This window comes from Tubulanus polymorphus, chromosome 5 (assembly GCF_964204645.1).
Source record: "Tubulanus polymorphus chromosome 5, tnTubPoly1.2, whole genome shotgun sequence".
Lineage (NCBI taxonomy): Eukaryota > Metazoa > Nemertea > Palaeonemertea > Tubulaniformes > Tubulanidae > Tubulanus > Tubulanus polymorphus.
Window position 1 is genome coordinate 22,248,949 of NC_134029.1, and position 117,852 is coordinate 22,366,800.

A 117,852-nucleotide genomic window follows, 5' to 3' on the forward strand; every position below is an offset into this window, starting at 1 on the left:
TTATAGGTGGAAAGCTGAAACTAACTGTCGATCCTACTGGTACCTATCGTGTTAGCGTTTTACTCAATCCTCTCTATATCTCTCTCGAGGCTCGGTTTAGACCGCTATATTCGAACCGTCTGCGTCGATTATAATTACGTTTCAATGAATTATCGTCTATAAAAGAGAAACAACCCCCCAGTGTAGTCGATCTCAATTTAAAATCTAACAGCCTCCCGCTGTCAGCTGGTAAGTGATGCAACGGATGCGTATACCGCTGCTGCAGCTGAGTCTCGCATTCTCCATCATTGAGACCTTTCCGGCGGTCCTTAATGTCGGCAATTCATTTGAAAACAGTGTGGCAGGGATACAAATCATCTTCGTCAGCATTTTTCTGGCTTAAAGGTGGCGTCCAATGCAAATGTGTCATTTGTCTGACAGTCGTGTTCAGGCAGGCTGCCAAGGCGGAACAGGTTACATGCCGAGTGGTAAACTAATCGAATCTCCATCAGGAATAATCTATCTGATAGTTGCTTCTTTTTAGTTTTAACAAAACCCCACCAGGTGAGTTGCATGTTATTAATTAGATGGCGAACAAATCGAATCATCCTCTGAATTGTCTTTTTAGAATGATTTGATCCCGATAGATGGCGAGGATGCGGCAATATTTTGAGAGCCGATCATCAAGATGTAAACTTGAGCGTATTTAACTTACCATAATCTTTTAAAATCTTTCATTTCAAAAAATCGGTTTATAAAATGTATTCTCAGTGGTTTGGGCCTCGGCATTTGAGGCGATATGAGGTTAGTTTGTGCTGCACAGTAATATATCTGACAGTCGTTATTTCTTAGTTCGATCATGATTCCGATATGTGGCGAAGATAATGTCGGACATCTGCCTCCTGGTAATCAGTTAACCCGTCTGTGCTTAAGTTTCGCGATCGGATATTTATCACTCTGGTAATCAGTCCATCCGATAATTAAACGAACAATTAGGGAACTAACTAGAGGCAGTGCGGCAATGAGTTTATATCATAACTAGACATAATTTCAGAATGATTGAAAATATGAAATATATCTAAACTGCAGATGAGAGCCTTCCACTCAGGTTTCAGGTTAAACGAGATTATAATTCAATCTCGCCGACATTTCAAATGCTGACAACGACCCGATGTAAAACGTCGAGACGAAACGAAATACAAAGTAAAACCGAAAAGTCTAATTAAGATAAAAACGACGCGTTCGACGCCGCTTCGAAGCCTCCGGGGAATTGTTGAAACTTCGAGGGAATCATTTGAAATTCAAGCCAGATTAGATTTGTCAAATTCTCGTTCGAATCGTTGTTCTCCGTTCAGAACAAGCGCCGTATTAATGGTTTAGAGAGACTGGCTATTGCTGAAGGTGAAAGATAGTAATTGGATTTATGGTCACATTTTCTTTGCCTCGCACTTGTGTCAACTCATCGATCAACGACGCAAATCCTTTGTCGGTGGGTACAATTCGCCACCGGCTCCACCCGATCATAATTCATCTTTTTTCGCGCAAAATGGATTTTTTAATTTCCGAAACGTGTTTTACCGTTCCGTCGTCGACTGTCAAAATGTCGTTAGCGTTTTGTTGAAACCGTCTACAACATGTGACAAAACAAAACACAGTCTGTGACAAAACGCTGAGTCGATTGCCAGCGGTTTTCAAATGACAGCAGCTTGCTTACACACAATTCTTGATTAAAATCGATGTCAATCAAGCGACTGAATGAACGCGGTCAATATGATTTTTTTGGGGATTTCTAAGATCGAAAATGTTGCACATACATGTGCGCATGTATTCCCCGCACGCATTGGGCTTTTTATTGATGGATTATGAAATAAAGTTTTCATTAGAACGCGCGCTGTATGCAAACCCCCGCCGGGACAATTTATAACACGATCTGCCACGGAAAATCGCAACATATTACTCAACCCCAGCGGCTCTGAGACGTTAATTCTATTAGAAAGCCAAGATATTGTTTGTGTTAAGAGAAGATATTGAATCCGCAGACGATAAGCAACAAGTCGAACAACTTAAACGATCGTTAACGATTTTGAATTGATACGAAATGTTCGTGGCTATGATAAACCGTACATTTTACTATCGCTCTTATCTAAATTCGGAAAGACCTTTCTATGAACTGAGATCGAAGTTTTGTGATAAAGCTTAACTTAAACACGATTCGACTGCAACATTACGGGCCGATATAGCTTAGTGTAATATCAGTTTTGTTTCATTTTTATTAAGCTAAATTATCACGAAGGATTTTGTCGTATTAGATTTTCCATTTTCAGCTTATAATGGAAACTGTGAAGGGATCAGATTGCTGAAGCCCTGATATATTTTCACGGCCTGGTAAACTCCAGCCATCTGTAACAACACGACAGTCTGCATATCAGTAACATCGCTTCGCTTGAGGGTATTTTTCCACTACGGAGAAAAAAATGATCATGGTCGCTACAGTCCAACTGGCGACTACGGGCAGATTGGAGATTTTTACTCTGAAGGTGAAAAACGACTTAAAAGTGGTCTTCGAATGAGGATTCGGTCTAGTATCTGGTCTGAAGATCAAACATTATTTGTCTATACGGCGTGAAGTATGTTCAATTCCTTCCAAGGTCTGTGCGACGAAATAGTTTTTCCCCACATAAACATCATGAATTTCTATCCGCCTCAATGTCAACATCGTAGGACTTATTCTAACCAACTAAATAACATGTCCTTATGACATTTCTGAGCACGGTTATGTTTACGTGATGATAAATCTAACAATTTCTCGCGACGGTCTCAAATAATTCGAATGATAAATTGTAGATGTCGTAGCGATATCGGGGCGTCTCGAGTATACGTACGTTTGACTATTTCCGATCGCTGCTGCTGTGGTAAGTCTCAAATCGTAGCTATCAACACCTTCAACACGTTCATTACGGCCTAGCAAGCCGGCTGTGAAATCGTTAATTGGTAATAGATCTTTCCTTCTGTATGTGACCTTTCCCAGTCGAACAGCGATCTCGCTTGCCAAAGAATGACGGATGGATATGTCGCAGTGTCAATAGCTTGTATGCCCAGAAAAGCCTTCAATTGACGGCTAATGTCTTATGATGGAAGGCCGGCTGACCACGTTTCGAATAGAAACGAACCGCTGTGATATATGACAACGGCACGTCTGGCCGAAAATCGAAATCTGCTCAATTCCAACACGCAATATGTATATGTATATACGCATATACAGAAAACCGGTCCGGAAATTCACCAGTAATTCTAGATCCGACAGACGATTTAGATCCGGAATCAACGCTAAATGACGAATGGGCCGACGCGCAAATCGAGCAGCAATTACGGGATAATATTGAACCAAACAACATGACAAATTATCTAATGATACGAAAGTGAGATCATTTACACGAAATAACGTAATAGATATCATACTGCAGTGCTGGTCGTTTTAAACAAAAACACTTACTATTCATCATAATTTAAAAGCTACATTAATTTAGTTTTTTTTTTCTCTCGTTTGTTTCGCTCTTGGGACACAATGTCGGCATCACGAATTTAATATCATTTCTGATTTCCGTAAATTATTAATTCGCGATAGTTTTGGCTGTGTTTGATTACTGGTACAATCAAGATTGATGAGAAACTGAGATTTGTTAATTAAGCGCGAATCCAGTTAGTAGTTACCGACAAACCGCTCCCCTTTTCCATTACGACCAAACCAGCGATAACTGTTGTACTATTTTTTTGCGCAAAAAACTGACGCCTTAAGCAGTATATATTCCCGGTTCCAGAATTCTGGCACGAATCAGATATTGACAATTTTATTGAAATAAAGAACATGAAGAAGTGCTTAAGCAAAAGCATTTAAAACATGATCTATAATATTAAATGTAGTATAGTTATTTCCAGAATTTCGATGTACTGAATTACACATCTACAAATTTAACCCCAACCAGTCACTTGTCGATTCAGGCTGGTTGGAAGCTAGTCTGAATGGACCGGCCCGGAATATCCAATTATATACTTCGATTTATACAAAATATATATCTACCTCGATTTCAAAATCAAACCCCCTGTTTCGCTACCGGTATGTGTGGAAGGTTTGTAAAGGAAACTTTATCAAAACAAATCAAACGAAATCTACCAATCAAATAAATAACAGGGTCAATCCCTATTTCAAGATTTAAAAATACAACAATGTAAAAAAATTTTTTTCAAAAGGCAATTCTTGAAAAATTGGATTTTAAATGTGAAGATATTTTGCAATATTTTGAAGAAAAACCTTAATATCAGCGGTTTATTTCATTCATACAGGGCGAAACCTGAAAAGTAGTTCTCTTTCGAAGTGTATTCTGATTTCTACGGTTGTTTCGGATATTTTCGTGTCGTATTTCCCTGTCGACCCAGCGGCGATTGCCATATATTTAGTGGCGAGCGCGACTGGAATTGTGAGTCATGGCGTGCTATCTGTGAATTGGCTTCATCAGCTAAAACCAGATACGCGGTCATATTTTCTAAGAATTGTATTACCGGCAGGTGTTTTTCAGATCATCCCTATACACGACAGTTCGGACAGTTGAGACGAGCAGCTCCGGGCGAAAACGTTAAAAATCCGTACAACAAACAACAAATATCTTTAAAATCGCTTTGAACGCACACAGCCCAGCCATCAGTTGAGTGGCTTTGCGCTATTACATACGAAATTTCTGAGTGCTTTTCTGATATATTTCTGCATTTGATAACTGATATTTTGAGAGCCTTTTATCGAAACTTCGTTACGTATGTTACCTATACGCAATGCGGAAACACCGCCCTGTAAATCCCGTCGATATTTCTCGGACCTCGCAAAAAAACCGCCTGATTGAAGATACAATAAAAATGTATCTGGAGTAATTTGCAGTTTACGGTCTAGTGAATCGGCAGCGATCAAATTGGTTTACTGTAAAAGTGCTTTCCGTTACATTACATCCATGCGTCGGGAACCGCATATACAAATTTAATTTCATACGTATCGATATGCGGTGTAAATGGTACATGAAAGTGGATTTTCGGCAAATCAAGCGTCGTTATTTGCGAGTCGATGATACACAGCGCTAATTTCCGTACCCATCGGCAAAAAATCCATGTAACATAACGTGTCCCGTTTTTATTAAATTTACGTAGAATCTACTTAGCGTAAAATCACCATGTTGCATATATATACAGCACATTCTAGTTATTATATATATTGGGGTTTTTTTCATCTGTAAATTACTTTTCTGATTTTTTTGTCATTAATGTTTTATTCAGAATATCACAGATCAACGTTCGTTGAAGGCAATATCGGTGACATAATTTTGTTACCCGATATGTTTTTCATATCGGTGTCTCTCAGCAGTAGAAATAGTTGGACGATATAGAAAACTAAATTGTGCAACGAGAAAAAAACCAAAAAGTTCAATGTGCTGACCAGACCGCGGCTAGGAAAATATATAACCCAAGTTGACTCAAGTCTAGACAAGTATTGCGTGCTCAGAGGTCGAAAGATTGCTTGGATCCATTTAGAGCAATACTTCACTCGAAGATTCTGGCAACAAATCATGTAATACCAACACGATAACCATATACGTAATTCTGTTAGCCGGAACACTGTTGTAGCTGATCGTGCTGGCAACTTATTTGTCTAAAAGCAAAGTATTTTCGGCTTTCGCTTCGAGTATGGATACAGAGTCCTTTTGAAGTTAAGGCGTATCGTCAGGAGTTTGTATATCGTTAACAGGGATTAATATTGCAATCAGTACTGACAGCCTTTAGGTATTGTTCTAATGGCTTTTGACAGGTGTTCCTGACTTGTATCTTCTTGGTGTCATCTACCTATTATCCTAATACGTCTTCCTGTGGCCCAACCCTACAGCTTTGTAAACAAGCTTGTTGTTTTTCTAGTTAAGTCGTGACACCCGACGCCCTGATGCGGCGTGAAATAGAATAAATTATATTCTCAGATTCCAGCGTACATTAGATTAGAATAGTCCCGAATCACAGAGGCGCGTCTGCGGCATAATTGTGCGATGTATATGTTCATACCTACTTTCATTTCCTTCAACACGCCACCGATATCATCATCGCCACGAACCAGATGAGAACTGCTCCACGAACGATTCTTGCTTCAGGCGACGGTTCTGCGATCTTATGATATTTTTCGTTACATTTGCTTCGCTTCCGATGATCAATTGATAATGGGAATAGCCGGCAATTTCATCGTTTCGAAATGACATATTACACGATATCAAAAACCACATCAAACCTCGAATTACAAATAAATCACGCTTGAGATATTGGATCATTTCTGACGTCACGTCATCTGATTGGGTACCGTTCGTTAATACTTTTTCCAGACAACCCAATACATCGAAGCTGTCAACGATTCCTGCGCCAGAATTACTCGTCGCAGATTGTGCCGACTCCCATAAACTAACACAAACGTCGTCGTACGACTGACGTTCTCAATTTTTCCGAATTGACACTTGTAGGTTTTGAGGTAGGAAGTTGGCCAATAACGCCGTCTGATGGAATTCCCTCACGAGCCTAATTTGGAGTTGCAGGAACACGGTTCCTTCCAAAATAAATCGGATGTTGGTACTTATTGATAGACACATTAACACGCATCCGCGCTGAATGCGGTGACATACAGTAAGCAGGTGTGACGTCATATCCTTCCGATTCGTTACTTCCGCTTTGCCCGACTGGGAATTGGGATTAAGGGTGTCTGCACTCCCCTTCACTATAACCTCATATTGTCAGACGGCTGTTGAAGAATCATTGCTTATCTTTATTTGCTTATGATACCTGTTTTGGTTCCTACTGAATGGTTTCGCACTGTCATGCCATATGTCACTCGATATATCATCGATTACGAAAAACAACTTACATTGTTCAGAAATAATGGTGAGTACGAATATGTGAAGCTTAAGCGTCGTAGTTCTGCAGATGGTATATGCAGAGATCCTTTTTAAAAAGTGCGAATGAATGAAAACTACTGACGTCATGCATTTCCTGTCGCCGTGATGTGTTTGCTTTTCTGGCAGGTTGTCACTCGGCCAGATCAAACATTGGACGGCAAAAATTGCGACGCAGAACGACTAAATCACGCTTTTATAGCGAATATAAACTTATAAGAAACAGTCGTACACGATGGTGCTCCAGCGCTGGAATTGTTTATGAACAGCCGTAAATATACAGTAATACACCCGTGGGTGCACTTTTACATTACTATGAGGTGCGACTAGCTACCATTTTGACGGTTGAGTTTGAATCGTTTAGTATTGGGCTGCTGTGACGTTTATTTAATGTAAATCGGATCTGCGACGTAGATTTAAAAGGAAATCTCCAAAAGCGAATGGGTAAAGCGATTCAATTCCCTCGTTGAATGCTAGTGCAGCTCTTTGAAGTTTTTATGTGTTGCGAAACAACGTTCTAAGAATTGCTTTTATTTATCGTAATGCAGCTGTTCTCTGCGATTCGAAAATAAACCATAAATAACCTAAACGTATATTGTTATCCGAGATTTCCAATGGAAGGAAGTGAAATAATTTTCCAAAAACGCTATTTGAGAACAACATCGGGTCTCCGATGAAGTGTTGGGGAATATTCCCTTCACCACTACTGAGATCATAGAGAAAGTGCACGATATTCCCGGGTAATGTCACGGATTCTGATCAATTAGGAATCACAAGCAAGTTAGACTCGGATTCTGATTTACGTCATTGTCTGTTAATCGTGAGTGCCTCGGACATATTCAATTACTTACGACAATACAAGGCCAATACTGGAATTCAATTTTACAGTACTGGCCATAATTGACGCGTATAATGTCAAATTGTCAAACTATTCAATGATCTTACTCCCATAAGCCATAGTATATTGTCAAAGCGATATTCAGCATACTTTAGAAATTTTGAGGACCATATTTCTGACGGCACTTTTCACCACCTGTTAGTCTTAAAAAGCCTCTAAATGCCATGAAATAATCCTAGAATTTCAAGATTTTCCTAACCACCCCGCATTGCGCATTGGCACCAGATCTTGGCATTCCATATATGAGAAGCACTTATTTCACTTATTGCCCAAAATTTTCGTCCGATACTGTGTAGCTTAAACCTTGGATCCGTGTCTGAACACTGCCTTCGTTTATGTGGGGTGTATATTTAAACTAAACACAAGAATTCGTAAACTGGTGCCAAAACTCAACAACGGAATAATTATTCTTGCCGATTTTAATCACACCGGAAAGAGAAACGCGAAGGAACGTAATCCGTTTATTTTACATTCATAGAAACAGCATCTCGGCGATTAGATGACGGAGCAGTTCGGATGAATCTCGTATTTCATCGATCTGTCGCAAAAGGTGCATTAAAACGCAGTATATGTATTGACGGTGCACTCGTGTAAATAAACACAGGTAAATTGGATAACTGAACATGTACGAACAGCTTTATCGATCCGCTGTTCACTGAATCGAAAATAAAAAAGATAAGCGAAAGCAAGGTTCGAGTATTTATTTGATATGTAACTAATGGTCGGTGAATGGAAGCGACTACTGAGCACAGCTTTGCTTTATGTGTATCGAGAAATGTTTGCCCGCCAGTTCAGACAAATGCCTGTAATTTGTTAATGATGGACAAATCAAATTTTCGAGCCAGTCAAAGCACGTAATCGGTAGAACAGACGCGAACCCCGCGGGCGTGCTCCGGCTCTTTACCACTTGTCAAACGATTCGATACAAAGCATTCGAGGAGGAATGACGGTGAAATTTCATTTTGAATATCTCACAGCTATAAAACAGTTAGCTCTTTTCACGCGCGTTTGGTTTCGTGAGAAAATTAGGTTTCGTCGAATGGCGTTGTGGTTAGTTGAGACGAGGCAGCCAGAGAGTGAGGGTTTTAGATGCGCACCCTGTTTAATACTTCGATGTCGTTAGTTCATTGTCTTATCTTTAGACATCGATATGATTTTCAGCTCGTTAAGCATAAGACATATCAATAGAAACCGCATGTTTCAATTATATTGGAACTGACGTCCACCGGAGCGAATCATCGATACATTTTCCAACGTACGTCGACAGAAATATGAACCTATCCGTACAACCTCATGAGATCTCAGAAATTTCGTTTGCTCAAAATCAAATCTCGTGAAGCGCAATTCCCCGAAGAACGACGCATCCCGAACGAAGTGAGTGGAGGTTATTTTTGTCAGTTCTACACACGAAACGAACGAACGAGCCTAAACGTTAGAAAAAAATCGTTGAAAAATATCTCCCAAAGCTCATTAAGCAAAAGACGAAAATGCATTCGAGTTTTACCGCGTGGGAAATCTGCTCGACTCGACAAGACAATGATTGAACCATGTCGATCATTATAGATCACAGAAACAACGAACATCTATTTCGTTCGAAGGCAAATTCGTGACTTTCATTCGATGTAAAAATTCCAATAGAAGTTTATAGCCATTAGCGAATTAAAGTGCACGACCTGCACTGACTATTCAATTTTCAATTCAATTCAATTTATTTCAATTTCTTCATCGTGCCGTCTTATGCAATATGATATGGACAGCAATAACGAGAACAAAATAAAATGCGACCAGTAAAATAAAAATAGTCAGTACATACAGATACAAATACACACAAAATAAACATCACCAACACAGAGAAAAAACAAAAGATTTTTATTTTTTTCATCTTAAAATATGGAATTTCCCTGTTATTTATTTGGCTGGTAAATTTCGTTTGATTTTTCGATTGAGTGTCCCATACAGACCCACGACACCTGCCGGGAGCGAAACAGGGGGTTTGATTTTGAAATCGGAAATCGAAGTACAAATATAGTTGGGTGATCGGCGGTCGAGTTAACAGAATTTTTTTTTTTTTTTTTTTAAATCGAAGTACAAGATTTTAACAGAGAAGAATTATGAAAAACATGAACGACAGAAATCGAACGTTTGTACGTTGAAAATAGATACCCCCTGAAGTGAAACTTTGCTCTATCGATTCGTCTCGAATCGTCGGGATTTTGATAATCAGGGTAACAGTGATTATAAATCCCTTAGCGTTTGATCGACTAGTACATATTGCATCACCCGGGGGTTTATGGAGGTATAAATTGCGCTGATGATTGTAACAGTAATGGAAATCTATGAAATATTTATGTTAAATATCCGGAGCCTTGATCTACCAAGACGCTACACAACAATATCGATGGTTTACTCTATATCCGTAGTCGTATAAGCAATTTCTTTGTGTTAATTATCCGAAGACCACTGTATACGCGACATCTGGATTTCTCAATGATTATCTCATGATATAATCACAATATCGGTCGAAGAATATGATATCTATGTGAGAAAGAAAAAACAGTCGCAGTGCGCGCGCTACAGCGCCGTCAGTTACGCGGCAAATAGAATAAAATCACAGATGCGTGTTTGAATTCGTGCTAATTATGTGTTACTTTCACAGGTTCTTTACCAATCAATCGATCGAGCTTCGTTGAAATCGAACGCTAATATAATTTAATCCTCTTTGCTTTAATCAGCCGCGAAAGTAGTCGTTAAGGCAAACATTTGTATAAGGTACCACTTGTAAAGCGTCGAGGATATTAATGCTTTTGATATTGATAAATGTACCAGAGTAAATATTTCAATGGAGAATGACGATGTCTATCGGCTTCCTGTGTCAACAAACACCTTTTTCAACTAAATTATTAATCGGTTGATTCAGTATCGGATGGTTTTAAAACAGACTAGAAATACGAGCGGCTCTCCGCAAACTGCGAAGCGCTGAAAATGCATCCGCCCTTGCTAGCCGTTGAATACTCTTTCGACGTCGACGAATGAATTATATTTGCAAGCTTTGAAATACGGTCGGGTATTCTGCGCGGGATTTTGACAATTCGTCCGGAAAAAAATTAGCAACATAACCGATTACAGCGATGAATAGACGTATGAAATGGCCTTGATCGGTGATGGTTCAATTTATCCTGAAACATTTACTACAAACTATACATCGCTCCGAACGCAAATATATTCAGTCGATATGTACTCATTAGACGAAGCAATGCGTTCAGTAGTTTTTTGCCTACGCCGTACGCAATCTCATCAATCAACTATTGTGTCAATGTTAGCTAGATCGCGTGTCCACCCGCCTATACGGCTGGTGTCTGGTCGTTTTAGCTAAATTACCACTAGCTCAGTCTTATCACTGTCTTATCATCGCACACGTGAAAAGAACCGCCGTCCTTTGTGAACAGGTCTTCGACCGCGTCGGAGGGAGAGACGACGAAATATCGACTTTCGGCCGATTTTAAAAATTAATGGGAGAAGCTGGTTTTGCGTCGCATCACGGGTTTCGAGTGGTCATCGTTGCTTTGTGCAAATTACTCTTACACGAGCATATTCGTGGCTCCTCTTATTGGCTTCCGATACGGGTAACTCTCACGGCAAATAGTGTTTGTTGTCTATTATCGAAAAAAGATATTGGCAAATTGACTAACAATGCCAATTCCGTTCCGGAGCGCATTGAAAAGAAGTGAAACAAACGCAGCGACCCCAAAGGATTCTCACCGATGACGATGTTAGACATGCGAAACTTGTTCTTTTAATCTAAAAGCTGAAAATGCTATTCCATAGATTTTTGTTCTCTTTTTTAACACATCTCTCCAATGTGGTATGACAAAATAAGCGTCGAAATAATCCCATCGAGAAATGATCTGATTATCAGACATAACTAAACAGACAGCGATAGAGAGGGAGGGATGGCCTATTTCATAATTCCCGTCAGAGAAATGTTATTTATCAAATCATCAACTCCAGGTAGAATAAGAGCTCAATCTATATGTCTGTATACGATGAATTTAACGATGTCAAGTATATTACATTATACAAGTCAGCGAAGAACGTCTATAATGTCGATGGACAATGGTTGCATGTCAGTTTAACTAGAAGCGATGTCGGCCTGAGTAACGTCGGTCAATAACTACGCCTTCATCAATATACGAACGTTATTAATATGCGGGATACAAGTTTAACAGAATTTGATTTCTGAACGACGAACTGGCAATTCCGGCCGCTTGTTTAGAAATGTAACGATTATCATTTTGGATTCTTGGCCTGAGTTCAGATGTGTGGTTTCCCCGTTGAGTATGCAGATATGTAATAAGATATGTAACTAATTCGTTGCAGTACCGAAACACGAGCACAATAGAACTTTTAGAACTTCTAGAAGAACTTTATGTACTGCACCGTTAGTGGTCAGATTGACACTCGAGTCATTACTGATGGCTACCGCACTCACCACCAAATCTCTTAAACTCACATTCATCGAATTCCTCTCGGCCTTTCTCGATAAAACTCACTAGACAGCGATCGCAGCGGAAACGAGTGCTCGGACGGGTATGACATGGTCCATTAGTCCGACCGATTTATTTTCCTCGATATAACGCTAACCACGTGAGTGATGATAATGGCGCAGGAAGCTTTGTCACTTAACGCTTGTTCAGGAGCATTCGACGACCGCGTCAGAATCTTAAGATCTTCGTATGGCGTCTGCAAACAAACTCTTAACGAACACGATATTGCGAATAACTTCCTTGTTTTTAACGAGACAAAAAAACTTATAACCGCACTTTTTTATACACTGTCTGATATATCATTTCCCGATGAACTTAATTAATTTATCAGTAATCGCACCTCGATATTTTGAACTAGTGATTTAGTCGGAGAGATTTGGCGGTATCAATTTGAAGGATCATCTTCGGCAATTAATATAACCGTGGCTTGGATAGACATTTCTAGAATATGCAACCTGACCCGACAGACGTTCATTCATTGCGATCGCGTATCATTTTCTCATTAAAACCTGGCTTATTTTCGAAGGTACGTCTATTTCATTAGATACAATTTAGCTACTATGAACTATCAAGCCGCAATATTGAATTCATTGAATACATGTAATGTACAAATATATATAAACGTATGTGTAAAATTGATTCAGCGTCTAAACCTGGACATGTTTGATCTTTGATCTTACTGATTACAACATCATAGAAATTACAAACACATACACACACACACACACACATATATATATATATATATATATATATATATATATATATATATATATATATATATATATATATGTGTGTATATATATATATATATATATATATATATATATATATATATATATATATATATATATATATATATATATATATATATATATATATATATATATGTGTGTATATATATATATATATATATATATATATATATATATATATATATATATATATATATATATATATATATATATATATATATATATATATATATATATATATATATATATATATATATATATATATATATATATATATATATATATATATATATATATATATATATATATATATATATATATCACTTCACATAATGTTATCATTTGCAGCGATCTACTAAATTCGTAACAGCTTTTCCGCGAGATATATTCTCAATCTGGAAAACTTCTATTGCGTTGACTTCACGAACAGATTTTTTGAATGATTAAAATAAATGATAGAAATATATCCCCCATCATATAGAGTAGTATTGTTAAGCTGGTTGAGTCGTGTATAGTGCATCGATTTCTATCATAGGATTTTACAGTGTACATAAAAATAAATTAGAAATTGACGACAGAAATATTGTTTATCGATGTGTATGTCGTTTCTGATCGACTTTAAAGCTTCGTTTTTCAAACGTCGATGGTTATGTGGGTGTAATACAGAAAACACTGTTTGAAATGCGCCCAATTGCCATTGGGAATTTACCAATTACGTGTTGTTTTTTAACCACGTACCTGGTACGCTCGGATTTCTGTCCATTTTCGTCGCCGTTATGATTAATCAGGGCGATGGCATCTAGGGTTCCGGAAAATAAATTCCCGCTATTTTTATATCAACTTGCATAACCATATCTCCATGGTTCCCGTGGCCTTCACCTCGGTAATAAAACAACAAAAACCGCGCTTTACCTTTGATAGCAAAATACATTATTGTGGTTTTCAATAAAGATGTTGAAGTAATGTAAAAATGTCGTGGAAACATTGATTTTTTCGTTAGGCTCAAATTAGCCTTTCAGGCAAAAACATTTATGGTGCTGTAAGATACATCGTCTTCGATTTCGATTATAGATGTAAAATGTGTACAAGCAGCGACGTAGATACGGTTTCGGATATCATCACGAATAACGAGCATAAAATGTTGTTCTATCATTATCGTTTTTAAATCATCTGCGAAACCAATTTGGAATTTTCTTGATTAAATCTTATCTATATAAACGAACGACATAGAGATGTCTGGCGCTCGCTGGTATGTGTGTTCGTTAGGCCGTAAACAAAGTGATTTCATTTTGACAGCTTCGTGACAGAACCTAGGCCATAAATCAAAAATACACCCATTTGACAAGTTCGTATGTCTGTACATTAATTATATCTATGCAGATCATTTTGATAACAGGATAATAATGAGAATCCTTTTTGCATTCAATATGATTTAGAAAGAATTATCAAATAACGGCCACGATTGTATTTAGTCGTTCGTATATCGTATTGAAAATAGAAATAGGCATATCTGATTCATGTTCGCGATTTGCTCGTAGCGGCGCCTTTTCTCGACATTTTTTTCTTCCTATAAAGACATTCATTTAGGCGCAACTTTCAACTGGTGAGCATCGTTTGAAATGCTGATCGAACGAGTGCTTATATGAAACATTATATCCAGCACGGCTCGAGGCAGTACTAATTCATTTCAAAGTAAACTCACGCACTTACCGTTGTGTACAAATATAGACTCATATGATAGAGACATAGGCTGTTTATTAAAAATTTATTGATAAATCGATGCTTTAATGTTATATGTAATAATAACAGTTGTTTTATGTGTTTTCCCCCTATATTTCTATAATACGTATCTATCATTGTCTGAATGGTTATTGCACAGTAGGGCGTGCATTAATATTAGCTTTTCGAGCAAGCTTTAGAACGGTGATTATTATCCGAAGTCGATAATTCATAGAAGACATTTTTACATTGTGTGGACGCAAAGGGCTGGTGGCTTATTCGAAGGGCCATAACATAAAGTTCATGATATGCAAAGAAGGCGTTACAATGCCAAAGCGCCAAAACAAGGAGTCTTTTCTAAAAAAATCTGCTATGGCGTGATGAAACAAAGAATTTCTTGTTTTGGTGTCCACGCCGTACAAAATTTCTTTTGGATATTAGGACTTTTATGTTTATGGTCCGAATGAGCCACAATACAAAGTGAAAATACATTAAATTATAGACATTAATAACATCTGGCGAAAGCTTTCCCGTTTACCAGGATAGTCGATATATGTTTAGTATATATTTCTGATCAGCAAATCGTTGCCGCTGAATGGTTGCGTAATAACGAAGATGGAGAATATTCGGAAAAGGAATGGGAAAACCTGTCCATAGTTGCGCCATTTTCAGCAGGTAGCCGCGAAAATGTCGCCCTCACGTCGAAGATCGATCGCTCCGCGAGACGGTACGCGGCGGCGGCGGCGGCCAAACGATTCCTCTCCGCAGACGTCAATATCGCCGGCGCTAGCGCGAGCTGTTTTAGTCGATCGCCGTTCGCGATGGCGACGTTGTTGCTATTGCTTGATACTGTTACTGAAAGTTTTTGCTCGTTCATCACCAACCGCTGAAGCAAATTACATGGGATATTTACGTTGCACAAAGGCCGGATGGAGTGAAGTATGGGGACCTGTACTTCTAATTTACTAATGGTGTGGACGAGTTTCATACTTATCGTGTCCGATAAAGTTTGCGTTTCGTTTATTGCATCTAATTCATCATCGTTTCGACGGCTACGCCTAACAGCGGCCGAAAGTGCTAGGAATGAAAGTGCTAGGAATTTAAACGAAACTAATTTCAACGGATCTTGGTTCGGCGGCCAATTCAAAGAGTTTCCCGATAACGAAAGAACTTCGTCGAATATTACCGATTCAAACGGGGATAGTTCAGGTAGAATTTCGAATAACGGTAGTTTCATCAGGGGCGCCGATCAAAAATTGGAAAAGTCATCCATTTATAGGAATAGCGGTACGGAAATTCGCGGTAAGAAAACAGTTGATATGGAAAACCAATCGCGTGTGGATACGCCTCTAAATAATATGGATTTAACTCGTAGCATAGAAAATCGAAATGTTCCAAACACAACAAATCATCGTGAAATCGTTCGTCTTGGTAACGCAAGTGAGTTTTTCAATAGTGAATTTCCCGATCAAACTATGAATTATTCAAATTTATCTACGCCAAATTTTAAGGCGAACGACGAAAAACTAGAAAATCGAACTTTACCGAATGAAAAATATAGGACGTTAAATATTACCACAGAAAGTATTAGTTCAGTGGATCAAATGAATCGATCTAGACGAAAAGATTTGGGTAAAAGTGAATTTATAGAACATCTTAGTTATGATAGTGGTAATAATGTATCAGATTATAAACCGATGGTAGATTCGGAGACGAACAATTCTGAATCGACAAACAGCGTAAGAACTTCGAAAGAGAGCGATGAATTACCGTCGATCGATTCGACGACAGAAAATTCCACGTTTTTCGGCGCGAAAGACATCGAGCACGATGGAAATGGACGCCGGAGCGAACAACAATCTTTAATGAGTGATACAAACAAAACGGAAAGAACGAAGGAGAATTATGATATATTCAATGTAACATCAAATATGCACGTAATGCCTATAGAAAAGCCGCCACGTGAGGAGGAGCTTTTAGACAAAAAACGTCATTTATCGTCATTTTTACGCTTCGGATTGTTCGGGAAAAACGATACCCGGAAACAAATGAAACATCGGATCAGTTATAATATAACGAATAACATTCCGTCATACCACACTCACGATAAAGAAATCTCGTCGTTAGCAGAAGGAAAGACCATTATTTATATCGGGGGATTGTTTGAATTATCAGAAACATCATTTGCCGCAAATGGCCACTCGGAATTAGCCGCAGCGCAGATGGCCATTGATCACGTCAACTTAGCTGACTTCCTGCCTGGATATTATCTAAAAATGCTTTTTAATGACACTCAGGTAAGATTTGTTCGTGGTCTATCAACGTATAAGTCAAATCGAAGCAAACAACAGGGTGTTAACAGGGGCGACCTCTAGTTAGACCATTTTGAGGTAAGGTCATCGGATCAAGATAGGGCCCAAGGTGTTGGATAGTATATACAGTATGCCTAAATTTGTTAGACCAATCTCTGACTAATATTACCGAGCTTACATCCCAACTTGTGGTATAATCGTGTTATGATGTTGATATAACGGAGGACACCAAGGGTAATACATGTGTTGACGGTTGAATGACGGAAAATGAAAGATGAGCATTTAGCTGTTTATAGCTTTTATAGTTTTTGAGACAACGTAACGGCACTGTAGCATTAAGATGGGTAAAACTTGGGCAACACTGCCACTTGGTGGGTTGACTGACTGTGAAAAAGATCAATTGCTGAATCGACATCTAGAGTTCTTGAATAATCATTGCCATTCTAACGACTTATATAGAAATAGAATGACATGAATCTTGTATTTGAAGCAAATCGACTTGTCGGAAGACATGTCTTTTAGAAGACACGCTTGTTTCATAATAGTCTAGTGGAATATGTTTCCCTTTGCATGACAATTTTCACTGAATCGATTACATCTGTGACTGTGTATAAAAAATGCGATTCAAAGTTTCTGAATGAACACGGTTTCGAGTTACAAATTATGTTTTAACTAATTATCCAAATCTAAATATCGTTCAAAATATAGAATTGTTACACGTGGCGCATAGTCGAATTTCCAATACACCAATATCTTTATCGGTTCACAATTTCATCGTTAATTTACCAGAATTCAGTGAGTTATGCATTGTTTGGTCAACTACAATGGGAACCATACCGGTTGCATGCTTGTTTATCGAAACTTTCAGTTCAAAATCGAATATTTCATTGAATAAATCAGCAACACGACAACAGGCCGTTTATTAATTACTAAAGAATTTGCGTCGCGTTAACGGCTCGTGAAAAGAATTCGCCGTTAGCCGGGGAAACAATTAATAACCGTCGTATTAATTGAATATGAAGCCAGGTTTACTGATTATTAAGTTAATCATTATTGACTGCGGCAGCGTGGGTGAAATGATTGCGAATGTCTCACGTACATAAGGCACAGGACCAAACGCAATCAAATATACATTAGATTATGTACAAAGCTCGGCGTGATTGGTTCTGCAAGACGCTTATTGTTCTATGATATAAAGCATCGATAGTGGTCGCATATATACTATCCCGACTAGACACTATCACGGCAAAGCGATACGAAATGAGCTGGATAGGTTGATTCCTGTCAACATCAAACGCCGCGTTCGCTTCATCCGCAAATCTCGCCGTAAACATCAGGGAATATTATCGAAGGTCATCGCTTATATTTCAAGTCACGTGATAACAGAGATGCGTCTGATTGGCTAGAAGTTGACGGCGACAACGCTGACAGAAGAAAGGACACAATTTTCTCTGGAGAGATGTTCACCTGCAAAAATGTTTGGTAGACCATGTTTGATGAGCTATCATTCGCAGTGCAATAGTTTTAGCAGCATGTCATTCGAATCCCTGCCTGTACTTTTACCGACATATCCTTGCACTTTATGAATCACCTATGTTCGCACAGTAATACCTACAAGAATATTGCAGTGATGGAATTAGTGAATGGTAACTTCTTAGTTCAACACGAATGATGTATTATCGGAAGACCCATCTTGGATGGGTTTGAAAGGGAGTCTTTGATCTTGGAGCCAAGCTGACCTCAATGCAGGAAAATCTCAATGCAAGTGCAGGTTAAAGGGAAAAGCAGGTCCAAGGTACCCCTAAACTTTGACCGGTTCAGCCAGGAAAAAAATCCTGATTGGCTTAATCCGATGAAAATACATACTCCTCCTATTAAAACTCATACTTCTGAGTATACCCAGAAGCCCGGAAAATCCAATCTTTGATCATTGCTATTAATTGAAGATCTATAGCGCGAAACAACATTGTTGCAATAAAAAGTTGTTTAGAAAACTGTTGCTAGGCCTGGTACGATAACCACACTCAAACGTGGTGAACAGATGATAAGATAAAAACCCACTATTTACAAATTAAAAGAAATCTAAAATCGAGAATTCATTTACTGAAACAATCTAAAATATGAGAACACGACGTTTCGATCTCACACTAGAGATCTGACGATGACGATGATCTCTAGTGTGAGATCGAAACGTCGTGTTCTTATATTTTAGATTGTTTCAATTGATAAATTCTCGATTTTAGATTTCTTTTAATTTGTAAATAGTGGATTTTTATCTTATCTGCTGCTAGGCCTATTTGATACTCAAACGTGTGTGTGCGTAGGCTTCTGATGATCTTCAGCTTTGACACGGTAACCATCAGTGGTTGGATCCATCGTTTAAATAGCACCTACCGTCTTCACGAAAAATACCCCCATCCTTAATCTGATGGTAATTTGATAAGACGTCGATCGGCAATTAGTGTTATGATGGATTGATGAAGACTCGTAATGAGCAGTTTACCGCGTTAGTGTGTATAAATACAGATTAATAGAGAAGCTAACATAGTACCTCGATATTGTATACAAAACTCTCAAACATGCCGACCAATTACCCTCTTTCATTCATTCGCCGTAGATTTCTTGGGTTTCTATCGCGAATGTCCTAGAGATGTATGCTGAAGTTCATATCGAACACGTATTTTATTACAAATACAGCTCACGTTAAAGACAACATTAGTTTTAGCGTCTCTTAATCTTAATTCATAATCTCCTGACTTATTGGTAAAGGGAGGTTATTTCCGATGGTATATCGAGAATTTGATTTTGATCACAATAATCACAATATTACCTTATACAAACAGGTGCGCCGTACACGTACACGTATCTGAAATTCTAAATATTCTTTTAATATTCCTATTGATTCTACATTCATATCATATTTTATGTTCAAAGTCATTTTTACGATGGAATATTTTGTTACAACGAACAGGGAATGTAATAATAATCATAATAATTGTAATGATGAAAATTCTAAATTTTGCAGCAAACGTCGGCTACAATCACCTGCAGCAAACTGGTGGCAGAACCATCACTCATATTTAGAGAAACAAATCAATTATCCTAGGTACATTTAGGGTAAAACGCTTTTAGGTCCCCCGATCTGAACTTGAAGTGAACTTATTGAGATTTTGAAGAGGTTCCAGTTACATGACGGCTCTTCTTCTTCTAACTTTCCACCAAAAGAACCAACAATAAAACTTTCGCTGATTTCTGTTGTGTGTGCAAGCTGATGATTGTCGCGTACCGAGAATTTCTGTAACGAAATTGAACTGCGTCATAATTCCAACAACAGGATAGCTGTCAAATTACATTTGGCGAACATCATTAGTTGCATTCGGTATTGATGAAATAACTTAATTTGTTTTCATGTGATTTGATTTCGGTGTACGCGCATCGAATTGTGTTGTATCCCGATTATTGAAGTATTTCAACTGGAAAATGTTATTTCGTTCCTAGCACAGTATTAAACTATATACCTGTATTTGCTCAGTGATGTAAACGGCTGTATCATAGAACGTGTTATATTTCGAGTTTTGCAGTTAGATATAGTCAGCGACAAAGCTCTTGTCCATGTGCACCTTGTTATATGATTGATTATGTTAGGCAAAGATGATTTTTTTTCGAAATTGAAAAATGTCTAAAGGGAGATTCCCATCCTTAGATTCCACTGATGCTTATCATTTAAGCGGAAGCTAGAAACGGAAATTGCAAAATGATCCGTGTGTTGCTGGACCCAGAGGCAGAATAATTCGAGTTACTCAGTGCAACATAACCGCAATAATGATCCGTTACTAGTGTGCCTCGGCTAGCATTCAGTCGGTCGTTAACCTTATCGAGCTGAGTTGCAAATGCACGCGCGTATCGTACTTGAGTTTCGTCAGATAAGAAGAAAAAACATTCAACCAAACGTATTATCGATTAACGTTATTCGTGAAATACCTTGGGCTGATAACGGAGCTTCTCAAAATAATTTAATATTTCCAACAAAAAAACATGAACAGCGACTTGTATTATTATTCTATCGGAACAGATAAAAACAACATTATTCAAAAAGAAATCCACGATTGTTCATCTATTAATGAATATAGAAATAGGGTTCTATCTCATTCCGTAACTATCGCTGTCAGCGTAAAATTAATGCTCTGATTTATCTCATTTGAAAGTTATTGTTTCGGTAAAAGTTTTTCGCCGCCGTCTCTGGAGAGATTTTGCCGTCAGATACACGAGAAACTCCTCACACTATGACGTTAAGCTGTTTATCCCGCGGCAGATTACATGACTTCACGTAAAGTGCTGTTAAGATCAACTAACGTGAATCTTTTGTTAAATCCACAGCTTAGTTGCCGATGTTTGTTTAGAAATTCGAAATAACTAAAATGCCTGCGTGACTCGTTCGTTTATTGATAAACATCTCTTGGCGATAAAGTTCTCGTCAGCGATATCTTTTTTTAAAATCCAATTCAATTCGAATTATCTACTTCGCAGGAAAAATGTACACGAAATGAATACGGATATCATTTGCAACTGGTGGAGGGGGAGTTAAGACTCATAAAACCAATTCTACTTCGAATATTCATTAAAGAAAGAAAGAATGAATGAATGAATGAATGAATGAATAAATGAATGAAAGAATGAATGAATGAATGAATGAATGAATGAATGAATGAATGATGACGCACAATTTTGAGATGGGTTGAAAGATTCCTGCACTACTTTCTATGCAGCTTGTTTGTTTAACCAGTCTTGGGTTTGGCCATAGCTTTAATTAATAAGTCTCTCGATTGACGGGTATTCTGAGATTGCAAAAAATCAATTTTTCATTAGCTACGTCTGTTTCATTTAGACACATATAAGATAAATACGTCACACGGCTCCGCCGAGGTTATATATGTCTATATTTCTGGATAATCCTCTGTCCGTTCTAACGAGGCTTTAGTTATTATTTCTGATAATGATACTAGTTATGATAATGATAGCAATAATTTTCTATCATACCAGAATATTTCAGAAATGACTTATACAATAGAATTGAAGGTGCACTAAATGTTGATATAACATCCCTTTCAAGTACCGAGGTAGTAAGTCTTATTCTAGCAAATCTTGATATGTTTGTGAAAGGACAAATATAATATGCCATGAATATGAAAGTTTGTGTCTTGTAAGCGTTTTTATATGCTGGCTTTACTTGCAAAGATGACACTTTGAAACTATGGCACAGGGCCGTTAACATACTCTGACACCAGTAGAAATGCTAAATAGAAAGAAAAGTCTTTGAAAATTTTCATTAAAGTTTCGACATGGCGAAGTTTAGCCCGATAGAAAATGGCGTGGAATGATTGTGATATTGTATATGGGCAAAATACTAATACTTTATACACTAGTTCGGTCATTCGATCTGTCATTTAATACTGGAGTCAAATATCAGCTGAATTTCAAGCACACTCGCACGTGTACTCGATGAACGCTCAGACCAAATCAATATATTCACATTTTGCCTGAAAATATATGTCGATGAATCATCCGAAGCTATGTTTGTTGTATTGAGGATAAAGCTCTATATCATTCTAATAGATTTGGGAGGGAGAAACTAGGCCGACCTCTATATAGATGATAAAAGCGGTATAAAAACCGAATTAATGTAAATTCGATAGCGTGAGAATTTTCTGATATTTTCTAATTGGAGGTAATATAGCGATGGTAGAAGAGAACGCACGATTTATCGAATTCTTATACGATCTATGAATAACCTATACCTTTATGTTCAGGTGTGGTCAAGATATCTTATAAACTCAGATAAGAGACATTAATTTCAATCATCATCGTATAAACCTATCTACGCAGCATCGAGGGTTCCTGGTTCCAGTATGCCGAAGGGAATAACTTCGATGTTTCTTTACATATAACCGTTGTATTTCGATTAGCGCGACGTGTGGAGATTCGATCATTACTCGCGTACGGAACATTTTAATAGCTCCTTGATTATACGTTCGGGTCGATCAGGTAGATATTCCGCACCGGTTTCGGGTTGAGCGTGAATCTTTATCTTAACTCGACGAAAAAAACGCACTTTGTTCTATACAACCAAGATGTCAGTAATAGAAAAAAACATGCATGGTATATTAGTATATGTAACGTACGTAATGTTCTGGATTTGCTATCTCCGCAACTCAAGCTACAACACGACAAACTACTATTTCAAACGGATTATATTTTTATTGAAACGTGTGGCTCTAACTGTGTGATCTTTCATTTCATTACATCATCAATTACAACCAATAGGGCGCACTGCCGTGGTTAATAATACTGTATTAAGTTTTAAAAGCTGTTATTACCGTTTATTTAATTAATTGTAAATACTGTTTTTTTCCTCCGTATTATATATACCAAGGAAATGGCTGGAGTGTAATAGATATTCGTATTCGTATTCGTATTCGTATTCGTATTCGTATTCGTATTCGTATTCGTATTCGTATTCGTATTCGTATTCGTATTCGTATTCGTATTCTGTATTAACCCATTGATCTCAAATACACCACACTGGAAGTAAGATGTTCATAGACCACGACGATCAGGTCTGGTTGGTGAGAGCGTGGATGATCTCTTGATAACCTTTATTTTGACTGTAATTACGTACAGTCCTGTAATACGCGTGCGGTCCTCGGGAGAGTCTTTATTGCTTTCCGAGTTCGAATTAATATCACAACTAACGGTTACAAACGCTACTACAAATCGCTATGCACCTTGTCTCAGTGACATGTCGATGATAAAACGCTTTTGAATGGGTTTCTGAGTCGTCGTATGTTAAAGATAGTGTTTAATTTAGGTAGAAGCGGCCATTTGCGATACGAATCACGTACACTTAGACCATCCTTATCGGCGCGTTCATGCTGCGAGTCGTCAACAGATTCTTTTTTCATTTGATTATATAATCGATTGCGAACGAAACACGAATGAAAATAAGGACATTTTGAAAATGCTTGTAAAAATATGGGTTTTTGTCGAGACGCATATTCAACAATTTGTCGCGCTGCCATTTCAAGGATTAATCAAAAGAGATAGATATTAATTGACTGTATAGACTGTTCGGTCTAAGCACTGGAGAAAGATTTAAAAAGCTGTGCTGTCTTTTGATTCATCGACTGTGATTTGGCCTTTGTTGTACTATCTACTAAATTTGATTACGGTGGCTATTGGGTATCGTTTGAATATTCAATCATCTCCAGTATAGCGTGAAAGTGGGTTAGTTCGCCCAGATTCCGACTACCAGACGCACAGCAATAGCGTCAGTATTTCAAAGTTTCGAGGATTAACCGAACTGGTATGTCGTTGTTGAATTTCATCAAATTCAATCAATGGGTTTCTGTCTCGTGTATAGTAAAATCATCTCTCGCAAAGACTTCTGATTGACAGTTTTCGTTCGGACGCGAATTAAAAGACTAATTCAAATCGTAAAAGTAATTTAGAATCCGCCATAGGAATTTTCCAATTATTGGAGATAGAAGCGGGCAATACGCTTGATTAAAGCTACTTTTTTATTTGAATAAACTTGCAGACTATAATATCTCAATTCCAAGCACCACAGTATCGTATCGAAGGCAAATATTTAGCTAGCGCCAAACGAGACTTGGACGACAATGAAAAGAAAATACGAATCGTTATCGTAAGCGTCAGGAGAATTACATAAACAAGGCCATGTTCTCCTATACTGAGTGATCGATCATCGTAAATGTTTTGACGCAGTAACTGGACATATTAGTTGGCTATGATCAAGTATAGTAACGGCGCTTATTTTCCCTTGTCAATAAGTCACACGCGTCTGTCAACATGTTATTAATGGGCTGCGTTTATGAGTATCACTGTTAGAAGTCAGTCGATGAGATCGACTAGTCCGGACTGGTCATAGCGCGCATAAACGCTGATGATTTCGATAGGAAAGAAAGTGGAATTTACCGAAGATGACGAATTGTCATATAATAATATATACTACTTGAATCTTCGGAAGATGATCGAGTGGATTATGGAAATCATATATAACAAAATCCCTCGGGATCAAATCTGTGTGGGGATAGGTTAATTTCATCCTTGAACTTCTTTTTGCGAATAAGTGTCAATTACTAGGCGAGTACCGATTCGTGTATCACTACAATATGTATTAACACTAACGTCTTCAAGTCTATATACGATATACTTGACTTGGATTCAGCTATTCATGCCTTCATCGAGTCCCTCCACGCCTGGCGCCGGGTCTTCGCAGTATAAAAAGAAGTATGAACAACTTAAGAAAATATGATATATTATTTGAAATAAGAGTTCGGAAAGATTTAATTTCACGCGTGCTTTTGCGTCGTAAGAATATACGAGCAACTGTTATCAATAACTCCTATTCATGCTCCACGCGGATATATCGGAAGTTTCAGGTTAGCGTCAATAGTTGGCCCGTATCCTGTGTTGGTCATTGAACTGACCAATTTCAAATAAGAAATTAAAAATGAACTCTGAACATTTACTCCTATAATCCTATATGTTTTCATTATGTTCAACCATATCTCCTGAAGATGACTTGTGTGACACAATCGAAACATGTCGTGGAAATAATCTTTCTTGATGTCTACTTGTTGAGACTATCAGAAATAAGAAATCTCGAACGGACCGTAGTCCACTAATGGTCAAATTGTTTACCATGCCAGAAGTCACGTCGTCTCGACGAAAATGAGTTTCCTCCTGACAAAATCGAGTTACTGCTCTGAAAACGGCGACCTCGAATCAGCGCGACAGTGGGAACGAATCCCTCGGTGGAATTAGACCAGGTATCGGTCGATTGCCAATATGAAATCATATCAAATTTCACGACGCATTTAGGCACCGGTAAACAGTGACTTGTGGTAACCCGATGGGAAATACTGCTCCATACCTTTATCATAGCGAGCTAAGACCGGTGGCGTCTCGTCGGCAGATACCCGTGCTGCATCAGGATCCCGTGTTTCGAGAGGGAAGTCAGCCCGCGTGGAACCAATACATTACGCATCATCCCGGTACACACCCCGGAGACCTCGGCTCTTGCTGAGCCATTTAATTTCTGAAAATCGACGTGTAACAGAATCCGATGTTACGGTTACTAATTTCCATCGCATATCTCAGATTATTTACTTACAGGATGTGGTATTCGTGTAACGTTGATCTGTTATGATCTCCATATTGATTACGCGTATACTTTCGACTCAAACCACGAGTACACGGCGATCATTTCTTCTTATCTGTCTAGCTACAGTCTTTAAGCTTTAAAAATCAATTATTTTCTTAACTGGAATAATTTCAGCTTTTATATCAACAACTTGTTCTGATCTGTACAAATTCGATTCGTGTGTCATCTACACTGCTAGAGAATATGAAGACAGCGCTTTCGTATTAAGACGGTTGTTGTTTAATTTAAACCGTATTGATTCTACTGGGAGAAGTCGAGACTTTTAGCGATCAGTTTGAGAAACTGTGAACCGTGTCTGATGAATGACGTCCTTGATTGTTTTACCCCGGTTAAATGCGCAGATAGAAAATACGGAAATTGCCGCGATAGACGGACGAATTGTGTCTGAATGAGGAGACTGGATGTTTATAGCAGTGATGTGAATTGAGAATCTGAGACGTGTGGACGCTTTAGTGCCTTTTTATTTCTCTGTTAGTTTTCTTCATCTTGTGATTAATATTTCGCTATTACTGGTAGGGAAAATACAGAACCTACGTCAGTAACCTCTCATCTGTGATTTCTATAAAATCGTTTTCTCTTACGAAAGACAAATAGTCTCATACCGATAATGTTCCTCGGATCTGTATCTTGTTTACTCGGGATCATCGAGTAATTCTTTAAAAAATGTATTCATCCTAGTCGAACTAGTAAGCATGCTAAAATACACACCACGTTTATTTTTTCGGCTTTCAAATCACTGAATTACATGCCCAATGATAATAACACCATAATTAACTCATAGTACTAATTGTGCCAGAATTCTAGTTATTAGAATTTTTATTTTGATTCTGTTAGATTATTATTATGTAAGGTTTTTTCAACCACAACCAATTCGACTGCCGGGTATGAAAATTGTTGGCGACAGTTACTTTTTGTCTCATCGCCCTACAATTATATAACGGATAATCACAAGATTACTGCTGAGTTTTTTTAACACAGCTGGTATTATTCTTTCAAAATGGCGTCTGCAATATTCCAGCGAGAAAAACTGTTTTGCTATGGCATCAATTACGATACAGTTATCAAAGTGGACGTTTTAGGGTCCATGGTAAAATTTTACTGAGAACTGAAATTAGAACCAACTTGTTTTGTTACCAGTATCGCGCGGAAAATATTTATGGTGAAGTCTTTTATGAAGCACGGAAAAAAAGAATTATTACGGGTATAACAGCGGTGAACTTTGCTACAGAATTTTCAATAAAATGTTCTCGTTTTATCAGTGCTGCTTATATACAAAACTTTTGTAATTAACATCAGTGCCCTTTTAGGAGGGAGCTCTTTCAGGGAGAAGAACAGAAATCGATTTCTATTCCTCATATCATAATTACTATGTATAATATATCAACAGTTTTTATTACATGCGACGACGGAAAGCTTCATTAATCCTGCCAAATGAGGAAAAATAATTAACGCAATACATGTCTACTGTAGTCGCCCAAGCATCCGATATTCGTAATCCGGAACACTTAACTACGAATGATGTACTTCGTCTTTACATATGTCTTTGCCATAAACTCAATGAGGCCGCTTTCGTGTAGACTTTTTCTTCGTCACTCTTTCGCTCAGTAAGGCGAGGTATCAGCTGTAAATGTATGCTGTTTTTCAAATAACCCACTGAATTATGAAATCTTAATCATCTCCGTCGTCTTTTAGACGTTCGTAGATTGTCTAAACCGCGTATATTATGTGTTATATACCTTTTCGTCGTCCCATCCAGCGCTGGCATGTATCGTCTTTCAAGACGCCAATTTATAACGGCTGAAAGAATCTGTCAATCAGCGCAGAATAACTCTTCTAATTTTCCACTTGATGTCTCTGATTTGTAGATTTATATACGTATAACCCTCGTCGTTCGAACTGAATATGTGAAAGGAAATAGATTTCCTAAACCTCTTGATAGACTGACTAAGTGTCCATAATCTTCCGCTTCGTATGTTTGATGATAAAATGGCGACAATGGTTCAAAGTACGCCTAAAGGTGATGGTTTTATTCCGGACTAATCCTCGGACGGCGGAGTTTACGATTTACCGACTTGCCAATACATAATTAACAACTCAATACAGCCACGCGCAAATCAATTAATCAATACGCGGAGGAAAATCAGAAAATAAGAAATCAATAATAAATGAAATATTCAAATTCAAAATGTGACAAAACAAAAATCAATAAGCGAGTTATTCGCTAAGTTTTTTTTTAATTACGATATTCAACTTTTTCGCTAATCTTCTAGATCTCTAGATTACTTCATATATGTACCTGTTCTGGTTATTCTTCATCCCCAATCTCATTCGATTCGAAGATAGAAATGAAAATGTTTAAGCAGCGCTGATTTTGTGGCGTACCAAACCGGCAGATTGCTCGTATCTTCTTTTTCATCGATCACCCAGAATAAAGACAAGGTGAAGTTGTTAAATGCATCACGCATTCAATGATTTGCTACGTCGAATATACATAGAAAAGATGAGTACCCGTTACTGCCACTTAAACTCCGGAAACATTAGCTTCCAACTGTTTGCTTGATTACGATTTAACTTCGCATATCCGTAATTGAAATCGTCTCTCAGATGAGGGTAACGCAGTAGGCAGTCAATGCTTTAACACCGCAGGTGAAGTTAACATTTCTGAGAGCAGATTCAACAGTCACGGTAGAAGGTGATACGTTTTCACGAGCGTAATTTAATTGAGTCTTAATATAAACCGAATTGTGTAACAGCAAAACGATTATCAATATTACTATTGTTATTATCATTTTCTCCTGTTAGATGTATATCATCATATAGATTTTATATGAATACATGAATAAGAAAATGATAGATTATATATGATGTTACAATGGAAAAAACCGGGGTGATATTATATGGAAAGCGTAGCTTGAGGAATATCTCACCCATAGCAAAAAAGAGACGATGCAACAGGACATTGACTTGAGACCAAACGAGCATAGTTCAAATTCGAACAGAAGATCGGTCAATTTAGCCAACAGGAAACGGGTTTCTAAAGCCACGATTAGCCATTCTAACAAGTCCTTCTAACGAGCTTTGATGAGTGTACATTTAATGAAATGATAGATATATGTGTTAATTACACTAGTCCCACTGTGTATATACGTCACGACCACATTCGTCGCAGCATTCCAGACAGAAATTGAATTTATGGCCAAGGGTTTGATTGATTATCACTGAAAGCTTTGACTGTTCACAGACGCTTCGGTCTGCATTAGATTGCGTCCTCGGGATGGACTACAGATTTAAAACTGTACCATCGGCTGAGAGACTTCCACGCAGCAAATGATAGCTATACGAATGGATATAAACCCATCGTTAAACGATTGAGTAAAAACAAGCAAACATATTATTTACGGCGACGATGCTGATGGTCGCAACCGCATAATTGATAAATTATGGCGGTGATAACGTAGTCTAAAAAGAGCTCTACGCAAATTCATCGAACGAAATTGATTTATCGATCGACGTGATGTTTAACGTCGTTTCGCTTATAAAAAGCCGATCGAATTTTCGTAATATCTTCATGTAAACCGACACTACGGGCCTTTTCAAACACGCAAGGCACAAGGCAAGACAAATAATAGCGACGAACAGTTATAGATCCCCATCAGCGTTAATAAGAGGTTCGGATAATTTTTCTTTTTTTTTACCTATCGTTTGTGTACATTACTAATAACAAGCCCGCGCGGATAATAACGATTTACACATAATCTACGTACATCAGTACAATCACCGTAATATTCATACTTTAATAAAGTTTTGCGTGAAAAATAATCTGAAAGAAGAGATTTCCGTCGTCCGAAGAGTTGGTTTTACACCGCGCTATGGCTACATCGAGTGCAAATCTCTAACCGGTAATTACAAAAACATTTATCAGTCTGGTAATGATTTATATAATGATAATTATCGACTACGCTCGGTCCGCGCGGAATTATGCATAGTTACTGATCTGCTACGATTGATTCGGCCATATACGGATAATTTCCGGATGTATAGGGCTAGTGTTTCGTTCGGCATCTGTCTCCCGGGTGCGATTTTGCCTCCTCGGCGCAGAGCTTATACACAATATCTGATAGTTATATCATAACTCGTCGTCTTCTCGTATTCGACTATTGTCGATATAAAAATGTAGTGTATCACTACATCAGAAACCATATTAGATGCATTTACCACAGCGGTCAAACAGTCGGAGCAATTCGCAAACGTGTCCTTGTATATACAGTCTGTCATTTGTACAAATTACTTGGCAATTCTTTAGTCGGAGCCGTACCATCAATTCTGCAGTCATTTACAATCAAACCCTATACGTAATGCGCGTTTTGGACCAGATTTTACATTGATATTAGCTTTCAAAGGAAAGAACATGTTAACGTGAACAAACTATACTAGTCATTAGTGAAATGGAATTAATGAGATGTGTTCATGTGAATAGAAAAACCCCAACTTGACGTGTTTTTTTTTTTGGCTCGCGTGCTAACCGGAAATTAAGAAAGAAGCACCCGCATCTGGAATCCATAGATCAAAGGAGACCGACCGGGTTGTCGCTTAATAGAAAGTCGGGGTTAGCTTTATGCTTTGATGTATTTGTATTCGTAACTGGTTTTTTTTTTTCGAAAGTCAGGTGCTAATGCTTCTTTGATCGGCGAATTACCCGATACATAAGCTAGCAATTTTGGAGGGGTTTGAAAATTTGCGAATCTCCGCGATATATTCTCCGTAAGAGATATCTAAAAAAAAATCTATTTTCATCTATTTATTCTTTTCATCTCGGAAAATTCTTGCGAAATCGTTTAGAATATTTCATTAGAACGTTTCATTGTTAGATATCCGCGTACAGAACAGTTCGTATACCTTCACGATCTAACAATAGGCGACATTTCTGTCGTACGTGCCAAATCTTCTTTGGAGAAGAATGGTCCAAATCGAACCTACATGGAAAATCTAAAGATTGCGCATGGGTGTGACAGGATGGATTATTTGGTGTCGCCGTGAGCGCGATCGACCGGAGGCTAAGGTCACTTAAAATCATGATTGTAGAGGTGGCACGACCAAATTTTTGTATGATCTTTATTTTCCTCTTTTGTATATATTTGTAAAAAAGATAATTTTTCCCTCCACATTCGATGGAAATATTAGGAAAAAATGGAATCATCTTATCTCATCTTACAATCAATTTTGGATATATTTTCCCAATTACGATAGAAAATGATTATTCCGAATTACAGCGTTTTCTGCAATCCCGTACAGATAGATTTTCTAGTAGGCACAGATAATTAATCTTTCGACAAAACCGAATTTGGCTTTGTTTTCGTGCTCAACGTGGAGGATTTAACGACGGCAAAGTCTCATGCGCGCATTCCTAATCATCACACGATCACGTGATGCCATCTTACATTATCAACTGTATGTGAGATGATCTAGCGATAAACTCTGGGACGCCGAGTGAAGACACCAGATTGAATGGTAAAATCGACGTCGTCTTATATTTTGTGAGTGAAGGGAATTGATATAGATACATCCGATGATAGCGTCTTAAACATAGCTCGACATAGCTGCGCGTGTGCAGATAAACACTGACCAACCGGGACGGAAAATAAGGGACGAGTTCTTGTCTCGTATTCTTGACAGCGAGCTAAAGCTTTCATCTGGACACGTCCTCTGAGAATGCAGCCATCAATTTGTAGAAAGTTCCCCCGCGTCTGGTAACTGTGGTAAAGTATATCTCGATCCGCGAGGATTGGTACGACTTAGTGGTCATATCCGTAATATCTCCAGATCTGCGAACAGTCGCAGAACAGTCGTCGCATGCATTCACCTTTGTGTCCGCATGTATACACGACGCATCGTACTGTCATTGTATAAAACCGAACGAAAATGAAAACGTTCGTGTTGTTTTCCTCAACTAAACAACGATATATTGGATGTGCGACTTCTATATTGCCTGTAAATCACCGGAAGTGTTGGGTTAGTTATCTGCGCTTGCGGTCTATTATTCACGTGATTTATGTAATTGATGAGACCTTTGTCCAGTCGTGCTGTGATTGTGTAATGGCGCCTAGATTACCCGGCGGGCTCGCCATTGGCTGTTTCGAGCGCGTTTCTATCAGTATCGCTTGCCCGCATTTCTGGAAATATGACCTTCATAAGCCGGGGTCTACGCTGATATTTACGCGGTATTATCCGATATGGCGCGTACAATCGTTATCATTACGGCGTTCGATTGGCTGAGACCGGATGCAGACTTGAAAGCCACGGCGAAACTGGCCGAAAATGATACACCACCAGAAATAAACTAGGAATTCTAGATATAGTTTTCCGACTGCCTTGAATATTCGTCTCAGGAACCCATCGCAGAAACTCATCGCAGACACCCGCCGCGCGGATAGTTTCCTAGATTCCCGTACCGAAGAAAAAAAAACAAAAAGATGCAAATGAAATCAAAAATGGATGAACGGAATTCCACAGCCTCCGAGCACAAGATACCTCAATCGAAGATCATCTTTCTGATTAGCGATAATCAAGTCATTTAAATGCATTCGAAATTAACATTATAAATCGAAATTTCAAAAATCATTCAAGTGAGACTCACGTTTGCCGACAAGGCGTTCATCGATTGATGATTTTTTCCGACACTCGAAACCGCGCCGGGCGCTCGCTAATCACTTGAGATATCGATTGAAATCATATTGCTATTCATTGCGGGGTTAATTCCGTTAAATTACGTTGACTCGCGATCAATTCGACAGAGAAATTATTGCGATTAAAGTCAGTCGTTAACTCGGCTTTTAATTAGCGAGCCGTTGATTGTCTGCGCCCGGAGAAAGAGTAAAGAAGAATAGAAGTCTCCGCGATTCTTGGAACGAGAAGAAGAAGAACGACCAATTTAACTCGGCCATAAATTTGGACTGTTTTTGTGTAAGATTGAAATTTCTAGCCAGGAATTTCTGACACAACCACTCGCGCTTTTTTAGTAAATTGACGATCAAGTACATCGGTACTACAGCGGCAAGCTTTTGTTTTACAGCCAACAGCATGTACGGAACTACACCGCGATGATGAATCGAAGTGCAAGGTGACACTTACACGTTACGTTACCCCACGCCCGATTTCATATTACACGTATTGATCCAGGGTTAGCTTCGTTCAAATCGTATACTATCTACAGATGAAATATCTAAATCGTGACATCAAACGTATTGGATTGGACTTTAGCGCGCTGTGAATTCCTTGACTTAACGTCGATATCACGTGTGTCTGACCACTGAGAGTTAATGATTGGCCGCGCCGACCACTGTTGCGTATAAACTACTCGGTACTTCATCTACTGTAGCCTACTACGCGCACCAATCAACGGTCGCTTTTTTCATTTTCCCAAATAATGTCGCGTAGAATATCACGAGCAATAAGACGTATGTTTATTGTTATCGCGACAATCATGTGTGAAAAGATTAAAATATACGAATATTAGTCTGGTGATATGCAAATGAATTAAACATTCTGACAACTCGATTCATCGTCGATTTGTCACTTTTCATAAATGAAAGCGCACGCATGAAGCATCCTTGTGGAAAATCTCTTTCCTTAATACGATTACGAAAGGATGGAAGCGTTCAGCGTATTTGCATATTCAAATTAATGGCCGATTGCGTGTTATGTCACACATTTCTCAAGGTGGTGCTGAGCAGGTTTTTGTTTTACGTAAAAAGCGGCCTAACTGTAGAAGAATCGAACCGTCGAAGACCGAACTGATTTTTATGAAAGAATTAAGACTATTTGTCACGTCACTTTTTTAATTCGTCCTCAATTTCGCTGCAGGGTTGCTTTAAGATATTAATCTCGTAGTGACGACAAATGAAAGAAAGAAATGTCAGATTTATTAAGATCTGTCGAGTACATCTGTTATGAATAAAGTACGATAGTGCATTGTACATGTCCTTTTTGTATAACCATTGACATGTCGAAGCGGACTCACAAACTGTCAAGTTGGCAGGGCTGTTTGAATGATTATAATGAATGGACCTCATAAATCAAATATTCATTACAGCACTGGGTATTTTCGCTAATCGGTAATCAGATCACGATGTCCGTTCTTTATGTCTTATTCTTGAAGATTTTTAATTACGTTTCCGACGCTGTCAAATCTTTCATCGTTATTACCTGATTATAGCCAAATTCATCGCCTTATTCAAATATTTCGGTTAAGACGCCTTTATGGACTATATCCTCGAGAACATACCGCGCTTAGTAAGGTGAATTTGAGTATCTCTAAATAATAGTCAATGAAATCAATAAATTGTGATCGTGATACTTCATTCTAAGTGTTTACTACTCACATTTCATAGCATATCAATAGATCGCGCCTGAACTTTCCACCAACAGACATTACTTGCGATTAATAAGAATGAGATGCTAAGTTCATTCACTTGCATTCCACTATTAGGGGATATAACGGCTCCAGCAGTATATTTAGATTGAAGTCTAGATTTATTCCAACTACCAAGATTTTTAGTCGCCAATCGGAAAAGATTATCTAAGCCTTTTTCGCTGGAGCATTTCGAGATGGGAAAGACTCCCGGTCTTGGCCAACACTACCACCTGGCCGATTGACCGACTGGAAAAAGGAATCAATTGCTGAATGATCAATGATATTTTTGATTTCTCGATTACAAAACAACTTCAAAAATGAAATTATCGAATCTAAATCTTGTACCTGCCTTGCAAATTATTCGAAAGCAAAACTCCCCGTCGCAGGAAATCTGTCTTTAGAAATTACCCTTGTTACGTCTTTTACGAGCTGTATGTACATTCGGTAGTGTACAGTCACAATACCGAGGCTACTGTACACTCATGATATACCTCCTCTATTATTCCCGCTGATATCTCAATCATCTGGTTAGCATCTTATTCCCCGTCTGACGCTATTTCGTCAGGAGATCCCATTTAAAAGTAGGCATTCCGCGTATGGAAATAACTATTCCGACAAAATCAGATTTCGTAGGAAAAAGCAGTCTTTCCCTTAGTTATTCATTGCTGCTGAAACACTCCTGAATGATATAATCAGCAATCGCCAAGAGCAAAGTTTCGTATGTGAAGAATACGGCCAGAATTGATGGCTTGTTAACCAAAATGTCGAACCTTCACTGATCAGTTTAACCGCATAACGTCTACCAAGGGAAATGTTGGACAGCTGTCGCGGTCAAACCACCCGCGGCAAGTGAATATTACTTATTGATACGATACGAAAACAAATATATCTACCTGGAGACGGTTGACATTAAGTACCCAGGGAATACCTAATAAGGACGAGACCCTGACTTTATACAGCTGGAAATTAGAGAAGTACAGTTGAACTATCTTGTAAGGCTTTTACCATGATGAGCCGTTATACGGCGATATCGGTTCTCGACAAGCCATCCACAATAATAAACTTTACCTCGACAACTCATGAAAATGTAACGAGCAGCATTTTTTTCAATGCCGAATCGGAAATATTCACCGAAGCCAATTAAGATCTAAGATGTGCGTCGAAGGAATTACGGCTTGAAATGCCATTCGGAGTGGACGACAACCCGGTACGTAAACTGGAGCAACACCGATCCAGGACTGATTAACTAGATCTGAGACAAATAGAAAAAGAAATGGTGACAATATTTTCGAAGGATTACTTTAAAACCTAGTCCTCGTTTTTGTGGTTAAAATCTAACCACCTTGAAAATAACCAAATAGCCTTCATTAACAGTAATTGTATCTACTTGAAATTCTCTATAATTTAATCAACGGACTTTCACGAACGTTTCGAATCATTTCATCTGCCGTTTTTGCCATTGTCGAGAAAGCAATAATTTGAAACGAACGTCGTCGATCAGGGCGACTTAAATTCGAGTCACGTCCACGATTGATAGACGAATGTTGACCACCTTGACTAAACATCCGATAGAAAATTGGTATTTACATTTAACGGAATCAACGGAAGTCGACATAAATCTATTAAAGAGGCAATGTTTACGATGCGTAGGCGTGTGTCCGCGAATTAGTCGATACAATTAGCTAACGTTGTGCTTTTAAAAAATATTCCAGAACTTGAGAACATAAATTTTACTTCTAGACGCCGTTTAGATCGAATTCACTTTGAACGTTATAGCTGTGGTTGATGTACTACGGGAAGGTCAAGGCCGACGCCATTCGGAATCTCAACTTCAACGAGTTGGGAATTTTTTCACATGTGCGAAATAATTCATGAATAAATTATTAGAAAGTTTAACCGTAGACGTGTCTATTAACTTAAGAGATTGGGCATTCAATATTGGTACATATACGTTCGTCGTTTCAGGTTCAGTGAGAAAAATACGCGTAGACAGAAATTAATATACTGGCAATGTCGGTTAGGTTGCGTCCAAACTTCACAGACCCCTATGTCCCACAGATGTTCACAGATACCATTCACTAAAACCATTGTGGTTACATTGAAAAACAATTTGCAGGAATCTATCCGCGAACATTTAACCTTTTTGTATTCCTAGTTTAACTCGTATCATGTTATTCAGTGTGATAATGGAGTCGGCATGGACGCATTTTATGACATCATCTACCGCCGCAAGAAACAAATAGTAATGCTGGTCGGTACGTCCTGTTCGTCTGTGACGAAATATCTAGGAGAAATCGTCCCTCATTGGAATTTAGTTCAGGTAAGAGACAACGACCTTAGATAAACCAGGTGGAATTCTGACTATTATACCACTTTCTAAGGCTGCCCAAAATGAACAAGTCACTGTGGCTGACAGTGATAGCTATCAGTAGCGACGTTAACAGCATGTCTCATTTTTACGTTTCTATTCAGATATCATACGCAGCCACGAATCCTGCCCTGAGTAGCCGAGATAAATATCCGACGTTTTTCCGCTTGGCTACGGCTGATTCGTCTCACAATCTAGCCCGGATGCTGTTTATTCAGAGATTCGGCTGGGATACGGTGGCTACTCTGACAGAGGACGCGGAGACGTTCACATTGGTAAGCTCCTAACGTAATGCGGCTATTACGCTTACCTACTTTAAAGTGATTAAGTATGAATTCTGAGTACAATCCATGAATCCGAGAATATTCTAAACCGTATCTGTATAGTAATAGATAGTATCTTCCGGAGATTCGAGATGGTTTAACTCTGTCAATGGAATTCTCCAGTGCCTTAAACGAACTAAGTGAAATATGCAACACGGCAATTGAAGATGATATCGACCCTTTTACGACTTGTAGAAATTCTACAGTTTTCAAATGAATATTTGATAGACATCGACGGGTTATGCATATTTTAATCTACGATCTTTTATCCCTCGACTCGCGCAGAATGAACACGTTCTAACGAGTTTCCCGTCGCGCTAATCCCGACGATAAACTATTCAATCGCTACGATTATTGCCATTTTCTTTAACAATTTTGTCTCTGAATTATTCATTGATGAAAACTCAACTGGTTTCTATCGGCTGGGTGTCGGGCAGAGCAGCAACGATGCAGACGATCCTTCGGGGATTTAAACTAAAGTGCCGCAAATCTCGTCGGATTTCTATCGAGGCACATCTCCGCGCAATAACCCGTTTTATGAGCGCGGGTTCACTCGATACGATGCGATTCGAGCTAACAAAAGACACCCGCAATAAAATCATGAAATATGCTGCGATCAGTTGCCCGTACACACGATCCTCGCTAAAACGGACGACGGTTTGATTACCGTATTCTTGAAATCGGAACTCCTAATTCAGAAAATAATTGACCGACGTCCCTAAGATTTACGTGACTAGGCAAATATACATAAGTCGACGAGTACAAAGCATTTTTTTCGTCGGTAGCGTCTCAACATTTATTCCTATAGAAAGCGCTCAGCGCGGACACATCTGATTGCTCGTCCCTAAAGAAGGGTACGAACGTAATCACTTTACTGTCTAGCAAACAACATAATGAGTTTCTTGCCCCCGTCGATGCGGCGGTGGTTGGCAAAAACATCTAGAAAATTGAGAGGTTCTGTGCCGGGGAAGCTTCGTCATTTCACACGAGTGAATATTATATTACAGGCAATCAGCGATATGAGCAAAGATTTCAGCAAAGCAAATATCTCGGTGAAAGCTTCACCAACATTCCGTCCCCGAGAACGCCGAGACCTGAAACTCAAAATGGAGGATCTCAAGGTATGTGTCAGAGAAATTATGCCGCGGTAATAAATCTAAGAAATATTCCCCACGTTTAGTCTCATAGTTACTGAATAAAAGTAGGGGAACCGCATTAATCTGTTGTTGAATCAGTGAAACGTAGAGTAAGATAGCACTTTTTAGGTTAACTAGTTTTATTCATGATAAGAGCTTTCGCTACTAATGTACTATACATTTATAATGAAAGCTCTTATCTTAAAAATAACTTGTTAACATATAAAGTACTATCTGTCTCTAGGTTTTACTTACTGAATAATTTGCAACTGATTGAATTATATCATTGCGCGCGATACCCTTACATTTTTAACGTGAATGAAAAAATTCCTTCATGAAAATAGAAATAACAGAATTAGTAAAATGTAAAATGTGTCTTTGCTTTCAATAAATATCGCAGGTACCCTAGATATGAAAGCATGTTTTTCTGAAAGCAATTTTAGTCCGTTGTATCGTATTTTCCGCCTGACGTATATACCTGACGTGAATCTTACTTAAAAAAAGGTCGCAGCTTTCAAAATCGACGTCTCAACGCACCAATATCGGTTATTAAGATTTTATAGGCGCAGGAATTGATACTTGTTGCGCGCGAGTACATTTTTGTATCTGAAGCCATCAATAATCGGAAAGAAGATTAAACCATACGTGGTAAGAATCCGAAAACCTTTCGACGGTTATCGGCGAAGCGATCACTTCTGAAATGAAACCTTTGAACGAGTAAATCATCCGGCGCCCGATGCTAGCGTTATATTACACAGCGCCGATAAATTATACGATTAAAATCCACCATTATATCGCTATTTGCAATTTTTCATTGCTCGAAATAGTCATCGATGGTTATGATTTTGTACCCGCGGCGTCGCTATATTTCTCCGAGGCGCTGACAGGAACACGACCCGCGATGAATGAATCGACAGTAACCGGTGTTTGGCGGTGAATTCTGATCAGTAATGTACAGATAGCTTTTGTCGCTGTTTCCGCTCCCAGGTCATTAGAGCACCGTCAGTAAATGAATCACACTAATCAGCGCGCTCATAAAATGTCGACTTTAAAATTGGGAACAATCGAATGATTTCCGCAGCTCGACGCGCCGCCGAACTGCGGATTATCGGTGGCGGGTCGAGCAGGCGGCTTTTTGCTTAGGACTGTCGCTTTTTTTGCTCGTCGAGTCGATGGGAATAATTCCTTCTGTCGGGTGCAAAATTGTTCGTTGTCAGAGGTGACCGAATCACTTACATATCACGATACGAATTAACCGGTGCATATGAACTAAACTACGTGATGAAATAAAGATATCAGGTTTTAGCCTATAAATGCTTATTATACAGAGTTAGAGCAATGAAGATAGTTTTTTTTCTCTCTTAAAGGAAGCTGACGCGAGAATAATTATTGGTAGTTTCGGCGAGGATGCTGCTAGGCAAGTGTTTTGTGAGGTTTGTTTATTTCCCAAATTTTCCGCGCGATTAAATGTTATGTTGTTTTTGTGTAAGATGAACGCGTCGCCTTAAATAACGTCGTCGATGTAACGACGAATTAAATTCGCGACGAAAGTGGGAGGAACAAAGAGCTTCGAACGAAGAACGATTTTGTTTGATCTGTTTGTAAAGAAATTATCGTAAAAATCCGAAGTAATTCGTCGAGCGAGATTTGAATTCATAGAATGACGTCTGAAGTGGGTATCATACGACGAATAACCGGCGTGTTTTATAATTAGGTATTAGCCCGACAGTTTCTTCAATCCGACGTATGAATATACACTACGGGTATAATTCGATGATCTTAGGCGATGAATCGAGCCGTCATTCGATTATTGTTTCGTAATTGAAGTCGGAAGACTTATTAATCGCATACACAGTCAGTCAATTATACCCGAGAGTTTATACAATTCTGCCAGATTCATTCTGACTGGCGCGATGCATCGGTTACTGATGATCAGCGCAGAAGCTTTTCACGAACACACGAATCAAAGCCCAAGAACTCAACCACCGAATTATCAAACTATTCATGCGTATATGACGGTGAATTCTGAAATTGATATTTCCACTTGACAGTCGGGCATCTTCCGACCATTTCTCTTGTGTTACACTCTTTTGATGTTGTTCTTCGTGTGCCATTTTGAGGATGAACGAATTTAACATCGTTTGTATTCTAGGCGTACCAGCAGAAGTTATACGGACCGAGGTACGTGTGGTTATTGCTGGGTTGGTACACGGACAGTTGGTGGAGAATCGGCAATGAGACAAACTGTACCCACGAGCAGCTGACTGAAGCCGTTGAAGGACATTTCACTGTAAACAGTCTGAACACACTACTCGGCAATAAACGCGGTATATCTGGAATCGTAAGTTCTTTTTCGAAAAACCTGAAAATGTTATAATATCCCAGAACATGGCGGGGCTACTTATTATATCTTTTCGCCCACAAACAGCCCCTCTGCGGTCCCCACCAAGATTCAGTTTAAACAGAATATTCCCGTGCACACTAACTGCCATAACCCCACAACCAGCAATTTCGAAATGAATCTACGAACTATTCAATTTTTTTCGCAGAGAACTCAAGATTTCTACGACGAATACGAGAAAAACAATTTACCCCGTCCACTGAGCCCTTACGGACCACAGGCATACGATACAATATGGACTATAGCTCTGACGATCAAAGAAGCCATGACATATACACCTATAAAAATCGAGGATTTTTCGTACGAAGATATCGCAATAACGGAAAAATTCATGAATATCTTATCTCGTATCGACTTCGATGGAATATCCGTGAGTTAAATAAGATTCATCTGTTAAACATACATTCCAAAAATCGGTGTTTTCTGAACAATTGATTCCGCTTTTAATTCGAATATACGTCAATTAGAATCCCAGTGTTAATATCAACACAAAACGGTGTCGAAACACGCCGAGTATTTGACGATTATCGACAAACGAGTTAAGAAGCCACTCACAACGGATTCGATTAATATTTCATTATTCAGCAGACGACTTATCCGTTAGTAGCTCATTCTGAAAAACTGCAGGCTAATAGAGCAGTGAAATGGCCACCACATCTGATTTCTAGTATGTTTGACCATGAATAATGGATACGAAAAATCCGACTTGTCGGATCGGGTTATCGCTGATTCGAGAACGTGATGAAGAAAATACTTTCGTTTCGAAAATAACTGGAGCTTTCATTTATCTTCGCGAAGAGAATTTGTAGAAACCTAATCTTCTATTGTAGGGTCCTGTGTCATTCAACGGACCGGATAGACGTGGTATTACTGTTCTGAAGCAAAATCAAGGTAAGGAAAAATATCGTCGCGATCTCAAAAGCATTTTCCAGATACCAAGATGACGAACTTATAAATCACATTTGCTACCGATGCACTTTACGTCTGCCCCCATAGGCTATAGGAGCTTAGATCATGATGCCCTGATAATCGTTTATCAAGCAGGCCACCTGCCAATGATTATAAGTGAAATTACCTTCAACCACGACACGAGTTTACGCGGACGTGCCATTTTGCATTAGTAAACATATCAGGATATATAATCAATATGCATTACAAAATTCTTCCCAGTCACTTGCGATCCCGGTATAAATTGCGAATAAGTTACTTGATTACAACTGACATAGCCGACTGCAAACACGGTGACAAGACACTTCTTCTGAAGTTTCCACAAAGGACATCTACAACATTAATTACCAAATCGACTGTATGTAACCGTCGTGTTACAAGTACAGTATCCTCTTCGCCGAACCACGTAGGCGTATACTTGTCTTTTCACCGTTGGGAAAAACATCACCGGCACCAAATGGAACCGTCTTCTGTCGCGTGATGAATGTATGGATTTCTCCTAAAAGATCTCGCCGGAAAAAAAAAACCATCGACCATATGCGCTATACCCGACAGATCGCCGGTGACTTTTCATTTGCATTCGAGAGAATCCCCGCTACAAGTCGTGGCTATTGCTCGGTCAATAATATATATATATATATATATATATATATTTGGAACATGAATTTTAATAATTTTCATTATGTGCTGTGCAATATTACGAAATATCTGAATGTGTTAGCGTTGACTGATGGTGATCTATATACTTGGCGACTTTCCATGTGAAAAATTTACTTTTCGATCAAAGAATCCATCAAACATCGTGGATGGCGAACGTCTGCCGCTTCGTTGATCGTCGAGGTTCCATTGCCGATAGATTTACTGTGTGGCTGACATTACCTACAATCAAAGCTACGCTACATCTTTGATGTCAAATATTAAAACCATCACTGACGATACCAGCATCAGACTATCGGATCCAGGCAACAACTGCGATGCGGTGCTACTCGCTTCCATTACCGTCGCCTTTAACCTCGCTCGCCAGAGCCTACGAGCGCATACCCCGAAATCTAAGCGGTATTATTGTGCTCGTTTATTGCGTCTTCAGTCGACAAGGACCCTTCATATGTGTACCGTAATTCCATTATCACATCCTCACTTACTAAATTTGTCTACGTTCTTGCAGCCTCGCTATTTGCTAAAGTGTCGGATATTGCAATTCATCCCTTTTAAGGCCGGAGCAGAGGTTGGCCCTTTCACGTCATATTGCTTGACAGGAAGACGTGTGGGAATTGATCAGTATAGCGTCTCGATTTGAGACTTGTTATCCGTTGGAGAATTACGGATTGACGGCGTAAATATTTCCCGCCAGATAATCCGTTTTGCCCGTTCGCTTTGCACCATACTGACACATAGTCGTGGTGAATTTAATATAATCTGTGCGGTATGCTATCAGAGATTTGCCTCTGGCTTACCGATCACTATCTAATGCCCGATTCCAATCTACCCGTATTTTTATCGAGCATAAATGCTACATATTACCAATCAAGACATGGGCGGAAATTACCAGCAGATCGGCGCAAAGATGGCCGACAAAAGACAATTTGATCAAATCTCCAGAAATCGCCACGACAAGAACGGCTAATCACCCGCGATGACAGATTACGATAATGACGATAATGTCCAGTGTGTTTGTCTGAAATATTGATAGGTTGCAAATACACGACAGTCCGTAATAATACATCGGAATAACTATAACTAGAAATGGAGAATAATCCACGTGACGCTAAAGTACTTTTCATGACTCAGACACAAACACGCAAACGATGACAGTCTTGATTTGGCGTCCATCTTGATTTTGCAGCGTGGTTATTTCCATCGCGAAAAGAAGACGGAGATCGTGTTGCCGGTGGATTTTTATGATCGTGTTTATAGCACGCTTTAACGTTCAATTTCTGTTATTTGATCTCGGATTTATATCGCTGTCTCGAGCACTAAAAGGCAGTTCTCTCGAACAGACAGAAAACCTGCGATAATCCGTAGATTGTAACTTCTATAATTCCACTGTCGCCACTGTTACTTTCGTCTCTGTTCTTAGCGCACTCGATCGTTTTTGTCCGGCCAGATGATGGCGAAGTCAGACATGATTCACGGCTAAGGCAAGCCGCTCAAAACAAGCCTTATACCCTCTGACCCTATATAAGGCGAGCCTTTCTCTAGGTATAAATTATAACATCCTCTGAGTAAAGGCGAGCCTTTTTATAAATGTAACTCCTAAGGCAAGATAATAACAATGATACTCGTCACCAGACTTGAATTTACAATATTGTTCGTAATTCATTCTTCTAGGCGGTCAAATGGTTCGCATTGCTATGTGTTATCCGGATAACGACACGCTGGACTTTAACTGTTCGGGATGTCAAGTCATCCAATGGGGAAGAGGTATGATGCATAATTGATTCACTTCCTCGCCCGATAAATTTCAAAAGAAATCTTAGAATTGTGAAAATTTAGCTTCTCGCGTATCAGCTTTCCCGAACGAATCCTTTCAATGACGGTGATAAATCCATTACCAGTAAGATGAAAATATTGTAAAATGTAATTGGATTAGGCGCTATTGAAATAAACCAATTTGTCACCCCATTATGTGTGCACCTTTGAATATTTTGTAGAGGGTAAAATTCCTGTCGATGAGATCATCGTTCAGTTACATATGAAAACAATCAATGACCGCGCGTTTCACATCATTGTCGGGGTATCAACGGCAGGTATTGCGATGGCGATCTCATTCTTATCCTTCAACATATTCTTTAGAAAACTTAAGTAAGTATCAATCAATCAATCTAAGAGATCCCATGTATGGCCCCCTCCTAATTAGCCGGTCATAGATTTAAGAACTGTTGAAATGAGTTAAACTGTTAGCCCTGGCACTACCTTAAAAACCCAAGATTCCATGTATGACCCTGGTCGGTTAGAAGAAAATCATGAAGTAGCTCTCCTCGAAATTAGAATTTACTTCTTTGACCCTAGGGGTCATATGACCCATGGCCAGAACGTAGCTCGTACGTTTTCTATCAACACATTGGGGTCATATTTGGAACACTGGGCTTCAAGGTTGGACTTTTTCAGATTATGAAGTTTCTCTGTAAATATTTAGGTAATCTAAACTTATAATGAAGCAGCCTGGGAGTCAATTTGGACCCATCCCCAAGAACTATGTCGATGTGAAAATATTTCCAAAACTGATATTGATTTGTCATATGGGACACAAAATATTAACTAAAAAAAAAATATGTGCAGTTTCTCCTACTGCCAGATATATGCTTCGGTTCCCAACGAATCAATGAAACAAAATAAACGGCAATTTACATTTGTATCGTTTTGTATCGTTGATTTTTTAGATATATAAAACTATCCAGTCCCAAGCTGAATAATGTAGCCGTAATTGGTTGTATACTGGTTTATAAAGCCGTCATATTACTCGGGTTTGACGATAGGAATTTATACGCTTCTACATTTCCCGTATTCTGCACGGTTCGTATTTTCATTATGAACACGCGACGAAATCACTTGACGACATCATAATTTCATGTGCGGCTCTCAAACATTTCAGGCGCGAGCGTTTCTATTCGCAGCAGGGTTCTCACTATCGTTTGGTGCAATGTTTACTAAAACTTATCGTGTCCATCAAATATGCTCAAGGGCCCATAGTGGTCTCGTCAAAAGTAAGGTAAGTTAATTTCGTTTTCATCTAAGCCTAGAAATATTAGTTTTGTACCCTCAATTGTATAGAGTTTAACAATCGATACAATAACGTATAGTAGGCTTATTCGTGGCACTTGTGTAACGGGGAGACGACATCGACCAGAAGTTTATTGGATGGTGGAAGAAGTTGATATCACCACGCAGTAAACCCTTTGACTGGCAATAAACATCAGAAACTCATTAATTTCTCATTAACTCTTAACGTAATTCGTTCTGCAACACGCAGTTACGCGAAAGCTTCTTAAGACCTTAAAAATGAAACATAGTGAGACTCTTACAATTGCGGACTAAATGCAGGAGATGTTTGTTTACGAATCAATAGACTTCTGCACAGTTTTCCTCATCATTTCGATTACCTTGGTTGGAAATGAGTCAATTAGTTTTCTTTTTCATACACACTAATTGACTTTCTTCTATACTGGCAGTATTAACATAACATTATTTCAATCGGTTATCAGTTATTCGTTGTACAAAGAACAAACATCGCTTTTTCTTAATCGAATCATTTGTGAATACACCGGCTAAATATCCCCGGGGATCCGATCGTAATGCAAGCGGTAGGAGAATAATTCAATCCATATCCGCGTGTCCTTGGTCGCGGAATCTGCGGCTCTGACGACAAACGGGTCCCTAGAGTTGTATGAAATATCCAAACAAATATTAAGTAGCGTTGTTAGAACCAATTCAAAGCCAACCCTCTCAGAGTATCGCAATAATTGCCACCGCAATCTACGCGTAAAGCTCGTTGATATTGAGTTGGATCTATGTATGGCTTATTTCTATCGTGGTTTCAGTTACTTAAAGACAAGCAACTTCTCATCATTATTGGTGCCTTACTCCTTGTCGATACTCTGGTTATTTGTGTTTGGTGTCTTGTTGATCCTATGCATAGACAAATACTCAACTTCACCAGGGAGGTAAGTAGCTGTTTAAGAAGGTTTGTCCCGAATCTAGTCTAAATGCAATATTTCAAAAAACCAAGATCATTTCGATATCATTACAAACCAAATCTATTCCTAATTTGATTTCTATATCTGCAATTTGAAACTTGATTTTAGGATTCTCCAGATGATCCTGACGTAAAATTTGTTCCCCAAATGGCGCGTTGCCATTCGGTTCACATAGACAAATGGACGGGCGGATTTTACGCCTATAAAGGATTATTGCTCATTTTTGGTGTTTACATGGCCTGGGAAACGAGACACGTAAAAATACCGGCACTGAACGATTCGCAGTACATCGGAATGAACGTCTATAACGTAGTTGTGACCAGCGTTATAGTAGTCGCTTTATCAAACATTCTATCGACGGAACCGACGGTGGCGTACAATTGCGTTTCAGCATTTATCATCTTGTCAACAAGTGCTACATTAGCTTTACTTTTTATACCGAAGGTAAGTCTCCGTTTTACCGGTTTTCCAGTTCATTCAAAACCAATTTGCGACATCTCCGCGTACACACTGCGACGGGAAGAGAAACTGCTTGCGTAAACCTAAACGATTATGTACGAATAACGTGAACGACGTCAATTTGACTCTGTTTTCAATGATTTTTTTTCTGCACATTTTTTATGCTTTCAGATTTATACTATTATAAAGTCGGATGGCAATCCGGTGATAACCACTTCCGGTTTGATGGTCGAGGCAAACACCAGACGATTCGCCGTCGACGAAAAACGAGAACTATACTACAGAGCGGAAGTACAAAATAGAGTCTATAAGAGAGAACTGATGGAGGTAGATTGAAACTATTCGATATCGCATAAATTCGACTTAGATTATTTCGGACGCACGGACGGATGAATGAATGAATTTTTTATTTTGCAAAATAAATTGTTACATAATTACAGGATCATAGGATGAAATTACAATATGCACATACCATACACACACATTAATACACATATCATCTTGGAGTAATCATTCGAAATCATTTCAAATGATTACTCCAGGATATCATACAACATATAATAGATGTAACGCTATAAATTGCGTTGAGAAGCTAAAAGCTTATACGGGTCCTTATCCCTCTAGATACGAACACGCGCACACACACCACATACGCACAAACATATACCATGCAGACGTTACTAAGCAAGAAAATGGGAACGGAATGATCAAAACTGTACATTTTATGGAACGAGATTTTTGGAAAAGTCCTCCAGTCGTATTCTACAATATCAACTACCATCGACTGAGAGTGTAACATTACATTGCGTGGTAGTAGATAATGAAGTTTGGCTAATAAAATGCTTAAAGCGAGATATTGTAGTTTAGCTCTGCCAGTACTATCATTTGTAAGGATTACCACAGGCGCTGAAATTCTCATTAGTTGACTGTAGATTCTTCAGTCACCGCGCGTCAAACATTCATTGCGTTCGCGTCTGAGTAAACCCCGTTCTCGTCACAATGTAGCATCATTTATTTTTTTCGATGGTAATAGGATATCTTCAGACTGAATAGTTGCTGATAACAATTCAATATATGGTCGAATATCTTAGAAAAGTCTATTCGTTTTTTTTTCCAGTTGGACCAAGAGCTTACGCGTCTGCAGAAGTTATTGAAACGACCTTCATCTCCTTACACTAGCAACATGCTGTTTTCACCGGATATCAAGAAGAATGGTCGATCCCCTCTTACAGGAAGACACATGAAAGGCGACGAAAAACGACCGTACGTATAACGGCATTACCATAACTACGTTCAACGAAATTAGCCGTAAAATAAACCGTATCCAAATTTGAAATAAAGCGGAAACTGGCAAATCGTGTTATCACACATGTAGCTCAGTTTCTAACGAAATTACAGCAACAAACACAATTTTCCAATGCACGAGATATCTCATTTTCCTGCTAAGGATTGTATGGATATTGACGGGGGGATTTTTCTCATTGCAGTAGTTTCGAAGCTTCTGACGAAGACGACATTCCTACTGAGCTTCCTGAAGTCACATCCGGGTATTTCTCTGGCCGGAAACGCAAACTAGAGAAGGAGGATTCCGGTATATATAGCGTGTCGTTTAAGAGCAACCGTAGCAACGTCATATCGACAATGGAGTCGAGCTTCTCGATCGACGAGGAGACCGAGGTTACTGAAATTGAAGGATTAAGCGAAGAGTACGAACGACGTTATCTACATTGTAGTACAGAGGCGCATAGTCGAGACAATCATTCTGTATACCGTCCTAGAAGGCAGTCGCGACACGACGGAACACATCCCGAACGACAATCGCTTCTCAGAAACTGTGACTTATCACCGAACGACGACGAATATTCGTCGATATTCGTGCATAAAGAGCGCAGTAACAGCGATCTGAACGAGATTGAAATGCAGGAGTTTAATACCAATACCAAAACGTTCATACCCGGTACATCTATGCAAAAATCTTACTCGGACAATCAGGGTGCGAGACGGATAGGTGGCTGGGGTGTGACACCGATTGTGAAGGTCACCCCGCCGCAAGAGGAAATCGATCGCAGACGCACTATACGTAAAAGTCATAGCAATTACGAACAAAGACGAATACAACAGGAATTCCTGAAAATAAAACGACAACTCAAGTCGCTCAGCGACATCAAATGCGAAGTGGCGGAAGTATGACGTCAGGATGATTACGTCCCGCTATTTCGCGTCGTGCTGTAGACGAATTTCTTCGATAAAATTTATAATTTGATTATAAGATTCACGCGTTATTTTTCTACAAAAAATAGATAAATAGAATTGAATCTAAAACGGAAAAGACGTACTGAACTGCAGACGCAATCGAATCGTTTTATATCGCTTTGCTATGGATGATTTTGTTGTGTCATGACTAAAAACGTGTATTTCAATGTTTGTAATGTAAACCACAGTGCTGGCGTTGTCTACGTCTCCTAAATGATGTTGAACGATGTTTTGAATTTTTATCACATATTGAATAGAATTATTTTCTAAGTCGTTGTTGAATAACATTAAGATATAACAAGCTTCCCTTGTAATGGTTGTAAAATGATATATCGATATGAAATCAGTTCCCACTATTTTCCTCTCTGTCGTTAGTACAGGAATCATAATTCGTGCAGTTCAAGTTCGACCAGTTCTATTTTTGTTCGTTCACTCGACATTTTTATTTCATGTATATATAAATATATACCATAGGAATATCATGATATTGATGAATGTGTATCATCTCGTATATGTTCGGAGCCCTTCTGTGGTAGCTAAAGCTTTTGCAAAAATGTGATAAAACAGAATATTCTTCTAAATCTATCCGAAAGGTTTTCAATAGCTCGGAGGTATATTGACTCACAGTACCGGCGTATTGGCACCATTTCCACGATCGCAGAGAGACAACGCCCACAGTTATCAGAAATATTCTTAAAAATAGGCACAATAGGCATAAATACATGTATCTATAATTCACTCGTAATAAAAACCACAAGTCGGTCTTCCTTAATTGAAAAGAAAACACGATATATTGAAGTCATTTGACATTTTTGATAGGATTGTCCCATGACAGTTAAATATAGTTTCAATGTGTACGAAATATGGTCATTTCTATCGAACATTTCTACGCTACGGAAAAGAATATCATAAAATTGTTTATGCGTTCAATTCATAAACGTGAAAAGTGTGCCAAAAATGATTTTCGTGTATGAGGAAATATTGTCTCTTATCGATTAAGAGATTTGAGCTTAGATAAAATTTTGATGTGAATCCAACCGAAAATTGTGTCTTTTTATATTTACTGAATAATTTGAATAAAAACGTATTTTGTATGTTGTGATGGTATTATATATGAAAGACTAATAAATAATTTGTTACTTGAAAACAAAATCTAGTTATTTCTTGTATTTCGATTACTCTTCTTAATACCACGGTATTCCGACGATGACCGCAAGAAATATAACAAACATTTTACTGTTCTATTTACGAAGTGTATTTCTAGATATATCCACTATTCTATATTAATATAATCAGTGTACTTCGGCACTGCTTGTTAGATAGGGCTGCCGAGTTGTTTCGCCAAAACTAGTCTTTAATTGATTAGAATCGATTATACTAAATCAGAAACGCTTGCATTCGCAATATTTAAGTGACCCAAATGTTATCATCTCTAGGCAAGTCGATCGGTTTATCAGGTCATAGACTTTAACCAAAAATCCACACTCATACAGAGATCCATAGATATCATATATAAATATATATACATATATTTGGTATTGGAAGTTATTATACAAGTTATGAACGTTCATCTTCAAATCCTCGGTGACATGACTGGTGATTCTAGTGATATTTCCACGGTAGATCACCCGTATAGGTGACATCACAGGTGGCTGAAGCGGGGACACCATTTGAAAAAATGGTTTCCAAATACCCTCGTGAACCAGAGGTGGTTGAACTTGGGGAGGATGATGATGAAATGATAGTAAGTAAGATAAACAAAATTTTATGCTATTCTGATAACCAGTTCGATATTTCCTTCAGTCTCGTCTGTAGATCTTACCCATCTATTCTGCTGTATATAAAGTACTCAATATAAAGACGAAACGCTGTGAGCAATGTTTATTTCAATATCATTCCATTTAGACCATTTATGGTTATCTACCGATGAGATGTTATCATTTTCTGTACTGGCTCTCGGCTATCCTAACTATTGGTCTTCTGCAAGCTGCTTTTGTTTGGAGACCGCAACTGCAAATATACCTCTTATATCGTGCGTGTCCACTATCGGAGGCCACACGAATTCTGGTCAAGGTAATGAAAAATAACACAAATCCTACCCTGAATCTCACACCTGAAGATGATCTCTAGGGTGAGATTGAAACGTCGTGTATTCTAGAATCAATTCTCGATCTTATAACACCTTTAATTTGTACATAGTGGGTTTTTATCGTACAAACCTTACGTATATTGTTTTTTGTTATCGGATCAAATGAATGAATTTTAGAAAGTTGACTATTCGTTCCTAGGATTATTTTGGCCAAATCTGCGTAGAATCTGTGGAAACAGTTACTATTCCGAGCTACCGCGAAAATAAACCGTCGACCGTATTGCGTAGGTTTTACAACAGGAATGTGTACTACATATTCGACGACGACAAACAGCGTTACGAAAGACTGAGGTAGAACTGAAATTGTTCTAATCCTTTTTCTAATCATTCTGTAAATATTCAATCGACACCACTTTCATCAATTGCATTTTTGGTATACAGGGCGTTTACATTGGATACGACATGCGGCTATTTTCATAACCAATGCAAAGGTTGGACTCCGAGAGAACGAGAAATTAAGAAAATCCTGTATAAACCGAATATCATTGAAATCGAAGAGAGGCCGATTCATCATTTAGTTGTATATGAGGTACGCGGGAGGTTTTCGTGAGAGGTTTAGGAGAACCATAAAATAAAATAGCTTCTCTTGAATCGGCTACAAAATTGATATCTTGTTTCTCCTGAGCTGAGCTTAGAAATTGACCCGGCCGGCTGCCCATCTGCCCTTTGCATTACTCCTTTAAAAGTCGTTATCAAGCTAACCATAACAGACTTGGTAACTATGGAAAAGAACTGATTACATATTTTATTGCGGTAATGACCTGGTCGATTAGGAGAAACGAGGGATCATTTTTAGCCAAAGATTATATATAAGAGTTGAGGTAAACAAACCATTTATGGATTTGTTTCAGGCATTGAATCCTATATACGCGTTTTGTACTTACGCCCTGATCGTCTGGTGTGCTCAAAATTATGTTTTGTATTCGGGATGTATTTTCTGTATGGCTGTTATTTCTGTGAGTCTATCGGTTTGGGAGACGAGGAAACAAACGAAAACGCTTCGGAGAAAGGTCGTGTCACAACGTCCGGTTACAGTAGTAAACAGAAACGGAGGTTAGTATGGACGGGTTTTACGCACTGCGCAATATTTAGTAGAACGTTTCTTCTTAGAACCGAGAACTTGGGAGAAAATACCACAATCCTACCTACAATATAACTTTTCAGCCGAAGAAGAAGTTTCCTCAGCGGACTTGGTACCCGGGGATATCATAATCATACCACAAACGGGAGCGGTGATGGAATGCGATGCTGTACTTCTAAACGGCTCGTGCGTTGTCAATGAAAGCATGCTCACAGGTAGAAACGAAGACCAATCATACTGGCGTCCGAAATTGATAGCGCAGTCAACAAAAATCCTGTCGTCTTTCCAAGAAAGCCGACGACTGTCTCGAAAGTTTCCCGCCGACATCTATTAAGACCCTTTACTAGAGGTTATTGCTTCTCGTCTAATATGTAAAAGGCAGTCTTTGATTTCCTGTGGGTGTTGGTGGTACAAGCAACGCTTTGACACCATGTGGCACTTCGCCCATGTTTCCCGTTTGCGATTAACATTGCGTCGTTGTCTGTTCTCCCTGTGGTCACCAGCGACACGATCAGTCGCTGGGTGTTTAACTCGACGTTCCTACAGATACACGTTTAATATATTTAGGCTCTAACTTCTTTATTGATGAATAATTGCCACCTTCTTGAGTGGGAGAGACTTCTCTAGATCTGTTTCATGTTGCAAATGCCCATGCAATGATTTTCAAACAGGCTTACCTCCCCGACGGCCACCAACTGATGGTAAACAAAAATAAAATGAAATTGAAATTCTTAATTCTTACAGGAGAAAGCGTCCCTATTAGGAAAACGCCTGTAGCCAATGACCTTACGGTCTACTCATCTGTTAAACACAAATGCAACACATTATTTTGTGGAACTCAGATTTTGCAAGCCAATGGCAAAGGAGTTGTAAAAGCTTTAGTCCTGCGTACAGGTTAGTGATAGCTATTCATATCTGAAACTGATGTAATTATGATTTTTTTTCGAATGTTACATTAGTAACGTAGAAAGTTCTGGCCACAAATGAATTTCGAAGACACCTTCAAAATGTATTCTAACTACATGACATTCGTTCTAGGATTTGCAACAGCCAAAGGGGAATTAGTTCGTAGCATTCTGTTCCCGAAACCAGTCGACATTAAATTCTATGAGGATACAATAAAAGTGCTAGGCATTTCACTAGTTATCGGAGCTATTGGATCCATATATACAGCGATCGTGTTGCACTTCAAAGGGGTTTGTATCCTTTCTTAGAAACTGATCGTTCTCAGAAGTATTGAATATTTGCAGATAGGTCTATACGGATAAATGAATTAGGATGTGTGCTAAATCAACTGACTTCGAAACTAAATTACGTAACGATTTTTACCAACGTCGGCTACCTTTAATCGTTCCATCTGTGGTTCTACGTTTGCTTTCGGAAAAAGAAACTAAAACCCGCTTTATCACTTAAGAAAATCAACACGATTATTTTCCAAGCCTATTATTTCATAAGAAGATCAACATTGTTAGGTATTTCTCCGTTATAGGCATCGTCAGAAAATATTATGTGGAATGCTTTGGACATCTTCACGTTCACGATACCCGTAGCTTTACCTACCGCGATGACTATAGGCAATGCGTACGCTCAAGGTCGATTGAAGGAAGAGGAGATTTATTGTTTGAGCCTAAAATATATTAACTTTTGCGGTTCACTCGACGTTGTTTGTTTTGACAAGGTATGTGTACTGTACATAACTGTACAATCACAATTAACCCTCAAATCATTCATATTCAATAGATTTTAACATTTTTCTCTGTATCACGAATTCTATGTATATAATCTACTTTTTTTTTCATTTTGCAGACCGGGACATTAACGAACGAAGGATTAACACTTTGGGGCGTCAGTAGCGTCGAATACCAGAGGTAGAGCTTCCAGGCATTCTCATATTTTCCATAGAAATTTCAAATTTGCTCCAGCTCTTCTCAGAATTAATTCCACGTGTCTGAAACTCGTGCCTTTGTAGGTTTCATCTGAATCAAGACCCTAGTTCGCTACCGGTGTCGCCTTTTACGATCGGAATGGCGACGTGTCATTCGTTAGCGAAGATAGATGGCGAGGTAGTCGGTTATCCACTTGATCTAGTGATTTTCCAGTCAACGAAATGGGTAAGGGCTAAACCTTCTAATCAATTTCCATTAGAAACTTTTAGAATTTAACAAAGCCCGAAGGCGAAATGGGAAGAGTGGTAAATTGTTATTTCATTTTTGTTTAATGTCCTGTTTTTTAAGGAATTTTTTGACCACGACATGGAAGGCGGATTATCCGTTGTCTCGCCCAGAGATGACACAATGAAACACGTAAGTCGAAGTGCAATTGACTAGAAAACCTAAACATAAGAATATCGAATAGAATGTAACTGCTATCCTTAAATAATTCCAGCGATATGCTATTGTAAAGCAATACACATTTTCATCTGCACTGCAATGTATGACAGTCGTTGTTGAAAACTTAGCGGAATCGGGCGCTTATTTTACTTTCACAAAAGGTTCACCAGAGAAATTAAAATCCATATGTTTACCAGAAACAGGTTGGAAAATTGAATCTGCAACAAAACTCAATACAACTTATCAAACACCAAATTTACTTCAACATACATATTTTCCAGTGCCGACAAACTTCGATGCTGTTCTGCAGGCATACACGCGACAAGGCTTCCGTGTAATAGCCCTCGCATTCCGTCCACTCTTACAAACAGAAGTTTATTCACTCCAAGCTGAAAATCGGTAACAATCTTAAGAATTTAGATTCTGTACTCTCCAGTAATATGTCCTTAAGACCATGGTCGCCACCAGAGGGGGCTAAGGGGTCGGAGATGCGGACGACCCCCATTTCTAAATCCAAGTTCCGCATTTTCATGAGTTCCAAATTTCATTTTTTCATATTCCGGAAATTTCATGAATATTTTGAAGGTCCAGAAACCGCCCTTCACAAGCTTTCAAAAATTAAAACTATTTAAGAACATTCAAGCAATTTCAAGGATTCAGAAATGCTCGTTTGCCATCGGCGCTCTGCGGAGACGGTGCAAAGTATTGCATGTAGTTCTGCTTCTGTATTAATTCTAACTGGAATGGATAAAACCAATGAATGGATAAAACCAGTATCAATGACCAACCCCAGTATCCCAGTATAATGAAAAGAAAAACTTTTTCGTATTTTAGGTGTAGCTTAGAATCAAACCTTACGTTTCTGGGAATTATAATTTTGAAGAACACATTGAAACCAGAAACAATTCCAGCTCTTGAAAAATTAACAAATGCTGATATCAGAACGGTGATGGTTACAGGTAATCTGATTCTACGCGTGAGGCATAATTTCTCTTTTGCCATTTCTTATTATTTTTTTTTGTGGATTATATATATATTTCCAGGGGATAATTTGTTGACCGCTCTAAAAGTTGGGCACGACTGTAACATTCTGAAACCTGACCGCGATACGTACGTCGTCAATACAACTAAACATAAAGATAAACTGATCTTATCTTATCAACAACTGGAAGGCGATAACAGCTCGACCCAGGTTCAAATATTTTCAAACGTATATCAAATCATTAAGCTTCAAAACAATGGATAAATATTGAATACAGATAGAAAAATTGTAGCATTTGGTTAAATTCTCACGAGTGCGAATTGCAAAATAATCTCCACGCGACGAGCTGTTTAAAGATTCTACGGAATGTGTTATACATGCGTCTTCGTGCATCTGTTTTCAGGGCGCTGAAAATTTTCCTATACCGGATACAACTCGCGATTTTCAGTTGGCGATTGATGGCAAAAACTTCGCTCTTATCCACGCATACGATTCGGAATTACTTCAGAAGGTAGTGTCGTAATTATAAAGAATCTTGTATTGTATTTCCCCGGCTAGTTATGGAATTGAATGAATTTTCTTTCAGATTGTACTGAAAGGTGCAATTTTCGCGCGGATGTTGCCTGAACAGAAGGTACAACTAGTTGAGGCCCTACAGGGCATTGGGTCAGTACTCACTACGGTTCATTTTCAACTATAAATACGTTACTGAAATTGTATTTAAGTTTGCACGCTCCTGCAGGTGCATACAATATAGTCAGAATTACCTAATTCATTTGCTTGCAAAATTTCTATTTGTTTATCTTTCGGATTCAGTACATATGCAACAAAAGCTACAAATCGATTTCTATGAAATGACTAACTCGATTTGAATGTCGAATTTTAGATACTCGGTAGGTATGTGCGGCGATGGAGCCAACGATTGCGGAGCTCTGAAAACGGCTAATGCTGGCATATCCCTGAGCGTCGCCGAGGCTTCCGTGGCATCTCCATTTACATCGAAGAAAACCAACATATCTTGCGTTCCGAAATTGATCAGGTTTGAACGATAGTTCGATATAATTAGTATCTATTCGCTATATCTCTCATATCGGGACACAGTTAACGTTATATCTTTTTCAGAGAAGGCCGTTGCGCTCTTGTGACAGCGTTTGGTGTTTTCAAACATCTGCTAGCAACACACTGGCTCTATTTCACCCTGGCGCTGTTACTGTTTTGGGTAGTTTGAATCGAAATTGTAATTCTTCAACGTTTTCTTCCGACCAATATGTCAGATTAGCTCAAGTAAATGACCATACTTTTCAGAATGTTCTGGATTTCTACGATAGTCAGTACGTGTTCATGGATCTGGCGTGTTTGATCTTCCCGACAATATTTTGTTAGTATTTTCAACAGTATTCGAAGATGAATCATGAACTGTGAAAATCTTCTGATGAAGTTGGTTTCAAGTTCTGATAATGCCCATTTAGTTTTTTCTTCATATTGTGGGTTTTTACTTCAAATCTTCTGATAAAATCAAATTGTTCATATATTACAGTTGGAAATGTAGCGGCCTACGCGAAACTAGTGCCCCGCCAACCACCTACATCACTGTTCAGTTTCCACTCTCTTTTCTCCGTTCTCTCTTTTCTCATACTCAACACGGCATTTGCAGTCGGACTTTTGAAACTCATCGAAATTCAGCCTTGGTAAGATTTATCAACTGTCACGCCGTAATCACTGCATTCAGGCCGTAGAAGATATACGTTTTTGTTATTTGTTCGTCTTTCGTAGGTATATGCCTTTTGAATACAAAAGGGAGGACGAGTTGAACTTCGAAAGTTATGACAACACGGCGGTATATTTGTATGGTTGTTTTTCATTCGCTTGTTCCGTCATTTCGTTTTCCTGGGGAGCGCCATACCGTCAACCACTTTACAAATACAGTACGTTACTTTCAACAAGTCTTCCTTGTAATATGATAAATCCTACAAGGCGAATTCACGAGTAGTTAGTTATACGTTTAAGATCTGTCCGTTCTAAAATTTCGTATTAAATGATGATTTAAATCAAACAGCCATCAAAACTAACCCAATCAGTTGCTTGCCAGTTCGGGCTGGTTAGAAGATTGTTTGATGAACCGAATTATCTCAACTTCGTTTTAAACAGAAAATTCTGTAAATTTTACCGCCGATCACACAACGCTATATCTGTACTTCGATTATCGATTTCAAAATCAAACCCCTGGTTCCGCTTCCGGCAGGTGAGGTAGGTTTGGAAAGGACAACAAATCAAATCAAATCGGAGCAAATATACCAATCAAATCAAGGGTCATTCCCGATTTTAAGATACAAAGGAAAATCTGCACGGTATACAGTAAACAGCCTTCTCGATATCGAGTTCCAAAAGATTTTAGACTACTCTGTATTTGTTTTAGATTGTGTACCCTAATCCCCTTACAACAATTCCACCTTTATACCGTATACATACTAAAAAATGCATATATTCTAATAATGCATACATTCAATAACTGAATTTATCAATTCATTGTGAAGTATTTCGTATTTTAGAGGTATTTCTCGTTGGTATGACGGTCTTGTTTTTCGTCGTGATCGGGCAATTCATCTATCCACCTAATTTCGCTGTATATCTATTCGGGGTATGTAAATCTGACTTGAAATTAAAAAAAAAAAAAATCACTCAGTCATCTCAACAAAACAAAAAGAAATTCCTGGTACCTGATAGTACCAGGTAGCTCACGAATGAATTCATGACTCATAGTGCATTTCACTTTCTTTTTCGTAATGTGCATTCAACGCAATCATAAAAATGAATTGAACAATGTTGACATCGTAAACAGTAATAATAAAGGCAACTTTTTTACTTTATTAACAATCTTTCTCACTGATAATGTTTTTTTTTAGATGAAAATGGCCCCATCGCTTATATTCCGATGTATTATGCTACTTTATTGTTTAGCTGCAAATTTAACCATCATTATTTGGGAGGTAGATTGCATTTCGGCAATATTTTGATAATGAAATTTCATGATACGTTCTGGATTTCTAATAATCGTACGCTATCTTTGTAGACGTACGTTGTACAAGAGTTTCTATGGAACTTCGTTGTACCGAAGATCATCGCTCGAATTGTCGGACCGGGTACGAAATATGAGCAGTTACAGCAGCAAATCGACGACGACTCTCAGCAGGAATACCTGTGGTCATCAGCTGATCGTCTGTCGTACAGGTCGAGTCAGCACGCCGAATCAGAGTTGGTTATTCCGGCCATTAACACCAGTACCGATGAAATCAACCTCCTAATGCCCAGGCATTCTCAACCGAGACTAAGCCTACCGTCCATTATCACGATGCGGAAACAGCGTCGCAAATCGTTCAATATCTATCGGACTCCGAATATGTTTGTTCCGCCTACGCGTAAAGTCAGATCCGCCGTCGAAGTAAACAATATCGATACGGCGTTCTTTCAGGTTTTTAATTCAGATTCTAGCTTGGATCTGATCTATACCGCGGAAGAAGAGAAATTTATTGATGGTGGTTTGCAGGGTGTATTTAATGAATATACGTCGCACATCGACCTGACATTAAGCAACATGAACGGCGGAAGCAAATACGAGTTACCAACTCGTAATAATGAACTCGCTAAGAAATACGGCCTGGAAATATTCATCGATGATACAGATTCCGCTAAGCGAATGAAAAACTTTCACCAGAATCATAAACAACATGATGAAAAGTCTCAAAATCAGCACGTTAAGTCATTTCAAAGACAAGATTCTGAGCATTGTCCAAATAGCAATGGCCAGATGGAGATATCTAAACACTCAAACTGCCTACAGTCTGAAGAATATACTCCCGAATTTTCAGACAATATCGAGTATCTAGAAATGGATGATACTGATTTTTGGGATTCTCGAGTACCGGAAGACCGGCCAGATTCCGGACTGACGAATCGAACTGAGCGTCGACTGCCTTTACAAATATTACACAAACAAGCGCAGTCAGAAAAACATATCAGACGATCTAGTTTACCCGTATTGATAACTGAAGAGCGTTATTCAGAAAACACATCGAAAATTGATTCAATCAATGAAAAAACTGTTTCTCTAAATGAACGTTCTTCGTCTGTGCCGATGATTGCGTCAAATGTGGGAGGGCTCCAGCAATCATCGTTTTCACCTGCACCGAAACAACATCAATCATTCGCATCATCGTCGTTATCGTCATTATCATCACCTAGTCGAAGTCAGTCGCATCGTCATCACAAACGTCATAAGAAATTCAACGCGCAGGCAGTTACAGGAAAAATGAGATCATTGGACAGTCTATACAATAAACACATCCCTGAAATAGACGGTTAGACACATCGACCAATCATTGATCAAATTCGGACATTTGAAACAGAATGTTCATGTTCTCTTCGCGTCATCTGGGATATAGAAATTGACCTAAAATACTGAGATCATTCGGAGTTCACGTGCTATCAGTGATTTAGAGACTTTCTTTCAAATCCATGTGATTCATGTAAATAAATACTCTTATTCAAAATATTGCCTAAAATGCTTTTTTTTCATTTATTTCGTCGACGCGACTATTGTCTAGTTAAATACAGCTGCACTTGAATGTTTATCTTCTGATAATCATCGAGAACGTATTTTCATAATTCTTTCTCCATTCAAAACCACAAACATTGCATACATTCAATAAAGGACACAAAATATATGAATAGGAATTGTATAATTCCTGGAAAATGATCGAAAGTGTTATTGTTAAGGGATAAACATCTTCAGAATTCAGAAAGTTATCGCAGGTTTATATCCAGTAAATTTTTATGTTTGTTATACTGTCAAACGATCCACGGGAGGGGCAAAGAAAGCCACGCCAAACTAGGAAGTTTTATTCAGTTATATCAAAAGGAACGTTTTTTTTTTTAGTAATCTGACATGATTTATTGTCCTTGCAAATATGTAGTTTAATTGATGAATCTCTTAAGATTTTATGCGTTTTTTGCTGAATGGTGAATATTTTGCTCAATGGGGTTTTTTCGATCTGGAAAACCCACATTCTATTGAGAAAAACTGTATAAAACTAGCGAAAATTTGAACATTTTCATAAACAACTGAGATTCCTGAAGCACAGGTCGCAAGAAAATTCAACACTTCAACAAATGTAAGTAACAAACTCTCAATGAGACTTTCTTCTAGATTGCAATTTCTTATATATGGATTTATTTTGTTTTCTATTTTTTTTTCTATCCGAAGATGCGCTCTTTAGTTTTATTGGCTCTGGTTTGTTTGGTGGTGGCACTGTACTCTGTTCAGCCGGGAGAAGCAGCGACATACCACTGTCGTCGTTATTGTTTTATTCGCTGCCATTATTTCCCTGGATATGGCTGGAGATGTTTCATCTACTGCAGGTATGGATGCATCAGACATTACCACAAACGAGACGTTGCTGAAGTAGCCAATGTAAGTTTTTTTTTCTATTTTATGTTATCAGTTTATCGTAATCATTTTTTATTTCGAAACGAATGTAACAAGACACTGACTGTATTTCATATTGGTATAATCGACTTTTCATAGGAAGCGAATAGAACAGATACCGAACACAAAGTACACAAAGTATCAATTCCGAACAACTTCGATTTCTTCGATATAGACGAAGATGAAAAGATATCAGTGGATGAATTTGCCGCTGGAATGAATTTGGATGACGATGATGCTAAATTCTTCATACACCAGGCCGACAATAATGGTAAGTTACGAGTAATAATGTTGGTTAATCTACTCTTGCAATGTGTGTGATAATGTTCTAAACACAGAACTAAATACAGATTAGATATACCGTGTATCTCCTACATTGCAGAGGACTCATTTGTTGACAGGGAAGAATTCAAAAACGCTCCCTGGCCATTCCAGGAAAAGAATGATGGTAAGTGAAAACTACTGTAAATTGTCGGTTATCCTCCAACTTACATCAAATCTGTATCTTCGTATCTTTATTCAAAATCTCTTTTCATATTTTCAGTTGAATCGTGTGACTGCAAGAAACCATAACCGAGTGAAGCAATGACAAATCGCTCTCACTAGACTAGCACATACCTACATAGATTACTGCAACCGTCCAATTTATTTATATATGACAATTTTACTAATTTACTAATTCTATCGTGTTCCATGTATTTCTGTTATTCTTTCTTTGATTCTTTATTGATGATTGAGTGAAATATTAATTATTGTTATCATAATTACACTTTTTGTAACAAATAATAGATCTGATGATATTTATTCGCTTCTACGTAGAATTATATTTTCATAACAGATAAGTATGTAAAATACCGCATAATAAACTATGAGATATAGATAGATGAAAAAATGTCTTTGTATTCTTTGATTAAGTGATTCTGACTTTTATTACGCGTTCTCGTAGTGGTTCTGATGAGATATTTCAACGTATGATGGAACTCGGGAGCGAGGAAAAGACAAAGTCCCTCTTTGTGCCAACCTTATGAAACATGCAGAATTCCTTGACGGAGGAGTTACGACTTACGACTTACGAATTTCTAAATGATCGAGATACAACGTTGTTAATGGTGGTGCCCGGTGGTATTTGATGGAACAGTCAGCGGTTACGTCGTTTATCGCAGAGGACTTCAATTTATTATGGTGGCTGATTCGATTCATACTAAACACTTTTTCTGTACGGCGAGAGACACGATAAAAAATTTTCATACTGGCCCGTTTTTTTCTTTTCTCGCGCGAGATAATAGATCTGGTGGTATTTATTCGTTTTTAACGTAAAAGTATATTTTCATAGAAAAAGATCAGTGTGTAAAATACCGCATAATCAGCCATAAAATTTAGATAGTTGAAAATTATATCTTCCAGTTTTTCATTGAAATTTATTATGATTCTTTTTACACGGTCCAATAGTGGTTTTGATTTATATTTCAACCAGCCTTTCTTGAAGTGAAAGTATGCCATGTCGGACAAAGAAGTATATAATATCAACTTATTCTCATTTCAAAAGGAAAGGCTTTTGAATCTGACACGATTTATTGTCCTTGCGAATATTTAGTTCAATTGATGACTCTCTTTATTAAGATTTTATGCATTTTTGGCTGAATTGTGAATATTTTGCTCAATGGGGTTTTTTCTATCTGGAAAACCCCTTATAAATTTGAGCAAATACTGCATAAAAGTAGCGAAAAACCGAATATTTTTATAAACAACTCAGATTACTGAAGAAAAGTTTACAAGATTATTCAACACTTCAACAAATGCAAGTAACAATCTCTCAATGTCCATTCTCTTTTCGTTTAATGAATTCGTTTTATGAACTTATTTTTTTTTCCAGCTGAAGATGCGTTATTAAGTGTTATCGGTTCTGGTTTGTTTGGTGTTGGCGCTCTACTGCATTCAGCCGGGAGAAGCAAGAACATTCCATTGTAATCGTTATTGTAGAGTTCGCTGCGTTTATAGCAGATGCGGCCGGTGGACTTGTGGTATCCGCTGCTATATCGCTTGCCACGGACGAAGGCACAAACCGGAGACGTTTCTGATGTAGCCGCTGTGAGTTTTTTTCTGATTCTTTTATATCATCATCAGTGTTATCTGAATCGTTTTCAATTTTGAAACGGAAGTGATAAGAGACTGACTGTATTTCACGTTGGTGTAATTGACGTTTTATAGGAAGCAAATAGAACACGGCACCAAGAACACGATGTAGCGATCCCGAATGATTTCGACAGCTTCGATATAGACGAAGATGAAAAGATATCTATGGAAGAATTTGCCGCTGGAATGAGTTTGGATGACGATGATGCAAGATATTTCATACACCAGGCCGACAATGATGGTAAGTTGCGCATAGTAATGTTGGCTAATCTACTCGTACAATGTTTGTAATAATGTTCTAAACACAAAACTAAATACAGATTAGATTTACTGCAGATCTAGATTTTTTTTAGATTTAATCTATTGCTCCAGATATTATGCAATTTTTTCGAGCACAGGATACAAAACAATAAACAATTTACAGTAACACAGTAACACAGTTACAATTACTCCAGTTACATTTAAAATATACAGTTATTGTAACAGTTTCTTCTTCTATACATATTTCATTATACACGTGATGTGCACAGCGATGGCTAGGCGATTCTATGTGGGTTTTTTAATAAATACTGCTAGCTTACTCAATATGTTTGGGTCTTGTGAAGTAAAAAGATTCATAAAATTTCTTAAGTTAGGGATATTTAGTGGTTGTTGCGGTATGTAGCGACTTCTTAAACTTTCAAAAAAGTACACTCATTATGAAATGGTATTCGTCGACAATTTTTCCTAGGTTACATTTGGTACAAAGTCGTTCATTGCGGGGAATATGTTCGTATCTTCCCGTTTCAATCGGTAGGTGATGGTTAGAACAACGGAACCGTATTAAAATTGTCCTTAGGTCAAATGGTAACGCTAGTGAACATATTTCCCGCCCCCAATTCAGCTTAATAATTCCGTAAGCATCTAGTTTTGTTGAGGCTTCAATTGTCTGGTGCCATTTCTGTTTAAATTGGTCTTGTAAACGTAGTTTAACAATTTCTGACAAATAACGGCAGTTCGGGAAAGATTGTTCGTACCAAATATAACTTATGGACCACAGTTTTCTAAGATCGACTGGATTCACGTTATCCATTTACTGGTCTTACCATTTACATGATTTTTTGATAGGATGCGATATATTTTACCGGAATGAGTGTTGCTCTCTGTAATCAGGTGTCCCCAAAACTTTACCATTCTGACTTTTATTTGTATTTCAAAGGAAAATCGTCCTAATTCTCTGTAAACCATAGCGTTTGGTGTTGCACGTTTCAATTTCAATAGGTATTTGCAGAACATAAGGTGTATTTTCTCGATTGCATCTAAGTTCGAGAAACCCCGTATTTCACTACCAAAAGTAAGGATTGATCCAACCATTGCATCAAAAATTCTAAATGCAATGTCTATAGTTAAAGAGTATTGCTGTACTTTTTAAGTACAAAAAATAGTGCTTTTTTCGCTTGGTCGCAGACATCGCCTACATTGTATATCTCCTACATTGCAGAGGACTCATTTATCGACAGGGAAGAATTCAAACACGCTCCCTGGCCATTCCAGGAAAAGAATGATGGTAAGTGAAAACTACTGCGAATTGTCGGTTATGTTCAAACTCCGAGCAGATCTTTATCCTCGTAATTTCATGTAAAATCTCTTTTCGTATTTTCAGTTGAATCGTGTGACTGCAAGAAACCATAACCGACTGGAACATTAACAAATCGCTCTCACTAGACTAGCACATACCTACGTAGATTACTGCAACCGTCCAATTTATTTATATATGACAATTTTATATTTCATTCGCTTTTAACGTGAAAATATATTTTAATAGAAAAAGATAATATGTAAAATACCGCATAATAAACTATGAAATATAGATGGATGTCAAAATATCTTATTGAGTTTATATGTATCCTATTACACGTTCCAATAGTGGTTTGTTTAGGTTCATAATTCATCGTACGACTAAAAAGAACGAGGAAAATGCACAATCCCTACTTATACCAACTTCGTAAAACACGCAGAACTCATTGACTGAACAGTTCCGATCTATTTATGTCTAAATGACGGAGATACACCCTTGCTAATGGTAGTGCCCGGTGGTAATGGATGAAACACACGGCGGTGACGTCGCTTAACGCAGAAGACGTCACTGCAAGTAAAAATGAATTAACTTTATAATCAAAGTGCTCAGTTTTTATGATAAGTTAATCAAATTGGAATAAAAGAAATTAAGGAAGACAGACAGTTAAGGTTTTCCACATCATGTAGATGTTTTGACGGAGGCTACGAACAAAAAATACTTAAGTTATCAATATACTTTATTGATGTCGGTGTTTTTATCGATTGGTCCAGCAAAATGGTGGATTTCCCCATCTTATATATTCCAATGTTTCATTCTTCTCAATTGTTTAGCTGCAAATTCAAATAGAATTCATAATTAACTGGGTTGTAAATTACATATATTATTTTTTTTAAACACGCATCAAATATTGTTTCAAATAATGGAAAAACTGTTTCTCTAAATGATCGTACTTCGTCTGTGCCGATGATTGCGTCGAATGTGGGAGGGCCCCAGCGACAATCACTTCACCGGCACCGAAACAACATCAATCATTCGCATCATCGTCGTTATCGTCATTATCATCACCAAGTCGAGGTCAGTCGCATCGTCATCACAAACGTCATAAGAAATCCAACGCGCAGGCAGTTACAGGAAAAATGAGATCATTGGACAGTCAATAAAATAAACACATCCCCGAAATAGACGGTTAGATATGGTGGCTGATTAGGGCCAAAAATTCCGTGCAATATACCATGCAAAAAATATATATTGCTTCGTTTCTGCGTCCGTTTCAGCGTGGCGCAAAAACGAAATTTACCGCGCTAAAACGCACCAAAACGGGCGCTGAAACGAATGTTCGTTTCTGCGTTCGTTTTGGCGCGTTTCGACCAATAATTGATCAAATTCTGACATTTGAAATAGAATTTTCATGTTCTCTACGCGTCATCTGGGATAACGAAATCGATCCAAAATACTGAGGCCATTCAGAGTTCACGTGTTACTAGTGATTTAGAGACTTTCTTTCAAATTCATGTGACTCGTGTAAATAAATACTCTTATTCAAAATATCGCCTAAAAATGCTTTCTTTCTCATATTTTCGTGGACACGACTTTTGTCTAGTTAAGTACAAACTAGACGGTTAGACACATCGACCAATCATTGATCAAATTCGGACATTTTACTATTTCCAGGCTAACTGTGACCGGACGACACAGTCTCCAGAACGCTTTGTTTTTGCGCGGTGTGGCGCCACGTCACAGGTGTTTGACCTACTTATCCCCTTACTGTCTAAATGGCAATGTATAAAGCTTATACGGCTTGTATGTATGCTTAGTCCTGGCAACCCCAGGGACTTGTTTTTGTTCGAGCTCGCTGGCGGGTGTATGAATAAAATCTATGTAGGTCACGAAAGTCATTATCGGTGAATTGAGGTCAAGTTGTGTAAACAAAGTAGGGCAAAATTGAAAGCTTTATAAATAGACACAGCGGCTGGTATACGGTGTCTATACATGACGCAGTGGATATAATGAAGATATATAGAGAGAATATGAAGCTGCAGTTAGGGGTAGGGGTACCCGAATGACCCGAAAGTAGGTCAATTTTTTGTTGTTGACATTTTGGGGGCCCCTAACGACCCCAGAATAGCTAGATCATCAGAAACAAGCTGAATCATCATATTTTAGTGTAGGGAAGCGTATTAGACCGTCTAGAAGTTTGAGAACTAGAATTTTTTTTCGAAATAAAGTTAGCAAAATCTCAGGATCTGGTTTTTAGGGAAGTCGCATGGAAAGAGTTTTAAGTAGAATGTTCATGTTCTCTACGCGTCATCTGGGATAACGAAATCGATCTAAAATACTGAGACCATTCAGAGTTCACGTGTTATCACTGATTTAGAGACTTTCTTTCAAATTCACGTGACTCTAGTAAATGAATAATCACTCATAAAAATATCGCCTATAAGAATGCTTTTTTCTTCCTATGTTTTTCATCAACACGGTTATTGTCTAGTTTAGTACAGCTGCAATACACCCCCAGCCCTGATTATCTTTAAGGACGTATTTTGATAATTCTCTCTCCATTCTAAAAGTTAAAACCTTTTTACATATCTATTAGATCTGCGTTCCAGACTTTTGCAAAAAATATTGGTATGTCCCGAATCAGCAACCATACTAGACACCTAATGAAGGGTGCAAAAATGGGATTAGCATTAAAGAATCCCTGGAAAATGATCGATCGAACGTTTCATTGCTGACAGATAAAAATCTTTAGAAAATGTCAAAAGTTTCCCGCAGATTTATATCCACCAAGTATTTATGGTTATGTAACTGCCAAACCACCCTTTGTTGAGGTTTCGGACTAAGAAGTAAATAATATCAACATATTCTTATTTCAAAAAGAAATACATGACATGATTTACTGTCCATTTGAATATGTAGTTTAATTGATGACTCTCTTTATTAAGATTTTATGCATTTTTGACTGAATGGTGAATATTTTGCTCAATGGGTTTTTTCGATCTGGAAAACCCACATTCCTTCGAGAGGAAAACTGTATAAAACTAGCGAAAATCCGAATATTTTCATAAACAACTGAGATTCCTGAAGAAGAGGTCGCAAGAAAAATTCAACACTTCAACAAATGTAAATAACAAACTGTCAATTTTATTCTAGTTTTATGAATTTGTTCTATAGATTCATTTTTTCCTATTTCTTTCTAGGTGAAGAATATGCGTTCTTTAGTTTTATTGTCTCTGGTTTGTTTGGTAGTGGCACTGTACTCCGTTCACGAGGGAGAAGCAGCAACCTACCATTTTTATCGTTATTGTAGAGTTCGCTGCTACTACATCCGTTCAACTAACAGCTGGAGATGTTATATCATCTGCTGGACTGTTGTCGTCAAACACGACCACAAACGAGACGTTTCTGAAGTAGCCGCCGTAAGTTCTTTCTTACTATCAGTCTTATCGTCATCATTTTTAATTTTAAAACGAAAATGATAAGACACTGGTTGTATTTCAAAAAAAAATTATTTGGTGTAATTAACGTTTCATAGGAAGCAAATAAGACACGAACCGAACACAAAGTATCGATTCCGAACAACTTCGATTTCTTCGATATAGACGAAGATGAAAAGATATCTATGGAAGAATTTGCCGCTGGAATGAATTTGGATGACGATGATGCTAAATTCCTCATACACCAAGCCGACAATAATGGTAAGTTACGCATAGTAATGTTGGCTAATCTACACTTGCAATGTGTGTAATAATGCTCCTTAATTTGAACTAAATACAGATTAGATATACCGTATATCTCCTACATTGCAGAGGACTCATTTGTTGACAGGGAAGAATTCAAACACGCTCCCTGGCCATTCCAGGAAAAGAATGATGGTAAGTGAAAATTACTGTAAATTGTCGGTTATCCTTCAACTTACATCAAATCTGTATCTTCGTATCTTTATTCAAAATCTCTTTTCGTATTTTCAGTTGAATCGTGTGACTGCAAGAAACCATAATCGACTGAAACATTGACAAATCGCTCTCACTAGACTTGCACATACCTACGTAGATTACTACAACCGTCCGATTTATTTATATATGACATTTTCACTAATTTACTGATTCTATCGTGTTTCGTGTATTTCCGTAGTTCTTTCAGTGATTCTTTATTACCGATGAAGTAAATAATTAATCATTGTTATCATTATTACACTTTTTGTAACAAATAATAGATCTGATGATACGTATTCGTTTTTAACAAAGAAGTATATTTTCATAGAAAAAGATAAGTATACAAAATACCGCATAATAAACTATAAAACATAGATGGATGAAAAGACGTTCTTTAGTTTCTACGATTTTTATCATGCGTTCAAATAGTGGTTTTTTATGGGTAATTCAACGTACGATGGAACTGGGGAACGAGGAAAAGGGCACAAAAGATTTGAATAGGATTCGTATGATTCCTGGAAAATCAAACGTGTTATTGCTAAGAGATAAACATCTTCAGAATTCAGATAGTTATCCAGGTCCAGTAGATTTTTATGTTTGTTATACTGCCAAACGATCCGCGGGTTGGACGAAAGAAAGCCACTTAGGAAGTTTTATTCAGTTATATCAAAAGAAACATTTTTTAAGGAATCTGACATGATTTATTGTCCCTGCGAATAAGTGGTTTGATTGGTGACTCTCTTTATTAAGAATCTATTCATTTTTTGCTGAATGGTGCATTTTTTGGGGTTTTTTCGATCTGGAAAATCCACATTCCTTCAAGAGAAAAGCTGTATAAAATAGCGAAAATCCGAAAACTTTCATAAACAAACTAAGATTCCTGACGAAAAAGTTACAAGATAATTCAACACTTCAACAAATGTAAGAACCAAACTGTCAATACGATTTTCTTCTAGTTTTCGGAATTTGTTCTATGGATTTATTTTTTTCTATTTCTTTCTAGCTGAAGATGCGTTCTTTAGTTTTATTGTCTCTGGTTTGTTTGGTAGTGGCACTGTACTCCGTTCACGAGGGAGAAGCAGGAACCTACCATTTTTATCGTCGTTATTGCAGAATTCGCTGCTATTACTCCCGTTCAACTAACAGCTGGAAATGTTATATCACCTGCTGGAGGGATGTATTCGTCAAACACAACCACAAACGAGACGTTTCTGCAGTAAGCGCCGTAAGTTTTTATCTTATTCTTCGATATCATCAGTTTTATCGTAATCATTTTTCATTATCAAACGGAAAAGATAAGACACCGACTGCATTTCACACTGGTTTAATTGACTTTTCATAGGAAGCGAATGAAACACGCACCGAACACAAAGTATCGATTCCGAATAATTTCGATTACTTCGATATAGACGAAGATGAAAAGATATCTATGGAAGAATTTGCCGCTGGAATGAGTTTGGATGACGATGATGCCAAATTCCTCATACACCAGGCCGACAAAAATGGTAAGTTACGCGAAGGAATGTTGGCTAACGTACTCTTACAATGTGTGTGATAATGAACTAAATACAGATTAATTTACTGTATATCTCCTACATTGCAGAGGATTCATTCATCGACAGGGAAGAATTCAAAAACGCTCCCTGGCCATTCCAGGAAAAGAATGATGGTAAGTGAAAACTACTGCGAATTGTCGGTTATGTTCAAACTCCGAGCAGATCTTTATCCTCGTAATTTCATGTAAAATCTCTTTTCGTATTTTCAGTTGAATCGTGTGACTGCAAGAAACCATAACCGACTGAAACATTGACAAATCGCTCTCACTAGACTAGCACATACCTACGTAGATTACTACAACCGTCCAATTTATTCATATATGATTTTTTTCACTAATTTACTGATTCTATCGTGTTCCATGATTTTCCGTAATTCTTTCTGTGATTCTTTATTGATGACGAAGAAAAATCTTAATTATTTTAATCATTATTACACTCTTTGTAACAATCAATAGATCTGATGATATTTATTCGTTTTTAACGTGCAATATGTAATTTTCATAGAAAAAGATCAGCATGTAAAATACCGCATAATAAACTATAACACATAGATAGATTGAAAAAATGTGTTTCAATTTCTTATTAAGTATTAAGTGTATCCTATTACACATTCCAATAGTGGTTTGCTGAGGCTTATATTTCATCGTACGATGGAACTGATGGAGATCGAGGAAAAGGCACAATCCCACTTTATGCCAACTTCATGAAACATGCAGTCATCCCGAACTCAGCGTCGACTGCCACTACAAATATTACACAAACAAGCGCAGTCAGAAAAACATATTAGACGATCTAGTTTATCCGTATTGATAACTGAAGAGCGTTATTCAAAAAACACACCGAAAATTGATTCAAACAATGAAAAAACTGTTTCTCTAAATGAACGTTCTTCGTCTGTGCCGATGATTGGCGCGTCAAATGTGGGAGGGCTCCAGCAATCATCGTTTTCACCGGCACCGAAACAACACCAATCATTCGCATCATCATCGTTATCGTCGTTCATTATCACCAACTAGTCAAGGTCAGTCACTTCTGCATCACAAACGTCATAAGAAACTCAACGCGCAGACAGTTACAGGAAAAATGAGATCATTGGACAGTCTATACAATGAACACATCCCTGACGAATGCCTATAAGAATATGTTTTTCATTCTTATTTTTTTCGTCAACACGACTACAGTCTAATTTAGTATAGTATGTATAACAAGTAGATTTAATATCTATGTGTACGTAACTGCCAAACCACCCTTTGTTTGAGGTGAAAGTATGCCATTTCGGACTTAGAAGTGTATCCACTTTTTTCTATTTCAAAAGAAAAACTTTTAAACCTGACCTGATTTACTGTCCTTTTGAATACGTAGTTTGATTGATGACTCTTTATTAAAGATCTATGCGTCTTTTGCTGAATGGTGCATATTTTGCTAAGTGGAATAGTGAAGTAGTGGTTTTCTACACGGAAACCCTCATTTTTTAGAAGAAACCGCATAAAAGTAGCGAAAATCCGAATATTTTTATAAACAACTGAGATTCCTGAAGAATAGGTTGCAAGAAATTTCGACACTTCGACAAATGTAAGTAACAAACTCTCAATGTCCATTCTCTTTTCGTTTTATGAATTTGTTTTATGAACTTATTTTTTCTAGCTTAAGATGCGTTATTTAGTGTTATCGGCTCTGGTTTGTTAGGCGGTGACACTTTACTGCATTCAGCCAGGAGAAGCAAGAACATACCATTGTAAACGTTATTGTAGAGTTCGCTGCGTTAACAACCATGCAGCTAACAACCAAACATCTACGCGCAATGGTGACTGGAAAGTTGCCTCTTGACATCAGTCTCATTAAAAGCTACCAAAAACCTAATCGTGACAATGTAAATAAAACCCGATCAAGACTGTATATATGTAAGTGTACAAACATGTATTCAATATTCACTTCTTACTGACGGTCTATCAATACGCATAGCACTGTCCGTTTGATTGCGATACATTCACGGACCTAACTCACTGTATATTAGAAACACATAACTGCTCCCAGTGTAAAACTTATACCTTTAGGCAAATTCAGTACCAGATGTGAAGTACCAACTGCGCACCCCTTGACGGAGAAACCCATCCTCATTGGAGCTGCACCGTCGATGTCATACAACTACACTTCGGATACCCCAGGGCCATACTCTCATCTGGAAAATTTGCGTTTCGAAATGTGCTTTCTTCCTATCTAGTCAACACGCGGGATGATCAACTTAGAGGACTTCTACATCAACATCTACCCGAGAAAAAAAACCACAATAAACTATCTGACTATTTACACGTAGAAAACGACCAAAAAAATATAAAAATGGATAAAATGATCTTGTAATATAGCTATTTCCAGAATCTCATTGTATTAAATCAGGCAGCCAGAAAAATTCATCCCAATCAGTCGCTTGCCGGTTCAGACTGAATGGAAGATTGTTTGGATGAACCGGAACCGAATTTCCAATTATGTACTTCGATTTTAAAATATTCTGTTAACTCGACCGCCGATCAGACAACTATATCTGTACTTCGATTTCCGATTTCAAAATCAAACCCCCTGTTTCGCTCCCGGCAGGTGTTGTGGGTCTGTAAGGGACACTCAATCGAAAAATCAAACAAAATTTACCAGCCAAATAAATAAATAATGGGGACAATCCCTATTTTAAGATCAAAACAACCAAACAACTGGCAACCAAACAACTAACAAACCAACTGGCGGGTGGACTTGTGGTATCCGCTGCTATATCGCTTGCTACGGACGCAGGCGAAAACGAGATGTTTCTGACGTAGCCGCTGTGAGTTCTTTTTTCAGATTTTATGATATCATCATCAGTGTTATCTGAATCATTTTCAATTTTGAAACGAAAGTGATAAGAGACTGACTTATAGGAACCCGATACAACCACACGGCACCAAGAACACAATGTAGCGATTCCGAATGATTTCGACAGCTTCGATATAGACGAAGATGAAAAGATATCTATGGAAGAATTTGCCGCTGGAATGAGTTTGGATGACGATGATGCAAGATTCTTCATACACCAGGCCGACAATAATGGTAAGTTACGCGTATTATGTTGGCTAATCTACTCTTGCGATGTGTGTGATAATGCTCTTTAAGTTGAACTAATTATAGATTAGTTAACTGTATATCTCCTACATTGCAGACGACTCATTTGTTGACAGGGAAGAATTCAAACACGCTCCCTGGCCATTCCAGGAAAAGAATGATGGTAAGTGAAAAACTACTGCGAATTGTCTAACTTGTATAATATCTTTATCCTCGTTATTTCATGTAAAATCTCATTTTATATTTTCACAGTTGAATCGTGTGACTGCAAGAAACCATAACCGACTGAAACATGACAAATCGCTCTCACTAGACTAGCACATACCTACGTAGATTACTGCAACCGTCCAATTTATCTATATATGACATTTTTACTAATTTACTAATTCTATCGTGTTCCATGTATTTCTGTTATTCCTTATTGATGATGAAATAGAATATTGTTGTCGTCATAACACTTTTTGTAACAAATAATAGATCTGATGAGAATTTCATTCGCTATTATCGTAAAAAGAAAAAGATCAGTATGAGAAAGATCAGTATACAAAACACCTCATAATAAAACCATAAAGGAATCGAAAAAATATCTTTTACAAGGTACTACGATTCATACAACACGTTCCAATCTTGGAGTAATCATTTCATCGTTTTTTCGGTGCCGTGCCCGGCGGGCTTTGCCCGGTGGTAGTGGATCGAACACACAGTGGTATAACGTCGTTTTATGCAGAGGACGTTACTCAGTTTTTATGTCAAGTAAACCAAATTGGAATAAATTGAATTAAGGAAGACAAACAGTCAAGGTTCTCTATGTCATGAAGATGTGTGGGTTACATAAAATCGTCTTCAAATTCAAATAGCAGTCATCATCGTCATTGGATGATGAATTTTCTCAGTGTTCTAGAATTCTACGTGATCTTTGTAGACGTACGGCTACGTTGCACAAGAGTTTCTATGGAACTTCGTAATAGCCACTTTCTCTTCCCGCTAAGAGAAACCTCTGAAAGAGTCGAGAAGAAAACACAATATCCGTGTTTGGCGAATAAACGCGAGATATCCCACAATAAATACAAATGGGAAATTTGAAACAGTATTCCTATCCCATCTGTGATGTCTGGCTAAGAAAATGCCGCGATCATTCTGAATTCACATCTTTTCAGTGATTTTGGAGATTTCATTTCAAATTCTTGATTCATATAAATCTAGTTATAAATTGCATTCATTAGTTCGCCTATATTCACCTATACGATTGATCTTCGTATTTGTCTTTCCGGTTCTTACGTTAACATCATAGCTATACAGCCTAGTATATTAGGTCTACCTAAGCGATCTGTGCCAAGATTATCATGATAACTTAAATCGAAAAGTTCCAAATAACTTGATAATATTGTTTTTCGTTCTAAAGGGTGTACGTAACTTTTTAAACACATTTTTAAAATCTACATTGCAAGAATTCATCTAAATGCGTAAATAGAATTGAAAATTCCCCCGAAAATAATCGACCATGTCAGTACTTGAAAGGATATTCAGAAATTTCAGACAATTCTCGCAGATATACAAGAAATGTTGATGTTTGTCGTACTGCCATACGACCCGCGCATAATATTTTCACGAGTGCTCTGCAAACTTCCCTACAGTTTTTTCGAGTGGGGGAAAGTACTTCACGTCGAACTTTGAATAACTTCTCAAGCACCCATGCATTCTTGTTGAATGAAAATTTCTAATCAGGGAAAACCCATATCCGTGATGAAAACGTATAAAAGTCGAGAAAATCCGAATTTCTCTCATAAACAAGAGACTTTTCTGAGGAATAGGTTGCTAGAATCATCAACTCTATATTAACATATTCATCAGAACTATAAGGTTAGTTACAACTCTCAAGTAGACATAGCAGCCAAATGCATTCCAACATGTAATTTGTTTGCTTTTCTTCTAGCCGAAGATGCGGTCTTTTCTGATATTGGCACTGGTTTGTTTGGTGACTCTCTGTTACGTTCAGCAGGGAGAAGCGAGATTCCGTTGTCGGCGTTATTGTCGATTTCGCTGCTACTACAGATTTGGATCAGGCTACCGATGTGGTGTATTTTGCTCCTTCAGATGCTCATTCCGCGGCAAACGCGACGTTTCGTCAGAAGGCGCGGTAAGTTTTATTTTTATTCTACTTGAGGCCCAACGTGATCTTGTACGTATATACTTCAAATTCAATGTATTTCTTAAACGCATTAAAAGAGAATTTTCAGCGTTGATATCAACGTTTTGTAGGCAGCGGCAGCCAATGCAACAAAAGCAAAACACGAAGTAGAGATTCCGAATAATTTCGATTTCTTCGATATTAACGAAGATGGAAAGATATCATTGGATGAATTTGCTGCAGCGTTGGATATGGATGATGAAGACGCCAAATTCCTGATGCATCAAGCCGACAAAAACGGTAAGTTGCATTCAAAACTCGAGAGGACGTAGTCACTTTTTAAAAGTATTCACAAGCGATCCATTTGAAAAAGAAATCTAAACATGAAATGCTATCATAATTTCAAAATTTACATTTTCTAAACTTTTTGGTGCTGTGTAGGCCTACAGCCCGAATGAATCATTTTATGAAGAATATGAACTCAGTTTTTATATGCTTTAATGCAGAGGACTCATTTGTTGACAAGGAAGAATTCAAAGCGGCGCCTTGGCCATTCCAGAAGAAAAACGATGGTATGTATGATTCGATTTCATGTTGGAAGTTATCTAGCATATAAGAATATTCATTTGCTTAATTCTAGAATATGTTATATAAGTATCTTAATGCAAAATATCTTCCTTTATTTCCAGTTGAAAATTGTGACTGCAAGACACCAGATCCAAAACCGAAGAAAAATTAAATTATCAATCACTGTAGATAACTCAATGTCAATTTCCTAGATAATGGCAACCGTCCAATTTCATGCTCTTGATATGACGCTTTATATGTCGATTTGTAAGAAACAGTTCATATTCATATATGAGATTATAGATTTTTTTTTTGCTTTTTATGTAAAATAATATTTCCTATAGAAGAGAGTGATCTGTAAAATGCCATGAAATAAACTTTTACAACCTAGATGTGTATATAAATCTGATTCGTTCTCAAATGTCTATTCTAACCGTTCTTGTGGTAACTGAGGAGTGAGGAAAATTCACCACAAACCGTCTTTGTGCCGCGCCTTCGCGGTATAACTGACAGAATGTGGTTGTATGCTAAAATCATATTTCTCGATGAGAATTCCAAATAATCACGAATGTCTAAATGAGAGAGATACTAACGCTGATGATGTTAGTGGCTGGAACAGACACAGCGGTAACGTCGTACGCTAGCGGATGACGTCAATTTATTGATAAGCAGCGGCCTTATCGATTGGTACTGCAATAATGGCGGCTGTCGCTTCATATTCTGCACTATACTGCCGCGTCTAGTAGGCTTACATTACGGTACGTAATAGAATACGTCAAAGCATACATATTTGTTGTTGTTTTTTGAGATAAACGAGGTTATTTGGATAAGCGTATACAATTGTAACTGATATGTATTCTGGAGACCGGCGTTAGTAATAGGTGTTAGCTAATGAAGCTTACCAAAGGTGATTATCCGTCAAATTTCCGTGTAGTATCTCATAGTGCTACTGTGATTTTTGATTGCTTAGTTTATAATATATCATTCAGTCTTGTAAACTGGGATTTAGCTGTTGGCAAATATCAAAAATATATATGATGATGCATCAGTACGGTACGTAGGATTTCACGGGTATCTAGCTCGATAAGAGGGAAGTCTCTTGTTGCGGGAGCCTCTAGATATATTATATGTTATTTTGCAAACAACAGAACAGAGCCAGATGGCATTATACATGAACATATTTCTTCATGAAAAATACATTCTTTATCTTTTACTCGATCTCGAAAAACGTATTCGACTCACTGACATATTGCTGATGATTTAACTATCATAAACATTTTTTTTTTCATTTTCAAAGACGATGAAGCATAAATCAACTAAGCTACTGAGCCGATCGAAATCGTTGGAATACTTCGATGAATCGCCGATCGACGAAAGTCCACCAGCCGCCGACTTCCGCCGGAAAAGCATCTGCGTACCTCGGTTGAATCCGGAAAGTAGGCGAGGTTCACGATGCGACACGATTCATTCCTCGCGTGCCGGTAGCCTGTGTTACTATAGACACAGAAAGAGAAACTGCTTCATTGAGGTGAGCTACTAAAACATCATCTGCAGCCTGTTGGCGATACCGAAAGAAAGCGATGAAAAGTAGTAAGGCATCAGGGCCCAGTTTCACAGAAAAGTTAAACTCAAATTTTTGGTGTAATTGCCATTGGTAACTTCATATCTTCAATGAGGACAACAATTTAAACTTAACTGTTTTAGGCTTAAACTTTTTCGTGAAACTGGGCCCTGGGATGACGAACATGATCGTATATATCTTTTATGAATACAAACATATGAAGGTATAGATTCATTTTAGGTATTTCACAATCATAGTTTTAAGATGAATTTCAATCGTTAACCGATCTTGTAGTCATCGTAAATGGGAAAAAGAGACTTAGGCGTGTGTGCTGATATAAACATCTCGAGAAATTATCTTCAGACAATGTATTACCCGTTACATCGCCGCTGTCTTAACATTTCCAGTACCGAAGTAAGGCATGGGAATCTATGAATTCACCCATTATTTCAAAAGCATTAGATTTTGATGAACTCTCGCTTTTTGAAAAATAACATGTAGTTGCCGTTATTTCTTAAAATGTCTTATTTACATTTTTTCAATGTTTGCTATGCAATGTCTGATCCTTCTCTTTCGAGTTCGCTGTTATTCCTATATAATGCGTTTTTCGTATTGTTCCGATGTGTTTTACTTACTATGGCTCTCTTTGGTTGTAACCAGATAATAGATAGTTTCCTTCCTGTCGCGAAAATTCTACGGTCATTAATCTTGATTTGTTTACACGCGGCGACGGCAGTGGTGCTGATTTCCAGGTCCTCTATGCGGTTGTTATCCGCGTGTAGTCTATCCCTTCTCACCTCACTCGGACAAACAATACGGGTCTACACTTGAAGGAACTGCGCAGCGTTTCTTATCAGCACTGTTCGGGAAAAAAAATTTATTTTCCTGTGCCTTTTGAAGAAGGGTAACCACCGAGATATTCGCCGTCATATTCCTTTGGGCCTTTCGGGTGTTATCGTTATAAGTACAGTAAGCGTGTGGAGCATGTTGTATGCGTTGTTGCATTAGTTGTCATGTCATCGCCGGATAAAGACGACGTCTGTTCGGATTTGTTGAACGATGGAATACGATACGGAGCGTCGCGGCGATTTTCGCTGTCAGGGGCTGAAGCCTGGACAAGGCCTCCTTCACCTAGCGTGGGAACGGTCCAGTCAGACAATGGACGGATGGGAGATCGACCGGCGACGAAAAGATCATTCTCAATCGCTGGATCAAAAGTTGAGTCTACTCTGAGGGAAGGCTTTCGGAGCAGTGAGTCTGTATCGCCGAGGAGATTCTCCCTGTTTTCGAAAGACGGGAATAATCTAGCATATTCAGCCGCTGTTTTAAATAAATTTCGGAGAAAGGTGAGGTTGAATGTGTAATAGCCATAAATGATGATATTCAGATATCAATTTTCATCACATTACGAGTCGAAATGATACTTAGTCTTCATTTATTTTTGCGGATATGAATTAGTGAAGTTTAAAAAAATGTGTCGGCGATTATCAGAAATTTTGAAAATTTGTGAAGTTACTGCGCAATACAATCATCATAAAGTTACATCCATCCTTAGTGAAATGATTCTTATAAAATGTAGCGACACAGCGATAGTCTCTTGTATGTATTGCAATAGTAATGGTTGCTTATTAACGAAGGTCTCGCTGGGGTTGGTGTCAGTGTATATTAATAGTGTTTTAATTAGCAAGGGCGGTTTCCATTGTGAGATCATATACTAAGAGTCGATTATGTTTATCAACGGCTTACGAACGTGCATATCAATATCAATATTCGAACGGCAAAATAACCTTCCGAAAATTTGATTCAAATTTTCTTAATATTCTTAACCAAGCCATAATTTCGCAATATCTATGTCGTAAGTTTTCTCTGGAAAAATTGAATGATGTTGGTCATTCTGTAGAAGCATACATTAGATCTCTATAACAAATTCGAAAAATTAACTTTTTTCGTCACTTTTTGATTATTCTTACAGCAAGGTTTTGTGAAACAAGCTCTAGAAAGATTGGTGGTCAGAAACTACGGCGACGATGTATGGGATCAGATTAGGTAGCCACTATACAGTACTGTGTATTATGAATTCGAGTCAATCTGGACTCGAAAGAAAACTTTTGATTCTTATACATTTATATATACATGTATTTCAGCCGCAAGATTTTCTCGAAATCTCGTGAAAGATTGGAATCGGAATTTCTATCGAGTTTACTGAACGATGATCAATTGGCATTTGATATCGTGGAAACTGCATCGCAAATTATCAGTAAGATCTATTGTGGAATACACGGACTACACAAAGCGGATGGAATAAATATTTCAATAACGAGGTGTTTTCTATTTCAGAAATACCAAAATGTAAAATCTGGGAAATGTTTGGCGAGATGTTTTTCGAGTTCTGTGAGGAATCTGGCTACGATAAAATTCTACAAGTACTAGGCGGCACACTAATGGAATTCCTTCAAAACCTCGATGCTTTACACGACCACCTATCTACGATCTACCCGGGAATGCGCACTCCTAGTTTCCGCTGCCTCGAACGAAAAGATGGCTCCATTTTGCTGCATTTCCAGTCGGATCGAGAAGGCTTGGAATACATAGTTGTGGGTTTGGTGAAATCAGTCGCGCGTGAACTGCACAGTAAAGAGGTCAACGTAGAAATCGTAAGCAATTCCGAATTCAACGATTCATATATACAGTTCTTGATAACGGAAAAGACTTGTTCAGATTCACCACTAAGTCCCGGTCCGGTACCGTCGCATACACGACTTACTGATGATTACGGCGGACTGATTGGCAATCAACCGTTAATAAGTCCTCAAACATTCTGCAAGTTATTGCCGTTTCACGTAATTTTCAATCGAAGATTGAAAGTCACACAGGTCGGGAATTCGCTGTCTAGAGTTATACCAGAAATAGATGAGCCCAGATATACCATGAAATCGTTGTTTGAGATTTATCGTCCGTGTATCGAGTTTAACTTTGATATGATCGTTCAACACTCGAGCGCTGTGTTCGTCGTGCGGGTCAAACCGAACAAGATTCGCAAGTGTCCGATGTCGGGTTCGAACGAATCGCTCGAGGCCGAGGAACCGGAGACGGCCGATCGCTCCAAATTGCGGCTGAAAGGGCAAATGTTGTATATTCCGGAATCGGATTTGATCGCATTTCTCTGCTCTCCTTACATCAGCAACCTGGAAGATCTTCACGAACGTGGACTGTACCTGAGCGACATTCCGGTCCACGATGCTACCAGAGATCTAGTACTATTGAGCGAACAGTTTCGTGCCGAATACGAACTTACTCAACGATTAGAAACGATGACCGAAAGACTTCAACAAACTTACAAAGAACTAGAAATCGAGAAACAATTGACCGATAAGTTGGTATATTCTATATTACCACCTTCAGTAGCGAATGAACTAAGAGTTGGACACGCAGTCGAAGCCGTCAAATATGACTTGATAACATTACTGTTTAGTGGTCTGTGTGATTTTAACGAAATATGTGAAAGAAGTTCCCCGAGAACAATAGTCGATTTGCTGAATGATTTGTATACTAAATTTGATATGATTTCAGACCCTAAAGTTTACAATGTCTATAAGGTAAGTATCGACGGGATATCGAAATCGCTACGTGATCTGGTATGAGATACGCGTGTCGTTATCTTTAAGGTTGAAACTGCCGGAGATAAATATTTGGTGGCAAGCGGTCTTCCAGAATGGACATCTTCCCACGCTCGTAACATAGCACTCCTGGCACTAGAGATGGTGGACATAGCGAAAGAGATAGTTATCAACGGTATTCAAGTGAAAGTACGTCGATTACGAAGAATTCAATAGAAATAAGAGAATGGGAGAAAGGGAGTGTGTATGAATGAATATACTTATATCCATAGATTTCCTCAGATGCAAATCCGTTGCATATCTATGGTATTCTTTAAACAATTTCAGCTCGCTATCGGGATTCATACCGGGGAGGCTGTAGCTGGTGTGATTGGACAGAAACTGCCTCGATATTGTGTTTTCGGGGATACTGTAAATATTGCCAGCCGAATGGAAACTCACAGCGAAGCGAACAGCATCAACGTATCCGAAGTCACTCAGCGGTGAGTAACGTCCCAGGTAGGCCGCTGTATGAAGACTCGGAATTTACTAATCCGTTCCCTTAATCCTTTATTCGAAGATATCTCCAAGAGTCGGAAAACTTCGACCCGACGTTCGAATTTAAGGAACGTGGACCGATCAAAATCAAAGGTAAAACCAAGCCGATAATCTGTTACTATTTGACGAGAAAACCACGAAATCTGCCGGCTTTACAGATGTTACTAGAAAGTGGGCTGGTAATACGAGATCCAGATGACCCGGCACCAAGTAAGTTACCTCTGTTTATACGGAATTTAATCACGGGTCTCGCAGTGTATAATGTCATATCTTACTCTATTTTCAGTCGACTTGTTACAGCGCAGACGGAGAAGCGAAACGTTGTTCCGGTTCCACGAAATGCCGCGCAGTAATCGACGATTGAGTGACTTCCCGTGCCCTCCGTCACCAAAACCCTTCGACATTCCGACTATCTGCGTCGATAGTGCTACAACTAACAATAGCGACTGAACGATGACCATCAAATAAATAATTTGGGTTTGGTTTTTTATTTCAAGAACTTATGAACTTACGACCAGCCTGAACGATGATAACTCCATGGCTCTATCTAAATATGTATATTTAGTGTTGGTGTTAATTTGTTTACGTATTTTAGTTTTGTAGAGTTTAATATAAATGTTAATACGATCGATGGAGATATAATAAATATTACATAGATGTTTAAAAGTTGTTTGATTCGGTTTTCGCTTGCATCAATTGATTATCGAGGACTATAGTACATGTTCTTCGGTAACTAAAATCAAATTTAAATGGGATTCTAATGACAAATTAATTCTGCGACTAGCTCTTAAGAAAAAATCCCATTGCGAATTATCGTTGACGCTTGGACGACCGTTTAATCAATAGGTTTGAACCAAGTATCTGTCTCTGTGGCGCAATAGGTCAGCGCGTTCGGCTGTTAACCGAAAGGTTGGTGGTTCAAGCCCACCCAGGGACGCTTCAACCTTTTTGATTTTCTATATCTTTGGTCAAATGATGTATGTGGATGTGAACATGACGTCTATGCCGAATCGAATTAGAGAATAAATATGTTCTACAAAAGGGGTAGAACTTCTATCCATTTTATATTTACTGGAGACAACTTCTAATGCAAAATACAATCCAATAAAGATACAAACACCATTTTTGACCAAAAGTAGAACCAAACCTTGCATGGCTCACCAAGCATAAAAAGGTGAAAAGCAACTCTGGTTCGGACACAAGTAGCCTACGTGCGTATTATTTGTTTATATATTGTTAACAAATAGACGAGCTGACAATCTGAACAAATTACATAGTTTTGAACCATTTGTAACGGAAATGGTATTTTCAACGTAAGGTGGAACCAAATATTTTGTAGGCCTACTCAGCGCTCGTAGGCAGCCGCGTCAGGCACCCTCTCCCCTTATTGTGGGATTTTCTACATAGTATGGCCACAAGCAACACGGGTCGTGAAATTAATCGTCGAGAAAAAGTCTCCTCAAAATTGGCCGCCCGACCCGGCCGCGAGCAATGCCGATTTTGATATTTGTGTATATGGTCCTGCTTTATTGTATTTGGTTGGAGACCTGGAGATGCCACCTTGAGCACTACATCATTTCCATAGCACTGGTCGAACGGTGTTAAGTCGAAAATTTGTTATGTCATTTTATCTCTTTGAGGCACAATTTAGGTACTTTCTTTCATTATCAAAGGGCCCTGGCACTTGAGGCCGCTGGGATGAGCGGCCCGCGGCCGGAGATCGGTACGAGTCATTTATTGTTTTCTGTAGGACCTATCATGATATATAAAAATCGGTTTTGCAATATTCTTATATTCGTGTTATTTCTCTAGATTAGCCAGCTCTTTCAATCATCCAATTCATTTCATAAACGAAAATAATGGCTCGCGATTTACCACAATAAAACTGAATTGATAATTGAAATGATACGTTAAAATGAATCGGTTACAAAGAGACCGATTCTCTGACCCGCGATCGATTTCGACAGTGGTCCACACCCGGAAGTTAATGATGGTGTCAAGCAATTAATTCCATTTTTCTTTATTTATTTGCGTGAAGGTAATTAATAGGGCCTACTGATTAGATGATCGTGTTAAGAATATTTACTTGACGCCACAGAACTGTCAGTCCTAGGTCTCTAAGAGTCATAATTGTGGCCAATTAGAGATGCAGCTTTTGCCGTTGTTTTTTTGGCCTCGTCGTTTAGTTTTTATCATCCGTTGCTGGTTAATTTGACTTTAGGAGAATCAGACAATGTCGATAGTCAATATGGTAGATATTTATTTTGCCATATTCAGGCCGCTTTGTGCTTCACTGTTGTATTCCCCTCCCAACAATGTATTTCTGCAGTATGTAAAAATGCTGACAGTGAGAAATCACCGTTTTGATTATACAGATTCTGTAGGCCTACGTGATGAGCTCTAGTGTAATAGAAGAAAATTTCATGCCCATTGAGGCCTATTGGCAAAATATCTATTTCCAATCAATATTTCGATATCATCTACTCTCTCCGTCTGAAACTCGGCCTCTGAAACTCGGCCTCTGTCGTACTATAACTTGTTGTTCAATGTACGAAAAAATTTATGCTCCTAATTTCAGGTCATTGAATAACGATTGCAGATATGGCTACAGATCTGGCTGATCGCCCACGACAACAAGCCTCCGTGAAATCGTCATCGGACAGTTACGCGCTGACGCGTAAAGTGTTTAAAGCAGCGCGGGACGGGATGGCGATCAGTTTATACGCGTTACTGTGCAGTAAAACCCCGGACGAGATTCACGAAGCTTTGACGTATCAATCAGAAGAAGACGGACAGAAAACGACTCCTTTGATTATATCGGCGCGTAACGGTCACGCGAGGGTCGTGCGATTATTACTGAAAAACTTCGAAGTCGACATCGAACAAACGGGCACCGTTAAATTCGACGGCTTCGTAATCGAAGGCGCGACGTCGCTGTGGTGCGCGGCCGGCGCCGGCTGCTTCGAGGTCGTGCGGATCCTCGTCGAGTTTGGCGCCGACGTCAACCACGCGACGCTGTCGAATTCGACCCCGTTGCGCGCGGCTTGCTTCGACGGCCGTTTGGAAATCGTGAAGTTTCTCTTGTGCCACGACGCGAAGTTGACGATCGCGAATAAATACGAGAATACGTGTTTGATGATTTCGTCATATAAGGGACATCACGATGTTGTTAGCGCCCTGCTGGAGGCCGGTGCCGATACGGACGCTCGAGCGCACTGCGGAGCAACGGCGTTACACTTCGCAGCCGAATGCGGACATTTAAACATCGTCAAAACGCTCATTCAGCACGGCGCTTCGTTTATAAAAAATACGAATAATATGGATCCGTTGATGGTCGCGGCGGAAAACTGTCAGACGGAGGTCGTCGAGTATTTCATATCCGGCTCGTTGGATAACATCACGATTGAGCGACGAATCGAGGCGTTAGAATTGATGGGGACGGTTTTCGCGAACGACAAGGACCACTACAGCATCGAGAAAGCGTATAATTACATGTGGCTGGCGATGGTCGAACGCAACGCGGCGAGCATCGGCGCTAAAACGCGTAACCAACCGATCGCCGCGTATCGGAACCACGTCGAGTGTCAGAGCCTCGACGAGTTAGTCGCGATCGAACACGACCACGATTCGCTGCACATGGAATCTCTAGTCATACGCGAACGCATTCTCGGCGAGGACAACGCCGAGTTGACGCATCCGATTATCTTCCGCGGCGCCGTGTTCGCCGATCAGGCCCTGTTCGATCGTTGCATCGCCCTCTGGATGCACGCGTTGAAACTACGTCGTCGTAACTCGCGCGCGATCGGTAAAGATTTGCTGCGTTTCGCGCAGGTTTTCTCGCAGATGATTCACCTGGGCGTGAATTTGAACTTCGACGACGTTTACCTCGTTTTGGAGTTCTGCATAAACCAACTGGAGAAGGATTGGCGAACGAAGGGGTCGTGGGCGCCAACCGAGGCCATGTCCTCCATGTCGTTGTCGTTGAAGGGGAAAGATCCGTTGGAATATGACGTACACACGGCTCTTTATCTGATCGCGTTGATTTGTAAAATTAAAATCAACAAAGCTCAAGAATTTCAAGTTTGTAAACTCGTTTATAGATTCACTCAGATGGAGATTCGTTTGAAGAATGGATTCACCCCGTTGCACATGGCCGCGTGCTCGACTACGATGGTCGATGACTTCCACGTGGCGGACGTCGTCGGGTTTCCGAGCGCGCCGATTACGAAATTGCTGATCACGTGCGGCGCCGATGTGAACGCGCGTGACAACGCCGGAAACACGGCGCTTCACGTCATCGTCCAGTACGACAAGCCGATCAGCGATTTTCTAACTTTACACTCGATTATCGTGTTATTGTGCGAGTATAACGCACACACCGACCTCGCGAACTACAGGGGCAAATCAGCGATGGAAACCTGCACGACGGGCGTCGCCGAAATCATCCTCAGAACAATGAGAAATGTGTCGCTTAAATGTCTGGCGGCGAAGGTCATCAAGAAGAACAATGTGCCGTATAAAGGGGAAATTCCTGTTCCTCTCGAAGAGTTCATCGAATTACATTAATGTTGATATAAACAAGATCTTTCTGTTTCGTAATCATGACATTAGTTATTAGTTAACTGTACCGATGAATTTTATATTAATGGTAAATTGTTAAGCCGGTGAGGTGTGTGTATAGTAGACTCTGCTTGCCTTAGATATCCCAGTACTAATAAATTCTCATCTTCTCGGGATATGAGATCCTCCATTGTCAGTATTCTGCGTCAAAGTATGATATCCCTGTTTGCATTTAAGTTTCTAATCAAGCAACCGCAGGATATCTAATAATGGAATCAAGAATTTCCTGTATCCTGTCGGGATAGTTTTTTATTTCAGTTATAAGTAACCCAAAAGTTAAGTAATTTCGGGATACTGCTTAAATCAAGCAGCGTTGGAGCAAGAAAATTTGTCAGACCAGGCAATTGACTCTGGGGTAAGCTATGTCTACTTTAGTGCGTTTCAATTCTTTTGATATTTCCTTAAGAATGAATGAATTTAAAGTGCTCAGATTATTTATTTGAAGAGTTTATAAATATATGTGTTAAATTTGCTGAAAAAATAGATTGTCATCTATGTCTTAATTATTTACTTCATGTGCCTTGCTCCTGTCTTAGAATACATGATGAATCTAATACTAAGAGGTAAATGGTATGAACTCCTCTAAACATTTGTTGTTTTTGAATAGTTTTCTTTTGGCATTAAATTATGCATGAATTCTTCATATTGAAATTATTGGAGTTGTTTAGATTTTTTGTATCTGGTGGAAAGATTTGAACATCGGTATAATATCCTTGTTTGGAACTAGAGATGCTCACAATGAAAATGCTGAAAACTTTGTTTTGTTACATCAAAAGTGATTTTATTTACATAAAGGAAAAATGTCCTTATACATTATACACAAACAAGATGAGACCACAAAAAAAAAAAAGATTTATATCAACCAACAATTATAGTCAAATTCATCAGAATTAATTAGAACAAAGATTGAAGCCACTGTTTTAAGTGACCGAATAAAAGTCCATAGTGCTTCTTAATGAAACAATGAATTCATAATAAAACATGAAATATGCCGCCAATGCATTCTCTCAGTGAGTAGAATGTCTAGCCTGAACAGTTATTACATCATATGCATATGATCAATTGTCATGATACATTAGTTATTTTAAGAATCGCCGTTGCATTGAAGTGATTTCTTAGACAGTTTCAGTTCCTCACTGGTAGTTTCTTCTTTATGCTGCTTAAGAACTTCAGATCCCTGAAATATCAAAACAAAGATATAGATATCTTTATTAACTAAAGCGCCTGAATTGTCACGCTTATTGTATAGAGTAAACCACTACATACCTGAGTGATGCCCCAGGCATCCGGTTTAGAACAACTCGGGCAATATGGACGGCCACTGGCTGGTCTTAGATTCTCCCAGTATTCGCGAGTCGCTCTACAAAGTATAATTAATCGTTTGAATGAAACCTTAAAACAATTTAGTTTCATGGAATAGCAATCAATTCATGACTTATCCTTACCTAGCTCTAACCCATGGCTTTGTGTGCATCTTTAAGCCTCCGGCCCATTGGATATGTTTCTCTGAACCGGCGGGCAGTTTACCCCCTCGCTCGGCGCTCAGTTCCTCGGCTATAGCCCGGATGTGGTACGCCTCGAATCCGCAACAACCACCGATGAATCGTACACCCAATTCCCAAGCATCCCTCGCGTATTTATGCATGTCAAAACGTGTGCAGATTCGGGGTTCAAGACCTACAACACAAAATAAAACCATTTCAAATACCTGTTAAGTGTAGATTCCACAAATACTTGGCGGGCATATTCACTTACCGAATGGAAATTCTGGTAGATCAATGAATCCTTGCTTGTTAGTATCGGGAGTTTTAAATGCGAGTGGTTGGGCCATCAAATACGGTTTGAGACCTTCCTTATCGAGTGCGGCCTTCATTAAACGCAATCCTTCCAATTCGACCTCGGGATCGAAATGACAGTTCAAACCGACAATATCGGCTTCTGTAAAACACAATTGTACAAGACGATGAATTAAAAGCTATCAGGAAAACCGTAGATAAACAGATTGGAAACTGCAAAGTTGATGTTCAATTGTCTTTGGTCTATTTTGTACAGTGGAACCTCATCACAATGAACTTCAGGGGACCAGAAAATCAGTTTTAGTTCGTTATATTGAGCATGAAGTTATCAATAACTGATAAATTGTTATATCTGAGTTCATTATAACGAGGTTGCGCTTTATGTAGTGTAGGCCTATGCTCTTTGATAAAGTCAATATCTGATGGTTATTCACACGGAAGGTTTTGTCTCCTTCGCAACAAGTAAAACCCGAATCCCGTCTCACCGAGAGATTTATATCATTAAACATTGCGTCTAACTATTAGGTCATTGACAATAGATGACAAAAGAATTAACTCACTGGCTCTAGCCATACGAACAGCACATTCTCCAACAGATACTCCATGTAAATCACCCTCCGGTCCGATACACATCGTAGCAGCGACCGGCATTTTCGATTCCAAACATACTTCTATCGCCCACTCCATCTCTTCAACATGTTCGAAGTACTAAAAATTGTTGAAGAAGAATTCAAATTAAAATCATAAATCGGAAGAAACTGAGTTTAAACAGAAATATTTTTCTGATGATAGTTGAAATTTGAAGAATAAAATTTATCCACATATTCAAAGAATTATAAGAGCCTTACCTATTTAGATTATAATGGGTCAATCAACAAATTACACATGTATTAACATGTAGGTCTATGTTTGTCCTATTAATACAACTTTGTGTATCGTAGATATTCATATTGATAACCCATTAAGTCTTATGATAAAGAGAAAATGTTAAGTTGTTTTGCGTTCAATAATCTCCTTCGAACTGGTTCTATCAAGAATTTCAAATACCCGGTAATAATATATCATCTTTGTTTACTGGAGGATCTCATTTAGAGGTTAGATATCTAATGACCTGAATCTAGTACACTACACAGTAAAATATGTCAACAATGAATGATAGCAGGATGTGGCATCTTGCCAATTGAATTGTATGCAAACACCAGCTGCGCGATCATGCAAATGAAATACAGCGTGCCGCAGAATCAGATAGGCCTACATCACATGGCTTATATCAGTCAAATAGGAAAAAATAGACCGACATTCAGCAGCTGGTTATCAATACAGTGGATGGAGCCTATTCAATTATCTATATTGGCTATAACAAACCTGGAATTTCTTCCCAAATAGAATTTTAAGCATCTCATATTGGATACAACACACAAACTATATTGGTTTAATAACGAACAGGGGCCAGAGGTACTCGGTTTCATGAAAAAGTTTAAGCTTAAATCAGTTAAGTTTGAATTGCTGTCCTCATTCAAAGTATGATGAAACCAATGGCAATTACACCAAAAATTGTAGGTAAACTTTTTCGTGAAACTGAACCCAGTTCCTCAAAATTTGGTTGAATAGATAAAATGGTAACAATGAAGTTTACATTGTCACTTTGCCACAGGTAAACTAAAACCAATTTCTGAGCATCCGACACCTCAATTTTCGGGTCACCCAAAATTCGTTGTCTGCATGTCTGATATACTGGCATACAAAATTTTTAATTTTACTCACTTCCGCAATTAGGAAATCAACGCCATTTTGAACAAAAACTTCGACTTGATGACGGAATTCTTTCTGTGTCGCTTCTTTGCCCAATCCGCTGAGATACGTAGGGGTTTGTGATAGACCGCCAGCAACCAATGCATCGCCTTCAGCTGCAACGCTTTTGGCTAAATCACACGCCGCTTTGTTTATACTTCTTCCCTGAAAAATTCAAAACTCGTTTTATAAAAAATGCAGATTTTGCAGATAATCTCGCAATAATGTGCAATAATAAATAAATAAATCCCTAGTACGGTAATTGCGTACAGAATATTTATCTTGGGCAACATTGCCACGGTTTTGAAGTTTGTCATCGCTTGCGTAAAAAGTGAATGCTTGCATAACATCAGAACCTGCCCTCAAGAACTCCCTGTGAAGCTGACGAACTGAAAATCAAGAAATCATGCATTGAGCATTCTGGAAATAACAAAGATTACCCAAACGACAGCACTAAGCAAATTCTGGCTGAACTCTTCAAGCCCATGATCAATAAATTTAAAATGATATTTTTATTGATTAAGCATAACATCCATCCATACATAGAACTGTAGTAGGATCCATTGCTCTATCACAGGCACTACACAAACTAACCTGCTTCAGGGTGTTCCACACAAGCCTCTGGGGTCCAAGGCCCTGCTTTTACATAACCTCTTTTTTCAAGGGCAAACACAAATCCACCATCACCAATCACTGGGCCTTCAGCCAACCTTTCTAAAATCCCTTTCTGTGAAGAGAGGAGAGAGACAGAGATACATTGACATTTGGATTGCAGAGAACAAAATGGCCATCATCCATCTAAACACTAAGCGTGAAGCAAGAATAAAGTACCTACCTTAGACATAGTTGGTGTCTTCTGATTTCCTCAACTTGAAATTCACAACAATGATTTGATTGTAATGACCAGCTTCCTTCTTTTGAAAATCACCCAAACCAGCTCAGCATTTATACTACGAATTAGATCAGGTCAATATGCATTACTTATCATGTAGGTTGAATAGAATGCGTTGGATCAACACAAAAACACGATTAACAGCCTCAAATGAATAATTCTAAAACCTGAATAGTGATAAATATGGATTAGTTTAGAGAAAACATGCATCAATTCTATTAATCTATATGTCTATGAAGCATTTGTGAATTAAGAATGTTTGTTTACATCCAACCTGCCACCCCTTCAACATGAAAATGCGTGGAACTACGACGTGTTATTGGTCTATTTCATTGATTGTGCGAACTCCCACTGAACTCCAAGTTGATGTTCAGTGCTTCTTTGTAAAATGTATCACACTAAACCAGTGCATTGAACTAGTTTTGAGTGCAATGAACTGACAATTTGAGCAATTCAATTTTTGAAAAGTCTGCTTTTAGATATATTGGAAATTTTGATCAAGTATAGCAGAGCGTAACAGACAATTCGGCGGGGCGGCTTATGAATAACGGATCAGCTTGGAACGAACCACGTTTCAATTGTTGACAATTTAATCCGACAGAATAATAAATACTAGAAAACCGGTTGGTAGTGGTAAAATATCAACAACAATGCTGAGCTGTGCGAGGAACGTGGGAAGGCCCAAGCGGCTGAAAGTGCCCTGGGCGCAAGTGTCATCATTTGCATCATCATCACCATCAGACAAACAGACATCAGGAAAAAGGTAAGCATTGCTCACAATAAATCAATATCAATGATACACCACAGTCTGAATACTGTCGGATGCCTAAAAACTTCATACTGTGTATTACGTAAGATTGTAATGAAATCGTTGACTTCGTTGGTTGAATCATGAAATTTCAATAGACCCGAGGTTCCCTAGGTTTTATCTTAATCTATCATAAAATATCATAATATCGATTAGCCACAATGCTGACTAATGTGTTGGATGCCTAAAAACTTAATTTTCAACACCTTAATAAAACTTTTGAAACAGGTTTTTCTTGAATGAATCATAAAATTTAATAAAGCTAAGACCCTGAGATTCATTTTTTTCCAATAGACCGTGTTAAAACGAATTCCATATCATTACACCATTTCTTGGACCTTTAATTAAGAATCTTGGATAAATTGAATAATTATGGCTTAATTAATTATTTTCACAATCAATTCAATTGGGGTGAATATTTACTAAGGATGATCTTTGTTTAAGCAGTTCGTCCTTCAATCCAGTTTTATTTGAATTGGGTCGAGTCAATCCAGTTTTTCCGGGTCGCGTAAGATAATGATTAAAACTTTGGACCTATTTGCCAGGTTGTTTTCTCACGAGTCCACTTCATAACCGGTTGGTACAAAGATTGAAAAACCGCTTCTATCAGGAGCCGTGTGAGTTTTTCTTATCAGACCCGTTCACTGATAAATCGCATTGTTTGGCCGACTGTTAGATAGATCCAGTTTGAAATGTGGTGCCAAAAAGAGTGCATTGAGAAACCAGATAATATCTGACCAAAGTTTGAATGTCTGATTAGGCCTATATCACTATTTATGTTATTAAGTCAGTCCTACTTGTACCTAATCTCTAACTATGTTATCTGAGGAAAACAGTACCGTATGAGCCCTAGGTCTACCTTTTCATTCAATTGATCAAACTCTGGCCTTCAACGAACCTTGTCATTTCTTCTCTTGTATCTATCAGTATCTTTATCATTTTCCGTAAGATTTGGAGTAATTAGTGAGAACGATTATTCTACGGATGAGTCTAGAAGTTCAGAAGTACAGTCAAACCCCGATATGCTGCTCTCTCATTTACCGCCACCCCCGCCTACCGCCGGGTTTTCTCAATGTACATCTCTATACGAATACATCGTAAAACACCCCCGATATGCCGCCATACTCTCTACACCGCCAAAATCATTCTGCACCGATGTGGGCGGTACATTGGGGTTGACTATACAATCAAAATATAACTTACACTCAAGAGACACATCCTCTCATTTGTATAAATAGTATTATGTATTATGAATAGAGCCATAATAAATGCGCATTCTAGTTAAATTAATGATGGACCTTTAACTTTTGTGCCCTGGGTGATTAATATTGCATGAGGTGATAGAATACTTCATGCTTGTTTCCAAATGACAAATAGTTCATCTATGCATCCATAATTTTCATTATGTCTGACTAGGCAGTTAATCGACATGATATCCCTATTGTTATGATGTCATAGTAGAACTTCATTACAACAAACTTCAGGGAACTTGAACATCCCTTTCAATGAACAACAGGGGACCAGAAAATATACATCCACTTGATCAAATGGCCATACCCGGTAAATCACCACTGTATTTACAAGTTTGCCATGATGTTTGTATTATATTTTCTCCAGTGAGCACAAGCTGACTAAACGCCTGCACCAGGATGCTGAAACAGTGATCATCGGTGGAGGATGTGTCGGAGTCAGTTTAGCGTATCATCTCGCTAAAGCCGGTATGAAAGATGTAGTTCTGTTAGAGAAAACTGAATTGACAGCAGGATCAACATGGCACGCTGTAAGGACCGGTACTAAAAAAGTGCCAACTTACCATCTGATCTCTATACAGACTTCGATAACATTTCTCAACATTTGATGCGATCATTTCCTTTGTTGAAGAACCAACCTCGCGCATACAGTATCTGAAATGTAAAAATATCCTTAAATAATTTCAGGCTGGTCTCACAACCTATTTTCACCCTGGAATTAACGTAAAAAATATCCATTACTATGGTTTGAATCTTTATAAGACACTAGAAGAAGAAACTGGACAGGTAAATAAGATGCTCCCTAGAAATTACCCCTTCGTTATTGAGTCTTTTACGACAATTCATTAAAATATAATCTTCAGGCCGTCAGTTTCCATCAACCTGGTAGTTTGAGACTGGCTAAAGTCCCGGCAAGAATGGATGAATTTCGTTATCAAATGCAACGCCAAGGATGGAATAAAGCTGAACAATGGTTGATGAACGAAGATGAAATACACAAAATTCATCCATTACTGAATATGGACAAGGTAAAATGCATTTCTAAAAGCCTTTTAAAAGTTAACTGAATGTAATGGTAATGGTAATGGTTCTTGTTGCAGATTCTAGGCGGTCTGTTCAACCCAGGGGATGGCCATATTGACCCGTATTCTTTGACAATGGCATTGTCGATAGGAGCACGAATGTACGGAGCCGAGATCTACCAGGGGGCGCCGATAGACGGGTTGAAACAGAAAGAGGACGGAACATGGGACGTAGAAACACCACATGGAACGCTACGAGCTAAACGAATCGTCAACGCTGCAGGTTTGTCAAACGCATGATAAACTATTAACTGACTGGTGAATCCATAGAAAATGATTGAGTATTCTTATTCAACAGGATTCTGGGCGCGTGAGGTTGGAAAAATGGTAGGAATTGATTTACCTTTAGTTCCAATTCACCATCAGTACATCGTGACAGATACGATAAAAGAAGTAGCCGAACTAGAACATGAGGTGCGTATTTCATTGTAGTGCATTTCATCTGTATCCCTTGCAGATGGGCTTGCTTATGAGTACGCGAGTACCAGTATTGTTATTCCTTCTGTAAATATAATATCATATACCAAATACACTAGTATGCAACAGTACACAAACAGTAGTCAACAGTATTCATAAATAAACGTCCACCAAAAAAATTTAGCAGTCCTAAATTTCGAAAGTAAACCAGAGTATTTTTCCTCTTAAAAGGTGCCAGTAATAAGAGACTTGGAGGGCTCATATTACTGTCGACAAGAGAAGAAAGGTCTTTTGATCGGGCCTTATGAAGCGGGAGAGAAAATGAAACTATGTGATGATTGGTATGATAACGGAGCGCCACCAGGTATGAAATTATCCAATAAAAAATACCTGACAAAAAAACAAACAATAATTCAGATCATTTTGAGATAATTGAAACGTTTTATTGATTTAGGTTTCGGTAAAGAGCTGTTCGAACCTGATTTGGATCGGATAAGCGACCACTTGGACATTGCCATGGAAACAATCCCGGTGATGGAGACTGCTAACATTATGACAACTGTATCTGGTCCTATAACCTATACGCCGGATATATTACCAATGATAGGACCGTATCAGGGTTTACGCAATTATTGGACCATGGTCGGCTTTGGGTAAGTTTTGACTAAAATTGACTCCTTATATAACTAAAATCCTTTAAAGTGTTATTATCACTTAACTCGAACACAAAAATTAGAAACGTTGCGACAGAATCAAATTTCATCACCTAACTGTAATCATCATCGGTCCCTATAGATTTGAGTAAAAAGTCTACTGTATAAATTGTTTCTTCTTCACGGTATTATCAACCTAGTAATCCTGCTGATCCAATTTATCAAAAATACTACATAAATTTCTTTTCCAATCGGAAGCGGATCCGCTCTACAGTGCCGTAGCCATAAACAACTCAGTACCTCGTGTTGAATATACGTGCCACGCCTAGCTACAATAATCGATTGAAAAAATATGTAGAAAGATTAAATATATGGGGTGATTTTTACACCCCAAATATTTAACATAAAATAAAGATTGAACACACAGGAAATTGGAAACCGGGCAACGTTAGACATCTAACCAATGAAATATGTATTATTTCTAGTTATGGAATAGCACATGCCGGAGGAGCTGGTAAATATATAGCTGACTGGATCATTAACGGCGAACCATCGTACGACCTAATTGAACTCGATCCAAACCGTTATAAAAGTAACTGGTGCAACAGGTAAATAAATATACATAACATTTTCATATATCACAAGTTTGTTCAAACAGAACCTGAAGTCAATGATAATAATCTAGGTCGTACACGCTGACAAAATGCCGCGAATCTTATGGATTTAACAATCTGATTGGTTACCCGAAAGAAGAACGATTTGGAGGACGACCAACATGTCGTGTTAGCGGCGTTTATGAACTTACTAAAGAAAGAGGAGCAGAGATGGGTTTCCACGCAGGTATTTAACATCAAATATATTTCAGTGTTCCCAGATATAAAGTACATTGAGATATGAATAACTTGAGTGTCTTCGTTGTTAGGTTGGGAACAGCCGAATTGGTTCGTGAAGCCCGGAGATGTCGAGGGATACAAACCGAGTTATAGAAGTACAAACTGGTTTCAACCGGTCGCTCGAGAATGTGAGTTGGTGCTCAAAAATGCTGGAATCGTTGATCTAACACCTTTCGCGAAGTTCTATATCAAGGGAAAAGATGCGCATCAATTCATGGATCACTTGTGCGCTAATGCCGTACCTAAGGTGAAATTTCATTCTAAACATCGAAAGTATAATTTTCAAGCGTATAATTTTTTCTACACATACAAAATAAAGATTTTCTTGCGTAGGTCGGTACAACAAATATCTCACATATGCTGACACCTCTTGGACGGGTTTACGCTGAATTAACAGTGACCTGTGTCGACCCCGAGACATTCTTTATTGTTACTGGCTCTGGCTCTGAATTACACGATCTGCGGTAAGTTTGATTATATTTGTCGTCGAGATACACTAGAGATAAGTTATTACTCCATATTATTACTTGATATTTTCAGATGGATTGAAGAGAAAGCTGTAGAAGGCAGTTATAAGGTTGATATCAGTAACGTGACCGATGATATCGGTGTATTAGGTATAGCTGGACCGAGATCACGAGAAATCCTACAGAAGTTAACTGATGAAGATTTGAGCAACGAAGCATTCAAATTCCTACAAATGAAACATTTCGAAGTAGCTGGCATACCATTATTTGCTGTCCGTATATCCTATACAGGTAAGTTAACTTTACTAACCACTAACCTGAGCTACCATATCACCAATCCGATTGAAAAAATTACAATTTTTATATTACAGGTGAACTGGGATGGGAACTGAACTGTAAACAATCAGAAATGGCCGATCTCTACAAAGCTTTGCTCGAAGCTGGAAAACCATACGGCATCGGAGACTTTGGCACGTACGCGATGGCTTCTATGAGAATAGAGAAAGGATTCAGAGCGTGGGGATCAGATATGAATATAGACACAAACCCATTAGAAGCGGGACTCGGTTTCTTCGTCAAGTTGAAGAAGGTAGCTTACAAATTGATGTTTCAAGATTCCTCGGGATTTCTTTTCTTAAGTTTACCAGTTAACCAAAATTCATTTACCTTTTTTAGAAAGCTGATTTCATCGGCAAAAAAGCTTTGCTAGAAATCAAAGCAAATGGCCTCAAAAGAAAACTGGTTCACCTCATTGTTGATACGAGTGATGTTGATCCAGAAGGCAATGAAACGATCTGGCATGATGGAAAGGTAATTTGACAACTGGCTTAAAGTGAAAAGTATAATCGAAGATGATTTCTATACATTTTGTCTTTATATTTTACAGGTTGTGGGAAATACGACATCAGGTGCATACGGACACCAAATCAATAACAGCATCGCCTTTGGTTATTTACCGATGGAATTGGCAAAAGCTGGTACTGAGGTGTACGTCGAACTTCTAGGTGAACGTCGTAAAGCTTCAGTGATAGCGGAACCTCCAGTTCTTATAGAGCCAGTCCGTACTAGACTAGCCACGCAGAAAGTGACCACTACTGCTTGAAATATTCTAATATATTCTTAATGTGAAGGCAATATGATGTAATGTTACTTATAAGTATTCTATTAAATTCCTTCAATTTGCGCTGTGTATAAAATTACTTAATCAAATATTGGTCAAACCATCATGCTCATGAAACTGTGGACATTTCTGCATCATGAGCGTTTGCATTTTTGTAAATAAAATTGCTCAAATTAACCTTTTAGTGATCATTATACTGTATATCTTAGGATCAATGAAGTGTGAACTCTGAATCAGTGTATTTTTACAGGTGAGGAGGAATATGACTTGTGTAAAAAAGTGTTATGCAAAATGTTTTGAGTGTTTATCATTTTATAATAAAACTGCTAATATGATTGTTGAATTAGTTAATTCAGTACATTTTTAAGTGAATCTGGGTACTCGGGACGAATTTACTAAAATGTTGAAATTATGTCGAAAGCAAAGAATGAATTCATTTTCCTGGATAAAATTATTCAAAGTGAATGGCTTTTCCATGTGATCATGATAAAAAGACTTTGGCCTATTCAAAATATTCATGAATTAAAACTAGTTTGTAGACATTGAACCTACAAACCCTTCAACAAAACATATCCAAACTTGCTACCCAACAGCGGTAGAGTGAGTAATTCATTCATTATTACCCCCACCAAACTTCAGTCGAAGTTTATAGTTGAATATATCTCAAATGATTTTTAACTTGTTTCGTAAGTGATAAAAATACAATCTTTAAAAAGCCTGCTGAGAGTAACAATAACAATGAAATGTTTATAAAATCAGTACGCTTATCGGTTTTACTATCATCCGACTACATGTACATATACAAGTGGGACAGCTCCTGAATAACGTAACAGCCTGGAACAAGTTATATTCAGCTTTAGAAAAAAATTGAACTAGAAAACTAACGATACTTTAGTAAAAACTATGCTGAGCTGCGTGAGGAACGTGGGAAGGCCCAAACGGCTGAAAGGGCCCTGGATGTCGGTGTCATCATTTACCTCATCATCACCATCAGATAAACAGACATCAGGAAAAAGGTAAATAACAGAATCCCAGGGGCGGTGTTCAGAATTACACATACATGTACAATGCATATACCAACCGGTGTTATGACCAAAATTTAAAAAAAACTTTCAGTCATAATATTTGAACTTTTGCTTTTGCATACCATAGTCACATGAAATATGAGCTAACAATGAACAATATAGTAGTTTATAGGGGAACATATCAGACACTGGCCACAATAGAATCAGTTAACAAGAAAACTAACTAAAAAGTGTATTGATGCCTTGAAAAATAACACATTGTCGACAATAAAGAATATAATATAAATCATATAAAAATTTAAGTCTTCAGCCATGCTGACACGGAGACCATTTGGCTTGTACTTGATTAGAGCCTGTTCACATGTAAAAATCACTCACTCGTTACTAAAATTCTATCAAAATGATGCTGTGGCATGTGAGGTGAATCACCAGTAGCATTCTCATTGAATAATTTGGCACTGGTCTGATGCAATGGTTTTGGTCAGGCAGGCCAAATCTAGCCCGCGTCAAACAGGTACAGGCCCATTCAGTACAAGTGTGAATTTTTTATCGTGGTTTTTAACTGTAGCTAACTTGTATTCTTCAGCAAACACAAGCTGACTAAACGCCTACACCAGGATGCTGGAACAGTGATCATCGGTGGAGGATGTGTCGGAGTCAGTTTAGCGTATCATCTCGCTAAAGCCGGTATGAAAGATGTAGTTCTGTTAGAGAAAACTGAATTAACAGCAGGATCAACATGGCACGCTGTAAGGACCGGTACTAAAAAAGTGCCAACTTACCATCACTATGCAGACTACTTTAATAGCATTTCTCAACACTGTTGATGTGATCTTTTTCTTTGTTGAAGAATCATTTAACTGAAATGTAAAAAAGACCTTTTATTAACTATTTCAGGCTGGCGGCACAACTTATTTCCACCCAGGAATAAACATGAAAAACATCCATTATTATAGTTTGAACCTTTACAAGAAACTGGAAAAAGAAACTGGACAGGTAAATATGATCATTCTGTACATAAACTTCATCTTAATATGGCTACAACTTCCTTGATGATATAGCTTCCTCTAGGCTGTAGGCTTCCACGATCCTGGAAGTTTGAGACTGGCAAAGACACCGGCAAGAATGGATGAATTTCGTTATCAAATGCAACGCCAAGGATGGAATAAAGCTGAACAATGGTTGATGAATGAAGATGAAATACACAAAATGCATCCATTACTGAATATGGACAAGGTACTAAATCTGAGAACTGAAATATCATATCTTATGAATACCCGGTACAACAAAAAATCTTAAAATTCAATCGTTTTTATTTCAGATTCTAGGCGGTCTATTCAACCCAGGAGATGGCCATATTGATCCATACTCGATGACAATGGCATTGTCAATAGGAGCACGAATGTACGGAGCCGAAATCTATCAGGGGGCGCCGGTAAATGGCTTAAAAATGAAAGAGGACGGAACATGGGACGTAGAAACACCACATGGAACTCTACGAGCTAAACGAATCGTCAACGCTGCAGGTTTGTCAAACGCATGATTACAAACTAACTACAGAAATCCAATAGTAACCAATTCTGTTTTATTTCACAGGATTCTGGGCGCGTGAGGTTGGAAAAATGGTAGGAATTGATTTACCTTTAGTTCCCGTGCAACACCAGTACATTGTGACAGATACAATAAAAGAAGTAGCCGAACTAGAACATGAGGTAGGTCTGCGGTGATAATAGAAACCATTGGTAATTCCAGAATAAATCTCTGAAAAGAAATCACAAACACTGTTCATTTTTGAGAGTCTTTTAAGTTGATACAAGTTTTTATTGTTTTCCTTTCTTTAGCTGCCAGTGATCAGGGATTTAGAGGGTTCGTATGCCTGTCGACAAGAAAAGAAAGGTCTATTGATCGGGCTTTACGAGGCTGGAGAGAAAATGAAACTATGCGATGATTGGTATGATAACGGAGTTCCACCAGGTATTAACAAATATGATATAAATATAACTATGAAATTGATATGCTATATTGAAATAATTCAAATATATACAAAATACATTCATTCAGGGTTTGGTAAAGAGCTTTTTGAACCCGATTTGGATCGGATAAACGATAACTTGAATATCGCCATTGAAACCATCCCGGTGATGGAAACTGCTAACATTACGACAACGATATCTGGTCCTATAACCTATACGCCGGACGTATTACCAATGATAGGACCGTATCAGGGTTTACGCAATTACTGGACCATGGTCGGCTTTGGGTAAGGTACATATTTCACTAATACAACGACCGCTATTCATTTTCTCTTTGTTTTTAGAATAGGTTATGCTTTGCCATGCTGTACACCAATCTGTATTCATATCACTGAATCATAGACCAAATGCTACTTACTACAATAAATTTGAGACGATGTCCTTAAATCAGTGAAATACATGTATCATTTCCAGTTATGGCATAGTGCATGCAGGAGGAGCTGGTAAATATATAGCTGACTGGATCATTAACGGCGAACCATCGTACGACCTAATTGAAGTAGATCCAAACCGTTATAAAAGCAACTGGTGCAACAGGTAACCTATAATTAATATCGAAATCTTGATTTTTTGTGTAATGGTAGAATCTAAAGTCATTGATAATAATCTAGGTCGTACACGCTGACAAAATGCCGCGAATCATATGGATTTAACAATCTGATCGGTTATCCGAAAGAAGAACGATTTGGAGGACGACCAACATGTCGTGTTAGCGGAGTTTATGAACTTACTAAAGAAAGAGGAGCAGAGATGGGTTTCCACACAGGTAGTTGCATCAATCGATTGACTGATCAATGTTCGATGTTCCCCAAAATAAAAGCGTTGATTTTTTCTATGTTTTTGCCTAGGATGGGAACATCCGAATTGGTTCGTGAAGCCCGGAGATATCGAGGGATACAAACCGAGTTATAGAAGAACAAACTGGTTTCAACCGGTCAAAAGAGAATGCCAGATGGTGCTCAACGATGCTGGAATCATTGATCTATCACCATTGGCCAAATTTTACCTTAAGGGAAAAGATGCGCATCAATTCTTGGATCACTTATGCGCTAATACCGTACCTGAGGTGAAATTTCATTTTAGATCTTGAATACTAAAGGAATAGGCTATAACGTATGAATGTAATGAATAACAGCCTACTTCATTAACTAGCAACATAATTCATGATAAGCACAGTACAGTAGACTCTGTTTACCCCTGCAGTCAATTTCCTTAGATTATATCACATGTCTGGGACAAGATATTACATTCTCATTCAAATTCAACGACCCATCCATCGCCGACTGCCCCAGAGTATAGATATCTGAATTGAATTAATCAACTAGTCCCATGAAATCCGAGGCAAGCCAAGTCTACTGTATAATGCATCACTGATTGAAGATATCACTCAATATGTCTGATACCTTGTATAGGCCGGTACAACAAATATCTCACATATGCTGACACCTGGTGGACGGGTTTACGCTGAATTAACAGTCACTTGTGTCGACCGTGAGACATTCTTCATTGTTACACATTCTGTATCGGAATTACATGATCTGCGGTAAGTTTAAGAAATTGTTCATCCAAAATCTTGGAACCTTTTATCACTTTTGAAAACATCATTGCTAATCTATCATTTCAGATGGATTGAAGAGAAAGCTGTAGAAGGCAGTTATAACGTTGATATCAGTAACGTGACCGATGATATCGGTGTATTAGGTATAGCTGGACCGAGATCACGAGAAATCCTACAGAGGTTAACTGATGAAGATTTGAGCAACGAAGCATTCAAATTCCTACAAATGAAACATTTCGAAGTAGCTGGCATACCATTATTTGCTGTCCGTATATCCTACACAGGTGATATCAATGTCCTAACTCATTATACAGCATGAACAGTTTCTAAAATAAGTAATTAAAACAATTACTGTATCTCTTTACAGGTGAACTGGGATGGGAAATGTTCTGTAAACCATCAGAAATGGCCGATCTCTACAAAGCTTTGCTCGAAGCTGGAAAACCATACGGCATCGGAGATTTCGGTGCATACGCAATGGCTTCAATGAGAATAGAAAAAGGATTCAGAGCGTGGAGATTTGATATGAATATAGATACAAACCCATTAGAAGCTGGACTTGTGTCATTCATCAAGTTGAAAAAGGTGAATAATTTTCCTCGGATTTAGTCATATTTGTTTCGGTAAAATTTGCTGTCATTCCTTTTAATTTACAGAAAGCTGATTTCATCGGCAAGAAAGCTTTACTTGAAATCAAAGCTAATGGCCTCAAAAGAAAACTGGTTCATCTTATAGTCGACACCAGTGATGTTGATCCTGAAGGTCTTGAAACGATCTGGCATGATGGAAAGGTAATTTGAAGAAATAAGCGGAATTTAATCAAACACGCATTGGATGAATTTTAATTATTGTCTACAATTTTTACAGGTTGTAGGAAATACGACATCAGGTGCTTACGGACACCATATCAATAACAGCATCGCCTTTGGTTATTTACCGATTGAATTGGCAAAAGCTGGTACTGAGGTGTACGTTGAACTTCTAGGTGAACGTCGTAAAGCTTCAGTGATAGCCGAACCTCCAGTTCTAACAGAACCAGTCCGTACTAGACTAGCCACGCAGAAAGTGACCACTACTGCTTGAGATATTTCCATTGAGACAATATGATGAGAAATAATGATTATTGGGACAGATGCATAAGTTTTAAGTAAAATACTTAGACATTAAGTAAAATGATTAAGTCACTATCACTAGAAACTAGTGGAAACCTAACTGTCAAATACCTAGTCCATCATACTGCCTAGATTAATCTATCACCATACCAAGGATTTATGAACTTTTATGCTGAATGAAATTTGCATATCTATGAATTTACAATTATGATTGAAATGATGTACCAAGTCCATAAAGATATAATATATGTGATTATTGATTTGGATCCATGCTTTTATTATGAAATATGCGCACAATTCAAATGCATAAGTCAAATTCTAGCATTTATAATAAAACTGTTAAAGCGATTGTCGAGTTTGTCTTTTATTCGAAGGGCAAAAAAAAGAAAAACCTACATCATTCATCAATCTAACAAACAAATTAGATAATTTACTATTTACACAATTTATATTTTTCCTTCATTCAAGACCACATATCTACAGTTATATGATTGGTATAAAATACTGCAACAGTCCGTTATAGTAAAACTGCATAGCCTAGAGTTCTTTACAGTTCTCAAATAGCAGACTTCACTGCAGATATATATGCACAAAATAGCGATTTCAATTCAATAATCTATCACAGATTGAAAGATAGCACCGATTATGTCTAATCCATTTCCGAAGACAACAAGTCACATAATCAATGTACAGCACACAATCCAGAACCAGACTACGCTAGTATCCACATCCAAACTACTGAAATCAATTTTAAATCATTTTTAGAATGGTCCAAGCGCCTGAAACTATATATCTCAATGAGTTGATGATCTATTTGACCAAAGTCAGATGCAAGACGAAATACAACTTTACGTTTGACTTATACTTCACCAGACCCCTAGAAGGGATATAATGCTAAGGAAGAATAATATAATGCTTCGTTTAGTTCCTGGACTTTTAAGGTTAAATCATCTACATCTTAACTTGGTTTTGGTTATTGCAGTGGTAAAACGTTGAAATATAGGCGTTAAAAGTTGGGATGTTCGTGAAATTAGATCTATCTATATCTATAAAGCAAAGCTCTCCTCAATCCTTCTAAGATCTAACCTACCACGGTTCAGTAGTCTCTTTCTTCGATGCAATTATTTACAAGCTGTTGTAGGTTTGGATTTTCCATAGCTGCAGCGATTCTTTCTTTATCATTGATCTGCTTATTCACTGAAAACGAATAAAGATATTCAGTTACGACCTACAAAGGGACACGTTATTCTAGATCTTTTTTATACATGATCAATGAATGAATACGACTTTTTATCATCGGCGAATACCTTCATCTTCCGACGAATGGGTGCCTTTCTTAATCATGATATCCAATTTATGTTTAAACGACAAATTTTCTCTCAGTTTCACTCTCATACATAATCCTGAAAAAAAATTCCGCAATTTTGAGCTGAAATAAATTTTGCGCGATTATTTGAACCAATCGGAAAATGGACTCTCCGAGACAATTGAAGCCTTCAAAGGGTTCTGGTTTTTCATTTCTCTGAGGTAAATTGCTAACGGAATAAAAACCTGATACTTTTGATAACATTTTGTGATAGTGATTTCAATTTCAGTTTAATATCAGAATTCATTGATTGTTTTAATGCCATTTTAAATCGCGAACCATCTGGTGGCTTCCCGATACCTACTCAAAATTACAATTCCCAGTTTGAACTCACCGATAAGCGTAGCGAGGGAACAGTGAGGAACTGTCGGAGTGAATTCGATGTGAACGAGATGAGTTTCTTTATTAAACTGGTCGACGCGAACGCCATTTTCGTACACTACCTCTAGTTCTTCGAGCGTTTCTGGTTTTTCAGGATCTTGAATCGTACGTATGAGATCTGCATGGAATACGTACATTCCGAAATGATATAGCATATCCGGTATTCATTATTCGCAAGTATTTCTGATTCTTAACATCTTTAACATTCAACAACGGGTAAAAACATGATTAAACGATGAAGATTTTTACAAGGACACTGGAGTCTGGAAGGAGGGTTCACTTTGACTTTGTTTGCTTGTTTTTTTCCCAAATTCAATCGTTTTACTGACAATTACTTACCGTAGACTTCTCCTTCTAAATCATTCATATTAAAACTAGTCGGAACAGTTACGACTTGACGACATTAAGATTACAATTCTATCAGTTTAAGAAACATTTTGACAGCGAATTCCTCAGCAGTGTGTCAAGCAGATGTTTAGGTAACACCGCGGCGTTACTTAGTACTACTATGCGCATAGATAGGGTGGCTCCTGCGATATTCTCATGATTCATTTAATTTCTGTGTCTATGTTTGTTTATATATTCAATTAAGTTTTTGCTTTGATTTCAGTGCAAAAAAGGACTGAGACAACTGATTTTTTTTAAAATTTCGAATAAAAATTGGAGCTAGCTTTGTGACATAGGAATCCTCCGATAATATTAGGGATGCGATACACCGCCATCTTGCTGCCACCTAGGGCTTTTCCGTGTATTTACTTACATTTTCTCAGCTTGCACTAAAAAGTATGGAATATCACGCGAGAGAACGAGTAATGTACTTCAACGAGAGAATCAAACATCCAGAAATTTGAAAGATTAGAAAATCTAAAAGAACCATCGACGTGTGTAGACCGTTCCGAAACCCTTCTTTTTTTGTAAAAACGCAAGTCTTAAAACTGCTAACTAACACTGTCACTAATAAAGTAAAACGCTATCCAATCAATCCCATGACGGGGTTTGACCCAATTGACTTCAGAAATTAACTACACTGTAGGTCTGGGTCTTCATTTATGTGAATTTTGAATAGGTCTAGGCTTAAACCTCCAAGCAAATTCAAAGGATCTAGTGGTCCTAAACTGAGGAATCCTAGCCCTGCCCCTAGAGAGTTCGGTCCTGCCTTTTTAGCTTGAAATAGCACTCATTAATTTAACGGAGTTTCACAGTGACAGTGTGTATAGTTAGCTCCTGGCTAGTACAATTTGTCGACAATTCAAAGTCAAAGTCAGTGGAAACACTCATTATTAATCAAAATACGTTTTAAACACAGAATTATGAGGCTCAGACAGTAGGCCTATAGGTTAACTAGTTTTATATAAGATAAAAGCTCTCAGGTTCAAGCTCATCAGCTCATTTACCCGATGAAGCTTCTATACACTAGTAGGCCTAGCAAAAGCTCGTATCTCAAATAATCTAGTTAACCTGTTAACTAGGCGTACTATCTGAGCTATACCGGTAACTGATTTAGTATCTGTCTATTTGTTTTACTGACTCGACACCAGATTAACACAGCTCCTCTACAAGACATAATAGATAGAAAGAAATACATCATTTCATACAAGCGTTAAGTGTGTCATTAGAAGGGAGACACTACAATAGGTGGAATTGGTTATGTTTTTATATTAGCTGTAGCCTAACAATAGTGTTTATCTATTTACAGGTTGAATTCCATTGAATATTGAAGATCAAAGATGTATCAACAACACGTCCATAATCAGCCGTCAAACCAGGCTGCTACAGTCGTGAATAGCCATCATCAAAACTATGGGATGGCGATTCAAAAACAGCCAAATGCTCAACAATCGCTGCATCGGTATAATACCAATCAACCTTCTATTCATCATTCTCAAATACATCAGATGCACCAGCAGAACCTAGCTCAGCAGTATACGTCTCAAAATGCACAGATTCCCAATCCAGTCCAACCGATGCAGATGCAACAAACGCCGGTAGGACAGTATCCAGCTTCGCATTTACAAAATACCTTCCGACAACAGCTTAATCAAAACTGCTACAGAAATCCGGCACCGACGCAGACTCCTGGTATGAACTATGTGAGCACCGGCTATAGGCCTACGCAGCCTAACTCAGTCCCAGTACATCAAGGAGGAGGCCTTAATCTTTATCAACCTAGATATTCGCATCAAACGCAGCATACCGGTAAGGAAGCGCCTATTACCGGTAATTATGGCGTGATTACGTCGTCAGCCCAAGGAAGTCAGTTACATACACAGCAGATTCATCATAGGCCGACAACCTCAGCTGTTCAGCATTACTATCAATGTAATTCGGCAGTTGGTCAACAAACTGTTACTAACCGACAGTCGCAGGGTTCTACTCATAATACCGTATATGAGAAGAATATGTCGCGGCCGTTTAATGCGTGTAGTTCTCTGGATGATAATAATCAACAATGTGATTACAGACGATATTCCGAGAATAACTCGACACAACTTGGACATACTGTGACTGCACAGTTTGGACAGGTTGCTACACCGAATGTAGCTGATTTTCCAAGTTGTAGACTCGCGTCTAGTGATACTAGTGGTTCGTTAGCGAATTCACAGGTTTATCAGACGATGAATCATCACCGCCGCCATAGTCGATCGAATTCTGGCGATGGTCTGAATCAAACCTGTGCGGCTTTACAACAACAATCCATCCAACGACGATTGTCCCAACACGAAATCGATCAAGGCAATTTTCCTCGGCGTAGGAGCTTGGAGCAGAACCTTGCGAATATGACGCAGCAGCAGCAGCATCAGCAGCCTACTGTTACACAAACTGTACCCGCATATACTCAAGAAATTGCTCCACAATCTAGGACTCATCTCTTAGTTCAAAATAGTGCAATTTCAGCGACTACAACGCAGCAGCAAAATATTGACCGGGACTCCGATCATAAAACGATGACGTCGATATTTAGTGATTATATACCGTTTAAAAATCCGTTCGTAAGGTATCTATGTCTGGAAGGTGAACAGACTATACCGAGCGATATAACGATGAAAGGTATCGAAGGACAAGTGATCCTCAATCAGGACACATATAAATGGTCCGCTAAGTTTTTGTGTCACCATAATTCGCGGCAGCGGGATCTAAAAGACTATGAACGCGAAATGAAAAGAACTTGCATTCAGTGGAGATTGTTATGCCGTCAACAGCGTCAGCTGCGGGCTGATCTAACACAAAAAGATATTTTACATCAAATCGCGCTAACAACGGATTTAACCCTGTATTTCTATATACTTTGGTTCAAATATCTAGAGCTATCTTGGGTCGAGAATTGCGACGTCAATCCAGACGCTATGGCTCCACTTCATCAAATATCTCTCACTGATAGTTCAAGCGCACCTTGTCACGAAAGTGTTGCATCCCCGGTACGGTCCTGTGATATGGACAATTCTAGAAATTCAGTGCAACATGATTCATACCACCTTGAAAATAATGACTCTTTGAGTTGTTTACCGGAAACCGACACAATGACTCGTTTACTAGAAACCGACTCTTCGACTAATTTACCAGAAACTGACTCTTCGATTTGTTTACCCGAAACTGACCCATCTCCCGTTGAAGAAAATCCTCATCAATCTTCGATTAGAGTTAAAATTGAACGCAATGTTGATTATTCAAATGATGACTGTTCAGACGTCGAGATTTTGCCAACCCCCGAACCTGTGGTTCACGCAATATCCGACGTTGAAAAAGAAGAAAATTCCGATGAAGAAGAGTTTGTGTCGTTCGATGTTACAGCGCAGGTTCTGGAAAAGCGTGCGCATCGTAGCGGACGACTGCGACTGAAACGTCGATCGGAAAAAAATTGCGAAACCATCGCACCTGAAACGACCTCCGGAAATGAAGCGCCGAGCAACCTCGAAGTATCAGGATCTACTCACGATCTCGATGAGAATGTGGATCTATCAGTTGCGTTGAGAACTAGTGATCACTCTTCAAGTAACGACGATAACAATGAAAATGATATACATTTGATTTCTACAGTTTCTCAGGAATATAGTGTTAACAATTCGTACTCCGTCGAAAATGAATGTGGATGCATTTCCATGTATATCGATTCTAGTTTTAAGGATTATCTGGATACTCAGTTTTGCGCTCGACATCAAGAGGAATTTACTAAAATGTTGAATGATGGTGATATGAACGGTTTGGAAGTAGAACTGAATGAATTTATCAGTCTCGAAGAGGCTATGAAATTCATGACGACATCAAATAAAGAATCGACACTTGATCTTCAACAAAAACCAGGTATTGAATATGAATTTCTTAAAGGATTTTTGCTCTTGCCATTACAGTTCGAATAAGCCATTTATGAAATTCTATTTCAGAATCTGAATCACATGCAGAAACATTATCTGTACATTGTATTTTTGGTGACTTGGTTACATTTGATACGCTACTAGCTGATGAAAATGTTGAAGCAGAGAATCTATATGCATCATTAAAATCATCAACTACATCTCCGCTTGAGGAGCAGACAACAGAAAATCAAGAGACAACAGAAGAGAACACATCAACTACACCTCCACTTGAGGAGCAGACAACAGAGAATCAAGAGACAACAGAAGAGAACACATCAACTACATCTCCGCTTGAGGAGCAGACAACAGAGAATCAAGAGACAACAGAAGAGAACACATCAACTACATCTCCGCTTGAGGAGCAGACAACAGAGAATCAAGAGACAACAGAAGAGAACACATCAACTACACCTCCACTTGAGGAGCAGACAACAGAGAATCAAGAGACAACAGAAAACGACACATCAACTACATCTCCACTTGAGCAGATAACAGAGAATCAAGAAACTACAGAAAACAACAGATCAACTACATCTGCACTTGAGCAGACAGCAGAGAATGAAAAATTAACCAAAGACATCAGTAGCGTACCGTCTATTGAATATAACGATCAGATTGAAACAGATAAGAGTAACTCACAGTGCAATGATGTGGAAGGTCGTTCTAGTGAAGTGCAAAGTAAACTTATGGAAAGTAGTCAAGGTAACAATGACACAAATGTGCAATCGGGTATAATGTCAAATGTAGATACGGAAGAACCTTTGTTTACTTTATCTGAAACTTTATCTGATAATGAGTTAAGTAACATAAAAATTAGTGCTGTTAGCAGTGGTGTAAATTTCGACGATATTGAGCGTGAAGCATTAGTGGATAATGCAATCGCACGTACAGGTTGTGAAACTAGTAATGCCAATCTTATTGAAACCCCAATTATAGATAACATTTCAATATATGCACCTTCTGTTGAAGACATATCCCCTATACCTACACCTTTATCTTGTGAACCAGTGTATGATGATATATCAGGTGAACATGAAAATCTAGTAATTTCTACACCAGCCCCAAGGATAATGTTACTGAGTCCATCAACGTTACCAGTAGATGATGATTCAATATCAACTGATACTGAAACTGCTGCTGAGATAGATGGTTCTGAGGTTGCTAATAAAGATAGCAATGAATGTACTGATGATATAAAGAAATCGGATATTTCATTGAATGACTGCAAAGTAGAACCAGTCTCACCTTGCAAGCACAGCAATACATTGACATATGCGGAAATCTCTTCGGATGAGGAGGAGGATTATCCTGTTATTATTAATGAATCCTCTAAACCGAGATATGAGAAAAGCATATCTACATTGGAAGAAGATATAGTAGACGATTTGCCTGACATCGTAGCTCCACGGAGACGTAAAAAAGAAATTTTGGAAAAAGAAAAAAGTCCGAGTGATGTTTATCCTAGGAAAAGGCATAGGCATAATTCATCAGAAATTATACCATTCGATATACATGCATTTGCTATTGATGAAAATTTATGCGAAATATTGCCTAAAGAAGATCGTGGTGATTCCGATCCCGGTAGTGTAAGTTCGAAAATCTATGATTCAACACAGGAATCTGATCATTTACCAGTGTGTACAGATGTTTTTAATACAAATGAAGGAGATATTGCCGAGAAAGATGATCAACTGCATGATTATGTTAATGAGACCTCTCAAGACGATTCTCAGAGTTGTGATCTACAAGAAGATAGTAATTTCAATGCTGGTACTGCAGTTTCTGAAGTCGATGCTTCAAAATCGCTGAAGTCTGATCATTTACCAGTGTGTCCAGATGTGTCTAATGGAAAACAAGAAGATACTGCTGAGCAAGATGGTAAACTGCATCTAAATGAGACATCTCATGACGACTCTTTTTGTGATCAACTGTCTAATCCTGATAATGATTTAATGGTTAATGATTCTGGAGAACATACTGCAGCTCAAAGTGCTGAACTTCGCAGTGGTGAAAAAAGTGCTAAACAACTCGATAACTGTGAGGAAAACCAAATACTAGAAAAATTTAATCATGATGAAATGGGAGTGGATGAAAACCAGATTGAAGGAAACACACCTTCACCTGAAATTACAGAAGTGGTCCAAAATCCATCAAATTATGACCATCAGGAATTGCCAGCTCTGGAACCTCAAATTCAAGCTGACAACTTGATCGATGACTCAGCTGAAATAACATGCCAAAGAATAGCTTCATATGATGTGCACAGGAGAACTATCAATGCTCAACGAAAGTGTAAAAAAAGAAAAGCGAAATTGAATCCACAAACTAACAATGTACTTGATGTAACACAGCAATCAAACGATGATGTAGAATCCATTGATTATGTCAGTACTTGTGATAAAACCAAAATGTGCAAGTCAGCAGTGGAGCAATACTCAGTCGGAGATCTAGAAAAAGGTGCAACTGAAACCCAGGATGATAATCTATCAGAACAAAACATGATCGATAATGGTGGTACTTTTGATAAAATAAAACCTTGCAGCCAAACAGAACAAGTTCCATTTTCACAGAACAATGAGAACCTGTGCCTGACTTCCAAAGATAAAACTGATAGTGAGCAATTGACAGAAGCAAGTACATTTTCAGTAAATGTAATAAAGCCAGCGAATGATGAAACAAAAGTAGGCGAAAAAAGTGGAAAATTAAGAACCAATAGTGGAAAGTGTAACGATGAATCCAATAAGTCAAGACATCTTAATGATAGATCAAAAAGGAATATAGCAAAATCAGGTGAAAATAAAACCACAAAGCTAAATGATGCAAAAGAGAATGAAAAACCTTTTTCATCCTGCCAGGAGTCTCAGAAAGATAGTAACCATGATAAGAGGAAAAATGATTCCGAAAAGAAAGATTCTTTGAAAGCTGATTCGGAGTTCCATAGATCACCCAAAGCTCTGAATTCTAAGGTTCAAGAAGTTAATTCACTAGAAGATGGTAAATCAAAGATTGATGTCGGTTCTTGTGATAAAACAATAACCACTGAACAAACAGAGCAAGTGACAGCTGGTGATGTAGAAAATGGCACTGAGACACAGATAAATAATTCATCTTTATTTCCAAATTCTACTGATATTTTTGATCCACCTAAAATTGATACCAAATCAGGTGAAGAAGCTACCAATTATGATTCAGTCGTAGCTGATAGTAAAACTGATAGATATAATACTGATTTAGTAGAAAGTAAAAGCTCATCTGTTTCATCGGAAATAGATTGGGAATTAAATGACTATGTAATTCTAGATGAATATATTGATGAAGAACAGGTGAAACCTGTTGTGGAGAACGAGGTTGAGAGTGACTACAGAAATAAAGACGAAACATTTGAAGATGCTCTGGCACAAGCTCTCAAAGAAAGTCTTGGAAGTAATACAGCAGACATGGAGGATGGTGAAGAAGAATCTGATGCTCTGGAACAAGCCCTCAAGGAAAGTTTTGAGGAAAGTCAAGTCGACCCAGAGGAGAGTGAAGATGAATTGCATGCTCTCTCGCCGGCTAAAGAATGTTTTCGAGGGAATACAGATGATCGTGAAAAAGTATCTGATGAGGTGTTGGCACAGTCAGTGGATGACTTTTTAAAATGCAATTCAAAAACTACAGATTGTGATGAAATTGAGGAGAACATTGAATATGAAGAGAATGTACTAGGAGGTCCTATACCTGATGCGTCTTCATCGACTCCTGAAAAGAAGGAAAGAGATCATTCACAAAAATCTACCTTTGAAAAAGAATTCATGCGAGTTGATTTAGGAAAATGTGACTATTTGTGTCATGTAAATGATGAAAATGTATTACATGATAGAGAGAATGTGAAAGAAAAACCTAAGGAGATTGTAACCGATTTATTCTGTAAAGATTCCATCACAGACCGAAATGAAGTGGCTAAAGATTGTGTGGTAAAGCAAAATATTCCATTGAAGGAAGGTAAAATAACTTCAAGTAATACTCAAAGTATGCCTAAACAAAAGCCAGTCCCTCAACTAGATGAAACACCTACTGTGAAGACTTGCACCAAACCACAAGAGAAATCAGTAGTCGAAACTGAACTTATGGGCCAGGAGAGTTCATCAACAAGGAATACGGAGAAGAAAGTAAGTCCACGAAAAAGGGTTTGCCCACGAACAGGAAAAATTGTTCCAGTCGAACCTCAAGATGAAGTGATCAGTGTCATAATCAAGACAAAAGAGAGCCAGCATGAACCACAGACAACTGCTCCTAAGCATCAGCCAATGGAGATTCGGAATTCCAAAAGTCGTAAAGATCTGACCAAATGTCTGGTTGAGGCCGATGATGGACTTGCAAACAGTACCTTAAACAGTGATGTGAAGTCGGAGAATTCTGAAAACAAAATGAATAGTGTCCAGAATAGCAATGAAATGAAAATGGATGACTCATCAAATGCTGTGAACTCTGTCATTCTATTAGACACAAATGTGAATCAGGTTTTATCACCAACTACAGTAAAAAAGGGAATAAGTTCATCAATGACAAGTGCCACAGGTGAATCTTCACCCAAGGCTAATAAACCCATTATTGCTTTGGTGAATAGTGTATCAGATGCATTGAAACCTCAAGTCATAGCCAAAGATAAAAAAAGCACCGTAGAATCAGTGGTTAAGAAGAAGAAACGTAGACCCAGTGAGAGGTCGGATTCGAAGAAAGGGCAGGCAACCGTCTCACATTCAGACATTTCCAAAGAATTAACAAAAAATGACAAAGCTATGAAAAATGAAATATCAGCAACACTATTAAAGGAAAAAGAGAGTATGAAAAATTCAGCATCGTTTTATGATCCTGATCAAGCAACGTCTACATCCTCTAGTTGCCTCGATATCAGCAAATCAAAGTCAAGTTCATCTGCTGAAACTACAGATCAACAAAAATCTAATATCGAATCGACGATTGGAAAAGTGTTTAATGCGAAGTTGTTATCTGATGATGATGATATGCCATGCCTGACTTCAAAGAAAGGGCAGGCAACTGTCTCAAATTCAGATGTATCCAAAGACTTAACCAAAGTTGACCAACCCATGAACAAGAAAATATCAGCAACACCATTAGACGTTAAAGAAAGCACCAAAAATTCAAATTCAACAGCCTTTAATGATCCTGATCCTGATCCTGTTCAACCAACATCTAAATGTTCTCTCCCTGATATTACTAAATCAAAGTCAAGGACATCTGGTGTAACGACAGATCATCGAGAATCTGATATTCAAGCTAAAGTTAAAGTGTCTGATGCAAAATTGGTACCATATGACGATTATGAGCCAATCCAATCTTCTAAGGATGAATCTGATAGTGAGAAACCTATTAATGAGAAAACTACAAATTCAGTGATTATTGCAAAGTCATTGGTTGAAAAAAATGCATGTGGCAAAAAAAGTGGAAAAACTAGAACCAACAGTGGAAAGTCAATTGATGAGCCGAGTAAGTTAAGACGTCCTAGTGGTAAATCAAAAGCAGATGTTGCAAAATCTAAAATATCAAGTGAAAAGAAGACTCCAAAGTTGGGTGCAATGGAGAATGATAAGCCTGTTTCAGCAAGCCACAAATCCCGAAAAAGTAGTTGCCATGAAAAGAAAAGTAAAGATTCAGAAAACACAGGGAATACAGATTCTGAGTCCCGCAGATCATCGGATGCCTTCAATTTGAAGGCCAAGAAAGCAAGTCAATCGACGGATAACTCGAAAGATGCAGGAAAGATCCATAGAAAAAAATCAGCGGAGGAGTCTATCAAATCTACAGTGGAACCTGAAATTAATAAAGAAAAACCTTGCAGCAGCAGCAAACTGGCCAACGACTCAGATTCTCAAAGATCAATCGATCAAAGTGCTGGCTCTCAAAAAGGAGTCAGTAGTAGAAAAGATGTAACAAATACTAGGAAACGATCAAGCATTTCATCCGGTGATGCTGTGAATGGAAAAAAATCTAAACCTAATTCAAATGATGTTAACAATGACACACCGGGTGCTTCGATTACTCACTCAAAAGTTACATCTGACTTGATTAAGAACATTAAAAAAAGATCTAGAAATTCATCAACCGATTCAGCAAATGATCCATCAATTGCTAAACAGTCGAAAAAAACATCAAGTGATCCAACTGATGCCTGTGCTGAATCACTATCTAAAGCTAAAAGTACTTGTGTCACGTCTGGCGCCAGTGAGAAGCCAAAATTGTCTCAACGAGATCTTACCAAAAACTTTGTTATACCAAAAATCAGTAGAAAGAAGACCACAGAAAAATCACCTACACTTGAAAAACAATCTATTTATAATGAAAACAATGATCAAAGTAGTGACCAAATGACCAAACATTCATCAATTGTTAAGAAAGGGTTGAATAGCAAAAATGAACCTATTGATCATTTTCAGAGTCCTTTGGTCTCGATTGAGTCATCAGAAGACAGTAGATATGGCGAAAAAAGCATACATACTAATAAGAATGAAATGGCAAAAAGTAGGCCAAAGTTGATGGAAATGGCAAATCTACGGATTCAAATTTCAGCAGAATGTACATCACCTGATTGTAGTATCCAATACTCAACTACAGAAGAATCAAGTGATGATACAAATGATGGTCGAACAAAATCAGTGATTGCATTGAAAATAGATACAAAGAATGCTGCTGATAAACAATTGGGTTCCTTAGACTCTATTGTTGATAAAGCAGTGAGTGATCCTGATCGCGCCGTGACTGCTGTAGAAAAACCTGGATCTACTGGAGAGTGCAAACTCATCGTTGAAATTCCCAATGATGAATTGAAGTCCAAAGTTAGCAGTCAAAATCAGTCAACAAGTTCTGAGTCAAAATCCCATGACAATATTAAGAATTCAAAAGAAAATGATAAAAAGATGTTGCAGGATAAAAGGAAGGCTAAAGAAAACCAGCAGTCTCAAGAAAAAGATAAAAAAGAATGTGAAAAATCCCATGACAATAATAAGCAATCAAAAGGAAATGATAAAAAGATGTTGCGTGATAAAAAGAAGGCTAAAGTAAATCTGCAATCTCAAGAAATGAAAGAAAAGGGACGTGATAGAAAAAAGGCTAGAGCACATCAACAATTTCGAGAAAATGATGACAAGGAACGTGATGAAAAGAAGGCTAGAGCAAATCAACAATCTCAAGAAAATGATGAAAAAGAACTTGATAAAAAGAATGCATGCTCAAAATCTTCCAGCCTACAGAAACGAAAACTTACTTTAGAGCAATACTCTCGTCAAAAAGCATTGAAGTTCAAATCGCCTGTGAAGATCAGCAAACGATCAAGGGTGACATCGCCACTTCGTTGGCCCAAATCTCCATCCAAATCAACAACTTCACCAAGACACCGTACCCCTAGGCATTTCAGCCGAAGGCCTCGCCGATCAAGATCGAAAAGCCCTCCAAGAACAATCAAAGATAGATCCAGATCGAGAAGTCTGTCACCTAGACGCCGCCGAAGCAAATCTCCCCCATATCGATCAAGATCTCAAACTCGCAGTCGATCCAAAACTCCAGACAATATTAGAGGAACTTCAATAAGCAATCGAAATGTTAGAGACCCCAGAAGTTCTCATTACATCGGTAAAAATTTAGTGTCAGGAAGTTACTCTCCATCAATTCATCCTACTCAATCAATAGAGTCCACATCAGCTCAATGGAATGCACATTCAGCACCATCCCTTACTGTTTGGCAGGAAGACTATCGATATCAAGCCCAGGAAGTTCATGCATATCAGATCAATCAGACTCAAAACCAATGGAATAAACCAACAACTGACATTTCAAATTGGGGCTATTATGAAAATAGAAATAATCATTCATCGGAAATTCAGAGTATCAAAGAATTACCTTCTGCTTACGATGAACAAAAATTCAAGCAAGCAGAGCAAAGAAAATCTTCGTACAATAGAAATGTAATCAACATCGTATGCGATGAAGATGCACCTTCAGGAGTATCTTCAGATTCAAGAGTGGTTGTTGAAAAGGTCCTGAAGAGTGAATGCATTTCAAAGATGAAATGGCCTCGCAAATTGGAGATAGTCGGTGTCGATCCTAGGAAAAAACTAGGATGTATTCAACATAGGCT

General features: G+C 38.3%; 13 protein-coding genes and 1 non-coding gene across 16 annotated transcripts; 12 read left to right on the top strand and 2 right to left on the bottom strand.

Annotated features, from left to right (window-relative positions):
• The first annotated feature begins 15,825 nt into the window (after positions 1–15,825).
• LOC141906324 (uncharacterized) lies at positions 15,826–49,918 on the top strand. Its single transcript, XM_074795571.1, has 17 exons — positions 15,826–17,154; positions 37,003–37,143; positions 37,296–37,466; positions 38,522–38,635; positions 40,018–40,083; positions 40,803–40,991; positions 41,200–41,421; positions 41,882–41,942; positions 44,328–44,420; positions 44,651–44,801; positions 45,380–45,512; positions 45,592–45,708; positions 46,538–46,670; positions 46,812–47,137; positions 47,324–47,479; positions 48,270–48,415; positions 48,643–49,918. Exons 1-17 carry the CDS (start codon positions 15,826–15,828, stop codon positions 49,340–49,342), a joined length of 4,248 nt encoding a protein of 1,415 aa, XP_074651672.1. The 3' UTR covers positions 49,343–49,918.
• A 993-nt stretch (positions 49,919–50,911) lies between these two features.
• Positions 50,912–60,567, top strand: LOC141906538 (putative cation-transporting ATPase 13A4). Its single transcript, XM_074795873.1, has 26 exons — positions 50,912–51,149; positions 51,311–51,478; positions 51,694–51,845; positions 51,936–52,083; positions 52,406–52,607; positions 52,719–52,850; positions 53,380–53,529; positions 53,674–53,831; positions 54,125–54,313; positions 54,442–54,503; positions 54,605–54,746; positions 54,870–54,938; positions 55,021–55,168; positions 55,247–55,364; positions 55,800–55,924; positions 56,009–56,157; positions 56,351–56,458; positions 56,534–56,613; positions 56,834–56,986; positions 57,070–57,166; positions 57,253–57,325; positions 57,485–57,635; positions 57,721–57,872; positions 58,497–58,585; positions 58,851–58,934; positions 59,018–60,567. The coding sequence occupies exons 1-26, from the start codon at positions 51,084–51,086 to the stop codon at positions 60,305–60,307; spliced, it is 4,455 nt and encodes a 1,484-aa protein (XP_074651974.1). The 5' UTR covers positions 50,912–51,083; the 3' UTR covers positions 60,308–60,567.
• A 418-nt stretch (positions 60,568–60,985) lies between these two features.
• LOC141906539 (uncharacterized) lies at positions 60,986–62,321 on the top strand. Its single transcript, XM_074795874.1, has 5 exons — positions 60,986–61,115; positions 61,208–61,414; positions 61,529–61,700; positions 61,812–61,877; positions 61,974–62,321. The coding sequence occupies exons 2-5, from the start codon at positions 61,208–61,210 to the stop codon at positions 62,000–62,002; spliced, it is 474 nt and encodes a 157-aa protein (XP_074651975.1). The 5' UTR covers positions 60,986–61,115; the 3' UTR covers positions 62,003–62,321.
• An 899-nt stretch (positions 62,322–63,220) lies between these two features.
• LOC141906196 (uncharacterized) lies at positions 63,221–65,321 on the top strand. Its single transcript, XM_074795436.1, has 4 exons — positions 63,221–63,517; positions 63,638–63,803; positions 65,043–65,108; positions 65,205–65,321. The coding sequence occupies exons 1-4, from the start codon at positions 63,431–63,433 to the stop codon at positions 65,231–65,233; spliced, it is 348 nt and encodes a 115-aa protein (XP_074651537.1). The 5' UTR covers positions 63,221–63,430; the 3' UTR covers positions 65,234–65,321.
• A 2,767-nt stretch (positions 65,322–68,088) lies between these two features.
• On the top strand, positions 68,089–69,432 carry LOC141906542 (uncharacterized). The gene is made up of 5 exons (XM_074795876.1): positions 68,089–68,240; positions 68,318–68,536; positions 68,653–68,815; positions 68,927–68,992; positions 69,089–69,432. Exons 2-5 carry the CDS (start codon positions 68,327–68,329, stop codon positions 69,115–69,117), a joined length of 468 nt encoding a protein of 155 aa, XP_074651977.1. The 5' UTR covers positions 68,089–68,240; positions 68,318–68,326; the 3' UTR covers positions 69,118–69,432.
• Positions 69,433–69,858: 426 nt separating this feature from the next.
• On the top strand, positions 69,859–71,164 carry LOC141906541 (uncharacterized). Its single transcript, XM_074795875.1, has 5 exons — positions 69,859–69,973; positions 70,056–70,277; positions 70,395–70,557; positions 70,656–70,721; positions 70,818–71,164. The coding sequence occupies exons 2-5, from the start codon at positions 70,062–70,064 to the stop codon at positions 70,844–70,846; spliced, it is 474 nt and encodes a 157-aa protein (XP_074651976.1). The 5' UTR covers positions 69,859–69,973; positions 70,056–70,061; the 3' UTR covers positions 70,847–71,164.
• Positions 71,165–75,465: 4,301 nt separating this feature from the next.
• On the top strand, positions 75,466–76,783 carry LOC141905946 (uncharacterized). The gene is made up of 5 exons (XM_074795073.1): positions 75,466–75,555; positions 75,629–75,832; positions 75,955–76,123; positions 76,330–76,395; positions 76,513–76,783. The coding sequence occupies exons 2-5, from the start codon at positions 75,635–75,637 to the stop codon at positions 76,560–76,562; spliced, it is 483 nt and encodes a 160-aa protein (XP_074651174.1). The 5' UTR covers positions 75,466–75,555; positions 75,629–75,634; the 3' UTR covers positions 76,563–76,783.
• A 127-nt stretch (positions 76,784–76,910) lies between these two features.
• LOC141905599 (guanylate cyclase soluble subunit beta-1-like) lies at positions 76,911–82,735 on the top strand. Of its 2 annotated transcripts, none has more exons than XM_074794534.1 (9): positions 76,911–77,148; positions 77,688–77,918; positions 79,924–79,997; positions 80,096–80,208; positions 80,289–81,547; positions 81,617–81,757; positions 81,896–82,050; positions 82,128–82,315; positions 82,392–82,735. In XM_074794534.1, the coding sequence occupies exons 2-9, from the start codon at positions 77,691–77,693 to the stop codon at positions 82,553–82,555; spliced, it is 2,322 nt and encodes a 773-aa protein (XP_074650635.1). In that variant the 5' UTR covers positions 76,911–77,148; positions 77,688–77,690; the 3' UTR covers positions 82,556–82,735. The 2 variants fall into 2 exon arrangements, with proteins under 2 accessions (XP_074650635.1, XP_074650636.1); XM_074794535.1 differs by lacking the exon at positions 76,911–77,148 and adding an exon at positions 77,250–77,297.
• A 233-nt stretch (positions 82,736–82,968) lies between these two features.
• On the top strand, positions 82,969–83,042 carry Trnan-guu (transfer RNA asparagine (anticodon GUU)). The gene has a single exon. It is a non-coding gene; the product is annotated as a tRNA-Asn (tRNA).
• Positions 83,043–84,082: 1,040 nt separating this feature from the next.
• On the top strand, positions 84,083–87,336 carry LOC141905151 (protein fem-1 homolog B-like). Its single transcript, XM_074793924.1, has 2 exons — positions 84,083–84,143; positions 84,684–87,336. Exon 2 carries the CDS (start codon positions 84,707–84,709, stop codon positions 86,669–86,671), a length of 1,965 nt encoding a protein of 654 aa, XP_074650025.1. The 5' UTR covers positions 84,083–84,143; positions 84,684–84,706; the 3' UTR covers positions 86,672–87,336.
• Positions 87,337–87,514: 178 nt separating this feature from the next.
• Positions 87,515–91,281, bottom strand: LOC141906123 (betaine--homocysteine S-methyltransferase 1-like). Its single transcript, XM_074795331.1, has 9 exons — positions 91,148–91,281; positions 90,907–91,039; positions 90,583–90,701; positions 90,286–90,477; positions 89,082–89,229; positions 88,481–88,663; positions 88,171–88,402; positions 87,992–88,085; positions 87,515–87,902 (listed from the first exon to the last, which is right to left on the bottom strand). The coding sequence occupies exons 1-9, from the start codon at positions 91,154–91,156 to the stop codon at positions 87,810–87,812; spliced, it is 1,203 nt and encodes a 400-aa protein (XP_074651432.1). The 5' UTR covers positions 91,157–91,281; the 3' UTR covers positions 87,515–87,809.
• A 362-nt stretch (positions 91,282–91,643) lies between these two features.
• Positions 91,644–98,215, top strand: LOC141906121 (dimethylglycine dehydrogenase, mitochondrial-like). The gene is made up of 16 exons (XM_074795329.1): positions 91,644–91,967; positions 93,630–93,792; positions 93,950–94,048; positions 94,126–94,290; positions 94,363–94,567; positions 94,643–94,758; positions 94,993–95,125; positions 95,216–95,414; positions 95,900–96,022; positions 96,100–96,254; positions 96,337–96,554; positions 96,641–96,771; positions 96,848–97,065; positions 97,146–97,363; positions 97,450–97,584; positions 97,661–98,215. The coding sequence occupies exons 1-16, from the start codon at positions 91,855–91,857 to the stop codon at positions 97,874–97,876; spliced, it is 2,607 nt and encodes an 868-aa protein (XP_074651430.1). The 5' UTR covers positions 91,644–91,854; the 3' UTR covers positions 97,877–98,215.
• Positions 98,216–98,714: 499 nt separating this feature from the next.
• Positions 98,715–103,966, top strand: LOC141906122 (dimethylglycine dehydrogenase, mitochondrial-like). Its single transcript, XM_074795330.1, has 16 exons — positions 98,715–98,910; positions 99,506–99,668; positions 99,817–99,915; positions 99,991–100,155; positions 100,241–100,445; positions 100,516–100,631; positions 100,761–100,893; positions 100,981–101,179; positions 101,367–101,489; positions 101,564–101,718; positions 101,801–102,018; positions 102,365–102,495; positions 102,577–102,794; positions 102,878–103,095; positions 103,167–103,301; positions 103,378–103,966. Exons 1-16 carry the CDS (start codon positions 98,798–98,800, stop codon positions 103,591–103,593), a joined length of 2,607 nt encoding a protein of 868 aa, XP_074651431.1. The 5' UTR covers positions 98,715–98,797; the 3' UTR covers positions 103,594–103,966.
• An 82-nt stretch (positions 103,967–104,048) lies between these two features.
• Positions 104,049–105,854, bottom strand: LOC141906124 (cytosolic iron-sulfur assembly component 2A-like). 2 transcript variants are annotated; one of them, XM_074795333.1, is made up of 5 exons: positions 105,709–105,854; positions 105,323–105,487; positions 104,930–105,025; positions 104,713–104,819; positions 104,049–104,357 (listed from the first exon to the last, which is right to left on the bottom strand). In XM_074795333.1, the coding sequence occupies exons 1-4, from the start codon at positions 105,734–105,736 to the stop codon at positions 104,719–104,721; spliced, it is 390 nt and encodes a 129-aa protein (XP_074651434.1). In that variant the 5' UTR covers positions 105,737–105,854; the 3' UTR covers positions 104,049–104,357; positions 104,713–104,718. The 2 variants fall into 2 exon arrangements, with proteins under 2 accessions (XP_074651434.1, XP_074651433.1); XM_074795332.1 differs by having other exon boundaries at positions 104,049–104,360.
• Between the last annotated feature and the right edge of the window lie 11,998 nt (positions 105,855–117,852).

Bases quoted from the DNA above. Each gene is read 5' to 3' on its own strand.
- LOC141906124 (XM_074795333.1), bottom strand. From the start codon at position 105,736: ATGAATGATTTAGAAGGAGAAGTCTACG. The intron at 105,026-105,322 runs GTGAGTTCAAAC...ATTTTTTTTCAG, and splicing joins TTCCCTCGCTACGCTTATCG to GATTATGTATGAGAGTGAAA. The intron at 104,820-104,929 runs GTATTCGCCGAT...ATTCGTTTTCAG, and splicing joins CCATTCGTCGGAAGATGAAG to TGAATAAGCAGATCAATGAT.
- LOC141906123 (XM_074795331.1), bottom strand. The intron at 89,230-90,285 runs GTGAGTAAAATT...AACAATTTTTAG, and splicing joins TTGATTTCCTAATTGCGGAA to TACTTCGAACATGTTGAAGA. The intron at 88,086-88,170 runs GTAAGGATAAGT...TATACTTTGTAG, and splicing joins AAGCCATGGGTTAGAGCTAG to AGCGACTCGCGAATACTGGG.
- LOC141906121 (XM_074795329.1), top strand. From the start codon at position 91,855: ATGCTGAGCTGTGCGAGGAACGTGGGAAGGCCCAAGCGGCTGAAAGTG. The intron at 95,415-95,899 runs GTAAGTTTTGAC...TATTATTTCTAG, and splicing joins TGGACCATGGTCGGCTTTGG to TTATGGAATAGCACATGCCG. The intron at 97,585-97,660 runs GTAATTTGACAA...TATATTTTACAG, and splicing joins CGATCTGGCATGATGGAAAG to GTTGTGGGAAATACGACATC.
- LOC141906539 (XM_074795874.1), top strand. From the start codon at position 61,208: ATGCGCTCTTTAGTTTTATTGGCTCTGGTTTGTTTGGTGGTGGCACTG. The intron at 61,415-61,528 runs GTAAGTTTTTTT...GACTTTTCATAG, and splicing joins ACGTTGCTGAAGTAGCCAAT to GAAGCGAATAGAACAGATAC. The intron at 61,701-61,811 runs GTAAGTTACGAG...CCTACATTGCAG, and splicing joins ACACCAGGCCGACAATAATG to AGGACTCATTTGTTGACAGG.
- LOC141905151 (XM_074793924.1), top strand. From the start codon at position 84,707: ATGGCTACAGATCTGGCTGATCGCCCACGACAACAAGCCTCCGTGAAA.
- LOC141906541 (XM_074795875.1), top strand. From the start codon at position 70,062: ATGCGTTCTTTAGTTTTATTGTCTCTGGTTTGTTTGGTAGTGGCACTG. The intron at 70,278-70,394 runs GTAAGTTTTTAT...GACTTTTCATAG, and splicing joins ACGTTTCTGCAGTAAGCGCC to GAAGCGAATGAAACACGCAC. The intron at 70,558-70,655 runs GTAAGTTACGCG...CCTACATTGCAG, and splicing joins ACACCAGGCCGACAAAAATG to AGGATTCATTCATCGACAGG.
- LOC141906122 (XM_074795330.1), top strand. From the start codon at position 98,798: ATGCTGAGCTGCGTGAGGAACGTGGGAAGGCCCAAACGGCTGAAAGGG. The intron at 101,490-101,563 runs GTAACCTATAAT...ATAATAATCTAG, and splicing joins AAAAGCAACTGGTGCAACAG to GTCGTACACGCTGACAAAAT. The intron at 103,302-103,377 runs GTAATTTGAAGA...CAATTTTTACAG, and splicing joins CGATCTGGCATGATGGAAAG to GTTGTAGGAAATACGACATC.
- LOC141905946 (XM_074795073.1), top strand. From the start codon at position 75,635: ATGCGGTCTTTTCTGATATTGGCACTGGTTTGTTTGGTGACTCTCTGT. The intron at 76,124-76,329 runs GTAAGTTGCATT...GCTTTAATGCAG, and splicing joins GCATCAAGCCGACAAAAACG to AGGACTCATTTGTTGACAAG. The intron at 76,396-76,512 runs GTATGTATGATT...CTTTATTTCCAG, and splicing joins ATTCCAGAAGAAAAACGATG to TTGAAAATTGTGACTGCAAG.
- LOC141906196 (XM_074795436.1), top strand. From the start codon at position 63,431: ATGCGGCCGGTGGACTTGTGGTATCCGCTGCTATATCGCTTGCCACGG. The intron at 63,804-65,042 runs GTAAGTTGCGCA...CCTACATTGCAG, and splicing joins ACACCAGGCCGACAATGATG to AGGACTCATTTATCGACAGG. The intron at 65,109-65,204 runs GTAAGTGAAAAC...TCGTATTTTCAG, and splicing joins ATTCCAGGAAAAGAATGATG to TTGAATCGTGTGACTGCAAG.
- LOC141906324 (XM_074795571.1), top strand. From the start codon at position 15,826: ATGGTGTGGACGAGTTTCATACTTATCGTGTCCGATAAAGTTTGCGTT. The intron at 37,144-37,295 runs GTAAGAGACAAC...GTTTCTATTCAG, and splicing joins CTCATTGGAATTTAGTTCAG to ATATCATACGCAGCCACGAA. The intron at 45,709-46,537 runs GTAAGTTAATTT...TCGTGGTTTCAG, and splicing joins GTGGTCTCGTCAAAAGTAAG to TTACTTAAAGACAAGCAACT.
- LOC141905599 (XM_074794534.1), top strand. From the start codon at position 77,691: ATGAAGCATAAATCAACTAAGCTACTGAGCCGATCGAAATCGTTGGAA. The intron at 77,919-79,923 runs GTGAGCTACTAA...TTATTCTTACAG, and splicing joins AGAGAAACTGCTTCATTGAG to CAAGGTTTTGTGAAACAAGC. The intron at 81,758-81,895 runs GTACGTCGATTA...AAACAATTTCAG, and splicing joins TCAACGGTATTCAAGTGAAA to CTCGCTATCGGGATTCATAC.
- LOC141906542 (XM_074795876.1), top strand. From the start codon at position 68,327: ATGCGTTCTTTAGTTTTATTGTCTCTGGTTTGTTTGGTAGTGGCACTG. The intron at 68,537-68,652 runs GTAAGTTCTTTC...AACGTTTCATAG, and splicing joins ACGTTTCTGAAGTAGCCGCC to GAAGCAAATAAGACACGAAC. The intron at 68,816-68,926 runs GTAAGTTACGCA...CCTACATTGCAG, and splicing joins ACACCAAGCCGACAATAATG to AGGACTCATTTGTTGACAGG.
- LOC141906538 (XM_074795873.1), top strand. From the start codon at position 51,084: ATGGTTTCCAAATACCCTCGTGAACCAGAGGTGGTTGAACTTGGGGAG. The intron at 51,479-51,693 runs GTAATGAAAAAT...ATTCGTTCCTAG, and splicing joins CCACACGAATTCTGGTCAAG to GATTATTTTGGCCAAATCTG. The intron at 55,365-55,799 runs GTAACAATCTTA...TTCGTATTTTAG, and splicing joins TCACTCCAAGCTGAAAATCG to GTGTAGCTTAGAATCAAACC.